The sequence below is a fragment of the Oryctolagus cuniculus genome, chromosome 16, assembly GCF_051225735.1.
Source record: "Oryctolagus cuniculus isolate XC-2025 breed Fujian yellow rabbit chromosome 16, ASM5122573v1, whole genome shotgun sequence".
Classification (NCBI taxonomy): domain Eukaryota; kingdom Metazoa; phylum Chordata; class Mammalia; order Lagomorpha; family Leporidae; genus Oryctolagus; species Oryctolagus cuniculus.
The window spans coordinates 12,431,511-12,550,186 of NC_142882.1; the positions used below are offsets into that span (position 1 = coordinate 12,431,511).

General features: G+C 39.5%; 2 protein-coding genes and 1 pseudogene across 2 annotated transcripts; all 3 read right to left on the reverse strand.

Moving 5' to 3' along the window:
• Positions 1-4,905: 4,905 nt before the first annotated feature.
• LOC149121485 (vomeronasal type-2 receptor 116-like) lies at positions 4,906-65,378 on the reverse strand. Its single transcript, XM_089315533.1, has 2 exons — positions 65,342-65,378; positions 4,906-5,819 (listed from the first exon to the last, which is right to left on the reverse strand). The coding sequence occupies exons 1-2, from the start codon at positions 65,376-65,378 to the stop codon at positions 4,906-4,908; spliced, it is 951 nt and encodes a 316-aa protein (XP_089171659.1).
• A 105-nt stretch (positions 65,379-65,483) lies between these two features.
• Positions 65,484-102,992, reverse strand: LOC149121486 (vomeronasal type-2 receptor 116-like). The gene is made up of 7 exons (XM_089315534.1): positions 102,877-102,992; positions 87,830-88,121; positions 86,253-86,582; positions 85,854-85,913; positions 69,748-70,005; positions 68,583-68,706; positions 65,484-66,397 (listed from the first exon to the last, which is right to left on the reverse strand). The coding sequence occupies exons 1-7, from the start codon at positions 102,990-102,992 to the stop codon at positions 65,484-65,486; spliced, it is 2,094 nt and encodes a 697-aa protein (XP_089171660.1).
• A 13,339-nt stretch (positions 102,993-116,331) lies between these two features.
• LOC149121487 (protein LSM12 pseudogene) lies at positions 116,332-116,916 on the reverse strand (annotated as a pseudogene).
• Positions 116,917-118,676: the final 1,760 nt, after the last annotated feature.

Below are 118,676 nucleotides of genomic sequence, written 5' to 3' on the forward strand. Positions count from 1 at the left end.
TATTATTCCAAAAATCTATTCTCAAGAACAGCAGTTTTGTTTCCCCTCTGTCTTGGTTTATCTGTTCTTGAAGCTCTAAACTGTATTTAATTCATTGATTTAATTTTAAATTGCTCCTCTTCCAGTCCATCTCTGATTCTGGTTCCAGAAAGTAAAGAGGGAAAAACCCACCCAGTACCAGGTCTCCATCTCTGTAGACACTTGGCCTCATGGAATTATAACAGTTCCTGGGAGGTATTTCCTGCGAACTGTATGAAAAATTCAGGAGTAGGTTGAGAAACATCATAGAAAACAGCATGTCAAGACAACCCACCATAAAGTTAAAGGCCCGAATCTCTGTTGATATTAGGTAAAAATGGTCTGGATTATATCTGCTATCTCAGCTCCCTGCAGGGAGAATAGAGCTCTGTGTAGGGCACAGCTGATCCCAGTAGCTGTATGTTCTCAACCTGTGGACAGTGTGTGCTAGTCTACTGAGTCACACAGGGACACAGCTAGAATCACAAGGAAGACATTTCAAAGGGAGTCACAGGGCTGAGGCCTTGCCTTAATGTCCCTGTGATTAGATCAGCTCTGGCTTCTATATATTTCCATTGCTTCATTTCTGTCCCATGCGGGAACTCAGGGCATCATCCCTCCCTGAGGCCAAGCACCTGCCACTCTCCATTAGGAGGAAAAACAGTTTTGGAAAAACATGCTTTGGACTCTCATTCCTCCCTAGGGCATTGCCAGGACAGAGCTCTGTAAATCTGCGTGCACAGGGGCCAAGAGTTGTTAGGTCAGTCAACTGTTTTGAGGGATTTGGCAATTGTAGAAATAATTAGTTTGGAGGTAAAAAAATATTCAATTTCATCATGTCACAAAATCCTTCATCAAGAAGGTGAAAGGTCATCTTCACCACTGATGACCCTATGTGTTCCTCCAGGAAGTCTCTTCATGGCTGTGTCTAACATCTCTCCCAGTCCTGTAGTACTCTCATGGAGAAATAGGCTTCATAAATTGGAAATAGTATGTACATCCAGAGAAGGGCAGTAGTTTCTCCATATACTTACCCTTTTACATCACTTTGTGTAATCTAATTGTCTTTGCAGTACATAAAAATACAGTAAAGATGCTCACCATATATAATTAAGCCTTTCAGAATGTATACAGGAATATACATAGCGTCTGTGTTTGTGTGTGTGTGTGTGTGCTTGTTTCTTCTGAATTTGCTTCTAGCACATGTATTAGCTTTGTTCCTAATATTCTCTCAGCTGCTGATAGAAAGCTGCACAATTGAAAGACATTTGCTGATGACACGTGTGAGAAACATAGATGTTTCAGAATTCACAATTTCTCCTTAAAGACACCTTGTGTTATCTGGTAGGCCCAAAGTTACAAAACGTTCACATTCTATAAATCTAAACATATGTATACATACTACTTATGTTATGTTCTATCTCTACCCTTGGACTATTTTATGAGACTGTGATTTTCCTTTGAAATTAAGGATCAGGGTGTGACCAAAAAGAAAGCTTCCAAATCTCCACAAAATATTGCAACTATTCATAGTCTGAGCTAAACTTTATCTTCTGTGCTTATGATGCCTAATATATGGCATATTAGGCACACATCTTTGAGACCCTTTGACAAATTCACTGTAAATTATTCCAAGTTACTAACTGTAAATAAGAACACAGACTATTTCAAGAACTCTAACTACAAGTAAAAAATGAAATTAGATGCTGAAATAAACTCTCTGAGATTTTTTTTTACATATGGTTATTTTCCTTTTTCCTAGACTTCAATCTCTTCAACTAATTTAATCTTTTTGTCCCATGAGTTAATAAATATAAGTGTGGGTTCAGATAATGTGGTAGTAAAATCCACACAAATCCAGCTATAATTCAGGAAGAAAAGGCATCCTCAGTATCCAGTGATATTGCTTTCAAGAGGAGAACAAGAGTTTCTTCTGCAAATGTGCAAATGCTACACAGTGATGTAGAGTCTTGTCAGTGTATACATTGTAGAAAAATGCTTCATCATGTGGCTAAGGTGTGGATCATGGCAGCAACGTGGGGCATGGTTGTGGATGAAGCCATCCCCATGCTGCACTCTGTCATTCTGGACATAGAGAAGATGACATTTCACATGCACATTGCTTTAAGGAGTGTGACTTTTGCTCACAGAAGGAATGAAAATAGGCAAGATACCCAGAGGCTCTATGCTTTGAAATTCCAAGTGAGGAAAGCATGAACATTCAGTGCAGCATCATCAGGACAGTGGTCTTTCCCTCATTTTATCTCCATGTCTCTGGGGAGCACAGCCCCCTCTCTCAGCAACCACTGTTGTATATTTACTCTGAGACTAATGTAAATCTTTACTGCATTGATGTCTTACAACTTTGGGGTTCATATGTTACCAAAGCATGACCTGAGTTACCTTGGAAATAAAATCAATTTCTAGCTCAGAATCCTCCAGAGCTATGTTCTGTGTTTGGCAGTGATATGTGTGAAAGAATCTGGGATGGGTGTACTCATTAGCAAAGGCTTTAAATTGCTTTGGTATTTTATCATCATTCTGAATTTATTTTTTGAAATATTTTTATTTATTTATTTTAGAGATGGAGCTACAAACAGTGAGTGTGAAAGAATCTGGGATGAGTGTACTCATTAGCAAAGCCTTTAAATTGCTTCAGTATTTTATCATCATTCTGTATTATTTTTTGAAAGATTTTTATTTATTGATTTTAGAGATAGAGTTACAAACAGTGAGAGGGAGAGACAGAGAGAAAAGTCTTCCGTCCATTGGTTCACTCCCCAAATGGTCGCAATGGCTGGAGCTGCGCCGATCCAAAGCCAGGAGACAGAGCCTCTTCTGGTCTCCCACACAGGTGCAGGGGCCCAAGGACTTCAGCCATCCTCCACTGCTTTCCCAGGCCATAGCAGAGAGCTGGATTGGAAGAGGAGCAGCTGGGACTAGAACCAGCACCCACATGGGATGCCAGCACAGCAGGCAGAGGATCAACCCATTGTGCCGCAGTGCCGGCCTCATCATTCTTCATCTAAAGAACATAATTACCTACTTTTAGGAAACATTATTTAAATATTTAATATAAAATAAATAAATGAATTATGAAATGGATATTTAAGAAAATAGCAAAACATAAGAAATGTCATGAAAATTCAGATCACATAGAATACTACTGTAATGGTTACACACTTATAAGTTATATTTGCCTAGAATTTTAAAACTCAACTTATTTATGTTTATGTATGTGTTATGTTTGGATAACAGAGAGTTTTGTTTCTTCAGTATCTTCATTAATTTCAAAAACTTTTCACTTAGAAGTCACTTCTTTTGGGGGGTGTTTTTTTAGTTGTTTTAAGTTTTAGAAACTCGCTTAAAACATGAATAAATAAAAACTAAATTTTTCACTAAAATAAACATATATATTCACTGCATTTTCCTCAGAACCATTTGAAATATCCTGTGCACTCAAACAGTTGGAGGTACATACCCAAACATATATTTTTAAAAGAATAGTCAGGATAATCTGTTCATAACACTGGAAGTGTGGAAACAACACAAATCATCACCTGTAAATGATTCAATAAGTTGAATATGGCAGGTCCATAAGATTGAATGTTCTACAGCTATAAAAATAGTGAAGGAAACTGAAAGACAGCAGACCATCAACTTATAAATAGCAATGTCATTTTATATGGTAGGGTTATCCCTGAAAATATGTACACTAATTAATTTCCTTTTTGTTTATCAATTTAGATGCTATAAATGTTTATATTTGAAAACATGTCTCAGTTATACCTGCTTTATCTTGCTTTCCTCGAGGTCTTGAATTTATCCTCTTGTTGGTATAATTTAGTGGAATTTATTTCCCAAACACAAGAGTCAACTAATCCTTGAGCATTCTTCACTTTGGACACTGTATTGTTCACAAACATCTTAGTCAATAATTACTGTCTAGTTATTTGGACAGCATATCTTTATCACAACTATTGGTAGATTCCACGATTATAGACATTATTCTGTAATTGTGTCCTCCATCATTTGACTGCTTTCTCTTTTTGCCTTTGCTTAGTGTTCATATTCCAGGAGACAATGATGCTATTATTCCGATGAAATTCACATACCCTGTGGGAACCACTGAAGTAATGTACAAATATGTTGTATTACAGTACTTTTACATTCAAATTCTGCATTGACTTTTTATAAAGTATGTTCACAGGGTTGTACAATTATCATGTGTATGTAGATTGAAGCCTTTTGCATCATCCCATAATCAAAGCCTTTGTCCACTAAGCAGCCACTTGCAAACTTGCATGAACTTGGTTCATGCAACCATTCATCTCTTTATTTGCTATGTGTTTACCTACTCTGGACAGTTCCTGGCAATGGAATGAGGTAATATGAGACCTCTTAGATTTAGCTTCTTTAACATGGCATTACATTTTCAATTTATCCAAATCATATCAGATATATGAAAATATTTCTAGACTGCCTTGTATTTTTTGAGAGGAAGATAGAAAAACTGAGAGAAACGGAGAGATGGTTGAGAGACAAACCTTTCAGTGCTTCACCTCACAATGTCTGCAGTGGCTGAGCCTGGATTGAAGACAGAGCAAGGAGCCAGGAAAAAAAATAACTGACAAGGATCCAATAGCTTGAGTTGTTACCACTCACTCAATGGGTTTTTTCTTTGGGGGGGGGAACTGGGGTCAGGAGTCAGAACCAAATTAGTAACTGGGATACTATTATGGAATGCAAGGTCATCTTAATTGCAAAGCCAAATGCTTAACCAACAATGGCTTTTAGTTTTGCTTATCTGACAAAGTTGAAAGGCTACTTCACTTTGGATTTTGCTTACAAATGTAGAAATGTGAAGAAAATCTTGAGAAAAATAATTTAGGGTCTCCTAAAACTACTCTGATTCTTTAAAGCTTTCAAAGAATTTTTATCAGGTTTTATGAGAATAACATAGCATTTGGGGGCAAAGATGCAGCCCAGGAGCCCTGCACTGGAGGCCAAGATGGAGAAGACCTCCACGGCCACCATGACCTTCCCCTTGGTGCTGTGGTAGACAGGAAGGAAGGTCACCCAGACACTGCAGAACACCAGCATACTGAATGTCAGGAACTTGGCTTCATTGAATGTGTCAGGCATATTCCTGGCTAGGAAAGCCACAGTGAAGCTCGCCAGGGCCAAGGAAACCAGGTAGCCCAGGACACAGTAGAAGGCAGTGACCGAGCCCTTATTGCACACCAGGATGATGTGGTCAGGCTCAGAATGTGCATCTAACTCAATAAATGGAGGAGAAATTCCCAACCAGATGCCACAGAGAGCCAGTTGGATCAAGGAGCAGATGGGAATGATGAAGTTAGAAGCTCCTATTACCAGCAATCGCCTCATTGTTCTTCCAGGTCTCAGAGCTTTGAAGGCCAGAATCACAGTGATGGTCTTGGCCAGCACAGTAGAAACAGCCACTGTGAACACAAGGCCAAATGCTATTTGCTGGAGGAGGCAGGTGGCTGTGTTGGGACGGCCAAGGAAGAGTAAGGAGCAGAGGAAGCACAGGAGGAGGGCGATGAGCAGGATGTAGCTGAGGGTCCTGTTATTGGCCTTGACGATGGGAGTGTCTTGGTGCTTCACAAAGACCCAGAGGACGGCAGCTGTGAGGACAGAGAAGCACAGAGCCATGCAGGTCAGAGCCATACCCAGAAATTCCTCAAAGCCTAAGAAGGTCACCAGCTTGGGGAGGCAGTGGTTTCTCTCCATGTTTGGGTACTCGTGATCTGCACATGGGATGCACTGCTCTGCATCTGTGGGGAAAAGCAAGATTCACGTTTCCATTTCACAATTTGCTCCTTTTTCCCTGTTCAGGAAAAGGGTCCTTTCTTCAATATCATGTTGAGTCCATCCTGCTCTGATGTATACCAAGAAACACTAAAGGATATTTCTGCACTCCTGACCCAGGGACAATGCTTGACTCCCATAGGAGAAACTGGTTCAAAGAAGCTCCTTTGCACTTGGGGCTCTGTGGTCTCATCCTGTCGCTCAGACTTTTTTTCAGTGTTTTAATTTCTATAAAATGGTGAATTTCCTGTAATTCATATGGGCTTGGATTCTTCCAAGCCCTCTTCTCTACAGTCCCCAGTGTCTTTCTCAGGAGAAGCCTTTTGTTCACATGGGTTAGAATATTTTTCTGGGGTCATCAGTGTTAAGGTTTTTCTCACTTATCCTCAAATGGAGATGACCTATATAAATCATGTGTCATTCCTGGGACCACCATACATTTTTCTCTACTCTAATTCCTACATGGACTCGTCTTGTCAGTATTTCCATATAACTGCTGTGATACTGCGGTTGAATAGAAGAGAATTGTAGCTGTTTGTCTTTATGAGGGTATATGGTTATAAGTGGTATTTTCATCATGTTACTGAAAAACAACTAGGCACTCTTGTTAACCTGAAAGCATGATGTGTTCACCATTTTAGCTCCTGTGAACACCACATTGGACACCACATTGTCTCACTTGAAATAATGCAGTTCTGCTGCTACAGCATAAGAGAAGTCATTAAGAACAGGCCAGTTGGTGAATATGTCTCTCTTTCAATCATATGTCAAACAAACAAAAATAGGGGCAGTATTCTGGCAAAGCCACCACCGACAATGCCAGCATCTCTTATGGACATTGTTTTGTGTTCCAGTTGATCACTTCCCAATACAGGTCCCTGCTAATTGCCTAGAAAGAACAGCAGAAGATGGCCAAAGTACTTTGAACCCCACACCCATGTGGGAAATGCAAATGAAGCTCCTGGTTCCTGGATTGTGCCTGGTCCAGCCCAGGCCACTCTTTCTTTCCATCTGGGTAGTGAACAATTAGATTTTCTCTCTCTCTCTCTCTCTCTCTCTCTCTCTCTCTCTCTCTCCATCTCTGAATCTATGATTTTCAAAGTCATTAAGAACCAGTCAGCTGGTAAATGTCTTTCAAAGAAATGTCCATTAAATAAACAAAACTAGTGGGGTCAGTGTTTGGCATAGTAGGTAAAGCCATCACCTGCAATGCTAGCATCCCATATGGACATTGTTTTGTGATCCAGTTCATAAATTTCCACCCCAGCTTCCTGTGAATAACCTACAGAAAGCAGCAGAAGGTGGCCCAAGTATTTGGGGCCCCCAAATCCATGTGGGAAACTCAAATGAAGCTCCTGATTCATGACTTCTGCCTGGCCCAGCCCAGGCCATTGTTTTCATCTGGGGCATGAGCAATTCTCTCTCTCTCTCTCTCTCTCACTCACTCTCGCTCTCACTCACTCTCTCTCTCCAGTTCTCTGAATCTCTGATTTTCAAATAAAATAAATATTTTCTGAAAAATCAAGAAAATGCTATCAGTAGGGCTACACTTGCAGTAAGAGTCCTACTCTGTTTTTATCCTTGGTGTTCATGCAAGAATACAAGCTTCAGGGACTGAAGTTGTGATGTAGGAGGAAAAGCCACAGCCTGGGATGATGGCATCCCATACAGGCACCAGTTCGTGTCCTGGCTGCTCCTCTTCCAAACCAACTCCATGCCAATGTGCCTAAGAAACCATTATAGGAAGGCCAAATAGGTGGGCCTCTGCAATGCCTGGAAGTAGTTCCTGGTTTCTGGCTTTGGCCAGGCCAAGTTCAGGCCATTGCAGCTATCTGGGGAGTGAAACTACCAGATGGAAGGTCTTCTCTTTCACTTCTCTCTCTCTCTATTAGGCTCTCCCTCTCTCTCTAACTCACATTCAAAGAAATAAACATATTTGGTAAAAAAAAAAGGACAAAGTGAAAGAATATAAGCATCTGTAAATATTTGAAGAATTTTCTCTTACAATTCTTTTCAACGTGCATCCTTTACTTTTGATAGAATCTCTAGGTGCTTCTGGCACCAGTATCAGAGATGCACTGGACACACATAGGCAAGTGTACATTGTAGAATGAGTCAATGCATGATGCTTTAGTTTTCTTTCTTTAACTTAATGCATGTTGAATATTCTCACAAAACTTGATGTCATTTTTATTATCTTCTTCATAAAGGGAACTATATAGACCTTATTTGAAGATACTGAAATAAAATATTTCTAGAACTAAGATTATGGGAATTTAAACAACCTTTTGAAAGAATTCAAATTATTATAAAGATATTGACTTGATCAGCATAGCTCTGACTGTTAATGAACAACTTAATACATTATCCCCCTTAGTAGTTTTTTCTGTCTGTTCTACTTAATATGACTGGGTTAATTCTGTAATTAATACACAGTTATTCTTAAGTGTTAAAATTTAACTGAAATGTGATCCCTGTTAAACACAAGAGTGGGAATAAGAGAGGGAAGAGATGTATAATTTGGGACATGCTCAAGCTGACTTGCCCCAAATGGTAGAGTTAGAAACATACCAGGGGAATCCAATTTAATCCCATCAAGGTGGCATGTACCAATGCCATCTCACTAGTCCAAGTGATCAATTTCAGTTCACAATTGATCATAATGAAAGGACTAAGAGTCAAAGGGAGCACATAAACAAGTCTAGTACCTGCTAATACTAACCGATAGAATAAATAAAGGGGAGAGTGATCCAACATGGGAAGCGAGATACTCAGCAGACTCATAGAATGGCAGATGTCCTAAACAGCACTCTGGCCTCAGAATCAGCCCTAAAGGTATTCCAATCTGGCTGAAAAGCCCATGAGAGTATTTCAGGCATGGAAAGCCAAGACACTCTGGCAAAAAAAAAAAAAAAAAAAAAAAAAAAAACTAAATGAAAGATCTCTGTGAGTGAGATCCCAGTGGAAAGAATAGGTCTTCAAAGAAGGAGGTACCTTTCTGCCGGCGCCGTGGCTCACTAGGCTAATCCTCCACCTAGCGGCGCCGGCACACCGGGTTCTAGTCCCGGTCGGGGCGCCGGCTTCTGTCCCGGTTGCCCCTCTTCCAGGCCAGCTCTCTGCTGTGGCCAGGGAGTGCAGTGGAGGATGGCCCAAGTGCTTGGGCCCTGCACCCCATGGGAGACCAGGAAGAAGCACCTGGCTCCTGGCTCCTGCCATCAGATCAGTGTGGTGTGCCAGCCGTGGCGGCCATTGGAGGGTGAACCAACGGCAAAGGAAGACCTTTCTTTCTGTCTCTCTCTCTCTCACTGTTCACTCTGCCTGTCAAAAAAAAAAAAAAGGAGGTACCTTTCTCTGAAGGGAGGAGAGAACCTCCACTTTGACTATGACCTTGTCTAAACAAGATAAGAGTCGGGGAACTCAAGGGGCTCATAGCCTTAGAAACTCATGACTGGTGCATAGGGAGATTACTGATCCCATAAACAGGAGTGTCAATTTGTAAAGTCAACAACAGGAGTCACTGTGCACTTACTCCTCATGTAGGATCTCTGTCCTTAATGTGCTGTACATTGAGATTTAATGCTATAACGAGTACTCAAACAGTATATTTCACTTTGTGTTTCTATGGGGGTGCAAACTGTTGAAATCTTTACTTAATGTATACTAAACTGATCTTCTGTAAAAAAAAAAAGAAAAGAAATTATCAATTCCCAACTTGACTCTCACTGGGATTAAACATGACAATAGGTCTGATCTGATTTCATCATCATTTAAAAATCATCTATTATTTTTCACTTTATGTTTCTGTATGGGAGCAAACTGCTGAAATCTTTACTTAATGTATACTAAACTGATCTTCTGTATATAAAGAGAATCGAAAATGAATCTTGATGTGAATGGAAGGGGAGAGGGAGTGGGAAAGGGGAGGGTAGTGGGTGGGAGGGACGTTATGGGGGGGAAGCCATTGTAATCCATAAGCCGTACTTTGGAAATTTATATTCATTAAATAAAAGTTAAAAAAATATATTTATTCTACATTGAACAGTGGAACTATTTACCAATGAGACTTAGTACATTTTTACATTTCTCAAAATGATTGACTGTGATATTTAACATTGCTTAAAAGTTGACCTTTTGCAATGGTTTTTGGGGTTACCAAGTTGTATCATTTTTAGGATTTTGTGTCTCTACATTTCACATTGATTTTCTCTTATTCTATTATATACATCCAAAGGACAAAGTGGTAGCTTTTGTTATGTGTACTGCACACCATGCACAGTGTCAAAGATGTAGCACAGAAAATAACACAGTATTCCCATCACAATTCATGTGAAGTAGCACCCTGCTCGTCAGTTGTGTATGGAAAAGTTCTGATTTCAAGCCCTTTAGAAATCCAAAGTGAGCCTTAACAAATATAAATATTATATTTCTTGTTTAGACATTAGGTCTCAGATTGAGACAGTCTCCTCCAGGACTGGATGGGAAAGAAGGACACCAGATAGAATCAGTTTCAGAGTTGAGCTAGAGAGGATGAGCACCGTCAGACAACAGCTTATACATAATGAGATGGTGATAGTGAGCATACAACAAGGGTATGGAAAGAGTGAGTGAAGGTGTGCATGGAGAACAGTAGGGCACTCTGATTCCAATGCAAATATTCTTGGTTTCCTTTTTATCAAGAGATAGTTCAGAGGCTGGATTCTCATAGGTCAATTCTAGGGTTTTTACCTGTATGATTGGAAATGTCTCTTTCTGAACAAACAACACAAGTATAGCAGCAGACAGGTCTTCCTTCCTGTGGTATTTTCCTGAATCCTGGACCACACCTCTGGCTACACAAAGACTGAGGAGTCTGTGGAGAAAAGAGAATGATGATGATTGCTTTGCACGACATTAGGCACTGTGATAGGATGACTATTTACCTCATCACCCCCAAGGACATCACTGTGTCCTTCCCAATCTTTATCTGTATCTCCTTGATTTTACCTGGACACCCAAGTTTCTATGATGCTCGTTAGAGGTTTTTCATCTGTGTAACAAATAATATGAGGGTACCTGATCGCTTAAATTTCATTCATCACCAGATATATGCTTCTGAACATTTCTCTCTTTATTGAATTGTTTCCTCTGAAATCTTTGCTGTTCAGCTTTTTATTTGATAATTATTTTGAGAATGTGTATGCCTGGGAGTATTTGACATGTGTCTTTCCTTAATTGAGTAGATTTTACATGCCAGAAAAATAATATCCAAAAATCAGAATGACTAGGTACACTTCTGAGTAACTACTCAGGAAAAGACAAGCCCACACAGAAAAGATGAGCAAATATTCTAAAACGTAGATTGCCCATTGATCTACTTCTAGACTTCTAGACCCAGGGAGAGAATCAATTCCTAATACACCAATGCATTTGCAGTATAACAAACAATAGTTATAAAATCACCCCAAAAATTGGGTATTTCACAGCTCAGTGATGATAAAATTTTTGATCACAGTTTTGAGGTTCTACTCCAAAGAAAAACTGAACTGATTGGCAAGCGCAATGAAAATATAAATAATGGAAATGGTTTCTACAAATAGGTGATGGATAAGTCCACTCATAATTTACTTGTGTTCATACTGCATCAAACATAATTACGACTCTCACCAAAAGATTAAAATATCACTATGCTTATAGATATATATCTAATACATGAAGTTTTTCACATTATATGAATAAAAAGTTGAAATAAAATTTTGGAATTTGTGTAGACATGCATTTAGTAATTTTATGTCTACATATTGATCTCTATCTCTATTCCTTAACATTGCTCTTTCTAGTCACTCAAACTCGGGATGCATAAATATGCCCAGAGTAAAAACATCAATATCTAACACAAACGTGCACTTCTAATATACACTGGCTCCTATATGTGTAAGCACCACCATATCTTTTGAAGCCAAGTTGTGAAATGAGAACTGAATGGTTATTTAAAGTTTCACACATTGTATCCTCTCAGACTCTCCTCAGACCCTCTGTATGTATCCAACATTCCACACCTCCTTGAATGCTACAGGCCATTCTATCATTTCTTCATTGACGTCCAAGCTTTGATCATGTTTACTCTCAGAGGAAAACTCCCCGATTTTAATCAGCAACCGAAATCCAGCAGGAAAGTTCACAATGTTGTGGATATCATAGTGTGCCACACGGTGTCTCATTTCATGGAAGGAAACATCCTCCCCAGCACTGTTGGTAAATTGGATTTCCCTCAGAAGTGGATGAAGCTGGAGGGGAGGCACAATTGGAAAGAGGGAGAACATTCAGATTGGAGGTGGGAGGTGCACACGACTAAGAAATCCTTCTATTCCCTCCTTCTAACATCAGAGAGTGTATTTGCTTTACTTTTGCCTGAATGGTCTCCATATTGTGGGTTCAAGTAAGGGGAATTCTGCCTCTCCCCTATTAGAATGATGGGGAGTATCTGATTCCAAACAGAGAAATCACAGACTGTGTCCCACAGAGTGGCTGACCATGAATGATTGGTTAGAGGTTTAGGAAAGCTCATCTTAGTTCTTCCACATGAGAACAACATGGCTTTATATGTGAAATACCTTGATTGTTGTGATGGTTCCACAGGGTAGTACATTCATGTGCACTTTTAAAAGTTTAACTCATTCCCCAAAAAGGAATTAAATCTGTTCTTTGGCAAAAAGTGGTTTTTGCTGGATACCATTATGCATAGTGAAATATACCCATTCCATAAAGAAAATATCATATAAGTTTTTTGGTAATATGTACTACATAACATAGATTGGAAAAAAACACAATGTATAAAAATGAAACTGACATCTCTGGATTTCATTTTTGTTTATCACCCTTGTGTAAATTCCTGTGGAGCAGTGGTATTTCTACATTTCACTTGTGGAACATTATGATTAGTGCAGTATTCAACCTGTGAGTTAACGTAAATTGACGTTAAAAAGAAAAAGGAAAGGAATTAGAGGAGATTGAGAATGAAAAGGAAGACACGATGGTTATCTTCTTAGAATTGTATGAATGAATACATGAAATCTGTTCTTTTATATCAGTAAATTTCTCTTTAATTTAACAAAAATTAGGCTGACCTTGTGGTTCAGCAGGTAAAGCTGCTGTCCACAGTGCCCAGCATCCCTGTGAATGCCGGTTCAAATCCCAGTTGTTCTACTGCTGATTCAGTTTTCTGCTAATGTGCCTGGGAAAGCAGCAGATGAGGGTCCCAGTGCTTGGGCCCCTGCACTCATATGGGAGACGTGGTTGAAGCTCCTGCATCCTGGCTTGGCTTTGCCTATTCCAGGTCTTTACAGCCATTGATGAGTGAATCAGCAGATGCAAGATCTGTTCTCTTTCTCTCTCTATCTCTCCCTCCCAGTAACTCTGATTTTCAAATAATTTTTTAAAGTTTAACAAAACTGAATGAAATATCTGTTGATTTTGGTTAAATGAATTAGAAATCCAAGCATAATTTTTCTTAAAAAACATTTTGCAAAATCTGCTTGTACATCCCTGGCTGCACCTGGTAGTTAAACTTACAAAAATGTGTATGCTGTGTATGTACAGGTCTATTTGTATAGCATTTTCACCTCAATAGAGTTTAACAGAAATATGCATGACTTTTATTTGACTCTCTGCACTTTGACTCTTTTTTTTGGGAATAAAGGTACCTTTTGAGATGATAGGGGAAATATTGTATAACCAAAAAGATAATTAAGAGTACCCTGATGGTAGTTAGGATCTGAACAGTGTGTACTAGCCCTGACTTTTGGAGTCACTTGATGCCTTTGTGGGATGACCAGTTCTTTAAACAACTGTCATCATGTCTTCACTAACTTGAAACAAAAACTTCATAAATATCAATAATCTTATCTTTGTAAACATACTTGGCCAAGATACTTACTTTTCTCATTATGAGGCTACCAAATCACATCTGTCTGTCAACTATTACTGTACATAAACACAGAAGTTACATAGTCAAGTAAACATGCTGATGTCCATTTACATATATGCATATATAGATTATATATTTTATAATATAATATACAATATATATTATATAATATATTAATATATAATTTTTATATATTATATATAGATTATATGTATTTCTACTGTGACATTAAATTTATTTGAAGTGCCAATAAAAACTACAGTGAGATTTCTCTTCACCCCACATAGCTTGACTATTATCCAAAATGTGAAAAATAACAAAGTCTGTTGAGGATATGGAAAAGAAGTACCCCAATACATTGATGATGGGAAAGATTGTAAGCTGGTACAACCATAATGGAAGTTAGTAGAGTGAAACCTCAGAAAACCAATACTAGTTGTAACTTATGGTCCAGCTGTCCACACCTGGGAATGTATTCAAAGGAAATATTCATGTCCTTGTAATGAGCTGTATTAAGATATTTGACAGCTCACTAATTTATATTAATACAGCTCATTACAAGGACAACTTGTATTCATGTGAAATCAGCACATAAAGGAATCACCCATACTCCCATGTTTAAAGCAGCTCAACGCACATTAGCTAAGATGTGGAATCATCTAAATGTCCATCAACTGATGACTGGATGAAGGAAACGTGACATACATACATATATATACATACAAATATATATGTACATATATATATATATATATATATACACACACACAAGCATATATAGTGGAATGTTACTCAGCCATGAGAAAGAATGAATATTTGACATTTAAAACTGGAGATCATTGCATTATATTATATAAGCCAGACATAAAAAATAGTAAGTTTTCTCTTATTTGTGCTAGTTAATGCATAGAGTATAAAATTGTGTGGATGTCAGATCATTGACTATGCAATATTAATACTGCTTCACTGAATCATAGCATGCTAATGACAATATTCTCCTCCTTCACATATTGAAAAAATTGAGTTGGGGATACAGAGCTCCTTAGCGATACTAGTAATACTATAAGCTTGCTGAATTTGGGTGTTGATTATGAGTGTGATGCAAAAACAAAAACTCATTTATCTGTAGACTTATGTGCATTTCTTAGTATATATACTGTTTTTAAATATTTTCAACATGTCCATAGCAGAAAATGTTTTCTGAAATGTTCAATAGTAGATAACAAATCCTCCACACATAGATAACTATTACAGATGTATCCATGCCCAGTGAAATGTTAAAGAGCCCACTTTCCAACATGCGTGATCATGCTAGTTTTTTCAAAATGAAAACCTGGTTATGTGGAACTACAATAAACACCTGAGGATGCCAACAGGTGTTCAGTGCATGTCCTGTTCTGGGAGATGTTTACCTGCCATGGAAGAATCCTAGGTTGAGCTGCATCTCCTGGAGATCCCTTTTCTATTTGCTCTGAAAGCATCTTATGGAGGGCATGGGCCACTGCATACACAGCATTGTAGATGAAATAGCTGGAGTCAGATATGGTCAGCATGTCAATGTGTCCTGGGAAAAACTCAAAGGAAGCATTTGGTGGGCAGACTCCAATTGTTCTGCAGTGTGACCCAGGAGGTAAGCAGTGAAGAGCATGAAGCCATAGTTGACTGAGGAAGAAATCTTCTGGGTAGTGGGAAGGGTCCACTGTCTTGACAAAGTGGTTGAGGCCAGGGATTTCCCCCTTGTGATGTGAAAATGAGAAGCCTCCATGGAAAGAGTGCAGCATGTGGTCTGTCTCATGCACAACAATCTCCCACTTTGCAGCCATGATCCACACTTTCCCCAGGGTTAAATAGTATTTGCTTAGAAATTCCATGGTATAGAGACTCCTCGCATCACCATACAGAATATGCACATTTGCTGATGAAATGTGAAGATCAGCTAAGAAAGACATGTGAGTGTTTTCATACCTTTTCTTAGTGTCAGGGAGCTTTAATACATAGGCCAAGCAGACACCTTTCTTTACCATCTCGGCTAAAATATCCTGAAGGAACTGCTCTCCTTTCAGATCATTAGATACAAAGATTGCCACCCAAATCCAGCCAAAATGGAGCAGCAATGAGAGCATTCCGCAGGCCAGAGAGCTGTCACTTGTGGCCATCTGATAGAGCGATGGAAACTTGTCTCTCTCACTTAGCATGGGATCAAAGGGACCATATGTGATCTGAATGGAAAGAAAACAATCATGATCTGACTTTTGTGGGTAAAGAAGGTCAATTTCTATCAACTGGGCTCAGAGAAGCCCATGCTTCAATGCCTATTGCTTTCAGGAGGATAAATACATATCCTCATTCATAGCATGAAAGAAAATGTGTAAGACACCCATATATCTTCCTATTCATCCAAGGGAAGAAGAGTACATGGATTTTGGATCAGGACATTGGACTTCCCCACTTCTCACCCCATTTCACATGTGGAGAGCAGCCCACACTGCAACTGATGTTAAATGTTACCTCTGAGACAAACAACCCCTTACTCTGTTAATCACTTCATAGTTTGAATTACATATGTTTTCACAGCATAACCTATATTGCCTTGAAGGATACATTCACCTACCACCTCTGAGTTTTGGTGAAGTTGCTTTTCAGACCAGAATCTTCCTATGCTATTCCAGTCTAGCTTGATATTAATCTGTGCAGATTGCTACCTGTTTGAAGTGGGTCTCTTTCAGAATCCTGAAACCGTGAATTCAGACCCTTGGAGGAAGCTTGATCGAATTCTTTAATTGGTTCCTGAGACTTTCTTATGAGATTTCAATTGAGTGCTAGTCCCTCATTCTCACCACAGAGCGTCAGCACCAGCACCATAGTGGGTATTTGATGACTCAACTAGTGAATGTGTGTACACTGTCTTCCTCTCTTTGTTTCTCAGTCTATCAACCACACTCTAAGATTAAATCAGTGTGCTGACATGGAAAGTGATCTGGGAGCCCTGTGAAAGAATCTGCTGAATGTGATGAAGTCAGGATTGGGATAGGGAGAGGGTAAAATCTCACCTAAATGCAACTCAGCATCAAACACTCTTTGATGATCATTGGGACTCTCATGGTCCTCATGTGCTCCAAATGAAAGTACAGGCCGATGACTTATATACCCATGTCTAACATGGTGTCATCCTAGGACATGTCTGTGCTATGGGTATTTCCTGTGAGTAGTCAACAATCAACATTCCCAGCAGGTGGGGATGGATACATTGGCCCAAGCTGGATCTGGGTGGAGGCTCTCAGCTTCCACTGCTCCTTCCCTTTCTCACAGCCAAAAGAGATCTCTGGAGATCTCTTTCAACTAACAGTGGTATATGTCACGTGGCTTCCAATGACCCTTGCTTCAGATGTGGCTGATCTGGTGGCAGATGGAAATATTTCTCACAAGAATTCACAACCCATTTACCTGTGGGGTTTTGTACAGCTCCAACATCATTCCAATTTCAGCCGAAAATGCTGATGTGGTTCCAGCAATGACGGCAACTGTCTTGCCTTGTGTTTGGCAGGTGTAGTTAGGGATGAGATGATGCTTTCCAGTCAGCCAGTGCAGAGTGCTCCTCAGGGTGAACTTACCACTGGTAACAGAATTGTAGAGCTGGAAACCCAGGGTCAGGTTGGGGAGGAGCTGAGGCTCCTTATTGATCTCCTGGATGGCAAAATGGAAGGCCAGAACATATTGGTAGTTCTTCCACAGCCACCTAAAGAGAGGGGCAGTATCAGGGAGAAGGGAGACACCATGGAATTCAGATCAACAACACAGCCATGCCCTGAGGCAGCAATGGTCAGACTCAGGCTGCCACTCAGTGGTGCCTCAGCTCTGGCACATGGAGGAGGTGTAAGTGAGATTCTAAGGGCTCTAGAAGATCATGGAATGGCCATTGGACTCCTCTGAAGCAAACTGTGCCCATGATCACACTCACCTTCCCGAGCCCTTCAGGAAAGCCTTGATGTGCCCCAACATGGGATTTCACTTCTACATAGGGATGGTACCCATGAGGCAAACATCTCTATTTTCAGCAACTTCTAAAATAGTTTAACACCATCTGACTTGTCAGGTATATTAGCATTTGGGAGCGCCTCTAATCTATTCACCAAGGCCATTTTCATGAGTCTTTTCTGTAATTTCCCTCTTAATATACCAACACTCACAGAAGCAATTTTGTTCAAATATATTTGCCTTGAAAATGAGCATTTTATTCAGAAGGTCAAATTCTCAGAAGATTTACGAGGTTCACTTTATTTTTATTCATTGTTTTCCTTATGCACTGAAATCTCTTTTAACATTTCACTTTTTATTCGTTAACATTCTCTGCATGTTTCTATAAAACTTAAGCAAAATTATGAGTTCTTGGGATTTAGTAATGGCTCTCAAATGTTACCTGTCCAAGAGTGTGGATGTTTTGTTTTCACACAATGGATATCTTTGCTCCTCTTCTTGGAATTTTCTTTCTTATTTTTACAATTCATCCATAATTTGAATATCAAGCAAACACATACTTGTCAATAGATTATGTGGGATTTAATAAATTTATGCAATCATCTGTTGTTTAGGTGCATTGATTCATGTGTTTAAATGCTGAGCTTAATAGATTGTCATTTCAATATGCGTTCAATTCATGACATATGTTTATGCATTTTCTAAAATGCAGTGTTTGATTCAAGGTTAGTACTTTTTTCTCAAGTTTCACACAATTTTGTATTATACTTACATACAGAATTTGAAAATTTATTTTTCCATAAAAATAGTTAAATTTTGTTCCTTATAGTAAAAGGTTGATTCAAAATGTTTACCTCAGAAACAATGTTTATTTCTTATACATTAAGTAGACCTATCAAAAAATATGCTACTGAAGACTGTTCAATACTAAGTTTTACTTACTTGAATGGAAATTCAGAGCATTCAATTGAAATGTTTCTTGCTTTTAATCATTTTGCATAATTGCAATTATCATCATCTTGTGCAATTTTATTCACTGCTGGGTTACTTACAGTACTTGCTGTCAGCTGCAAGCTGACAAATTTATTTCTTCTATCCCTGAGTACAAGGTTGCCAGCTCTTAAGTTCTGACCTGCACATTCATTTCAGGACTCTTGGAGGCTGATCAGGAAGTAAGATCAATAGAGTACATACAAAATGTCCATCTCACACTCTGTGCAGGAGTGGAGAGCAAACAGAAAATGGAAAGGGAAGGTTGTGAATGGCGAAAGAAGGGAAAAAACTCCAGCCTTCATTGATCTGCAATCCTGAAACTTCTGTATATGTTCTTTTTTGGAAAATTCTCAAGTGCAATTAACCACTCACAGAAACAAGCACACTCTCACAGTCTGAACCACAGTTGACACATAACTCAATGTGGCACTTACCAATCTATCTCCATTTTATCCTTTGGCCTGGATAAAAAAGATAACAGGATCATGTCTGATTCTGGTTCCAGAAAGTAAAGGGGGAAAAACCCACCCAGTACCAGGTCTCCATCTCTGTAGACACTTGGTCTCATGGAATTATAACAGTTCCTGGGAGGTATCTCCTGTGAACTGTTTGAAAAATTCAGGAGTAGGTTGAGAAACATCATAGAAAATAGCATGTCAAGTCAACCCACCATAAAGTTAAAGGCCCAAATCCCTGTTGATATTAGGTGAAAATGGCCTGGATTATATCTGCTATCTCAGCTCCCTGAAGGGAGAATAGAGCTCTGTGTAGGGTACAGCTGATCCCAGTATAGCTGTAAGTTCTCAATCAGTGGACAGTGTGTGCTAGTTTACTGAGTCACACAGGGACACAGCTAGAATCACAAGGAAGACATTTCAAAGGGAGTCACAGGGCTGAGGCCTTGCCTTAATGTCCCTGTGATTAGATCAGCTCTGGCTTCTATATATTTCCATTGCTTCATTTCTGTCCCATCCGGGAACTCAGGGCAACATCCCTCCCTGAGGCCAAGCACCTGCCACTCTCCATTAGGAGGAAAAACAGTTTTGGAAAAACATGCTTTGGACTCTCATTCCTCCCTAGGGCATTGCCAGGACAGAGTTCTGTAAACCTGAGAGCACAGAGGCCAAGAGTTGTTAGGTCAGTCAACTGTTTTGAGGGATTTGGCAATTGTAGAAATAATTAGTTTGGGAAATAAAAAAATTCAGTTTCATCATGTCACAAAATCCTTTATCAAGAAGGTAAAAGAGGCCGGTGCCGAAGCTCACTAGGCTAATCCTCCACCTTGTTGTGCCGGTACACTGGGTTCTAGTCCTGGTTGGGGTGCCGGATTCTGTCCTGGTAGCCCCTCTTCCAGTCCAGCTCTCTGCTATGGCCTGGGAGTGCAGTTGAGGACGGCCCAAGTGCTTGTGCCCTGCACCCCATGGGAGACCAGGAGGAGCACCTGGCTCCTGCCTTCGGATCAGTGCGGTGTGCTGGCTGCGGTGGCCATTGGAGGGTGAACCAACGGCAAAGGAAGACCTTTCTCTCTGTCTCGCTCTCTCTCTCTCTCTCTCTCTCTTACTGTCCACTCTGCCTATCAAAAAAAAAAAAAGGTGAAAGGTCACCTTCACCACTGATGACCCTATGTGTACCTCCAGGAAGTCTCTTCATGGCTGTGCCTAACATCTCTCCCAGTCCTGTAGTACTCTAATGGAGAAATAGGCTTCATAAATTGGAAATAGTATGTACATCCAGAGAAGGGCAGTAGTTCATCCATGCACTTACCCTTTTACATCATCTTGTGTAATCTAATTGTCTTTGTAGTATATCAAAATACAGTAAAGATGCTCACCATATATAATTAAGCCTTTCAGAATGTATACAGGAATATATATAGCATCTGTGTGTGTGCATGCGTGTGTGTGTGTGTGCTTGTTTCTTCTTAATTTGCTTATAACACATAATTAGCTTTGTTCTTAATATTCTCTCCACTGCTGATAGAAAGTTGCACATTTGAAAGACACTTGCTGATGACTTGTGTGAGGAACATCATATTTAATGCATACATGTGAAATAAGAATTGAATGCATATTTAAAATTTCACACGTCATCTATTCTCACCTCCCTCTGTTTCAAATTCTACTCATGGAACGACACCTCCTTGAATGCAGTAGGCCTTTCTATCTGTCTGCATGGATGACCAAGCCTTGGTCATGTGCACTCTTGTAGGGAAACTCCAATTTGAGCCAACAACCCAAGACCCAGAGGAAAGTCCACACACTATGGATATTGGGGTGTGCTATATGGTGACTTGATGATGGGGAAATTTTTCAACCCCAGCACTGTTTGTAAGTGGGCTTTTCCTTGGAAGTTGCTGAAGCTGTACAATAGGCATAATTGGAAAGAGAGAGAGCACTCAAATGAGAGGTGGGAGGTACATGTGTACTCAGCAGTCCTTATTTTTTCCTCAACATCCCTATCCCCAATGCTTCTTTTTGGTAGAAATTAGTTTTTGTGGACAGCATGTCATAGGTTCAAATGATGAGAAATTTTTTTCTATGAACCCTTCCACCAAATTGAGAATTTTCTTAACACACTCAAGATAGGTGTATGATGTAGTTCAAGGTTGACTAGGGTATGGGCACTTTGGAACTCATCCCAAAGATTTGGCTGCAACTGTGTGGAAGCTAAACCTAGTTCTTCAATAGCATAAGCAAAACATGGGTGGACAGGTCAGTATGATTTTGTGTAGGTCAAACAAAAAGTGGTAGGTTTATTTAAAAGTCTATGTAAGTTCAACAAATGAAATCCAAGCTCAATTTTGGTTCAACAAATACAAATTGATCCATAGACTTTTCAGAATTCACAAGTTCTTAAAGACACCTTGTGTTATCTGGTAGGCTCAAAGTTACAAAAATGTGCACATTCTATAAATTTAAACCTATGTATACATACTGCTTATGTTATGTTCCATCTCTACCCTTGGACTACTTTATGAGACTGAGATTTTCCTTGCTTTGAAATTAAGGATCAGTGTGTGAACAAAAAAGAAAGCTTCTGAATCTCCACACGATATTGTAACTATTCATATTCTGAGCTAAACCTTATCTTCTGGGCTTATGATGCCTAATATAAGGCATATTAGGCATACATCTTTGAGACCCTTTGACAAATTCACTGTAAATTACTCCAAGTTACTAACTGTAAATAAGAACACAGACTATTTCAAGAACTCTTACTAAAAGTTAAACAAATGAATTAGATGGTGAAATAAACTCTCTGAGATTTTTCTTACATATGGTTATTTGCCTTTTTCCTAGACTTCAATCTCTTCAACTAATTTAATCTTTTTGTCCCATGAGTTAATAAATATAAGTTTGGGTTCAGATAATATAGTAGTAAAATCCAGAGAAATCCAGCTATAATTCAGGAAGAAAAGACATCCTCAGTATCTAGTGATATTGCTTTCAAGAGGAGCATAAGAGTTTCCTCTGCAAATGTGCACATGCTACACAGTGATGTAGAGTCTTGTCAGTGTATACATTGTAGAAAAATGCTTCTTCATGTGGGGAAGGTGTGGACCATGGCAGCAACGTGGGGCATGGTTGTGGATGAGGCCATCCCCATGCTGCACTCTGTCATTCTGAGCATAGAGAAGATGACATTTCACATGCACATTGCTTTAAGGAGAATGACTTTTGTTCACAGAAGGAATGAAAATAGGCAAGATACCCAGAGGCTCTGTAGGCTTTGAAATTCCAAGTGAGGAAAGCATGAACATTGGATGCAGATCATCAGGACAGTGGACTTCCCTCATTTTATCTCCATGTCTCTGGGGAGCACAGCCCCCTCTCTCAGCAACCACTGTTGTATATTTACTCTGAGACTAATGTAAATCTTTACTGCATTGATGTCTTACAACTTTGGGGTTCATGTGTTACCAAAGCATGACCTGAGTTACCTTGAAAATAAAATCAATTACTAGCCCAGAATCCTCCAGAGCTATGTTCTGTGTTTGGCAGTGATATGTGTGAAAGAATCTGGGATGGGTGTACTCATTAGCAATGCCTTTAAATCGCTTCAGTATTTTATCATCATTCTATATTATTTTTTGAAAGATTTTTATTTATTTATTTTAGAGATGGAGCTACAAACAGTGAGTGTGAAAGAATCTGGGATGAGTGTACTCATTAGCAAAGCCTTTAAATTGCTTCAGTATTTTATCACCATTCTGTATCATTTTTTGAAAGTTTTTTATTTATTGATTTTAGAGATAGAGTTACAAACAGTGAGAGGGAGAGACAGAGAGAAAGGTCTTCCGTCCATTGGTTCACTCCCCAAATGGTCGCAAAGGCTGGAGCTGCAGCAATCTGAACCAAGGGGCCAGGAGCCTCTTCTGGTCTCCCACACAGGTGCAGGGGCCCAAGGACTTGAGCCATCCTCCACTGCTTTCCCAGGCCGTAGCAGAGAGCTAGATTGGAAGAAGTGCAGCTGGGACTAGAACCAGCACCCATATGGGATGCTGGCATGGCAAGCAGAAGATCAACCCATTGCGCTGCAGTGCCGGCCTCATCATTCTTCATATTAAAGAACATAATTACCTTCTAGGGAGCTTTGTTTCTTCAGTATTTTCATTATTTTCAAAAAATTTTTTCTTGGAAGTCACTTCTTTTGGGGAGTGTCTTTTTAGTTGCTTTAAGTTTTATTTTTGTTATTTTGAAATTTTGTGGGTTTTTTTTTTGGTTTTACATGTTTTTTAACTTTTATTTAATAGATATAAATTTCCAAAGTATAGCCTTTGGATTACAGTGGCTTTTTTCCCCCATAACCTCCCTCCCACTCACAAAAATCCTATCTCCCACTCCCTCTCCCATTCCATTCACATCAAGATTCATTTTCAATTATCTTTATATACAGAAGATTGATTTAGCATATATTAAAGATTTCATCAGTTTGCACCCACACAGAAACACAAAGGGTAAAATACTTGCCTAAAACATGAATAAATAAAAACTAAAAGTTTTCACTAAAATAAACATATATATTCACTGCATTTTCCTCAAAATCATTTGAAATATCCTGTGCACTCAAAAGAGCTGGAGGTATATGCCTAAACATATATTTTTACAAGAATACTCAGGGCAATCTGTTCATAACACTGGAAGTGTGGAAATAACACAAATCATCACCTGTAAATGATTGAATAAGTTGGATATGGCAGATCCATAAGATTGAATGTTCGACAGCTATAAAAATAATGAAGGATATCTGCTATAATTTGGAGAAATTAAAAATGTAATGTCATGTGAAAGAAGCTAGATCTAAGAGGTCTCATATTACCTCATTCCAATGCCAGGAACTGTCCAGAGTAGGTAAACACATAGCAACTAAAGAGATGAATGGTTGCATGAACCAAGTTCATGCAAGTTTGCAAGAGGCTGCTTAGTGGACAAAGGCTTTGATTATGGGATGATGCAAAGGGCTTCAATCTACACAGACATGATAATTGCACAACCCTGTGAACATACGTTATAAAAAGTTGATGTAGAATTTGAATGTAAAAGTACTGTAATACAACATATTTGTACATTACTTCAGTGGTTCCCACAGTGTATGTGAATTTCACCACAATAAAAGCATCATTTTCCCCTGGAATATGAACACTAACCAAAGGCAAAAAGAGAAAGCAGTCAAATGATGGAGGACACAATTACAGAATAATGCCTATAATCATGGAATCTACTGATAGTTGAGATAAAGATATGCTGTCCAAATAACCAGAAAGTAATTATTGACTAAGATGTTTGTGAACGATACAGTGTCCAAAGTGAAGAATGCTCAAGGATTAGTTGACTTGTGTTTGGGAAATAAATTCCACTAAATTATAACAACAAAAGGATAAATTCAAGACCTTCAGGAAAGCAAGATAAAGCAGGTATAACTAAGACATGTTTTCAAATATGAACGCTTATAGCATCTAAATTGATAAACAAAAAGGAAATTAATTAGTGTGCATATTTTCAGGGATAACCTGACATTGCTATTTATAAGTTGATGGTCTGCTGTGTTTCAGTTTAAAGAGTGATTCCTTTTACTTTATATGAAAATATTTGTGGACTGCATTGTGTTTTTTGTGAGAAAGAGAGAGAAACAGAGAAAGTGAGAGGTGGTTGAGAGACAAACCTTTCACTGCTTCACCTCTCAATGCCTGCAGTGGCTCAGCCTGGATTGAAGTCAGAGCCAGAAGCCAGAAAAAAAAAAAATAACTGAGTTGTTTCCAATCATTGGTTTTTTTTTTTTTTTGGTGGGGGGGGGGCAACTGGGGTCAGGAGTCAGAACAAATTAATAACCCAGATAATATTATGGGGTACAAGGTCATCTTAATTGCAAGGCCAAATGCCTAACCAACAATGGCTTTTAGTTTTGCTTATTAGACAATGTTGAATGGCTACTTCCCTTTGGATTTTGTTTACAAAGGTAGAAATGTGAAGACAAGCCTGAGAAAAATAATTTAGGATCTCCTAGAACTGCTCTGATTCTTTAAAGCTTTCAAAGAATTGTTATCAGGTTTTATAATAATAACATAGCATTTGGAGGCAAAGATGCAGCCCAGGAGCCCTGCACTGGAGGCCAAGATGAAGAAGACTTCCACAGCCACCATGACCTTCCCCTTGGTGCTGTGGTAGACAGGCAGGAAGGTCACCCAGACACTGCAGAACACCAGCATGCTGAACGTCAGGAACTTGGCTTCATTGGAAGTGTCAGGCAGATTCCTGACTAGGAAAGCCACAGTGAAGCTGGCCAGGGCCAAGGAACCCAGGTATCCCAGGACACAGTAGAAGGCAGTGGCCGAGCCCTTATTGCACACCAGGATGATGTGGCCAGGCTCAGAGTGTGCATCTGTGTCACTAAAGGGAGGAGAACTTCCCAAATGCTATTTGCTGGAGGAGGCAGGTGGCTGTGTTGGGACGGCCAAGGAAGAGTAAGGAGCAGAGGAAGCACAGGAGGAGGGCGATGAGCAGGATGTAGCTGAGGGTCCTGTTATTGGCCTTGATGATGGGAGTGTCTCGGTGCTTCACAAAGACCCAGAGGACGGCAGCTGTGAGGACAGAGAAGCACAGAGCCATGCAGGTCAGAGCCATACCCAGAAATTCCTCAAAGGCTAAGAAGGTCACCAGCTTGGGGAGGCAGTGGTTTCTCTCCAGGTTTGGGTACTCGTGATCTGCACATGGGATGCACTGCTCTGCATCTGTGGGGAAAAGCAAGATCCACGTTTCCATTTCACAATTTGCTCCTTTTTCCCTGTTCAGGAAAAGGGTCCCTTCTTCAATATCATGTTGAGTCCATCCTGCTCTGATGTATACCAAGAAACACTAAAGGATATTTCTGCACTCCTGACCCAGGGACAATGCTTGACTCCCATAGGAGAAACTGGTTCAAAGAAGCTCCTTTGCACGTGGGGCTCTGTGGTCTCATCCTGTCGCTCAGACTTTTTTTCAGTGTTTTAATTTCTATAAAATGGTGAATTTCTTGTAATTCATATGGGCTTGGATTCTCCCAAGCCCTCTTCTCTACAGTCCCCAGTGTCTTTCTCAGGAGAAGCCTTTTGTTCACATGGGTTAGAATATTTTTCTGGGGTCATCAGTGTTAAGGTTTTTCTTACTTATCCTCAAATGGAGATGACCTATATAAATCATGTGTCATTCCTGGGACCGCCATACATTTTTCTCTACTCTAATTCCTACATGGACTCGTCTTGTCAGTATTTCCATATAACTGTTGTGATACTGCAGTTGAATAGAAGAGAATTGTAGCTGTTTGTCTTTATGAGGGTATACGGTAGTAAGTGGTATTTTCATCATGTTACTGAAAAACAACTAGGCACTCTAGTTAACCTGAAAGTATGACGTGTTTACCAGTTTAGCTCCTGTGAACACCACATTGGACACCACATTGTCTCACTTGAAATAATGCACTTCTGCTGCTATAGCATGAGAGAAGTCATTAAGAACAGGCCAGTTGGTGAATATGTCTCTCTTTCAATCTAATGTCAAACAAAAATAGCGTCAGTGTTGTGGCACAGTGGGTAAAGCCACCACCTGCAATGCCGGCATCTCTTATGGACATTGTTTTGTGTTCCAGTTGATCACTTCCCAATACAGGTCCCTGCTAATTGCCTAGAAAGAACAGCAGAAGGTGGCTAAAGTAATTGGGACCCCCACACCTATGTGGGAGACCCAGATGTGGCTCCTGGCTCCTGGATTCTGCCTTATCCATCCTGGGCCATTGTTTCCATCTGGGGCCTGAGCAATTGGATTGAATCTCTCTCTCTCTCTCTCTCTCTCTCTCTCTCTCTCTATCTCTGTCTCTCATTCTCTGTATCTCTGATTTTTAAATTAAATAAATTTTTTTTAAAAAGCAAGAAAATATTATTAGTATGGCTACACTTGCAGTAAGAGTCCTACTCAGTTATTATCCTTAGTGCTCATGCAAGAATACAAGCTTCAGGGACTGAACTTGTGATGTAGTGGTTAAAGCCACTGCCTGCAATGATGGCATCTGAACAGGTGCTTATTCATGTCCTGGCTGATCCACATCCAAACCATCTCCATGCCAATGTGCCTAGGAAACCAACAGAGAAAGGCTCAAATGTGGGTCCTGTGCAAGACCTGGAAGAAGCTCCTGGTTTCTGGCCTTCGCCTGGCCCAGAACTGGCCATTGCAGCTACCTGGAGAGTGAATCTACCTGATGGAAGATTTTCTCTGCATCTTCTCTCCCTCTCTATTATGCTCTCCCTCTATCTGTAATGCTGATATTCAGACAAATAAATAAAGATATTTTGTAAAAAAATGAAATATAAATATTTGCAAAAATTTAGAGGAATTCTCTCTTTCAATTCTTTTCAATGTGTTCCCTTTACTTTTCATAGAATGTAGGTGCTTTCAGCACCTGTCTCAAAGATACCCCAGGGGCCAGCGCCACAGCTCACTAGGCTAATCCTCCACCTAGCGGCGCCGGCACACCGGGTTCTAGTCCCGGTCGGGGTGCCGGATTCTGTCCCGGTTGCCCCTCTTCCAGGCCAGCCCTCTACTGTGGCCAGGGAGTGCAGTGGAGGATGGCCCAGGTGCTTGGGCCCTGCACCCCATGGGAGACCAGGAAAAGCACCTGGCTCCTGGCTCCTGCCATCGGATCAGCACGGTGCACCGGCTGCAGCGCACCGGCCGCGGCGGCCATTGGAGTGTGAACCAATGGCAAAGGAAGACCTTTCTGTCTGTCTGTCTCTCTCACTGTCCACTCTGCCTGTCAAAAAAAAAAAAAAAAGATACCCCAGGAACACATAGGCAAGTGTACATTGTACAATGGGTCAATACATGATACTTTAGTTTTCTTTCTTTCACTAACTTACTGCATGTTGAGTATTTTCACAGAAACTTGAAGTCATTTTTCTGTTATCTTTTTTTTGACAGGCAGAATTAGACAGTGAGAGAGAGAGAGAAAGGTCTTCCTTTATCCATTGGTTCACTCCCCAAGTGGCCACTGTGTCTGGCATGCTGCGTCAATCTAAAGACAGGAGCCAGGTGCTTCTCCTGGTCTCCCATGCAGTTGTAGGGCCCAAGGACCCGGGCCATCCTCCACTGCCTCCCCGGGCCATAGCAGAGAGCTGGACTAGAAGAGGAGTGACCGGGACAGAATCCGGCGCCCCAACCAGGACTAGAACCTGGTGTGCTGGTGTTGCAGGTGGAGGATTAGCCTAGTGAGCCACGGTGCCAGCCTGTTATCTTCTTTATACTGGAAACTATATATAGCTTGTTTGAAGATACTGAAATAAAAATATTTATAAAGCTAAGATTATGTGAATTAAAACATCCTTTTGGAGGAATTCAAATTATTATAAAGATATTTATTCTACATTGAACAGTGGAACTATTTACGAATGAGACTTAGTACATTTTTACATTTCTCAAAACAATTGGCTTTGATATTTTATTTGATACCTAACATTGCTTAAATATTTGCATTTTGCAAATGGTTTTGGAGTTAGCAAGTTGCATCATTTTTAGGATGCTTTGTCTCTATATTTCACCTTGTTTTTTCTCTTCTTCTAGCATATACATAAAAGACAAGTGGTGACATTCATTATGTGTAGTGAACAGCATGCACAATGTCAAGGATGTAGCACAGAAAGTCATATAATACTCCCATCACAATTCATATGAAGCAGCTCCCTTCTCGTCATTTATGTATAAAAAAGTTTTGATTTTAAGCCTTCTAGATATCCAAATGGAGCATTAGGAAACACAAATATTATATTTCTTGTTTAGACCTTAGATCACAGATTGAGAAGGTCTCATCCTGCACTGGATGGGAAAGAAGGACACCAGATAGAATCAGTGTCAGAGCTGAGCTTGAGAGTTTGAGCACTGCAAGACAACAGCTTATACATAATGAGATGGTGATAGTGAGCATACAACAAAGGTATGGAAAGAGTGAGTGGAGGTGTGCATGAGACAATAGGGCACTCTGATCCCATTGCAAATATTCTTGGTTTCCTTCTTATCAAGAAATAGTTCATAGGCTGGAGTTCTCACAGGTAAGTCAAATGTTTTCTACCTGTATGATTGGAAATGTCTCTCTGGACAAACAACACAAGTATAGCAGCAGGTATATTTTCCTTCCTGCGGTATTTTCCTGAATCCTGGACCACACCTCTGGCTACACAAAGACTGAGGCGTCTGTAAGGGAAAGAGAAGTGATGGTCATTGCTATGCACGACATTAGGCACTGTGATACGATGTCACTATTTGCCTCTTCATCCCAAGGTCATCACTATAATCTCAACAGTCTGTGTCTGTCAATTTTATCCAAACATCAAATTCAAGTTTCTATGATGCTTATTCAAAGTTTGACAACAGCCTATCAAATAATGTGAGGGCACCTGATGGGTTTAATATTGATCATCATCAGATCTATGCTTCTGGACATTTGTCTCTTTATTGAATTGCTTCCTCTGAAATCTTTTCAGTTCAGCTTTTTATGTGGTAAAATTATTCTCAGAATGTGTATGTCTGAGACTATTTTACACGCCTCTTTCCTTAATTGAGTAGAAGATTTTACATGCCAGAAAAAAATATTCCCAAAAAAATGATGACTATGTACACTTCTGATTGTAACGACTCAGAAAAAGACAAGCCTATAAAGAAAAGATGAGCAAATATTATAAACTATGGATTGTGCATTGATCTACTTCTGGACTTCTAGACCCAGGGAGCAAATCAATTCCTGATACTACCATTGCATTTGCGGTATAACACAACAGTTATAAAAATTGCCCACAAAATTGTCTGGGGTATTTCAACAGCACAATGATGATAAAATTTTTGATCACAGCTGTGTGGCGCTATTCAGAAGAAAAACTGAACTAATTGGTAAACACAATAAAAAAGGAAAATGGGAATGGTTTCTTCAAATAGTCAACTCAAAATTTACTTGTGTTCATACTGCAGCAAACAGAATTACGACTCTCACCAAAAGATTAAAATATCACCATGCTTATAGATATATATCTAATACATGAAGTTTTTTCACCTTATATAAATAAAAACGTTGAAATAAAATTTTAGAATTTGTGTAGATGTGTCTTTTGTAATTTCATGTCTACATATTGATCTCTATCTCTATTCCTTAACATTGCTCTTTCTAGTCACTCAACCTCAGAATACATAAATATGCCCAAAGTAAAAACAACAATACTAGTACAAATGTGCACTTCTAATACACACTGGCTCATATATGTGTAAGCACCACCATATCTTTTGAAGCCAAGTTGTGAAATTAGAGTTGAAAGCTTATTTAAAATTGCACACATAATATCCTCTCAGATGCTACTCAGACGCTCTGTATGTATGCAATATTCCCATGGATCCACACCTCCATGAACGCTACAGGCCATTTTATCATCTCTTCATTGAGGACCAAATCATGGCCATATGCACTCTCAGAGGAAAACTCCCAGATTTTGATCAGCAACTGAAATCCAGTAGGAAAATTCACAATGTTGAGGATATCATAGTGTGCCATATGGTGTCTCATTTCATGGAAGGAAAAGTCCTCCCCAGCACTGTTGGTAAATTGGATTTTCCTCAGAAGTGGATGAAGCTTGAAGGGAGACACAATTGGAAAGAGGGAGAACATTCAGATTAGAGGTGGGAGGTGCACATGAGAAATCCTGCTTTTCCCTCCTCTCTATCCTCAGAGAGTTTATTTGGTGTAGGCTGACATTTGTCTGAATGAACATCATATCATGGGTTCAAGTGTGGGGAATTCTGCCTCTCTCCTATTAAAATGATGGAGAGCATATGAATCCAAACAGAAAAATCACGGAATGTGTCCCACAGGGTGGCTGACCATGAATGATTAGTCAGAGGTTTAGGAAAGCTCATCTTAGTTCTTCCACATGAGAACAACGTGGCTTCATATGTGAAATATCTTGATTGTTGTGATGGTTCCACATGGTAGTACATTCATGTGCACTTTTAAAAGTTTAACCCATCCCCCAAAAAAGAATGAAATCCTCTCTTTGGCAAAACAATAGATTCAGCTGGATACCATTATGCATAGTGAAATATACCCATTGCATAAGGAAAATATCATATAAGATTTTTGGTGATATGTACTGCATAATATAGAATGGAAGAAAAACCCATAATGTATAAAAATAAAACTGGCATCACAGAAATTGATTTGTTTTTATGGCCCTAGCTTAAATTCCTGTGGTGCAGTGATCTTTCTACATTTCACTTGTGGAACATTATGATTTGTGGGGTATTAAACCTAAAATTTAAAGCAAATTCAAATGATGTTATTGCAAAAAATAAAAGGAAAATTCAATTCAGTCTCTATAATGACAGATCATAGAAGAATAATGTTTCTCACCGTACAATGAAATGCTGCAAAATATCTTAATACAGCTCATTACAAGGACTAGGAAGAAGGTAATGATCAAAACTATATTTTCTTTTGGAATGATTGCAAAGCCAGGAAATATGGACTATGGTGTTTCCCACAGCAGATATCTCCTCTATAATGCTGTACGCTGTAGCCCATGCCCTCTGTGAGATGCCTATGGGGAAAATAGAAGTGGGGTCAATGGCGCCGGCGCCGCAGCTCAATAGGCTGATCCTGCGCCTAGCGGCGCTGGCACACGGGGTTCTAGTCCCGGTCAGGGCGCCGGATTCTGTCCTGGTTGCCCCTCTTCCAGGCCAGCTCTCTGCTGTGGCCCGGGAGTGCAGTGGAGGATGGCCCAAGTGCTTGGGCCCTGCACCCCATGGGAGACCAGGAGAAGCACCTGGCTCCTGGCTCCTGCCTTCGGATAGGCGCGGTGCACTGGCCGCAGTGCCCTGGCCGCAGCAGCCATTGGAGGGTGAACCAATGGCAAAAGGAAGACCTTTTGTCTCTCTCTCTGTCTCTCTCTCTATCTCACTGTCCACTCTGCCTGTAAACAAAAAAAAAAATAGAAGAATTGGGGTCAACATTATATCATAAAATGACTCTAACCCAGGAAGTGATGTCATACAGAAAACCTGGCACAAGCAGTCAGGAGGGGCTGTGAACCTATTATTATATACAAGATCACTAAGCATGCACATAAGCACAGGGTACACCCACTGGGATATACATGGATTTGTCTGGATTTTAACTCTGGCTCACATAAATCTAATACCCATTGTAGAACACAATTAGGAACGTCTCCATGCATGTACAGGAAAATATACTGATCAAATTATTTAGTAAATGAAATAAATTTAATGTCTCACAGAAGAAATACATATAATCTATACTCTATATATATGTAAATGGACATCAGCATGTTTACTTGTCTATGTAACTTCTGTGTTCATGTACAATAATAATTGACATATCAGCTGTGATTTGGTAGCCTCATAATTAGAAAAGTAAGTATATCTTACAAAGATAAGATTATTGTTATTTATGAAGTTCTTGGTTCACGTTAGTGAAGACATGATGATAGTTGTTTAAAGAATTGGTCATCCCACAAAGGCATCAGGAGACTCAGAAAGTAAGGGCTAGTACACACTGTTCAGATCCTAACTACCATCAGGGTATCCTTAATTATCTTTTTGGTTATAAAATATTTCCCCTATCATCTCAAAAGGTACCTGTATTCTCAACAAAAAAGAGTCAAAGTGCAGAGAGTTATATAAAAATCTTGCATATTACTGTTAAAATCCACTGAGGTGAAATTGCTATACAAATGGACCTGCACATACAAAACATACACATTTTTAAAGTTTAGAACTATCAGGTTCAGCCAGGGATGTACAAGCAGACTTTCCAAAATGTTTATTAAGAAAAATTATGCTTGGATTTCTAATTCGTTTAACCAAGTTACTGTGTGAGAGGGAGACAGAAAGAAAGAGAAGGCAGATTTTGCATCTGTTGATTCACTCCCCACTGGTTGCAAGGACCAGGACTAGGCCAAGCCAAGCCAGGATGTAGGAGCTTCAACCATGTCTCCCATGTGAGCGCAGGGGCCCAAGCTCTTGGACCCTAATCTGCTGCTTTCCCAGGAACATTAGCAGAAATCTGAATCAGCGGTAGAACAGCTGGAATTTGAACCAGCACTCAAAGGGTTGCTGGGCACTGTGCACAGCGGCTTCACCTGCTGCACCACAAGCTCAGCTTAAATTTTGTTAAATTAAAGAGAAATTTACTGATATAAAAGAACAGATTTCATGTATTTCATTGATACAATTCTGTTTTTTTTTTTTTTTTTTTGACAGGCGGAGTGGACAGTGAGAGTCAGAGAGAAAGGTCTTCCTTTTGCCATTGGTTCACCCTCCAATGGCTGCTGCAGCTGGCGCGCTGTGCTGATCCAAAGCCAGGAGCCAGGTGCTTCTCTTGGTCTCCCATGGGGATGCAGGGCCTAAGGACTTAAGCCATCCTCCACTGCACTCCCGGGCCACATCAGAGAGCTAGACTGGAAGAGGGGCAACCGGGACGGAATCCGGCACCCAAACCGGGACTAGAACCCGGTGTGCCAGCACCACAGGCAGAGGATTAGCCTATTGAGCCTCAGTGCTGGCTCACTGATACAATTCTAAGAAGATAACCATTGTTTTTTCCTTTCATATCTTAATCCCCTCTAATTCCTTTACTAATTTCCTTTTAATTTCAATTAACTTTAAATCACAGGTTTAATACCACACAAATCATAATGTTCCAGAAGTGAAAAGTAGGGTTTAATACCACACAAATCATAATGTTCCAGAAGTGAAAAGTAGAAATACCACAGCTACACAGGAATTTACACATGGGTCATAAACAAATCAAATCAAACCCAGAGATGTCAGTTTCACTTTTATACATTGTGGATTTTTTTTCCATTCTATATTATGTAGTACCTATTACCAAAAAAACTATATGCTATTTTCTTTATGGAATTCATTTCACAATGAATAATGGTATCCAGTTGCATCCATTATTTTGCCAAAGAACAGATATCATTCTTTTTGGGGGAATGGGTTAAACTTTTAGAAGTGTACTATCCTGTAGAACCATCACAACAATCAAGGTATTTCACATATAAAGCCATGTTGTTCTCATGTGGAAGAACTAAGATGAGCTTTCCTAAACCTCTAACCAATCGTTCTTGGTCAGCCACCCTGTGGGACACATCCTGTGATTTCTCTGTTTGGATTCAGATACTCCCCATCATTCTAATAGGGAAGAGGCAGAATTCTCATTACTTGAACCCACAATGTGGGGACCATTCAGACAAAGTCAGCCTCCACCAAATAGACTCTCTGAAAATAGGGAGGAGGGGAGACAAGGATTTCTCAGTACATGTGCACCTCCCACCTCTAATCTGAATGTTCTCTCCCTTTTCAATTGTGCCTCCCCTCCAGCTTCATCCACTTCTGAGGGAAATCCAATTTACCAACAGTGCTGGGGAGGATGTTTCCTTCCATGAAATGAGATTCCATATGGCACACTACGATATCCACAACATTGTGAACTTTCCTGCTGGATTTCGGTTGCTGATTAAAATCGGGGAGTTTTCCTCTGAGAGTAAACATGATCAAAGCTTGGTCCTCAATGAAGAAATGATAGAATGGCCTGTTGCATTCATGGAGGTGTGAATTCATGGGAATATTGGATACCTACAGAGGGTCTGAGGAGAGTCTGAGAGGATATTATGTGTGAGACTTTCAGTTCCCATTTCACATCTTGGCTCCAAAAGATATGGTGTTGCTTACACATATATGAGCCAGTGTGTATTAGAAGTGCACATTTGTATTAGATACTGTTGTTTTTATTCTGGGCATATTTATGCATCCAAAGGTTGAGTGACTAGAAAGAGCAATGTTAAGGAATAGAGATAGAGAACAATATGTAGACATAAAATTACTAAATGCACGTCTACACAAATTCCAAAATTTTATTTCAACTTTTTTATTTATATAATGTGAAAAAACTTCATGTATTAGATATATATATATATATATATATATATATATAAGCATAGTGATATTTTAATCATATGGTGAGAGTCAATATTATGTTTTGATGCAGTATGAATACAAATAAATTATGAGTGGACTTATCCATCATGTATTTGTAGAAACTATTCCCATTTTCTATATTTTCATTGTGTTTGCCAATCAGTTAAGGTTTTCTTCTGAATAGCACCTCTTAGCTGTGATAAAAAATTTTATCATTATTGTGCTGTTTAAATACTCCAGACAATTTTGTTATTGTTTTATACAGCTGCTGTACATTATATTACAAATCTTTGGTAATCTAGAATTGCTGCTCTCCCTGGGTCTAGAAGTCCAGAAGTAGATCAATGCACAATCCATGGTTTATAACATTTCTCACCATTTCTGTGTGGGCTTGTCTTTTCCTAGGTAGTTATTCAGAACTGTACCTAGTCATTTTGATTTTTTGATATTTTTTCTGGCATGTAAAATCTACTCAATCAAGGAAAGAAGCATGTAAAATAGTCTCAGACATACACATTCTCAAAATAATTACCACATTAAAAGCTGAATGGAAAAGATTTCACAGGAAGCAATTCAAGAAAGAAAGAAATGCTTAGCATAGATGTGGTTATGAATGAAATTAAAGTGATCAGGTACCTCATAATATTTGCTAGACAGCTGATAAACCAGGGATGAGAATCATAGAAACTCCAAATTGGATGTCTAGGTAAAATCAAGGAGATACAGATCAGGGAGGGCATAGTGATGACCTTGGGGGTGATGAGGCAAATAGAGTCATCCTATCACAGTGCCTAATGACATATAAAACAATGACCATCACTTCTCTTCCCCCCTCAGACTCCTCAGTCTTTGTGCAGCCAGAGGTGTGGTCCAGGATTCAGGAAAATACCACAGGAAGGAAGACCTGTTTGCTGCTATACTTGTGTTGTTTGTCCAGAGAGAGACATTTCCAATCATACAGGTAAAAACCCTAGAACTGACCTATGAGGACTCCAGTCTCTGAACTATCTCTTGATATAAAGGAAACCAAGAGTATTTGTATTGGGATCAGAGTGCCCTATTGTTCTCCATGCACACCTTCACTCACTCTTTCCATACCCTTGTTGTATGCTCACTATCACCATCTCATTATGTGTAAGCTGTTGTCTGGTGATGCTCATCCTCTCTAGTTCTACTCTGACACTGATTCTATCTGGCATCCTTCTTTCCCATCTGGTGCTGGAGGAGACTGTCTCATTCTGAGACCTAATGTCTAAACAAGAAATATAATATTTGTGTTTGTTAAGGCTCCCTTTGGATTTCTAAAGGGCTTGAAATCAAAACTTTTCCATACACAACTGATGAGCAGGGTTCTACTTCACATGAATTGTGATGGGAATACTGTATTATTTTCTGTGTTACATCTTTGACATTGTGCATGGTGTGCAGTACACATAACGAATGCCACCACTTTGTCCTTTGAATGTATATAATTTAGTAAGAGAACAAACAAGGTGAATATAGAGATACAGCATCCTAAAAATGATCCAACTGAGTAACCCAAAATCCTTTGCAAAAGGCCAACATTTAAGCAATGTTAAATATCAAAGCCAATTGTTTTGAGAAATGTGAAAATGTACTAAGTCTCATTGGTAAATAGTTTCACTATTCAATGTATAATAAATATATTTATAATAATTTGAATTCTTCTGAAAGGATATTTCAGTTCACATAATCTTAGCTCTAGAATTGTTTTCATTTCAGTTACTTCAAACAAGTTATATAGTTTCCAGTAAAAAGATGATAACAAAAAAATACTTTAAGTTTTGTGAAAATAATCAACATGCAGTAAGTTAGTGAAAAAAGAAAACTAATGTGTCATACACTGACCCATTGTACAATGTACATTTGCATATGTGTGTCTAGTGCATCTCTGAGCCAGATGCCAGAAGCACCTACATATTCTATAAAAAGTAAAGGGTACACCTTGAAAAGAATTTTAAGAGAGAATTCCTCAAATTTTTATAGATGCTTATATTCTCTTTCTTTTTTTTCACAAATATGTTTATTTCTTCATTTCAATGTCAGTTACAGAGAGAGGGAGAGCATAACAGAGAGGGAGAAAAGTGACAGAGAAGATCTTCCATTAGGTAGATTCACTCCCCAGATGGCTGTAATGGTCTGAACTGAGCCTGGCCAAAGCCGGAAACCAAGAGCTTCTTCCAGATTTTGCAGAGGCACAAGTATTTGGCCTTCCTATGATGGTTTTCCAGGCACCTTTGCACGGAGTAGGTTTAAAAGAGGAGCAGCTAGGACATGAACTGGTGCCTGTATGGGATGCCATCATCCTACACAGTGGCTTTTCCTCCTACATCACAACTTCAGTCCCTGAAGCTTGTATTCTTGCATGAACACCAAGGATAAAAACAGAGTAGGACTCTTACTGCAAGTGTAGTCCTACTAATACCATTTTTTTGCTTTTTTAAAAAAAGATTTATTTTATTTGAAAATAAAAGATTCAGAGAACAGGAGAGAAAGAGAGAGAGCCTCAATGTAATTGCTCATGCCCCAGAGGAAAAGAATGGCCCAGGCTGGGCCAGGCAGAAGCCAGGAGCCAGGAGCTTCATTTGGGTTCTCCAGATGGGTGTGGGTGTCTCAATTACTTGGATCACCTTCTGCTGCTTTTTCTAGGTTATTTGCAGGGAGCTGGAATGGAAATTGATCAACTGGAACACAAAACAATGTCATATGGGATGCTGGCATTGCAGGTCGTGGCTTTACCTATCATGCCACAACACTGACCCTATTTTTGTTTGTTTAATGGACATTTGATTAAAAGAAACATATTCACCAACTGGCCTGTATTTAATGACTTCTCTCATGCTGTAGCAGCAGAAGTGCATTACTTCAAGTGAGACAATGTGGTGCCCAATGTGGTGTTCACATGAGCTAAAAAGGTGAAAAAGCCATGCTTTCAGGTTAACAAGTGTGTGTTTCAGTGACATCATGAAAATACCACTTATGGCTATATTACCTCAGAAAGACAACCAGCTACAATTCTCTTACATTCAATCACAGTATCACAATATTTATATGGAAAGAATAAAAAGGTGAGTCCATGCAGGAAATTAGAGTACTGAAAAAATTTATAGAGGTCCCAGGAATCAGATATCATTTATATACGTCGTCAACATCTGAGGAAAAGTAAGAACAACCTTAACACTGATGACCCCAGAAAAATATTCTAACCCATGTGAATCTAAGGCTTTTCCTAAGAAAGACACTGGGGACTGTAGAGAAGAGGGCTTGGAAGAATCTCATGCCCATATGAAATACAGGAAATTCATCATTTTATAGAAATTCAAACACACACACACAAAAAAAAAACCTCAGAGTGACAGAATGAGGCCACAGAGCCCCATGTGCAAAGGAGCTTCCTTGAAAGACTTTCTTCCACAGGAGATAAGCATTCTCCCTGGGTCAGGAATGTAGAAATATCCTTTAGTGTTTGTTGGTATACATCAGAGCAGGATGGACTCACTATGACATTGAAAAATGGACCCTTTTCCTGAACAGGGAAAAAGGAGCAAATTGTGAAATGGAAACGTGAATCTTGCTTTTCCCCACAGATGCAGAACAATGCATCCCGTGTGCAGATCACGAGTACCCAAACCTGGAGAGAAACCACTGCCTCCTGAAACTGGTGACCTTCTTAGGCTTTGAGGAATTTCTGGGGATGGCTCTGACCTGCATGGCTCTGTGCTTCTCTGTCCTCACAGCTGCCGTCCTCTGGGTCTTTGTGAAGCACCAAGACACTCCCATCATCAAGGCCAATAACAGGACCCTCAGCTACATCCTGCTCATCACCCTCCTCCTGTGCTTCCTCTGCTCCTTACTCTTCCTTGGCCATCCCAACACAGCCACCTGCCTCCTGCAACAAATAGCATTTGGTCTTGTGTTCACAGTGGCTGTTTCCACCGTGCTGGCCAAGACCATCACTGTGATTCTTGCCTTCAAGGTTACAAAACCTGGAAGAACTATCAGGCAATTGCTGGTATCAGGAGCTTCTAACTCTGTCATTTCTATCTGTTTCCTGATCCAAGTGGTTGTTTGTGGCATCTGGCTTGGGACTTCTCCTCCCTTTATTGACAAAGATGCACACTCTGAGCCTGGCCACATCATCCTGGTGTGCAACAAGGGTTCAGCCACTGCCTTCTACTGTGTGCTGGGATATCTGGGCTCCTTGGTCCTGGCAAGCTTCACTGTGGCTTTCCTAGCCAGGAACCTGCCTGACACATTCAATGAAGCCAAGTTCCTGACCTTCAGCATGCTGGTGTTCTGCAGTGTCTGGGTGACCTTCCTGCCTGTCTACCACAGCACCAAGGGGAAGGTCATGGTGGCCGTGGAGGTCTTCTCCATCTTGGCCTCCAGTGCGGGGCTCCTGGGCTGCATCTTCCTCCCCAAGTGCTACATTATTCTCTTAAGACCAGAAAGGAATTCTTTGAAAGGCTTAAAGAAAAGAGTAAGTTCTAAGGGATTCTAAAAATTTCCACTTGTTTTCCTGTCACATTTTCAGGGTTTAGGACCAAGAATGCAGGCTGAGTAGCAATCCAGATATATGAAGGAGCTAAAATGGATTTTTCCATTATAAATGACTTGTTAGTTGGATGTTTAGCCTAGCAATCTGAGCTCATGGCATCTATTTCTGGCTCTGGTTTTGGCCCCTGACCTGGACTTTTGAGTCCTGGGGGCCCTTGGAAGGAAGTGGTGAATCTTCATGTAACTTAGTCCTGGCACCCATGTGAAAATCCAGGGTCTGAATCCCTGTTGTTGGTTGTAACCTCAGCCCAGGTGCAAGCATTGGGGGTGTAGATGTGTGAAGCATCGAATAGGAGGTCTCTTGGTTTCTATCACTAACCTTCTGTTTCTCTACATCTCAGAGTTAGTAATGGAGTTTAGGGAAATTTTTAAATTGAGTAAAAATGAATCATGCTTTAAATGAAACCTTTGATGGCCATCAAGACTACAACAGCAAGGTCATTTTTAAAAAAGATTATTTATTTATTAATTTGACATGTAGAATTACAGACAGTGAGAGGGAGAGACCGAGAGAAAGTTCATCCTTCCATTGGTTCACCCCCCAAATGGCCACTACCGGCGGAGCTAGCCTGATCCAAAGCCAGGAGCCAGGTGCTTCTTCCTTGTCTCCCATGTGGGTGCAGGGCTGAAGCACTTGGGCCATCTTCCACTGCCCTCCTGGGCCACAGCAGAGAACTGGACTGGAAGAGGAGCAACTGGGATTAGAACCCAGTGCCCATATGGGATTCTGGTGCCGCAGGTGGAGGATTAACCAAGTAAGCCACTGCACCTGTCCCCAGCAATGTTATTTTATATTTAATAGCTATCACTGAAATGGTGGATACTGAATTAATTTCTATTTATTTATCAATGTGCAGACAATGTAAGTGTTCTTATTTGCTAAGACATCTAATTAACATGCTTCACATTCTGTTTGCCCTGGCTGTTGAATGTTTGTCATTTATTTATTGGCATTGTGATTTAAGTGAGACTTCTTTCCTAGATACAGGAGGTGGTAGGTCATGCAGTATTCCACTGTGGGTATACCCTGTTTTCCAAAAAAATCTTAATAAATACTCATTGTTGAGCTATTTTGAAATGGTATCTTTATCACACATACATGGGATATTGATTTGCACATGTGAATGACTCAGTAACTATATGTTCTTCAGTCAAAATACTGGTTATGTTATTCCCTTGTTTTAATTTTTCTTTTTCCAATAGCATATGGGGTCAGAATGCTGTGTGATTGATGTGAAATTCTTACAGCCAAATTGAAACATTTTTAAATTGTTCAAATCAGTTGGATTTATACATTCAGATTGTGCACACTGTGTTCACATTTGTGCAATAGTCTTCTCTGTGGATTGAATACATCTGCATCACTCTATAAAAATTTCTGCATTAGTAGTCATTTTCTAATTCCCATGACCTTATATCATGCAACCAATCATCTCCAGTTCCTCCCTTCCTCCCTTCCTTCCTTCCTTCCTTCCTTTCTTCCTTCCTTCCTTCCTTCCTTCCTCCCTTCCTTTCTCCCTTCCTTCCTTCCTTCCTTACTTTCTCCCTTCCTTTCTCCCTTCCTTCCTTCCTTCCTTCCTTCCTTCCTTCCTTCCTTCCTTTCTTCCTTCCTTCCATCCTTCCTCCCTTCCTTCCTTCCTTCCTTCCTTCCTTCCTTCCTTCCTTCCTTCCTCTCAAGGGAGTAGTGCACTTACATTTTGATTATGGCCTTGTTTAAATAAGGTCAGAGTTTGTGAAATCTAGAGGCTTCCATAGCCTTGGCAGCTCATGGCAAATGCTTTGCGTGATCACCAATGTCATAAATAAGAGTATCAATTGTTAAATCAACAACAGGAGTCACTGTGCACTTGCTCCCCATGTAGGACCTCCATCCTTAATGTATTGTACTATGAGAATTAACAGTAAAATTAGTCTTTAAAGAGTACTTTATACTTTGTGTGTGTGCATGTGTGTGTGCAAACTGTTGAACTCTTTACTTAGTATAGAGTTGATCTTCTGTATATAAAGATAATTGAAAATGAATCTTGATGAAGAATGGGGTGGTAAAGGGAATAGGAGCAGGGATGGTTTGGGAATGGGAGGTTGGGTATGGTTGGAAGAACCGCTATAATCCAAAAGTTGTACTTTGGAAATTTATATTTATTAAATAAAAAGCTTTCTAGCAGTATGTGGCATAGGAGTGTGGCTTCATTCAATTGGATCCAGATTCCAAACCCATTCACATTGCAGCATGCGTCTTTCATTCCTTTTTTTAAAGTGTAGTTTTCCATTTTACTGATTTTCATCATTCTTTTTTTTAGACAGGCAGAGTTAGAGAGAGAGAGAGAGAGAGAGAGAGAGAGAAAGGTCTTCCTTCCATTGGTTCACTTCCCAAATGGCTCTTACAGCTGGCGTGCCATGCTGATCTGAAGCCAGGAACCAGGTGCTTCCTCCTGGTCTCCCATGTGGGTACAGGGCCCAAGAACTTGGGCCATCCTCCACTGCCTTGCTGGGCCACAGCAGAGAGCTGGACTGGAAGAGGAGCAACCGAGACTAGAACCTGGCACCCATATGGGATGCCAGTGCTCCTGGCAGAGGATTATCCAAGTGAGCCATGGTGCCACCCTGATTTTCATCATTCTGCTTTGCAGTTTTATTTTCTTTTTTTCTTTTGCTGAACCTAATATTTGTTTTGTTATTTTTGTGATAACATAGTTTTAGTTTGCATTATATTCAAAGACTTAATGCTCCAACAAACAAAATGTTCAACAAATAAGCAAGAAGACCATAGTTCTGCAAGAATATAGGCCGGGGCTATAAATACATGTTTTGGTCCAGGCATTCTGAACCATCTTTATTCTAGAATGCTTCCTGGTCCTCGAAAATTTTCTTGCTTTGGTAACCTTTTAAAAATATGTGTTAGTGGCTGGCGCCATGGCTCAATAGGCTAATCCTCTGCCTGCAGCGCCGGCACACTGGGTTCTAGTCTTGGTCAGGGTACTGGATTCTGTCCCAGTTGCTCCTCTTCCAAAGGGACCAGTACGAACATGAGTTTCTCTCTCTCTGCTTACCTCTCAAAGGTGAGCGAAACAAAGAGCAGGTGCCATTTTGGTCATTCGTAAAAGCTGCATGACCTTACGGCTGTGCCCGCCCACAGCCAAGCTGACTCTGGAGGTGTGTGTGTGAAATAATAGGAGATTAGGACATAATCAATGTGTGATGTGTGGAGCTAATGAACTGAGACTGTGAAAAAAGAGATGGTGGGTGAGAGAACTCACGGAGTTCACGTGAGTACTCTCCAGAGATGCTACAAGTCGGTAACCTTGGCAACCCAGTGAGAGACTGCAGGAGAATTTGAGCTCACACTGAGAGCAGCACAGATTCCCTCTGTGGTCCTTGGAAAAGAGCAGGCAAATGTTATACCCACAGGAGCCAGAGATCAGAAGCTGAGTACCTTTAATTCCGCTCAGCTGTGTGGAATTATGTCCCTTCTGAATAAAAAAAAAAAAAAAGATTTACCACGCCTAACCTGGGAGTGTCACCTTTGGCACACCCTTAATCCTGAGGAACCAAACAGAACTCTCTGGCCACACCCATCTCAAGCCTCTAAGGCTGCATCAAAGCAGACAATCCACCTTCTACAGGCATAGTATAACAAGAAAAAAAATACCACAGCGAGGGAAGAAGAATCCAAAGAATAACTCCACAATGTCAAGCAACAAATGCAGAAACTGAGGAAACCAGAACAAGGAAGACATTATGATGCCCCCGAATGAACAAGACACCTCAAGCCAAGATTATGAAGACGATGAGATGGAAAAAATGCAAGATACAGATTTCAAAAAATTAATAAGAACATTTAGAAGTTTCAAAAAACAAATGCTTGAGCTATATAAATCCTTACTGGACAGGATAGAAAATCTCTCTTGTGAAAATGAAATCTCAAGGAGGAGTCAAAATGAAAGGAAGAATCTAGTAGAACAGGGAAGTGTGATAGTGAGGAGAAATCAAAATGAAATGAAAAATTCAATAGATCAAATGACAAACACATTAGAGAGCCTTAAAAATAGAATGGGTGAAGCAGAAGAGAATATCGCACGTAGAAGGCAGAGCACAGGAAAGTATACAGTCAAACCAAAGAAAAGATGAGGAAATTAGAAATATAAAAACTATTATTGGGAATCTACAGATTAGAATTAAAAAACCCAACATTTGTGTTCAAGGAGTTCGTGAAGGCATGGAGAGAGAGAAAGGATTAGAAGGCCTTTTTAGTGAGATACTAGCAGAGAACTTCCAGGGTTTGGTGAATGACAGAGACATCCAAGTACAGGAAGCTCATAAAAGCCCAAATAAACATGACCAAAAGAGATCCTCACCATGACACACTGTAATTAAACTCACCACAGTGAAACAGAAAGAAAAGATCCTAAAATGTGCAAGAGAGAAATGTCAGATTACTCTCAGAGGATCTCCAATTAGACTCACAGCTGACTTCTCATCAGAAACCCTACAGGATAGAAGGGAATGGCCAGATACAGCCAATGTATTAAGAGAAAAAAAAACTGCCAGCCCAGAATATTATATCCTGCAAAGCTCTCATTTGAGAATGAAGGTGAAATCAAGACCTTTCATAGCAAACAGAAATTGAAAGCATTTGTTGCTACTCATCCCTGCAAAAGATGCTTAAAGATGTGTTACATACAGAAACACAGAAACACGATCATCAATATGAAACCTCACAGCAAAAGATCAAAGGAAGTTCAAAGCATATATTAGAAAATATCTTCGGCAAATGGCAGGGCAAAGTTACCACTTATCAATAGTCACATTGAATGTTAACAGCTTTAACTGTCCATTTAAAAGACACAGATTGACTGACTGGGTTAAGGAACAAAACCCATGAATTTGTTACTTACAAGAAACACATCTTTCCAATAAAGATGCATATAGATTGGAAATGAAAGGCTGGAAAAAGATACAGCATGCCAACAGAAATGAAAAAAGAGAGGTCATAGCCATCTTAATATCAGACAAAATAAACTTTAACAAAAAAACTGTTAAGAGAGACAAAGAGGGGCACTATATGATGATTAAGGGATTAATTCAACAGGAAGATATAATGATTATCAATGTATATGCACCTAATTACAGGGCACCATTTTATTTAAAAGATTTGTTAAGGGACTTAAAGGGAGACTTAGACTCCAATACAATAGTACTGGGGGACTTCAATACCCCACTCTCAGAAACAGACAGATCAACCAGACAGAAGATCAACAAGTATACAGAAGATTTAAATGACACTATAGCCCAAATGGATCTAACAGAAATACAGAACTTTTCATCCTACTCTTGAAGAATTTACATTCTTCTCAGTAGTACATGGAACCTACTCTAGGATTGACCACATACTAGGCCATAAAGCAAGTCTCAGCAAATTCAAAAGAATTAGAATCATACGATGCAGATTCTCAGACCATAGGGGAATGAAGTTGGAAATTAGAAACTTAGGAATCCCTAGAGCATATGCAAACACACAGAGGCTGAACAACATGCTCCTGAATGAACAATGGGTCATAGAAGAAATCAAAATAGAAATCAGAAACTTTCTGGAAGTACATGAGGATAACAACACAACATACCAAAACTTATGGGATACAGCAAAAGCAGTGTTGAGAGGTAAGTTTATAGCAATAGCTGCCTACATCAAGAAATTGGAAAGGCACCAAATAGATGAGCTTTCACTGCATCTCAAGGATCTAGAAAAACTGCAGCAAACCAGACCCAAATCTAGTAGGAGAAGAGAAATAATTAAAATCAGAGAAGAAATCAATAGGATTGAATAAAAAAAATTTACAAAAGATCAGCCAAACGAGGAGCTAACTTTTTAAAAAATAAACAAAATTGACATCCTGTTGGCCCAACTAACTAAAAAAATAAAGGACACAAATCAATAAAAATCAGAGATGCCAGTCCCAAAGGGACAAATACCATATGTTCTCCCTGATCGGTGACGACTGACTGAACACCAAGAGGGAAACATGTTGGAGTGAGGTGGACACTATGGGAAACGGTGGCTTGATCAGCATAGCCCTGACTGTTAATGAACAACTTAATACATTATCTCTCTTAGTAGTTTTTTTATCTGTTCTACTTAATATGACTGGTTTAGATCTGTAATTGATGCACAGTTATTCTTAAGTATTGAAAATTAACTGAAATGTGATCCCTGTTGAACATGGTGGTGGGAATGGGAGAGGGAAGAGATGTATAATTTGGGACATGCTCAGGCTGACTTGCCCCAAGTGGTGGAGTTGGAAGCATACCAGGGGATTCCAATTCAATCCCATCAAGGTGGCATGTACCAATGCCATCTCACTGTTCCAGGTGATCAGTTTCAGTTCACAGTTGGTCATGGTGGAGGGACTGGGAGTCAAAGGGAGCACATAGACAAGTCTAGTACCTGCTAATGCTAACCGATGGAGTAAATAAAGGGGAGAGTGATCCAACATGGGAAGTGAGATACTCAGCAGACTCATAGAATGGCAGATGTCCTAAATAGCACTCTGGCCTCAGAATCAGCCCTAAAGGCATTCGGAGCTGGCTGAAAAGCTCATGAGAGTATTTCAGGCATGGAAAGCCAAGACACTCTGGCAAAAGATCTCTGCGAGTGAGATCCCAGTGGAAAGAACAGGTCATCAAAGAAGGAGGTACCTTTCTCTGAAGGGAGGAGAGAACCTCCACTTTGACTATGACCTTGTCTAAACAAGATAAGAGTCGGAGAACTCAGAGGGCTTCCATAGCCTTGGAAACTCATGACTGGAGCATAGGGAGATTACTGATGCCATAGACAGGAGTGTCAATTGGTAAAGTCAACAACAGGAGTCACTGTGCACTTACTCCTCATGTAGGATCTCTGTCCTTAATGTGCTGTACATTGAGATTTAATGCTATAACGAGTACTCAAACAATATATTTCACTTTGTGTTTCTATGGGGGTACAAACTGTTGAAATCTTTACTTAATGCATACTGAACTGATCTTCTGTAAAAAAAAAAAAAAGAAATTATCAATTCCCAACTTGACTCTCACTGGGATTAAACATGACAATAGGTCTGATCTGATTTCATCATCATTTTAAAAAAATCATCTATTATTTTTCACTTAATGTTTCTGTGTGGGAACAAACTGTTGAAATCCTTACTTAAGGTATACTAAGCTGATCTTCTGTATATTAAGATAATCAAAAATGAATCTTGATGTGAATGGAAGGGGAGAGGGAGTGGGAAAGGGGAGGGTTGTGGGTGGGAGGGACGGTATTGGGGGGAAGCCATTGTAATCCATAAGTCATACTTTGGAAATTTATATGCATTAAATAAAAGTTTAAAAATAAATAAATAAATAAATTAAAAAAAATCAGAGATGAAAAAGGAAATGTAACAACCGACGCCACAGAAATAAAAAGAATCATCAGAAATTAATACAAGGACCTGTATGCCAGCAAACAGGGAAATCTATTAGAAATGGATAGATTCCTGGACACATGCACCTACATTAATTGAAGAAGGAAGACTTAGAAAATGTAAACAGACCCATAACCAAGACAGAAATTGAAACAGTAATAAAGGCCCTCCCTACAAATAAAAGCCCAGGACCAGAGGGATTCACTGCTGAATTCTACCAGACATTTAAAAAGAACTAACTCCAATTCTCCTCAAACTACAGAACAATCAAAAAAGATGGAATCCTCCCAAATTCTTTCTATGAAGCCAGCATCACCTTAATTCCTAAGCCAGAGAAAGATGCAGCACTGAGAGAAAATTACAGACCAATATCCCTGATGAACCTAGATGCAAAAATCCTCAATAAAATTCTTGCCAATAGAATGCAACAACACATCAGAAAGATCATCCACCCAGACCAGGTGGTATTTATCCCTGGTATGCAGGGATGGTTCAATGTTTGCAAATCAATCAATGTGCTACACCACATTAACAGACTGTAGAAGAAAAAAAAAACATGTGAATATCTCAATAGGTGCAGAGAAAGCATTCAAAAAAAATACAACACCCTTTCATGATGAAAACTCTAAGCAAACTGGATATAGAAGGAACATTCCTCAATGCAATCAAAGCAATTTATAAAAACCCATGGCCAGCATCCTATTGAATGGGGTAAAGTTGGAAGCTGAGATTTGGTACCAGAGAGAGATGCCCACTCTCACCACTGCTATTCAATATAGTTCTGGAAATTTTAGCCAGAGCCATCAGGCAAGAAAAAGAAATGAAAGGGATAAAAATTGGGAAGGAAGAACTCAAACTATTCCTCTTTGCAGATGATATGATTCATTCTTTAGGGGACCCAAAGAACTCTATTAAGAGACTATTGGCACTCATAGATGAGTTGGGCAAAGTAGCAGGATATAAAACAATGTGCAAAAATCAACAGCCTTTGTATACACAGGCAATGCCACAGCTGAGAAAGAACTGCTAAGATCAATCCCATTCACAATAGCTACAAAAACAATCAAATACCTTGGAATAAACATAACCAAGGACGTTAAAGATCTCTATGATGAGAATTCCGGAATCTTAAAGAAAGAAATAGAAGAAGATTCCAAAAAATGGAAAAATCTTCCATGCTCATGGATTGGAAGAATCAATATTGTCAAAATGTCCATTCCCCCAAAAGCAATTTACAGATTCAATGTGATACCAATCAAGATACCAAAGACATTCTTCTCAGATCTAGAAAAAATGATGCTGAAATTAATATGTAGCCACAGGAGACCTTCAATAGCTAAAGCAATCTTGTACAACAAAAACAAAGCCGGAGGCATCACAATACCAGATTTCAGGACATACTACAGGGCAGTTGTGATCAAAACAGCATCGTACTGGTACAGAAACAGATGGATAGACCAATGGAACAGAATAGAAACACCAGAAATCAATCCAAACACCTACAGCCAACTTATATTTGATCAAGGATCTAAAACCAATTCCTGGAGTAAACACAGTCTATTCAATAAATGGTTCTGGGCAAACTGGATTTCCACGGGCAGAAGCATGAAGCAAGACCCCTACCTTTCACCTTACAGAAAATTCCACTCAACATGGATTAAAGACCTAAATCTATGACCCGACACCATCAAATTATTAGAGAGCATTGGAGAAACCTTGCAAGATATAGGCACAGGGAAATACTTCTTGGAAAAGACCCAGGAGGCACAGGCAGTGAAAGCCAATATTAAATATTGGGATTGCATCAAATTGAGAAGTTCCTGTACTTCAAAAGAAACAGTCAGGGAAGTGAAGAGGCAACCGACAGAATGGGAAAAAATATTTGCAAACTATGCTATAGATAACGGATTAATAAAAAGAATCTACAAAGAAATCAAGAAACTCCACAACAACAAAACAAAACCCACTTGAGAGATGGTTCAAGGACTTCAGTAGACATTTTTCAAAAGAGGAAATTTAAATGGCTAACAGGCACATGAAAAAATGTCCAAGATCACTAGCAATCAGGGAAATGCAAATCAAAAAGCCGGCGCCGTGGCTCAATAGGCTAATCCTCCACCTTGCGGCGCCGGCACACCGGGTTCTAGTCCCGGTTGGGGCGCCGGATTCTGTCCCGGTTGCCCCTCTTCCAGGCCAGCTCTCTGCTATGGCCAGGGAGTGCAGTGGAGGATGGCCCAGGTGCTTGGGCCCTGCACCCCATGGGAGACCAGGAAAAGCACCTGGCTCCTGGCTCCTGCCAGGATCAGCGTGGTGCGCCGGCTGCAGCGGCGGCCATTGGAGGGTGAACCAACGGCAAAAGGAAGACCTTTCTCTCTGTCTCTCTCTCTCACTGTCCACTCTGCCTGTCAAAAAAAAAAAAAAAAAAAAACCACAATGAGGTTTCACCTCACTCCAGTTAGAATGGCTCACATACAGAAATCTACCAAGAACAGATGCTACTGAGGATGTGGAGAAAAAGGGACACTAACCCGCTGTTGGTGGGAATGCAAACTGGTTAAGCCACTATGGAAGTCAGTCTGGAGATTCCTCAGAAAGCTGAATATAACGCTACCATTCAACCCAGCCATCCCACTCCTTGGAGTTAACCCAAAGGAAATGAAATTGGCAAACAAAAATCTGTCTGCACATTAATGTATTGCACCTCACTTCACAACAGATGTGGAACCAACCCAAATGCCCATCAACAGTAGACTGGATAAAGAAATTATGGGATATGTACTCTACAGAATACTATACAGAATACTATACAATGAAACCCAGTCATTTGCAACAAAATGTAGGAATCTGGAAAACATTGTGCTGAGTGAAATAAGCCAATCCCAGAGGGACAAATATCATATGTTCTCCCTGATCAGTGACAGCTAACCAAGCACCAACAAGGAAACCTGTTGAAGTCAAAGGGACACTATGAGAAACAGTGACTTGATCAGCCCTTGTCCTGACTGTTGATGTACAATGTAATACTTTATCCATTTTAGTATTTTTTGTTCTAGTTAATACTAGTGGTTGAACTCTATAATTAACACACATTTAGTCTTAGGTATTGAAATTTAACTGAAAAGTGACCCCTGTTAAATATAAGAGTAGGAATAAGAGAGGGAGGAGATGTACAATCTGGGATATGCTCAATCGGACTTGCCCCAAATGGTAGAGTTAGAAACTTACCAGGGGATTCCATTACAATCCCATCAAGATTGCATGTACTGAGTCCATCTCACTAGTCCAAGTGATCAATTTCAGTTCACAATTGATCACACTGATAGGTCTAAGAGTCAAATGGATCACACAAACGAGACTAGTGTCTGTGAATACTAACTGATAGAATAAAAAAGGAAGAGAATGATCCAACATGAGAAGTGGGTTACACAGCAGACTCATAGAATGACAGATATCCTAAACAGCACTCTGGCCTCAGAATCAACCCTTAAGGCATTCAGTTCTGGCTGAAGATCCCATGAGAGTATTACAGGCATGGAAAGGCAAGACACTCTGGCAAAAAAAAAAAAAAAAAAAAAAAAGAGGACCTAAATGAAAGATCTCTGCAAGTGGGATCCCATTGGAAAGAACAGGGCCATCAAAGAAGGAGGCACCTTCCTCTGAAGGGAGGAGAAAACTTCCACTTTGACTATGACCTTGTCTGAATAAGATCGAAGTTGGCGAACTCAAAAGGCTTCCATAGCCTTGGCAACTCTTGACTAGATCCTAGGGAGATTACTGACGCCATAAACAAGGGTGTCAAATTGTTAAGTCAACAACAGGAGTCACTGTGTAATTCCTCCTCATGTGGGATCTCCGTCCTTAATGTGTTTTCCACTGTGAATTAATGCTAAAACTGTACTGAAAGAGTATTTTCACTTTATGTTCTGTGTGGGTGCGAACTGATAAAATCTTTACTTAATATATACTAAATTGATCTGTATATAAAGATAATTGAAAATGAATCTTGATTTGAATGGAATGGATAGGGAGCGGGAGATGGGAAGGGTGCAAGTGGGAGCAAAGGTATGGGGGGGGGAAGCCATTGTAATCCATAAACTGTATATTGGAAATTTATATTTACTAAATAAAAGTTTTTAAAAAATAGTAAGTTTGCCCTTCCATTTTCCCAAAGATATTTCTAATATATGCTTTGAACTTCCTGTGATCTTTTCCTGGGATGTGTTCTTCCTTGACCTTCTTTCATACTGATGGCTGTGTTTCTGTGTGTAATACATCTTTAAGCATCTTTTGCAGGGCTGGACAAGTGGTGATATATTCTTTCTATTTCTGTTTGATATGAAAGGTCTTGATTTCACCTTCATTCACAAATGAGAGCTTTGCAGGATATAATATTCTGGGCTGGCAGGTTTTTTTTTTCTCTTAATGCGTTGGCTGTATCTGGCCATTCCCTTGTATCCTGTAGGGTTTCTGATAAGAAGTCTGCTGTGAGTCTAATTGGAGATCCTCTGAGAGTAATCTGACATTTCTCTCTTGCACATTTTAGAATTTTTTCTTTATGTTTCATTGTGGTGAGTTTGATTACAATGTGTCATGGTGAGGATCTCTTTTGGTCATGTTTACTGGGGATTCTATGAGCTTCATGTACTTGTATGTCTCTGTCCCTCTTCATACTGTGGATGTTTTCAGTTAGTATCTCACTAAAAAGGCCTTCTAATCCTTTCTCTCTCTCCATGCCTTCACGAACTCCTTGAACACAAATGTTGGGTTTTTAAGTTCTAATCTGTAGATTCCCAAGAATATTTTTTAGATTTCTAATTTCCTCTCCTTTTCTTTGATTTGACTGTATACTTTCCTGTGCTCTGTCTTCGAAGTCTGATATTCTTTTTCTGCTTCACTGACTCTGTTTTTAAGGCTCTCAAATGCATTTGTCATTTGATCTATTGTATTCCTCATTTCATTTTACTTTCTCTTCAATATCACCATTTCTTGTTCTACTAGATTCTTCTCCTTTCATTTTGATTTCTCCTTAAGGTTTCATTTTTTTACTGTGTTTTTTTTTTAAAAGTTTGTATTTATATTTTATTTAATGAACATAAATTTCCAAAGTACAGCTTATGGATTACAATAGCTTCCCCCCACCATAACTTCCCTCCCACCCACTTGAGAGAGATTTTCTATTCTGTCCAGTAAGGATTTGTGTAGCTCAAGCATTTGTTTTTGAGAATTTCTAAATGTTTTTATGATAAATTTTTTGAAACCCATATCTTGCTTCCCTTCTATCTCATCATCTTCATAATCTTGAATTGGAGTATCATGTTCATTTGGGGGCATCATAATGTCTTCATTGTTCTTGTTTCCTCAGTTTCTGTGTTTGTTGCTTGGCATTGTGGAGATATTATTTGGTTTCTTCATTTTTTTTCCTTGCTGTGGTGGCTTTTCTCGTTATACTTTGACTCTAGATTAAGCATACTGTCTGCTTTTGGTGGATCTTTGGAGGCCTGTGATGGGTGTGGCCAAAGAGCTCTGTTCAGTTCTTCAGGGTTAAGGGTGTATCAAAGGTGACACACCCAGGTTTGGTGTGAGTTTCCAAGGCTATGGAAGCCTTTTGAGTTCACCGACTCTTATCTTGTTTAGACAAGGTCATAGTCAAAGTGGAGGTTCTCTCCTCCCTTCAGAGAAAGGTACCTCCTTCTTTGATGACCCGTTCTTTCCACTGGGATCTCACTCGTGGAGATCTTTCATTTAGTTTTTTTTTTTTTTTTTTTTCCCAGAGTGTCTTGGCTTTCCATGCCTGAAATACTCTCATGGGCTTTTCAGCTGGATCTGCATGCCTTTAGGACTGATTCTGAGGCCAGAGTGCTGTTTAGGACATCTGCCATTCTATGGGTCTGCTGTGTATCTCACTTCCCATGTTGGATGGTTCTCTCCCTTTTTTATTCTATCAGCTACTATTTGCAGACACTAATCTTGTTTATGTGCTCCCTTTGGCTCTTAGTCCTATCATTATGATCAATTGTGAACAGAAATTGATCACTTGGACTAGTGAGATGGCATTGGTACATGCCACCTTGATGGGATTGAATTGGAATCCCCTGTTATGTTTCTAACTCTACCGTTTGCGGTAAGTCAGCTTGAGCATGTCCCGAATTGCACATCTCTTCCCTCTCTTGTTCCCACTCTTTCATTAGTTTGCAAATATTTTTTCCCATTTTGTCAGTTGCCTCTTCACTTTCCTGACTGTTTCTTTTGAAGTTCAGAAACTTCTCAATTTTATGCAATTCCAAATGTTAATTTTGGTTTTAACTGCCTGTGTCAAACATTTTTAACACTTGGAAGATTGTAAAAAATTTGATGACAAAGCAAGATTGATTCGAGAATCTGGTATCTGGAGGCAGAACAAGATCTATGATTGCTCAAATTTTTTTGCCAGATGTGTAAGTTTTAGATAACACCAATGATATAGTTTATATCCAGAAGATTAAAATTATATATTCTTAATATTTCTAACCTATAATAGCTAACCAGAAGTATCTTGATACCTATTTATACCTAGTTATTAAGATATTATGAGTAAAGTATGCTACATGTTGGTACAAACCACAAAATGGATAGAGCATGAAGACATTGTGCAGTGAAAGGTGCCAATCAACAGAGGTTTATTTGAATCAATTTATATGAAGTCCCCACAACAGGCAAATCCATAGAGACACAAGGTAGGCAAGAGGATGGACTGAAGAATGGGGAGACAATGGGTATGGAAATTTGTGAGGTAACAGAAATGAGTTTTATCAGCAAGGATTTGTCAAGAAGTATCAAAAGCTTTATAAGGGAACATACTTCATGATCCAAGAATTTTCCCTAATTATTTTCATCAGAGAAATATGCAAATAAAATGATCATCAGTATAATACATATAGTTGCACAAAATGCATGGCATTCCAAATATCTAATATTGAGTAAACAAGTGAGGGTTATGCATACAAAATGACACTTGGTGGTCATGGAAACAATAACATAATGTCCATCAGTTATGAGGAAATACTTTCATAACATATAGCTTCATGTGGAAGTCTAATGACACATAGAATTGGCAGACTGTGCCCATAAAGGAATTTTCTACATCTAGGAATAGTAAATTTTGGGACATGACAAGTACACACATGATGGCAGGCTCTCTTTTGCATAGAATGGAGATGGACAGACATCTGCCAGTTGGAGAACAGAAAGTAGAATGCAGAATTTGGCCTCTACACTTGTCTCATGGGCTCCTGAACAAGCCAGGCCCTGACTTTTCCCATATAGAATACCAGTGATTAAGGATTGCCCCTTATTTTCAGGATATGATGCCCAAAAGACTTCTATGGAGTAGATTTCAAATGTTGTTATATGGGGGGACAGGCTGTATTTTGGGTGGTGGACTTCAGGCTTGAACAGCTTCTCTACCAGACACACTTGTTAGCAATGACACCCAGTGTGAGTGCCTTGGACCTAACACTGACTTCAGGCCCTTCTCTATTCCATGTGTCTGCTGGTGCAGGCAGGTGGTGGTGGCAGGTATGGGAGCTGGAGTTCCATTAGTCTCACTCATTTTAAGATTTTCAGAAGATGATCAGCAGATGAGAACAATAGAGTGGTACAGAATATGTCTATCTGTCTCTGATTGAATGGAGAGCAAAATAAAATGGAAAGAGAAGGTGGTAAAAGGAAAAAGAAGGGAAGGACCTCCATCCTTCATTGATCTGCTTTCTTGCTACTTCTGTGTACAGTTTTTAGAATTCTTAAGCAGGTTAACCAGTGAAAGCACACACTTAAGTGCAGTCTGAACAATAGTTAACACATAACTTGATGTTGAACTTACCAATTAACTGCATAAAAATACAAGAAAGATTCTCACCATATATGATTAAGTGATTTAGAATGTATACAGAAATATATGTAGTATCTATAAGTTTCTGTGTATGTGTGTGTGTACTTCTGTCTTCTTAGTTTGCTTCTTTCTCCATGTATTAATTTTTTTTCCTACCATTTACTCAGCTGCTGGTACAAACTTTTTTTTTTTTCATTTTATTTTTATTATTTTTTTTTATCTTTTATTTAATGAATATAAATTTCCAAAGTACGTCTCATGGGTTACAATGGCTTTCCCCCCCATACCGTCCCTCCCACCCACCACCCTCCCCTTTCCCACTCCCTCTCCCCTTCCATTCACATCAAGATTCATTTTCGATTATCTTAGTATACAGAAGATCAGCTTAGTATACCTTAAGTAAGGATTTCAACAGTTTGTTCCCACACAGAAACATAAAGTGAAAAATAATAGATGATTTTTTTTAAATGATGATGAAATCAGATCAGACCTATTGTCATGTTTAATCCCAGTGAGAATCAAGTTGGGAATTGATAATTTCTTCTTCTTTTTTTTTTTTTTTTTTTTTACAGAAGATCAGTTTAGTATACATTAAGTAAAGATTTCAACAGTTTGCACCCCCATAGAAACACAAAGTGAAATATACTGTTTGAGTACTCGTTATAGCATTAAGCCTCAGTGTACAGCACATTAAGGACAGAGATCCTACATGAGGAGTAAGTGCACAGTGACTCCTGTTGTTGACTTTACAAATTGACACTCCTGTTTATGGCATCAGTAATCTCCCTATGCACCAGTCATGAGTTTCCAAGGCTATGGAAGCCCCTTGAGTTCTCCGACTCTTATCTTGTTTAGACAAGGTCATAGTCAAAGTGGAGGTTCTCTCCTCCCTTCAGAGAAAGGCACCTCCCTCTTTGAAGACCTGTTCTTTCCACTGGGATCTCACTCACAGAGATCTTTTTGCCAGAGTGTCTTGGCTTTCCATGCCTGAAATACTCTCATGGGCTTTTCAGCCAGATCCGAGTGCCTTTAGGGCTGATTCTGAGGTGCTGGTACAAACTTGCACATCTGATAGATATTGGCTGAGGATGAGGACGTGTATGAGGAACATCATATTTTATGCCTACATGTGAAATGAGAATTGAATGCATATTTAAAAGTTTCATACTTCATCTCCTCTCAGCTCTCTTTGTTTCTAATTCATCTCATGGGCCTACAATTTCTTGAATGCAGTAGGCCATTCTATCATCTGCATTGGTGACCAAGGCTTGGTCATGTACACTCTTGCAGGGAAGTTCTCCAATTTTAGCCAGCAACCCAAGGTCCAGAGGAAAATCCACACACTATGGATATCATAGTGTGTCATATGATGCCTTGATCGTGGAAGGATACATCACCCCCAGAATTGTTTGCAAATTGGCTTTTCCTTGGAAGTTACTGAAGCTATAGAAAGGCATAATTGGAAAGAAAGAGCACTCAAATGAGAGGTGGGAGGTGCATGTGTACTCAGCAGTCCTTATTTTTCCTCACCCTCCCTATCCTCTAGGTGTCTTTTGGTTGAAATACATTTTTTTTTTGGTGGCCACCATCTCATGAGTTCAAATGGTGAGAAATTATTTGTCCATGTACCCTTCCAGCAAATCATGGAGTATTTTATTCAGTGTAGGCATATGATATAGTTCAAGGGTGCCTAGGATGTGACTTCTTGTTTAACCTATCTCACAAAGGTTTGGTTGCAAGTTTATGGAAGCTAATCATAGTACTTCAATAACATAACAGAGAGGCCGGCACTGTGGCTCACTTGGTTAATCCACTGCCTGTGGCACTGGTATCCCATATGGGTGCCAATTCTAGTCCCGGTTGCACTTCTTCCAGTCCAGCTCTCTGCTGTAGCCCAGGATTGCAGTGGAGGATGGCTGAAGTGCTTTGGCCCTGCACCCCCACGGGAGACCAGGAAGAAGCACCTGGATCCTGGCTTTGGATCAGTGCAGTGCTGGCCGTGGTGGCCATTTGGGGGGGTGAACCAACAGAAGGAAGACCTTTCTCTCTGTCTCTCTCTCTCTGTCTATAACTCTACCTGGATGGAAATGTTACTATGATTTTTGTGTAGGTTGGACAAATGACAAGTATGTACATACAGGGAGAGTTTTTTTTTTTAAATTCTATTCAAGTTCAAAAAATGAAATTCAAGCTACTTTTTTTTGTTCAAAAAATACAAATGCACACATAGATTATTCAGAATTCACAATTTCTGTTTTTATGCACCTTGTATCATCTGGTAGGCCCAAGCTTACAAAAATGTATACATTATATAAGTGCAATTCTTTGTATACATATTACTTAAGTTATTTTCTGTCTCTACCATTGGACTATTTTATGAGAATGGCATTTCTTTCATATTACAAGAATCAGGGTATGACCAAAAAGAAAACTTCCAAATCTTCTGACTATATTTAAATTATCTATATTGTGAGCTAACCCTTGTCTTCTGGGTCACATGTTACCTAATGTAGTGTATATTAGAAATATATCTTTGTAATCCATTGACAAATTCATTTCTTTTCTAAAAACTGACTAAATAAGAACACAGGGTATTTCTAATCCTATTGCTATACGTACAAATAGAAATTAGATGGTGATATGAATTTTCTGTGATTAATTGTTACGGATGGTTATTTGCCTTTTTCTTATACTTTAATTTCTCCAGCTAATTTATTTAATGTGTTTGTCCCATGTACAGGCATATATGAGTCCTAAATATATTGTACATGTTAGTGATGTATTCCGATAATAAAGGGATAAAATCCAGACAAATCCATCTATCACTGAGGAAGAAAAGGCATGCTCAGAATATAGTTATATTGCTTTCAAGATGAGCACAATAATTTCCTCTGCAAATGTGCACATACTATGTGGTGATTTAAAGAGTCTTGTCACTGTACACATTGTGGAAAAGTGCTTCTTCACATGAGGAAGGTGTGGTTCGTGGAAGCCACATGAGGCATTGCTGTGGATGAGGCAGTCCCCATGCTGCTCTATGTTGTTCTGTGCACATATATGCTCACATTTCATATGCCCAGTGTTTAAGGAGAGTGACTTACTGCTCTTAGCATGCAAGAAAACATGCATGATCTCCATGGGCTCTGTACGCTTTGCAATTTCAACTGATGAGGCATGAACTTTGGATGTAGCATCATCAGGACAGTGGTATTTTCCTCATTTTCTCCCCATGTCTCTGAGGAGCACAATCCCTTCTCTCAGAACCCAATGTTATATGTTTACTCTGAGACTAATGTAAATCTTTACTGCATTGATATCTTACAACTTTGGGTTTCATGCGCTCTGTATTACCGTGGAAATAAAATAAATTTACAGCCCAGAACCCTCCAAAGCTACTGTGTTCTTGTTTTGGCAGTGATATTTCCTGATAGAGGTTTGTTTGAAATGGTCCTTCCATTATGAATCTCTGAGATGCTAATGCAGACCATTGGAGGCAGCAGAAATGGCTCAAGTAGTTGGATTTCTGTATGTAGATGGGGAACCTTGATTGAGTTCCTGGCTCTTGCTGTCTGGTTAAGGCCAATTGGGCTTATTCTATGAAGATCTTCCAATGAGTTTGTTTTCATTCATTTATTTGTTTACTTATTTTTAAAGGAAAGAGTGAATTGGAGGAAGCCTGACAGACTGGAGGGAAAGGCACAGAAGGAAAAGAAGGAGGAGAATATAAGAGAGAGAGAGAGAGAGAGAGAGAGAGAGAGAGGAGATATTGAGACAGAGAGAGAGAGAGAGAGAGAGAGAGAGAGAGAGAGGATATATATATATATATATATAGAGAGAGAGAGAGAGAGAGAGAGAGAGATCAGGAGATGGAGAGAAAGAGAGCCACATGTTCGGGAACAGGCCCTCCAAAAATTTTCCTGGGGGATGGGCAGGGAAGTAGGAGCAGTGATTCCCATTAGGAAAGGGGTGGAGCTGACACTGGTCGTTTGGCCATGTGGTCACCTGGCTTCCAGCAATGTCAGTGGGGGCTAGAGCCTAGGAAGGTGTCCAGGTGTAGCTCAAGCCATAGATAAGAATATGGCATTTTACTGACATTCCCCCCTTGTGTTTTTTATAAAGTAAGGGTTGCATGGGATTATATTCACCCCAAAAGACCAGGAAGGGTAGAGGGGTGATGTTCAGTGTTTAAAGCTACTTTCTGCTAACATGGAGCAATGAGGTTCTCTTTGCTACATGGAGTGATGTCTCAAGCCACTGTCTCCTGGGTGGGGAGCTGAGTATATCCCTGTAGCAGCATTTGGTTGACCACCTGGATGGTGAAGGCCTTGATTCGTTCCGTTATCACTTCCTGTAAACACTGTAAACATTATCATTTCCAGTAAATAGCAGGAAGTTAGTAAAATGCCACAATCTTATCTATGGATTGATCTACACCTGGACACCTTCCTAGGCTCTAGCCCCTGCTGACATTGCTGGAACCCAGGTGACCACATGGCCCAACCACCAGACACAGACATGGTAGAATAAAAGACAGGGTGAGAATAGCAACTAACGATCCTAAGAGTGGCATTAACCAAGTAATGCGAGGATCTCATAGAGGAGAGGAAATGAGGGGGTGTGCCTCTGGACCCTTGGGAGGACTTTGATGGATATGGTTTAAAGCTGATTCCAGCCAAGACTTGGAGAAAAGCCACTCATCTTTTTTGGGTAGAGGGGTTTTTCTGTAGAGAAATTCTGAAAAATCATGCAACATTAAGTGGGTTAGAGAACCATCAATACACACAGGCCAGGAGTAGAGCCATTGATATTAGAGTAGAGGTTATGATTACAAAGGAATGAGGCCCCAGATGAGCTAGATATGATCTAGAACAAAAGAACAAAAGACAAAAGTTCTCATTATTGGAGAACCTAAGAAAGGTGCTTTCAAAGCCACACACGAGTTCTCCAATTTGGAGGCAAATAGAAACTGACAGAAGGGGCCTGATAATAATCTGGTGGGTTTTAAGGCCTTGTCAGTTATGAGGTCCAGACCTATCTCTTCCCATGGGGTACATCCTAAGGGAGGTGTGAACCTCCTTGGGAAGGCATCCTGTTGACTTCCATTACCTACTTGGCCTGAGAGGAGAGCTGGCCAGGTAAAGGCAGGTGGCATCTCTAACAAGAAATTTACAGTTCTGCCTGCAATATTACTGACCTTACTTGGCCATTCCCTCAGCAGTGGTGGTTACTCTGGAAGCTGGACTGAGTGAAGGGCTTTCAGCTTAGAGCCAGAAAGATCTGTGGTTCTGACCTGGGTGTTCTTTGACTCCAAGACAGTTTCATTTCCAGTGATCCAACTCTTGGCTGGCAGAGCTGCCAGGGCTCTTCATAAGCTGACTTATGCTGAAGCCCTGGATTTCCACATTGAAAGCCACTGCAGTGAACAGGCCTGTTGGGTCTCTTTGAGGGCAGATCCCTGTAGAGAGCTGCCTTTAATAGGCCTGCCACCTATGTGTGGTGGAATGAGAAAGCCATGGCAAAATGGCCACTGGCAGGTGAGTGTCAGTTATTCAGGAATGGGTTCGAAACCCACCTGGCAATGGAGCCCGCCTGGCTTCAGGCTGTGATTGGTTAGGGCATAGATGCCCCTTGACCGGATTGGCTGCCTCAGCTATATAAGCTGCTGTACCAACTGAAATAAATGGGTCTGTGGGCTGCTTGCCTCTGGCCCGCTTCCACCCGACTCCTGGTATCTGTGTGGTGACTCTGCACTTGTTGCTCACACTGGACTCCTCCTCAGAATGAATCCACAGCAACACCTATGTTTACATTGCTTCTAATACCTAGCTTTCTTCTGCTCCTGGCTTTTGTTAAAGCAGACCAGAGGATGAAAGTCAAGGGGTGCTCAAGTCCCATCTCTAGTCTTCATTAGGTGAAACTAGAAGTCTATAGTCACAGGCAGGTTCTGGTAGTGGTTTTTTTCTGAGGCAGACAATGCACATGAGGAAAGCTATGTCCTCACTTTAAATTTTTTTCTCCCATTGTTTGGTCTGTTTACTGTGTCATGTCGAGGTAAACCTAGCTGTGAAATCAATCTAAGCTCTCATTTTTGACTATTCTATTATTACAGAAAATGTTAGTCATCCCTCTTATAAGATCTAAATTCAAATTGTGCATCTTAGAGAATCCTTCAGTATAGAGTCAGTTTCCCACCTTGAAGAAAATAGAGAAATAAGGGAAGAAGTCAGGCTTAGAATAGAGAAATGAGGGAGCAAGTCCCAGATCACTTACTGACAATAGCAATATCAAATAAAAACTTAGAAAGGTATTTCAACCGTTAGATAACAACTTAGGAAAACATTTACCAGAAGGTCTAATGCCTTCTATGAATTCTAAGAATACATGTGACAACTAACTGAGCACCAAAAAGGAAACCTGTTAAAGTGAAATGAACACTATGAGAAACAGTGACTTGATCAGCCCTCACCCTGACTGTTGATGAGCAACTTAATATGTTATCCCTCTTAGTATTTTTTTTGTTTGTTCTACTTAATACTTTTGGTTGAATACTGTAATCAATACACAATTCTTCTTAAGTGCTGAAACTTAACTGAAAAGTGATTGCTGTTAAATATAAGAGCAGGAATAAGAGAGGGAAGAGATGTGCAATCCAGGACATGCTCAAGCTGACTTACCTCAAATGGTAGAGTTAGCAACATACCAGGGGATTCCAATTCAATCCCATCAAGGTGACATGTACCAATGTCATCTCACTAGTCCACATGATCAATTTCTATTCACAATTGATCATGATGATAGGACTAAGAAACAAAGGGATCACATAAACAAGACTAGTGTCTGCAAATAGTAGCTGATAGAATAAAAAAGGGAGAGAACCATCCAACATGGGAAGTGAGATACACAGCAGACCCATAGAATGGCAGATGCCCTAAACAGCACTCTGGCCTCAGAAACAGCCCTTAAGGCATGCGGATCCAGCTGAAAAGCCCATGAGAGTATTTCAGACATGGAAAGCCAAGACACTCTGGGGGAAAAAAACCTAAATGAAAGATCTCTACTAGTGAGATCCCAGTGGAAAGAACTGGTCATCAAAGAAGGAGGTACCTTTCTCTGAAGGGAGGAGAGAACTTCCACTTTGACCATGGCCTTGTCTAAATATGATCAGAGTCAGTGAACTCAGGGGGCTTCCATAGCCTTGGCAGCTCATGACAAGTGGCTAGGGTGATTACAGAAGCCATAAACAAGAGTTTAATTTGTTAAGTCAACAACAGGAGTCACTGTGCACTTATTCCTCATATAGGATCTCTGTCCTTAGTGTGCTGTACATTGAGATTTAATGCTATAACTATTACTCAAACAGTATTTTTCACTTTACGTTTCTGTGTGGGAGCCAACTGCTGAAATCTTTACGTAATGTATGCTAAACTGATCTTCTGTATATAAAGAGAATCGAAAATGAATCAATGTGAATGGAAGGGGAGAGAGAGCGGGAAAGGGGAGGATTGCGGGTGGGAGGGACGTTATGGGGGGAAGCCATTGTAATCCATAAGCTGTACTTTGGAAATTCATATTCATTAAATAAAAGTTAAAAAAAAAAGAATACATGTATTTGGAAACATCTCTAAAGTATCGAACATGGTGTAGCTTGTTTAAGCAGCAAACTCAAGCACAAACATATAAAAATGTTTTTAGTTTCTTTGTACTAGCAGATTTAAATCATCTGAAACAGAGATTCAGGTCACATGGATCAAAATGTATCTTTGATGAAATTTAGCAGTTTAAATCGATGAGCAATCTTTTTATCTATAAGGCAATTAAAACAAAGCTCTTAATAAATCTTCCCATATAGACATACAATATGTGCACACATGTAACATACAAGGTAGAACAATAAAGCAGTTTCATTAATAGCTTCTTGAAATCTTTAGGTCTTTTTTATTACCATATATAAAACTGTAGATGTCAAAAGATTAAATTGCCACATTAAAAGTTATAACCTCATTAACCAACAAGAGGCACTTGCTTACTCCATTGTTTTTGAAAGCACCTGTAGTATTTTACAGAACAGTTAACCCTTTAGGCCTCTGGGCCTTTCTCATTAAGATAACCATCACGTCTAGTAACACAAAATCATTAGACTTTTTAACTTTCAGACATTTATATCAGCAGCATTTTATATTATCAAAACTTAAAATTTAGCACCACTTCACATATTGACAGTACTTTTGATATAATCCAAATAGCCAACAGACACATGAAAAAATGTTCAAGATCACTAGCCATCAGTGAAATGCAAATCTAAACCACAATGAGATTTCACCTCACCCCAGTTAGAATGGCTCTCATACAGAAATTAACAAACAACAAATGCTGGTGCGATTGTGGGGAAAAAGGAAACCTAATCCACTGTTGGTGGAATGTAGACTTGGAAAACCATTATAGAAGGCAGTTTGGAGACATGTCAGAAATCTGAATGTAGTCCTACCATATGAGCTAGCCATCCCACTCCTGGGAATTTACCCAAGGGAAATGAAATCAGCATATGCAAGAGTTATCTGCATTCCCATGTTTATTGCAGCTCAATTTATAATAGCTAAGACATGGAATCAACATGAATGTCCATCAACTAAGACTGGGTAAAGCAATTTTGGGATATGTACTCTATGGAATACTATACAGTGGTAAAAAAGGTGAAATCTGATCATTTGCAACAAAATGGATGAATCTGGAAAACATCATACTTAGAGAGAAATAAGCCAGTCTCAAAGGGTAAAAACCATATGTTCTCCATGATCTGTGATAACTAACAGAGCACCTAAAATGAAAGCTATATAAATCAAACTGTCACTATGAGAAGCAATGACTTAAACAACCTTTGTCTTATCTGTTGAGGAACAGTTTTTAATTATTTTTAATTATTTTTATTTTTTCCTACTTAATAACATTGGTTGAACTCTTTCTTTAACATAGAATTAATCATATGTGTATAAAGTCAATTGAAAGTAGATCCCTATAAAAATAAAGGTGGGAATAAGAGAGAGAGGAACTGTATAGTTTTGCATACATCCCCATGGACTTACTTCTAAGGGTAAACCTAAAATCTCACTCTGATACTCCAAATCCCATGAAACTGGGTGGTAATAATGCCATCTTACATGTTAAAGTGATCATATTATGTTTAATTGATCATATAGATAGGATTAACTGTCAGAGGGATTATATAAATATGATCAAGTGTTTGGTAATAACAATAGAGAGAATTAAAATGGAGAGAATGTTACAACATGGGGAGCAGTCCACACAAAAGACTTATAGAATGACAGGTGTCCTAAGCAGCAAACAGTGTGTATATTTTCAGGGATAGCCCTATCATATAAAATGGCATTGGTATTTATAACTTGCTGGTCAGCTCTGTTTCCGTTTTAAATATCACTCTTATTTTTTATTAAACTATTTCTAGATGGCATTGTGTTTTTTGAGAGGTAGAGAGAAATGGAGAGAGAGATGGCTGAGAAACCAACCTTTCACTGCTTCACATCTCAGTGCCCACAGTAGCTGAGCCTGAACTGAGGCCAGGGCCAGGAGCCAGGAAAATACTGACTGAAAGGGACCCAATATCTCTGAGTCATCACCACTCACTGAAAGGGTTTATTTCCTGGGAATCTGGGGTCAGGGGTCAGAACCAAATTACAAACCCAAAGAGTTTCATGTGGAACAAGGTGATTATTTTGGTAAATAAATCCACTTTATTGCAGAATCTATAGCAGAAGCAGCAAGAAACTTAAAAATTTAATAGAAAAAAGATCTGACTTTATACTAGAAACAGAAGTTGTACATAGGAAAAAAGCTGACAAAGACATACAAGAGTTTTATCACCAAATTAGGAAATGTTTTTGAAGGATATTTAAAAAGCAACATAATATTAATATATTGGATGACAGAATTTTATAAAGATGTCATAGCTCCCCCAGATTGAACCTATAAATTTAACTCAGCAAAATACCAAAAAAGATTTTTAGTGGAACTCGACGAACTGAAACTAAAGTTAGTATAGAAGTCCAAAAACAGATAGTACAATTCTAAAAATGAACAAAGGTACACACCCTTCTACATATCAAAACTTTTTATTACACCACAGTAAGTAAGAGTGTGGCATTGGCTCAGAATTGGTTTGATCAGTGGAAAAGGACAAACTGAGGACATATCCATGCATATATGGAAACTGTACAATCATGGAACAACGTGATCTTAATTGCTGGACTCATTGCCTAAACAACAACGGTTTTTAGTTTTGCTTATTTTACAGTGTTAGAATTCAACTTCCTTTTGATTACAAAGTTGAAAATGTGAAGAAATGCATGAGAAAAATTTCAGGATCCCCTAGAACTGCGTTGGTTCTTTAAAGCTTTCAAAGAATTTTTATCAGGTTTTATGAGAATAATGTAGCACTTGGGGAGGAAGATGCAGCCCAGGAGCCCTGCACTGGAGGCCAAGATGGAGAAGATCTCCACAGCCACCATGACCTTCCCCTTGGTGCTGTGGTAGACAGGCAGGAAGGTCACCCAGACACTGCAGAACACCAGCATGCTGAAGGTCAGGAACTTGGCTTCATTGAATGCGTCAGGCAGATTCCTGGCTAGGAAAGCCACAGTGAAGCTGGCCAGGGCCAAGGAGCCCAGGTAGCCCAGGACACAGTAGAAGGCAGTGACTGAGCCCTTACTGCACACCAGGATGATGTGGTTAGGCTCAGAATGTGCATCTAACTCAATAAATGGAGGAGAAATTCCCAACCAGATGACACAGAGAGCCACTTGGATCAAGGAGCAGATGGGAATGATGAAGTTAGAAGCTCCTGATACCAGCAATCGCCTGATAGTTCTTCCAGGTTTTGTAAATTTGAAGGCAAGAATCACAGTGATGGTCTTGGCCAGCACGGTGGAAACAGCCACTGTGAACACAAGGCCAAATGCTATTTGCTGGAGAAGGCAGGTGGCTGTGTTTGGACGGCCAATGAAGAGTAAGGAGCAGAGGAAGCACAGGAGGAGGGTGATGAGCAGGATGTAGCTGAGGGTCCTGTTATTGGCCTTGACGATGGGAGTGTCTCGGTGCTTCACAAAGACCCAGAGGACGGCAGCTGTGAGGACAGAGAAGGACAGAGCCACGGAGGCAAGAGCCATCCCCAGGGCATCCTCAAAGGCTAAGAATGTCACCAGCTTGGGGAGGCAGTGGTTTCTCTCCATGTTTGGGTACTCATGATCTGCACACGGGATGCACTGCTCTGCATCTGCGGAGAAAAGGAAGACTGTTTCCACTTCACAATTTACTCCTTTTTCCCTGTTAAGGAAAATGGTCCCCTTTGCAATGTCATGGTGAGTCCAGCCTGCTCTAATGTGTACCAGGACACACTAAAGTATATTTCTGCACTCCTGACCCAGAGAGAATGCTCATCTCTAGGTGTAGGAAGCTCACTGAAACAAGCTCCTTAGCACATGGGGCTCTGGGGACTCATTTTGTCACTCAGAGATATTTCTTTCAGTGTTTTATTTTCTCAAAGTGATGTAGTTCCTGTATTTCATATGGGCATAGATTCTTCCAAACCCTCTTCTCTACTGTCCCTAGTGTTTTTCTCTGGAGAAGCTTGTGTTCACATGGGTTAAAATATTTGTCTGGGGTTACCAGGTTTAAGGTTTTTTTTTAATACTCAAATGTAGATGACCTATTTAAAATATCTATCCCTCCTAGGACTTCCATACATCAGTCAATACTCTAATTTCCTGCATGGACTCATCACTCTTTCCATATAAATGTTGATATGCTGTGATTGCATAGAAAAGAATTATTGCTATTAGTTTTTTTAAAGTTTTTTTTTTTAATTTTTTGACAGGCAGAGTGGACAGTGAGAGAGAGAGACAGAGAGAAAGGTCTTCCTTTGCCGTTGGTTCACCCTCCAATGGCCACTGCGGCCAGCGCACTGTGGCCAGCGCACTGCGCTGATCCGATGGCAGGAGCCAGGTACTTATCCTGGTCTCCCATGGGGTGCAGGGCCCAAGGACTCAGGCCATCCTCCACTGCACTCCCTGGCCACAGCAGAGAGCTGGCCTGGAAGAGGGGCAACCGGGACAGAATCCGGCACCCGGATCGGGACTAGAACCCAGTGTGCTGGTGCCACAAGGCGGAGGATTAGACTAGTGAGCCGCGGCGCTGCCACTACTAGTTTTTTAATGGTTATATGGGAGTGATATTTTCATCACAGTATTGAAAGAGAACTTTCCACTCCTTTTCACTGAGAGCATGGCTTGTTCATCATTTTAGTCATGTGAACACCACATGGACACCACATTGTCTCTGTTGAAGTAATACACTTCTGCAGCAGCAGCATGAAGGAAGTCATTAAGAACAGGCCAGTTGGTGACCATGTCTCTCTCTCAATCATATGTCAATTTAATAAACAAAAGTAGATTCAGTGTTGTGGCATGATATGTAAAGCCACCAGCTGCAATGCCAGCATCCCTTATGGACATTGTTTTGTGTTCCAGTAATCCATTTCCAATCCAGCTCCCTGCTAATGGCCTGGAAAAAGCCGCAGAAGATGGCCCAAGTACTTGGGTCCCCTGAACCCATGTGGGAGACCCAAATGAACCTGGCTGCTGGCATCTGCCTTGCCAAACCTGGTCAATTGTGCATGTCTGGGGCTTGAATAAGTAGATGGAATCTCTCTCTCTCTCTCTCTCTCTCTCTCTCTCTCTCTCTCTCCTCTGTAACTCTTTGAAATTAAAAAAATATTTTTTAAAAGAAAGGAAATGATATTAGTTGGTCCACACTTGTAGTAAAGTGCTACTCAGGTTTTAAGTTGGTAATCATACAAGCTTCATGGACTGGAGGACTGGAGGTGTTATGTAGTTGCATAGTTATTAGGATGTTTTGTCTGTATATTTCACTCTTATTTTCTCTTATTCTAGTATAGAAAACAAAAGGACAAAGGGAGGCACTCATTATGTGTACTACACAGCACGCACTATGTAAAAGACCCAGCACAGAAAGTAATACAGTATTCCCATCACAATTCCTGTGAAGTAGCTCCCTGTTTCTCAGTTGTGTATGGAAAAGTTTTGATTTCAAGATTTCTAGAAATCCTTAGGGAGCCTTAACAAATGCTCATCTGATATTTTTTGTTCAGACATTAGTAGGCCTACTAGAAGATCTCAGATTGAGACAGCCTCATCTAGCACTGGATGGAAAAGAAGGATATCAGAGAGAATCAGTGTCAGTGTTGAGCTAGAGAGGATGAGCACCACCAGACTACTGAGATGGCGAGAGTGAGCATACAACAAGTGTATGGAAAGAGTGAGTGAAAGTGTACATAGAGAACAATGGGGCACTCTTATCCCATTATAAAGATTCTTGGTTTCCTTTTTACCTAGAAATAGTTAAGATGGTGGAGTTTTCATAGTGAGTTATATGTTTTCTACCTGTATGATTGGAAATGTCTCTTTCTGGACAAATAACACAAATATAGCAGCAGACAGCTCTTCCTTCCTGTGGCATTTTCCTGAACCCTGGACCACACCTCTGGCTACATAAAGACTGAGGAGTCTGAGGGGGAAAGAGAAGCGATGGTCATTGTTTTGCACATCATTAGGCACTGTGATAAGATGTCTCTATTTGCCCCATCACTCTGAAGGTCATCACTGTCTTCCCCATTCTCTGTCTTGTTGATTTTTTCATACATCCAATTTGTAGTTTCTATGATGCTCATTCCAGGTTTGTCAATTGTCTACCAAACATTATGAGGGTACCTGATTGCTGTAATTTTGTTCATCACCAGATCTATTCTTCTAGGCCTTTGTTTCTTTCTACTACATTTCTTCTTCTGAAATCTTTAACATTCATATCATTATTCTGTAATGTGTATATTTGAGACTGAGTATTCAGAAAAAGACAAGGCCACAGAGAAATGATGAGCAAATGTTATAAAAATATGGATTGTGTATCTAATCCTCTTCTGGACTTCTAGATTCAGGAAAAGTATCAATTTCAAGAAACTAAGAATGCATTTTGGGCATAAAGCATGATAGTTACACAAATCACCCACAAAATTCCCTGGGGGATTTCAACAGTAGAATGATGATAAAACATTTGACCACAGCTGTGAGATGCTATGCAGAAAAGAAACTGCACTTATTGGCAACCACAATGACAATGAAAATGAGAATGTTTTCTACAAATAGGCGATGGATAGATCAACTTATAATTTACTTGTGTTCATGCTGCATTAAAATATATGACTCTCACCATATTTAAGATATCACTGTTCTTCTAAATCTATATATCTATATATATACATGAAATGAAAATTTTCACCTTATATAAATAAAAAATTGAAAAAATTTAGAATTTCTGTACACATGTATTTTGTAATTTTATGTCTATATACTGATATCTATCTCTATTCATTAACATTGCTCATTTTAGTCACTTAACATCTGAATGCATAATTATTTCCAAAGTAAAAACAGCAATAACTAATACAAATTTAAGCTTCTAATACACATTGACTCATATATGTGTAAGGGACACCATATCTTTTGAAGCCAAGATGATAATTGAGAATTGAATGCTTATTTAAAATCTCACACTTAATCTCCTCTCAGACCCTCTGTATGTATCGAATATTTCCATGGATCCACACCATTCTATCATCTCTTCATTGAGGACCAAGCCTTGGTCATGCGCACTCTCAGAGGAGAACTCCCCGATTTTAATCAGCAAATGAAATCCAGCAGGAAAATTCACAATGTTGTGGATATCATAATGTGCCATATGGTGTCTTGTTTCATGGAAGGAAACATCCTCCCCAGCACTGTTGGTAAATTGGATTTTCTTCAGGAGTGGATGAAGCTGGAGGGGAGGCACAATTGGAAAGAGGGAGAACATTCAGATTAGAGGTGGGAGGTGCACATGACTGAGAAATCCTTCTTTTGCCTCCTGTGTATCCTCAGGTTTTCTATTTGGTGGAGGCTGACTTTTGTCTGAATGATCATCATATCATTGTTCAAATGCAGGGAATTCTACACCCCAACACCCATTAAAATGATGGGGACCATTTGAATCCAGAGAAATCACAGGATGTGTCTCACAGGGTGGGTGACCATGAAAGATTATTAGAGGTTTAGGAAAGCTCATCTTAGTTTTCCAAATGTAAACAACATGGCTTTATATATGCAATATCTTGATTATTGTGATGGTTCCATAGGTGAGTGCAAACATGTGCACTTTTCAAAATATACCCCCTACCAAATAGAATGAAATCCTCTCTTTGACAAAAAATGGATGCAACTGGAGACCTTTATGCTTATGCTTACTGAAATAAACCAGTTCCAATCAGAAAATACAATTTGTTTTCTGTGATGTGTAGTAGTTACTATAGATGCAAAGAAAAACCCCACCATGTAGCAAAATGAAACTGATTTCTTGGATTTCATTTTTGCTTATCATCTTGTGTAAGTTCCTGTGGAACATGGTCTTTCGACTTTTCATTTATGAATCATTATGATTACTGTGGCATTATACCTGTGATTATAAAGGAAATTGAAATGATATTTTTGCAAAAATTAAAAAGAAAGGAAGGAGGGGAGAATGAGAGAGGGAGGGAAGGAAGAATGGATATCTTCTTAGAATTGTATCTATGAAATACATGAAATCTATTATGTTCATATCAATATTTTTTTACTTTAGCAAAATTTGGGCTGGCCTTGTGGTGCAGCAGGTGAAGCTGCTGTCCACAGTGCCTAGCATCCCTGTGAGTGCTGGTTAAATTACTGTTGTTCTACTGCTGGTTCAGGTCTCTGCCAATGTACATGGGAAAGCATTAGATGATGGTCCAACTGCTTGGGCCCCTACACTCACATGAGAGACCCAGTTGAAGCTCCTGCATCCTGGCTTAGAGTGTTCCCAATCCTGGTCCTTGCAGCCATTGTGGAGTGAATCAGCAGATGCAAGATCTGTCTCCTTTTCTCTTTCTATCTCTCACTCTCTTACAGTAACTTTGATTTTCAAATAATTTTTTTAGAGTTTAACAATATTGAATAAAATATCAGATGAATTCTGTTAAATAAATTAGAAATCCAAGCATAATTTTTCATAATAAAGTTTCTGGAACCTGACGTCCCTGGCTGCTGCTGGCAAGTCCAAACTTATAAACATGTGTATACAGTTTATGTGTAATTCTATTTGTATAATATTTTCAGTGAAATATCAGAAAACTTCCAACAGAGGCAAATTGATGGAAACAACCAAATTCAAGAAATACTCAGGAGCCCCAGTAAATTAGACCAGAAGAGAAATTCACCGCAACACATTGTGGCAACACTCAGCTCAGTGAAACACAAAGAAGAAATCCTAGGGCCGGCGCCGTGGCTCAATAGGCTAATCCTCCACCTTGCGGCGCCGGCACACCGGGTTCTAGTCCCGGCCGGGGCGCCGGATTCTGTCCCGGTTGCCCCTCTTCCAGGCCAGCTCTCTGCTATGGCCAGGGAGTGCAGTGGAGGATGGCCCAGGTGCTTGGGCCCTGCACCCCATGGGAGACCAGGAAAAGCACCTGGCTCCTGGATCCTGCCATCGGATCAGCGCGGTGCGCCGGCTGCAGCGGCGGCCATTGGGGGGTGAACCAATGGCAAAAGGAAGACCTTTCTCTCTCTGTCTCTCTCTCTCACTGTCCACACTGCCTGTCAAAAATAAAAAAAAAAGAAGAAATCCTAAATTGTGCCAGAGAGAAACGATGAATCACATTCAAGGATAATTTAATCAGACTCACCCCAGACTTATCGCAAACACTACAGGCAAGGAGATAATGGCATGATATATTCCAAGTTTTAAAAGACAAACAATGACAACCTAGAATACTATACCTTGAAAAGCTATCATATATGAATGTAGGGGAAATAAAGATTTTCTATGACAAACAGAAACTTTGTATCCTCACACCCAACCCTACAACACTGGCTCAAAGACGTGCTGCACACAGAAATACAGAAACAAGAACTTCACTACAAAAAAAAGGTGAATGTAGAAAATGAGCCAACTAAACTACAAACAAATCTCAAAATACATAAACAGCTTGTTTAAGGAACCATGACTGGAAAAAGACAGTATTTAATAATAGTCACAGTGGTCGCCCACCGCGCAGAAGCCAAGTTGCGGGACCGAGCCGCAGAAGCCCCAGGGTCTGCACGCCAGTGCTCCAAGGGGAGTGCATGCCACACAGACAACAGCGGGGAGACTTGGGACGCTCAGGGCTCCGAGTCCACACATCGGCGCTGGAAGGGGAGGTGAGCTCAATAACCCGAGACATTGGTGGGGAAACGGGGGTCAGAATCTAGAGGGGGGCCGGAAAGTGCAGCAAACTCACTACCGGAAAGAAGGAAAAAAAAAGCTTTGGGGTTTCTCTTCCCCCTAACCTTGCAAAGGTTACAAGGCTGCAAGGCTTGAAGAATTCCCAAGAGACAAAGAGCAGGCCTCCTCTCTGGATTTACATATCAATGGGGGAGAGCTAAGGAACTGAGTCACTACAATTCAGTAGCCTAGGCAACCCAATGGGAGTCCAGAGGAGCCAAAGACTGGAAGCTAAATACCATCAATTCTGCACAGCCATGCCCTGCGGTGTTACTTACCCCCTGAATAAATAAAATAAATAAATAAATAAAAAGAGAGAGATTTACCATGCATAACCTGAGGGTGTCACCTTTGCACACCCTTAACCAGGAAGAACCAAGCAGAGCTCTCAGGCCGCACCCATCTCAAGCCTCCAAGGCTCCTCCAACAGCAGGCAGTCCACTTAACACGGACACAGTATAAAAAAAAAAAAAGAAAAAAAAACGCACAGTGACGCAAGAAGAATTAACTATGCCGAGTAACAAACACAGAAATAGAGGGAGCAAGATCAACGATGACACTATGATGCCTCCAAATAAGCAAAACACCCCAAGCCAAGAGTATGAAGATGATGAGATAGAAGAAATGCAAGATACGGATTTCAAAAAAATTATGATAAGAACATTTAGAAGTTTTCAAAAGCAAATCCTTGAACTACAGAAATCCTTAATGGACAAGATTGAAAATCTCTCTCGTGAAAACGAAATTTTAAGGAAGAGTCAAAATGAAACTCAGAAACTAGTAGAGCAGGAAAGTGTTATAGTGAAGAGAAATCAAAATGAAATGAAGAGCTCAATAGATCAAATGACAAACACATTAGAAAGCCTTAAAAACAGAATGGGTGAAGCAGAAGAGAGAATATCGGACTTAGAAGATAGAGCACAGGAAAACATACAGTCAAACCAAAGAAAAGAAGAGGAAATTAGAAACCTAAAAAATATTGTTGGGAATCTACAGGATACTATCAAAAAAACCAACATTCGAGTTCTAGGAGTTCCTGAAGGCATGGAGAGAGAGAAAGGATTGGAAGGCCTTTTTAGTGAGATACTAGCAGAGAACTTTCCAGGTTTGGAGAAGGACAGAGATATCCTAGTACAGGAAGCTCATAGAACCCCCAATAAACATGACCAAAAGAGATCCTCACCACGACACGTGGTAATTAAACTTACCACAGTGAAACATAAAGAAAAGATCCTAAAATGTGCAAGAGAGAAACGTCAGATTACTCTCAGAGGATCTCCAATCAGACTCACAGCTGACTTCTCATCAGAAACCCTACAAGCTAGGAGGGAATGGCGAGACATAGCACAGGTGCTAAGAGAGAAAAATTGCCAGCCCAGAATATTATATCCTGCCAAGTTCTCATTTGTGAATGAAGGTGAAATAAAGACCTTTCATTGCAAACAGAAATTGAAAGACTTTGTGGCCACTCGTCCGGCCCTGCAAAAGATACTTAAAGATGTGCTACACTCAGAAACACAGAAACACGGCCATCAATATGAAAGAAGGGAAAGGAAGAACACCTACCAGTAAAAGAGCATGGGAAGCTCAAAGCATATACTAGAAAATATTTCCGGGAAAATGGCAGGGCAAAGTCACTACGTATCAATAGTCACATTGAACATTAATGGTCTGAATTCTTCAGTTAAAAGACACCGTTTGGCTAACTGGCTCACAGAACACAACCCAACTATTTGTTGCCTACGAGAAACACATCTCTCTAACAAAGATACATGCAGACTGAAAGTGAAAGGTTGGAAAAAGATATTCCATGCCAACAGAAACCAAAAAAAAGCAGGTGTAACCATATTAATATCAGACAAAATAAACTTTAATACAAAAACTGTTAAGAGAGACAAAGAGGGACACTATATAATGATTAAGGGTTCAATTCAACAGGAAGATGTAACTATTATAAATGTATATGCACCTAATTACAGGGCACCGGTCTATTTAAAAGATATGTTAAGGGACTTAAAGGGAGATTTAGATTCCAATACAATAGTACTGGGGGACTTCAATACTCCACTCTCAGAAATAGACAGATCATCCGGACAGAAGATAAACAAGGAAACAGCAGATTTAATTGACACTATTGCCCAAATGGATCTAACAGATATCTACAGAACTTTCAACCCTACATCTACAGACTTCACATTCTTCTCAGCAGTGCATGGAACCTTCTCTAGGATTGATCACATACTAGGCCATAAAGCAAGTCTCAGCAAATTTAGAAGAATTAGAATCATACCATGCAGCTTCTCAGACCACAGCAGAATGAAGCTGGAAATTAGCAACTCAGGAAACCCCAGAAAGTATGCAAACACATGGAGACTGAACAACATGCTCCTGAATGAACACTGGGTCATTCAAGAAATCAAAAGAGAAATCAAAAACTTTCTGGAAGTAAATGAAGACAACAACACAACATATCAAAACTTATGGGATACAGCAAAAGCAGTATTGAGAGGCAAATTTAGAAAATCCCATGAGAGTATTTCAGGCATGGAAAGCCAAGACACTCTGGCAAAAAGATCTCTGTGAGTGAGATCCCAGTGGAAAGAACAGGTCTTCAAAGAGGGAGCTGCCTTTCTCTGAAGGGAGGAGAGAACCTCCACTTTGACTATGACCGTGTCTAAACAAGATAAGAGTCGGAGAACTCAAGGGGCTTCCATAGCCTTGGAAACTCATGACTGGTGCATGGGGAGATTACTGATGCCATGAACAGGAGTGTCAATTTGTAAAGTCAACAACAGGAGTCACTGTGCACTTACTCCTCATGTAGGATCTCTGTCCTTAACGTGCTGTACACTGAGGCTTAATGCTGTAACGAGTACTCAAACAGTATATTTCACTTTGTGTTTCTATGGGGGTGCAAACGATTGAAATCTTTGCTTAATGTACACTAAACTGATCTTCTGTAAAAAAAAAAAAAAAAGAAATTATCAATTCCCAACTTGACTCTCACTGGGATTAAACATGACAATAGGTCTGATCTGATTTCATCATCATTTAAAAAAATCATCTATTATTTTTCACTTTATGTTTCTGTGTGGGAGCAAACTGTTGAAATACTTACTTAAGGTATACTAAGCTGATCTTCTGTATATTAAGATAATCAAAAATGAATCTTGATGTGAATGAAAGGGGAGAGGGAGTGGAAAGGGGAGGGTTGTGGGTGGGAGGGACGGTATGGGGGGGAAGCCATTGTAACACATGAGTCGTACTTTGGAAATTTATATTCATTAAATAAAAGATAAAAAAAATAATAAAAAAAACAAATTTATAGCAATAGGTGCCTATACAAAGAAATTGGAAAGGTACCAAATAAATGAGCATTCAGCGCACCTCAAGGACCTAGAAAAACTGCAGCAAACCAAACCCAAATCTAGTAGGAGAAGAGAAATAATTAAAACCAGAGAAGAAATTAACAGGATTGAATCCAAAAAAACATTACAAAAAATCAGCCAAGCGAGAAGCTGGTTTTTTGAAAAAATAAACAAAATTGACACCCCATTGGCCCAACTAACTAAAAAAAGAAGAGAAAAGACCCAAATCAATAAAATCAGAGATGAAAAAGGAAACGTAACAACAGACACCACAGAAATAAAAAGAATCATCAGAAATTACTACAAGGACCTGTATGCCAGCAAACAGGAAAACCTATCAGAAATGGATAGATTCCTGGACACATGCAATCTACCAAAATTGAACCATAAAGACATCGAAAACCTAAATAGACCCATAACTGAAACAGAAATTGAAACAGTAATAAAGGCCCTCCCAACAAAGAAAATCCCAGGACCAGATGGATTCACTGCTGAATTCTACCAGACATTTAAAGAAGAACTAATCCCATTTCTTCTCAAACTATTCAGAACAATCGAAAAAGAGGGAATCCTCCCAAATTCTTTCTATGAAGCCAGCATCACCTTAATCCCTAAGCCAGAGAAAGATGCAGCACTGAAAGAAAATTACAGACCAATATCCCTGATGAACATAGACGCAAAAATCCTCAATAAAATTCTGGCCAATAGAGTGCAACAACACATCAGGAAAATCATCCACCCAGACCAAGTGGGATTCATCCCTGGTATGCAGGGATGGTTCAACATTCGCAAATCAATCAATGTGATTCACCACATTAACAGACTGCAGAAGAAAAACCATATGATTATCTCAATTGATGCAGAGAAAGCATTTGATAAAATTCAACACCCTTTCATGATGAAAACTCTAAGCAAATTGGGTATAGAAGGAACATTCCTCAATATAATCAAAGCAATTTATAAAAAACCCACAGCCAGCATCCTATTGAATGGGGAAAAGTTGGAAGCATTTCCACTGAAATCTGGCACCAGGCAGGGATGCCCACTCTCACCACTGCTATTTAACATAGTTCTGGAAGTTTTAGCCAGAGCCATCAGACAAGAAAAAGAAATCAAAGGAATACAAATCAAGAAGGAAGAAATCAAACTATCCCTCTTTGCAGACGATATGATTCTGTACTTAGAGGATCCAAAGAACTCTACTAAGAGACTATTGGAACTCATAGAGGAGTTTGGCAAAGTAGCAGGATATAAAATCAATGCACAAAAATCAACAGCCTTTGTATACACAAGCAATGCCATGACTGAGAAAGAACTGCTAAGATCAATCCCATTCACAATAGCTACAAAAACAATCAAATACCTTGGAATAAACTTAACCAAGGACGTTAAAGATCTCTACGATGAAAATTACAAAACCTTAAAGAAAGAAATAGAAGAGGATACCAAAAAATGGAAAAATCTTCCATGCTCATGGATTGGAAGAATCAACATCATCAAAATGTCCATTCTCCCAAAAGCAATTTATAGATTCAATGCAATCCCAATCAAGATACCAAAGACATTCTCCGCAGATCTAGAAAAAATGATGCTGAAATTCATATGGAGGCACAAGAGACCTCGAATAGCTAAAGCAATCTTGTACAACAAAAACAAAGCCGGAGGCATCACAATACCAGACCTCAGGACATACTACAGGGCAGTTGTAATCAAAACAGCATGGTACTGGTACAGAAACAGATGGATAGACCAATGGAACAGAATTGAAACACCAGAAATCAATCCAAACATCTACAGCCAACTTATATTTGATCAAGGATCTAAAACTAATTCCTGGAGCAAGGACAGTCTATTCAATAAATGGTGCTGGGAAAATTGGATTTCCATGTGCAGAATCATGAAGCAAGACCCCTACCTTACACCTTACACAAAAATCCACTCAACGTGGATTAAAGACCTAAATCTACGTCCTGACAGCATGAAGTTATTAGAGAACATTGGAGAAACCCTGCAAGATATTGGCACAGGCAAAGAGTTTCTGGAAAAGACCCGGGAGGCACAGGCAGTCAAAGCCAAAATCAACTATTGGGATTGCATCAAATTGAGAAGTTTCTGTACTGCAAAAGAAACAGTCAGGAGAGTGAAGAGACAACCGACAGAATGGGAAAAATATTTGCAAACTATGCAATAGATAAAGGGTTAATAACCAGAATCTACAAAGAGATCAAGAAACTCCACAAAAACAAAACCAACAACCCACTTAAGAGATGGGCCAAGGACTTCAATAGACATTTTTCAAAAGAGGAAATCCAAATGGCCAACAGGCACATGAAAAAATGTTCAAGGTCACTAGCAATCAGGGAAATGCAAATCAAAACCACAATGAGGTTTCACCTCACCCCGGTTAGAATGGCTCACATACAGAAATCTACCAAGAACAGATGCTGGCGAGGATGTGGGGAAAAAGGGACACTAACCCACTGTTGTTGGGAATGCAAACTGCTCAAGCCACTATGGAAATCAGTCTGGAGATTCCTCAGAAACCTGAATATAACCCTACCATTCAACCCAGCCATCCCACTCCTTGGAATTTACCCAAAGGAGTTTAAATTGATAAACAAAAAAGCGGTCTGCACCCTAATGTTTATTGCAGCACAATTCACAATAGCCAAGACCTGGAACCAACCTAAATGCCCATCAACGGTAGACTGGATAAAGAAATTATGGGATATGTATTCTTTAGAGTACTATACCGCAGTAAGAAACACCGAAATCCAGTCATTTGCAACAAAATGGAGGAATCTGGAACACATCATGCTGAGTGAAGTAAGCCAGTCCCAAAGGGACAAATACCATATGTTCTCCCTGATCGGTGACAACTGACTGAACACCAAAAAGGAAACCTCCTGAAGTGAAATGGACACTATGAGAAATGGTGACTTGATCAGCATAGCCCTGACTGCTAATGGACAACTTAATACATTATCCCTCATAGTATTTTTTTTTTGTCTGTTCTACTTAATATGACTGGTTTAATTCTGTAATTATCACACAGTTATTCTTAAGTGTTGAAAATTAACTGAAATGTGATCCCTGTTAAACATAAGAGTGGGAATAAGAGAGGGAAGAGATGTATAATTTGGGGCATGCTCGGGCTGACTTGCCCCAATTGGTAGAGTTAGAAACATACCAGGGGATTCCAATTCAATCCCATCAAGGTGGCATGTGCCAATGCCATCTCACTATTCCAAGTGATCAATTTCAGTTCACAATTGATCATAATGAAAGGACTAAGAGTCAAAGGGAGCACATAAACAAGTCTAGTACCTGCTAACACTAACCGATAGAATAAATAAAGGGGAGAGTGATCCAACATGGGAAGTGAGATATTCAGCAGACTCATAGAATGGCGGATGTCCTAAATAGCACTCTGGCCTCAGAATCAGCCCTAAAGGCACTCGGATCTGGCTGAAAAGACCATGAGAGTATTTCAGGCATGGAAAGCCAAGACACTCTTGCAAAAAGATCTCTGTGAGTGAGATCCCAGTGGTAAGAACAGGTCTTCAAAGAGGGAGGTGCCTTCCTCTGAAGGGAGGAGAGAACCTCCACTTTGACTATGACCGTGTCTAAACAAGATAAGAGTCGGAGAACTCAAGGGGCTTCCATAGCCTTGGAAACTCATAACTGGTGCATAGGGAGATTACTGATGCCATGAACAGGAGTGTCAATTTGTAAAGTCAACAACAGGAGTCACTGTGCACTTACTCCTCATGTAGGATCTCTGTCCTTAACATGCTGTACACTGAGGCTTAATGCTATAACGAGTACTCAAACAATATATTTCACTTTGTGTTTCTATGGGGGTGCAAACGATTGAAATCTTTACTTAATGTACACTAAACTGATCTTCTGTAAAAAAAAAAAAAGAAGAAGAAATTATCAATTCCCAACTTGACTCTCACTGGGATTAAACATGACAATAGGTCTGATCTGATTTCATCATCATTTAAAAAAAATCACCTATTATTTTTCACTTTATGTTTCTGTGTGGGAGCAAACTGTTGAAATACTTACTTAAGGTATACTAAGCTGATCTTCTGTATATTAAGATAATCGAAAATGAATCTTGATGTGAATGGAAGGGGAGAGGGAGTGGGAAAGGGGAGGGTTGTGGGTGGGAGGGACGGTATGGGGGGGAAGCCATTGTAACACATGAGTCTTACTTTGGAAATTTATATTCATTAAATAAAAGATTAAAAAAAAAAGACAGGGAAAAAAAATAGTCACAGTGAATATAAAGGGCCTCAACTCTACAACCAAGAAAGACAGACTAGCGGATTGAATTAAAAAAGAGAATCTATCTATATGCTGCCTTCAGGAAACACACCTTATCAGCAAAGATGCATGCAGACTGAAAGTGAAAGGGTGGAAAAAGATATTTCAAGCTAACAGAAATCAAAAAAGAGCTGGGGTGGCCATCCTAATATCAGACAAAATAGACTTTAACACAAAAACTATTAAAAGAGAGAAAGAAGAGCATTATATAATGATTAAAGGATCAATCCAACATGAAGACATTACTATTATAAATGTATATGCACCTAATTACAGGGCACCTGACTACTTGAAAGAATTACTAAAGAACTTAAAGGGAGATATAGATTCAAATACAATGGTTACAGGGGAATTCAGCATGCCACTCTCACCAATGGACAGATCAACCAGACAGAAATTCAACAAGGAAACAACAGAGTTAATTGATGCTATAGACCAAATAGACCTAAGAGATATCTTCAGAACCTTTCACCCCACAGCCACAGAGTTCACGTATTTCACCCCAGTACATGGAACATTCTCTAGGATTGACCATATGCTAGGCCATAAAGGGAGCCTCAACAAATTCAAAAAAAAATTGAAACTATACCATGCAGCTTCTCAGACCATAGCACAGTGAAACTCAAAATCAACTACCCAAGAATCTCTACACCATATGCAAATACATGGAGAATGAACAACATGATTCTGAATGAACAGTGGGTCATAGAAGAAATCAAGAGAAATCAAAGGATTTCTAGAAACAAATGAAAATGAGAGCACAACCTATCAAAACTTGTGGGATACAGTAAAAGCAGTGCTAGGAGGAAAGCTTATAGCAATTGGTGCCTACATCAAGAAACTGGAAAGGAACCAAACAAATGACCTCTCAATGCACCTCAAGGATATAGAGAAACAGCAGCAAATCCAACTCAAACCAGGCAGAAGAAAAGAACTACTATATATTAGAGAAGAAATAAACAGAATTGAAACAAACAAACAAAAAAAAAAACAATACAAAAGATCAACAAAACCAGGAGCTGGTTCTTTGAAAAAATAAACAAAATAGACACACCATTGGCCCAACGAACTGACAAAAGGAGAGAGAAGACCCAAATCCATAAAAGTAATGATGGTAATTGAAATGTAACAACAGACACAACAGAAATAAAAAGAATCATCAGAAACCATTACAAAGAGATGTAAGCTAACAAATTGAGGAACCTGGAAGAAATGGATAGATTCCTGGACCCTTACAACCTTCCTAAACTGAGCCATGAAGATATACAAAACATAAACAGACCCATAACCATGAAAGAAATTGAATCATCAATAAACGCACTACGGAAAAAGAAGAGCCCAGGACCGGATGGCTTCACCACTGAATTCTACCAGACTTTTGAAGAACAACTAACCCCAGTTTTTCTCAAGTTATTCAAAACAATTGAAAGGGGGGGAATCCTCCCAAATTCTTTCTATGAAGCCAATATCATCTTTTCTTTTTGACAGGGGAGTTAGACAGTGGGAGAGAGAGACAGAGAGAAAGGTCTTCCTTCCGTTGGTTCACCCCCCAGATGGCCACTGCAGCCGGCATGCTGCACCGATCTGAAGATAGGAGCCTGGTGCTTCCTCCTGGTCTCCTGTGTGGGTGCAGGGCCCAAGCACTTGGCCATCCTCCACTGCGTTTTTGATCCACAGCAGAGAGCTGGACTGGAAGAGTAGCAACCAGGCAGAACCGGCACCCCAACTGGGACTAGAACCTGGGGTTCCAGTGCTGCAGGCAGAAGATTAGCCTAGTGAGCCATGACGCTGGCCACCAATATTTCCTTAATTCCTAAGCCCTGGAAAGACACAGCAGAGAAAGAAAACTATAGACCTGTCTCCCTGATGAACATAGATGCAAAAATACTAAACAAAATCCTGGCAAACCGAATCTAACTACACATCAGAAAGATCATTCACACGAACCAAGTGGGATTTATCCCTGGTATGCAGGGATGGTTCAGTGTTCGAAAATCAATCACATTAACAAGTTGAGAAACTGAAATCATATGATTATCTCAATAGCAGCAGATAAAGCATTTGACAAAATACAATACCCTTTCATGATGAAACTTTAAGCAAATTGGGGTTAGAAGGAACATTCCTCAACACAACTAAGGCAATTTATGATAAAATCATGGCCAGCATCATATTGAATGGGGAACAGTTAGAGGCATTTCCATTGAAACTGACATCAGACAGGGATGCCCACTCTCACTATTGCTATTCAATATAGTCCTAGAAGCTTTAGCCAGAGACATTAGGCAAGAAAAAGAAATTAAAGGAATACAAATGGGAAAAGAGGAAGTCAAACTATCCCCATTAGCAGATGACATGATCCTATGTATAGGGGATCCCAAAAATTTTTGTAAGAGAATATTGAATCTCATAGAAGAGTTTGGTAATGTAGCAGGATACAAAGTTAATGCTCAGAAATCAACAGGCTTTGTATACACTGACAATGCTGTGGCCGAGCAAGAACTTCTAAGATAAATCCCAATCACAATAGCCACAAAATATTGAAGTACGTTGGGATAAATTTAACCAAGGATATCAAAGACCTCTATGAGGAAAATTACAAAACACTAAAGAAAGAAATAGAAGAAGAAACAAAAAAATGGAAAAATCTGCCATGTTCATGGATTGGAAGAATCAATATCATCAAAATGTCCATTATCCCAAAAGCAATTTACAGGTTCAATGCAATGCCAATCAAAATACCAAAGTCATTCTTCACAGACCCAGAAAAAATGATGCTGAAATTCATATGGAGAATCAGGAGACCGTGAATAGCTAAAGCAATCCTTTACAATAAAAACAAAGCCGGAGTATTCACAATTCCAATATTCAAGACATACTACAGGGCAGTTATTATCAAAACAGCCTGGTACTGGTTCAAAAACAGATGGACAGATCAATGGAAACACTGGAAATCAATCCAAACATCTATAACCAACTCATATTCAACAAAGGAGCTAAAACCAACCCCCTGGAACAGGGACAGCCTCTTCAACAAATGGTGCAGTGAAAACTGGATGTCAACATGTTGAAGTATGAAACAAGACCCCTATCATCATACACCATATACAAAAATCCACTCACCATGGATCAAAGATCTAGATATATGCCATAACACCATGAAATTAATTGAGAGCATAGGGGAAACCCTTCAAGACATTGGAACAGGCAAAGAATTCTTGAGAAAACACCAGAGGCACAGGTAGTCAAAGCTAAAATAGCCAAATGGGATTACCTCAAATTGAGAAGTTTCTTTACAGCAAAAGAAATAGTCAGGAAAGTGAAGAAGCAACCAACACAATGGGAGAAATTATTTGCAAACTACATGACTGGTAAAGAATTAACAACTAAACTCTATAAAATAATCAAGAAACTCCACAACAACCAACCCAATATAAAGATGGGCCAAGGACCTTAACAGACATTTTTCAAAAGAGGAAATCCAAATGGCCAACAGACTCATGAAAACAACAAAAAGAGTACTTTTGATCATTTTTTCTTCCCAGTCTTTGTAATGAGCTGTGTTAGGATATTCTAAACATTGCACTATACTCTGAGAAACATTATTCTATGATATGTCATTATAGAATCTGTATTGAAAATGTTACATGGAGCTAAACTCACTCCCTAGAATAAGTCTCATCAACAAATGCAGACATTTGGATTTCCACATGCAGAGATTTTAAATCAGACTGCTACCTCATGCCCTATACAAATATCAACTCATAATTTATCAAGGATCTAAACCTAAAACCTGAAACCATCAAATTACAAGAGGCAAACATTGGGGAAACACTACAAGTCATTTCCCTGGCAAGAATTTCTTGGATAAAATCCAAGAGGTAAAGGCAATAAAGGCAAGAATATACATTAAGCTAAGTAACTTCTCATCAGCAAAAGACACACTCATCTAAGTGAAGACACTACTTACAAAATGGGAGAAAATATTTGCAAAACATGGTTCCAATAAAGTATTAATCTCCAGATGTATAAGGAATTCAAGAAACTTAACAACAACATAACCAATAATCTAGTGAAGAAATGAACTAAGGATATGAACAGGGATTTTTTCACAGGATGAAATACAAATGCCCAAGAGAAACATGAAAAGATGTTCATGATCACTAACCATCAGGGAAGCACCAATAAGAACTAACGTGGGATTTCACTTCACCCCACTTTGAATGAATATTATCCAAAATTTGAAAAATAGCAAATTCTGCTGAGGATCAGGAAAAAAAGGTACCCCAATACAATGTTGATGGGAAGGATTATAAGCCAGTACAAACATAATGGAAGACAATAGAGGAACTCCTCAGAAAACCAATATTGGTTCTACAACATGGCCTAGTTGTCTCAGACCTGGGAATGTATCCAAATGAATTGAAATCAGCACAAGAAAGAGTCTCCTGCACTCCCAACTTTATAGAAGCTCAATGCATAACACATAAGATGTAGAATCATTTAGAGGTCCATCAACTGATGGCTGGGAGAAGGAATTGGTGAGATACTTATATATATATATAAAATATCATATTATATCATCTCACATATATGAATATTACACAGTCATAATTAAGAATGAAATCTTGACATTTAAAACTGGAGGTCATCACAGTAAATTGCATAAGCTAGAGGTACAAAAATATTATGTTTCCTCTCATTTGTGTTAGTTAATATATGAGTATAAAATTGTGTGGACTTTAGATAATTTCCTATGTAATTATAAGTAGTGCTTCGCTAAATCAAATCATAGGCTGGCGCCATGGCTCAATAGGCTAATCCTGCACCTAGCGGCGCCAGCACACAGGGTTCTAGTCCCAGTTGGGGTGCCAGACTCTGTCCCGGTTGCCCCCCTTCCAGGCCAGCTCTCTGCTGTGGCCCGGGAGTGCAGTGGAGGATGGCCCAAGTGCTTGGGCCCTGCACCCCATTGGAGACCAGGATAAGCACCTGGCTCCTGCCTTCGGATCAGCGTTGTGCACCACCCACGGCAGCCATTGGAGGGTGAACCAATGGCAAAGGAAGACCTTTCTCTCTGTCTCTCTCTCTCTCTAACTGTCCACTCTACCTGTAAAAAAAATAAAAACATAAATCAAATCATATTATTGACAATATGTTCCTCTTTCACACATTAAAAAAATTAAGTGGTTGCTACTGAGGACTCTTGCAGTACTAGTAATGCTATGTGATTAATATGGGTGTTGGTTGTAGTATGATAAGATGACAAAAAACTCTTTTATCTGTAGACTTATGTGCATTTCTTAGCATATAGACCATTTTAAAATTATTTTTAACATGTTGCATAGCAGAAAATATATTTAAAATGTTCCATAGCAGATAACAAATTCTCCACACATAGATAACAATTACAGATGTATCTATGCCCAGTATGTTGTGAAAGAACCCACTTTCCATCACACCTGATCATGCCATTCTCAACATGAAAACATGGTCATGTGGTACTGCAATAAAAATACCTGAGGATGTGAACAGATGTTCAATAAATGTCCTGTTCTGGGAGATGTTTACCTGCCATGGAAAAATCCTTGGTTGAGTTGCATCTCCTGGAGATCCCTTTTCTATTTGCTCTGAAAGCATCTTATGGAGGGCATGGGCCACTGCATACACAGCATTGTAGATGAAATAGCTGGAGTCAGATATGGTCAGCATGTCAATGCGTCCTGGGAAAAACTCAAAGGAAGCATTTGGTGGGCAGACTCCAATTGTTCCACAAAGTGACCCAGGAGGTAAGCAGTGAAAAGCATGAAGCCATAGTTGACTAAGGAAGAAATCTTCTGGGTAGTGGGAAGGGTCCACTGTCTTGACAAAGTGGTTGAGGTCAGGGATTTCTTCCTTGTGGTATGAAAATGAGAAGCCTCCATGGAAAGAGTGCAGCATGTGGTCTGTCTCCTTCACAACTATCTCCCACTTTGCAGCCATGATCCACACCTTCCCCAGGGTTAAATAGTATTTGCTTAGAAATTCCATGGTATAGAGACTCCTTACATCACCATATAGAATATGCACATTTGCAGATGAAATTCGAAGCCCTGCTAGGAAGGATATTTCAGTTTTTTCATATCTTGACTTAGTGTCTGGGAGCTTTATTATATTGGCCAAGCAGAGACCTTTCTTTACCATCTCAGTTTGAATATCCTGTAGGAACTTCTCTCCTTTCATATCATTAGATACAAAGATCACCACCCAAATCCAGCCAAAATGTAGTAGCAAGGAGAGCATTCCACAGGCCAGAGAGCTGTCACTAGTGGCCATCTGATAGAGTGATGGAAACTTGTCTCTCTCACTTAGCATGGGATCAAAAGGGCCATATGTGATCTGAATGGAAAGAAAACCGCTGTGATTTGACTTTTGTGGGTTTTGAGTTTTCTGTCTTGGGAAGTGATTTAAAAAATGTCCTATGAAGAAATATCATGTGTAGGCATAAGAAAATTCTATCACTTGGGATCAGAGTAACTGTGCTTCAATGCCTGTTGCTTTTAGGAGAAGAAATGTACATCTTCATTCATAGCATGAAAGATAATGTGTAAGATACCCACGTTCTTCATGTATACTTAGGAAGAAGAAGGCATGTATTTTGGATTCAGAATCACCAGGACATTGGTCTTTCCCACCTCTCACCTCATGAGACATGTGGAGAACAGCTCCCACTGCAACTGGTGTTGTGTGTTTCCTCAGGGACAAATATTTTGTGTGGGTTGATCTCCTGATACTTTGAATTTCATTTGTTTTCAAGCATATCCTAAATTGTCTTGAAAAATATATTCACCTATCATCTCTGAGTATACATAAAATTGCTTTTCAGACCACAATCCTCCTAAGCTATTGCAGTCTGAGCTTGATGGTAATGTGTGCAGATTGCTACCTATTTGTAGTGGGTCTCCATTCAGAATCCTGGAAATGTGAATACAGGCCCTGGGAAGCAGCTTGATTGGTTACGTGATTGGTTTCCTAACACCTACTTGTAAGATTTGGATTGATTACTTTCACCATGGCCAGTGAGCACCAGCACTATGGTGGCTATTTTGTGATTATACTGTGAATGGGTGCACACTGTCTGCCTGTATTTGTTTCTTATTCTGTCAAACACTAAGATCTAAATCTCTTAGTTGCACATGGAAGTGAACTGGGAGTCCTGTGAAGGAATCTGCTGAATGTGAGGAAGTCAGGATTTGGCCTAGGGAGAGGGTAAAATCTCATCTAAGTGTAACTCAGCCCCAAACACTCCTTGATGATCTTTGGGACTGTCATGGACCTCAATGGGTTCCAAATGGAAAGTCTGGGCCCAGGTCTTGATATACCCATGTCTAACATTGAGTCATCCTAGGATATCTCTGCGCTGTGGGTATTTCCTGTCAATAGTCAGCAGTCAACTTTCTCAGCAGGTGGGGATGGATACATTGGGCCTAGACAGTGATCTCTCTCACAATCTAAGGAATTCCCCAGAATCTGTTTCAAATCGTGGTGCTATATGTGCAGTTGTGTTCCACATGACCTTTGCTTCAAATTGGACATGTCTGGTGGGAGATGGCAGAATTCCTCACCAGAATTCACAACATATTTACCTGTGGGGTTTTGTACAGCTCCAACATTGTTCCAATTTCAGCTGAAAATGCTGGTGTGGTTCCAGCAATTATGGCCACCGTCTTGCCTTGTGTCTGGCAGGTGTAGTTAGGGATGAAATGAATGTTTCCAGTCAGCCAGTGCAGAGTGCTCCTCAGGGTGAAGTGACCACTGGTAACAGAATTGTAGAGTTGGAAACCGAGGGTCAGGTTGGGGAGGAGCTGGGGGTCCTTATTGATCTCCTGGATAGCAAAGAGGAAGGCCAGCACGTATTGGTAGTTCTTCCACAGCCACCTAAAGATAGGAGCAACATCGGGGAGAAGGGTGAGACTATGGAATTCAGAGCAACAACACAGCCGTGCCCTGAGGCAGCAATGGTCATACTCAGGCTTCCACTCAGTGGTGCCTCAGCTCTGGCACATGGAGGAAGTGTGAGTGAGGTTCCAAGGGCTCTAGAAGATTTTGGAATGACCCTCAGATTCCTCTGAAGCAAACTGTGTCCATGATCACACTCACCTTCCCTAGTCCTTCAGGAAAGACTTGATGTGTCCCAACATGGGATTTCACTTCTACTTAGGGATGGAACCCAAGAGGAAGCATCTCTGTTTTCAGTACCCTCTGAAATAGTTGAACACCATCTGACTTGTCAGTGATTTTAGCGTTTGGAAGCATCTCTAATCTATTCACCATAGGGATTTTCATGAGCCCTTTCTGTAATTTTCTGTTATAATATACAAATACTAACAGAAGTATTTTCATTCAGTTATGTTTGTCTTGAAAATGAGCATTTCATTCAGAATTTCAAATTGTCAGAATACTTACAATGTTTATTTTAATTCACTCTTTTCCTCATGCACAAAGTTCCATTTTATCTATTTCTCTATCTATATGCTACTGAAGTCTGTTTAGTTCTTAGATTTACTTATTTGAATGGCAAATTAATAGCATTAATTGAAATGTTTCTTGCTTTTAATCATTCTGCTTAAATGCAATTATTTATTTCATGAAGGGCTTTATTTTTCAGTGCTTGGTTTCTTGTAACTCTTGCTGTCAGTTGAAAGCTGAGAAGTTTGCTTCTTTTTCCCCCAAATACATGCCTGCCCGGTATTAAGTTCTGGACCGTGTACAAAGTTGATAAAAATCCTATAGAGATCATAAGCATTAGCGCTAGATATGTGTATTCATGACTGACATCTCACTCAAAACCCAAATTTTTTCAGTGTTCTTAACTCATCTTTCAAGTGTATGCAATAAGCTGCAGTGATAATAAAATAGAGATCTCTCCAAACTATTACTGTGATTCCTATAACCTTGAAACAAATTTAAAATATAAGAAATGTTTTTAATTAGATTCCACTTAGTGATCTCGATGATATTATTTCACAAATCATGGAACTTAAAGCAGTTTAGAATGGTGATTTGACACAGGATCCATGTTTTGAAATATGGCCTTGTTTCATAAAAAATGTGCAAAAGTACTTGTGTGTGAAATATTTTTTAAACTTGGAAGATTTTTAAAAATTTGATGATAAAGCAAGATTGATTTTAGAATATGATGTCTAGAGGCAGAACAAGTCTATGATTGCTTCATTGATCAATTTTGCCAAATATTCAGTTTATAGATAACACCAATGGTAAAGTTTATATATCAGAAGATTGAAAAACATATATTCTTAGTAAATACATTTAAAGTAATTACATTTCATCTACAAAGATGCTGGACACTTGCTGGTGGGGGAACAAGCATTTTATAAACCTTTAACTTTATCATAATAAGAATTTTGTTTTGTGGTAGTAATATCCTTAATTAGCAGATGAAGAACATAAGGCTTGATGTCATCAACAGAGAGAAGGCACAGTCAGAACTTTATCTCCTGTCTGTAAACAGTTCTCATACTCCTTCCAGTATCTACAGTGACCATGTAAATGACCTTCCAAACTGGTACACTTTTAATAATAAGATAGGGTGATATTAATGAATACACAAGGATTATTGGCATAAATAGGCTGTAGGAAGCAAACCAGGATGTGTGATCATTCTAGATAAAACAAATCGGTCTCACATGTAGACATCCACTGATTTCATGATGCATACTGCAACCATGTATAGCGTGTTTAGTTTGTCACATGAAAGGTACTTGGTAAATTATTTGATGAATAACCAATATTTTGTTCAGTATATCCTAACATTCATAAGGTTTGGGTTTTCCAAGTTGTGAGATATAAATCATATGAAATAAGTTATATAAAAAAAGACTGAATAGAATTTTGATAAAAAAGAAAAACATGTATTCTTAATAGTTACATCAATAATTTACATCAATATTTTACATCAATAATAAGTAAGCACAAGTATCTTGATACCAAATGTAGACCTAGCTATTAAGATATTATGAGAAGGGGGCCGGCAGTGTGGCATACCCCGTAAAGCTGCCGCCTGCAATGCTGGCATCCCATATGGTTGCCAGTTCAGGTCCTGGCTGCTCCACTTCCAATCCAGGTCTCTGTTATGGCCTGGGAAAGCAGTAGATAGCCCAAGTGCTTGGGCCTCTGCACCAGTGTAGGAGACTCCAAGGAGGCTGCTGGCTCCTGGCTTCAGATTGGCACAGCTCTGGCCATTGCAGCCAACTGGGGAATGAACCAATAGATGGAAGACCTCTCTCTGCCTCTCCTCTCTCTGTGTAACTCTGACTTTCAAATAAATAAATAAATCTTTAAAAAATAGTATGAGAAAAGTATGCTACAGGTTGATAAAAGCCACAAAATGGATAAAACATGGAAACATTGTGCAGTGAAAGGTGCCAGTCAATGGATGATAACAAATCAATTTCTATGCAGTCTCCACAACAGGCATCTATGCTTGTGGCATGGGCTCCTCCTGAGCAAAAGAGATTCTCAAAGTTCCCATACAGAATACCATAGATTAAAGAGTAAAGATTTATTTTCAGGAGCAGGTTCCCAAAAGACTTCTATTGAGTAGATTGCAAGTGTTGATGTATGGGAGGCAGTGTGTATGTCAGGTGGTGGATCTCAGACACAAACAGCTTCTCTACCAGGCACATTTGTTAGCAATGACACCTAGAGTGAGTGCCTTAGATATAACACTGTCCTCAGGCCATTCTCTGTTCCATGGGTTTTGGATGGGGCAGGCAGGGGTGGGGATGGGGATATGGGCTGGAGTTCCATTTGTCTCATTAATTTCAAGATTCTAGGAGTCTGTTCAGGATATCAGATGAATACAAAATATATCCATCTCTCTCTCCTCCCATGAAGGAGTAGAGAAAAAAGTAAAATGGAAAGGGAAGGAACACCAGCCTTCATTGATCTGCATTCCTGAAACTTCTGTGTACATTTTTTAGAATTCTTAAGAAGATTAACCAATACAAACACACACAAACTTGCAATCTGAACCACAGTTAACACATAACTCAATGTTGGACTTACCAGTTTACTGTCATTTTATCCTTTGGCCTGGATAAAAAAGATAACTGGACCATGTCTGATTCTGGTTCCAGGAAGTAAAGGGGGAAAAACCCACCCAGTACCAGGTCTCCGTCTCTAGACACTTGACCTCATGGAATTATCACAGTTCCAGGGAGGTATGTCCTGTGAACTGTATAAAGGATTCAGGAGTAGGTTGAGAAAAATCACAGTAAAGAACATGTCAACTCAACCCAACATAAAGTTAAAGTCTCTGTTGATATTAGGAAAAAATTCTTTTGGATTATATCTTCTGTCTCAGCCCCCTGCAGGGAGAATAGATCTCTATATAGGCACAGCTGGTCCCAGTATTGCTGTATGCCCTCAACCTATAAACAGTGTGTGCTAGTCTACTGAGTCACACAGGGACACAGCTAGAATCACAAGGAAGACATTTCAAAGGGAGTCACAGGGCTGAGGCCTTGCCTTAATGTTCCTAAGATCAGATGAGCTCTGACTTCTATATATTTTCATTGCTAAACTTCTGTCCCATCCCAGAAATCATGGCATCACCTGAGGCTATGCACCTGCCGCTCTCCTTTATGGGAAAAACAGCTTTGGAAAAACATGCTTTGGACTCTATTTTGTCCCTGGAGCATTGTGGGATATAGCTCTGTAAACCTGTGTGCATAGGGGCCAAGCATTGTTAGGTTAGTCGCCTGTTTTTGGGATTTGGTAATTGTAGAAAAATTAGTGTTGGAATTAAAAAAATTAAAAAATTAAAAAAAAAACACAATCGGTTTCACTATTTCACATGATTCTTCATAGAGAAGACCAAAGGTCAAATTCACCACTGATGACCCTACGTGTATCATAGAAAGTTTCTTCATGGCTGTGTCTAATGTCTCTCCCAGGCCTGCAGTATTCAAATGGAGAAATGGGCTTCATGATTTGCCAATGAGTATGCATATCCAGAGAAGGGCAGAAGTTCATCCCCACACCAACTCCTCCACAAAACTGATCCACTTACACATCTTCTTGTGTAATCTGCTTGAGTCCATAGTGCATCAAAATACAGTAATGATTCTCACCATATATGATTAAGCATTTCAGAATGTGTACAGGAAAATATGTAGCATCTATGTGTTTGTGTGTGTGCCTCTGTCTGCTTAATTTGCTTTTTTCTTCATGTTCCTATCATTCTCTCCACTGCTGATACCAACTTCCACGTCTAATAGACACTGGCTGAGGACATGTGTGAGAAACTTCATATTTTATGCATACATGTGAAGTGAGAATTAAATGCATATTTCAAAGTTTCACATTTCAACTCCTCTCACTTCCCTCTGTTTCTAATTCATCTCATGAAGCCACACTTTCTTGAATGCAGTAGGCTGTTCTATCATCTCTTCATTGGTGACCAAGGCTTGGTCATGTGCACTCTTTCAGGGAAACTCTCCAATTTTAGCCAACAACCCAAGACCCAGAGGAAAATCCACACACTGTGGATATCATCGTGTTCCAAATGGTGCCTTGGTCATGGAATGATATGTCATCCCAGCACTGTTTGCAAATTGGATTTCCATTGGAAGTCACTGAAGCTGTAGGACAGGCATAATTGGAAAGAGAGAGCAGTGCAATGAGTGGTGAGAGGTGCATGTGTACTCAAAAGTCCTTATTTTTCCTCAACCTCCCTATTCTCAAGGTTTCTTTTTGGTTGAAGTTGAAGTGTAGTTTTTTTTTTTTTTTTTTTTTTTTTTTTTTTTTTTTTTTTTTTTTTTTGTATATTTGAGGCCACCATTTCATGAGTTTAAATTGTGAGAAATTGATTGTTCATGCACCCTTGCAACAAACTGGGAATTGTTTTAACTCAATCAAGAAAAGTGTATGGGCCAGCGCTGCGGCTCAATAGGCTAATCCTCTGCCTGCGGTGCCAGCACCCCGGGTTCTAGTCCCAGTCAGGGTGTGGGATTCTGTGCTGGTTGCTCCTCTTCCAGTCCAGCTCTCTGTTGTGGCCTGGGAGGGAAGTGGAGGATGGCCAGGTCCTTGGGCCCTGCACCTGCATGGGAGACCAGGGAAAGCACCTGGCTCCTGGCTTCGGATCAGTGCAGTCCGCAGGCCTCAGCAGCCATTGCGGGGTGAACCAACGGAAAAGGAAGACCTTTCTCTCTGTCTCTCTTTCTCTCTCACTGTCTACTCTTCCTGTCCAAAGAAAAAAGTGTATGAAGTAATTGCAAGGGTGGTTAGGGTATGAGCTGTTGTAGAGTCCATTCCACAAAGCTTTGGTTGCAACTTTATGGAAGCTAATTTAGTACTTCAATAACATAAGCAAAACATGGATGGATATATTAATATTAATTTGTGTAGCTCACACAAGTGTGAACATACAGGATTAGGTTTTTTAAAATAATTTCATTTTAGTTCAGAATTGAAATTCAAGATGTTTTTTGTTCAACAATTACAAATAAATCCAGGGATTTTTTTCAGATTTCACCATTTCTGTTTATAGACACCTTGTATTACCTGGTAGGCTCAAACTTACAAAAATGTAAAAATGCAATTTTATGTATACATGTCATATTATATAGATTATTTTCTGTCTCTATCATTGGACTATTTATTGAGTGTGATTTTCTTTGATATTATGGGAATCTGGGTATGACCAAAAAGAAAACTTCCAAATCTTCTGACTATATTGAAATTATCTATACTGTGAATTAACCCTTTTCTTCTGGATCACATGATGCCTGATGTAGGATATATTAGGAATATATCATTGGAATCCTTTGACAAATTCACTTCTTTTCTAAGGACTAAATAAGAACACAGAGTATTTGAAATAATATTATTATAAGTGCAAATAGACATTAGATGGTGAAATAAACTTTCTGAAGTTAAATTTTACATCTGGGTATTTGCGTTTTCCCTAGACTTTAATTCACTTAATTAATTATATAATAATTATATAATAATATGTATATTATATATTATATTATAATGTATATATTATATAGAATACATAATATATATTATATTAATTATATAATATATATAATATATATTATATTAATTCAATAGAAGCATATATAATCTATAGAAGCATTGATCTTCTATAGAACTTTCTTTAAGATATTATTATATAAATATATTTATTATTTATTATTTATACAATATATAAATATATAAATATTATCATATAATTATTATATATTATATTAATATCAATGTATTAATTAATGCATTATATAATTAATGTGATATTAATATAATATATAATTATATAATATATTATTATATTATTATATAAATATGTAAATAATTATATAAATATATAAATATAATAATAAATTAATTATATATAAATAAAATTAAATATATTTCTTTTTTTTTTCTTTTTTTTTTTTTTTTTATCTTTTATTTAATGAATATAAATTTCCAAAGTACGACTCATGGGTTACAATGGCTTCCCCCCCCATACCGTCCCTCCCACCAACAACCCTCCCCTTTCCCACTCCCTCTCCCCTTCCATTCACATCAAGATTCATTTTCGATTATCTTAATATACAGAAGATCAGCTTAGTATACCTTAAGTAAGTATTTCAACAGTTTGCTCCCACACAGAAACATAAAGTGAAAAATAATAGATGATTTTTTTAAAATGATGATGAAATCAGATCAGACCTATTGTCATGTTTAATCCCAGTGAGAGTCAAGTTGGGAATTGAAAATTTCTTTCTTTTTTTTTTTTTTTTTTTTTTTTTTTTTTTTTTTTTTTTACAGAAGATCAGTTTAGTGTACATTAAGTAAAGATTTCAGTCGTTTGCACCCCCATAGAAACACAAAGTGAAATATACTGTTTGAGTACTCGTTATAGCATTAAGCCTCAGTGTACAGCACGTTAAGGACCGAGATCCTACATGAGGAGTAAGTGCACAGTGACTCCTGTTGTTGACTTTACCAATTGACACTCCTGTTTATGGCATCAGTAATCTCCCTATGCACCAGTTATGAGTTTCCAAGGCTATGGAAGCCTCTTGAGTTCTCCGACTCTTATCTTGTTTAGACACGGTCATAGTCAAAGTGGAGGTTCTCTCCTCCCTTCAGAGAAAGGCACCTCCCTCTTTGAAGACCTGTTCTTTCCACTGGGATCTCACTCACAGAGATCTTTTTTCCAGAGTGTCTTGGCTTTCCATGCCTGAAATACTCTCATGGGCTTTTCAGCCAGATCCGAGTGCCTTTAGGGCTGATTCTGAGGCCAGAGTGCTATTTAGGACATCCGCCATTCTATGAGTCTGCTGAGTATCTCACTTCCCATGTTGGATCACTCTCCCCTTTATTTATTCTATCGGTTGGTGTTAGCAGATACTAGACTTGTTTATGTGCTCCCTTTGACTCTTAGTCCTTTCATTATGATCAATTGTGAACTGAAATTGATCACTTGGAGTAGTGAGATGGCATTGGCACATGCCACCTTGATGGGATTGAATTGGAATCCCCTGGTATGTTTCCAACTCTACCAATTGGGGCAAGTCAGCCCGAGCATGTCCCAAATTATACATCTCTTCCCTCTCTTATTCCCACTCTTATGTTTAACAGGGATCACATTTCGGCTAATTTTCAACACTTAAGAATAACTGTGTGATAATTACAGAATTAAACCAGTCATATTAAGTAGAACAGACAAAAAAAAATACTATGAGGGATAATGTATTAAGTTGTCCATTAGCAGTCAGAGCTATGCTGATCAAGTCACCATTTCTCATAGTGTCCATTTCACTTCAGGAGGTTTCCTTTTTGGTGTTGAGTCAGTTGTCACCGATCAGGGAGAACATATGGTATTTGTCCCTTTGGGACTGGCTTACTTCACTCAGCATGATGTGTTCCAGATTCCTCCATTTTGTTGCAAATGACTGGATTTCGTTGTTTCTTACTGCGGTATAGTACTCTAAAGAATACATATCCCATAATTTCTTTATCCAGTCTACCGTTGATGGGCATTTAGGTTGGTTCCAGGTCTTGGCTATTGTGAATTGTGCTGCAATAAACATTAGGGTGCAGACCGCTTTTTTGTTTATCAATTTAAACTCCTTTGGGTAAATTCCAAGGAGTGGGATGGCTGGGTCGAATGGTAGGGTTATATTCAGGTTTCTGAGGAATCTCCAGACTGATTTCCATAGTGGCTTGACCAGTTTGCATTCCCACCAACAGTGGGTTAGTGTCCCTTTTTCCCCACATCCTCGCCAGCATCTGTTGTTGGTAGATTTCTGTATGTGAGCCATTCTAACCGGGGTGAGGTGAAACCTCATTGTGGTTTTGATTTGCATTTCCCTGATTGCTAGTGACCTTGAACATTTTTTCATGTGCCTGTTGGCCATTTGGATTTCCTCTTTTGAAAAATGTCTATTGAAGTCCTTGGCCCATCTCTTAAGTGGGTTGTTGGTTTTGTTTTTGTGGAGTTTCTTGATCTCTTTGTAGATTCTGGTTATTAACCCTTTATCTGTTGCATAGTTTGCAAATATTTTTTCCCATTCTGTCGGTTGTCTCTTCACTCTCCTGACTGTTTCTTTTGCAGTACAGAAACTTCTCAATTTGATGCAATCCCAATAGTTGATTTTGGCTTTGACTGTCTGTGCCTCCCGGGTCTTTTCCAGAAATTCTTTGCCTGTGCCAATATCTTGAAGGGTTTCTCCAATGTTCTCTAATAACTTAATGGTGTCAGGACGAAGATTTAGGTCTTTAATCCACGTTGAGTGGATTTTTGTGTAAGGTGTAAGGTAGGGGTCTTGCTTCATGATTCTGCACGTGGAAATCCAGTTTTCCCAGCACCATTTATTGAATATACTGTCCTTGCTCCAGGAATTAGTTTTAGATCCTTGATCAAATATAAGTTGGCTGTAGATGTTTGGATTGATTTCTGGTGTTTCAATTCTGTTCCATTGGTCTATCCATCTGTTTCTGTACCAGTACCATGCTGTTTTGATTACAACTGCCCTGTAGTATGTCCTGAAGTCTGGTATTGTGATGCCTCCGGCTTTGTTTTTGTTGTACAAGATTGCTTTAGCTATTCGAGGTCTCTTGTGCCTCCATATGAATTTCAGCATCATTTTTTCTAGATCTGAGAAGAAGGTCTTTGGTATCTTGATTGGGATTGCATTGAATCTATAAATTGCTTTTGGGAGAATGGACATTTTGATGATGTTGATTCTTCCAATCCATGAGCATGGAAGATTTTTCCATTTTTTGGTATCCTCTTCTATTTCTTTCTTTAAGGTTTTGTAATTTTCATCGTAGAGATCTTTAACGTCCTTGGTTAAGTTTATTCCAAGGTATTTGATTGTTTTTGTAGCTATTGTGAATGGGATTGACCTTAGCAGCTCTTTCTCAGTCATGGCATTGCTTGTGTATACAAAGGCTGTTGATTTTTGTGCATTGATTTTATATCCTGCCACTTTGCCAAACTCCTCTATGAGTTCCAATAGTCTCTTAGTAGAGTTCTTTGGATCCTCTAAGTACAGAATCATATCGTCTGCAAAGAGGGATAGTTTGACTTCTTCCTTCTTGATTTGTATTCCTTTGATTTCTTTTTCTTGTCTGATGGCTCTGGCTAAAACTTCCAGAACTATGTTAAATAGCAGTGGTGAGAGTGCGCATCCCTGCCTGGTGCCAGATTTCAGTGGAAATGCTTCCAACTTTTCCCCATTCAATAGGATGCTGGCTGTGGGTTTTTTATAAATTGCTTTGATTATATTGAGGAATGTTCCTTCTATACCCAATTTGCTTAGAGTTTTCATCATGAAAGGGTGTTGAATTTTATCAAATGCTTTCTCTGCATCAATTGAGATAATCATATGGTTTTTCTTCTGCAGTCTGTTAATGTGGTGAATCACATTGATTGATTTGCGAATGTTGAACCATCCCTGCATATATATAATTATATATAAATAAATATAAATAAAATTAAATATATTTCTTAAATATATTCTACACATAAGCGATGGATTCAAATAATAAAGGTATAAATTTCATAAAAATCCATCTATAACTCCTGGAAAAAAAGGCATCCAGATATTGTAGTGATATTGCTTTCAAGATGAGCATGAGCATGTCTTCTACAAATATGCACAGACTACATGGTGATGTGAAGAGTCTTGTCATTGTACACATTGTGGAAAAGTGCTTCTGCACATTGGGAAGATGTAGATCGTGGCAGCACCGTGGGGCATTGTTGTGGGTGAGGCAGTCCCCATGCTGTTCTACATCATTGTGAGCACAGATAAGATCACATTTCACATGCCCAGTGCTTTAGGAAGAGTGACTCCCCACTCATAGCATGAAAGAAAAAATGCACCATCACCGAGGCTGTGTATGCTTTACAATTCCGACTGAGGAAGACATGAACATTGCATGTAGCATCATCAGGACAGTGGTCTTTCCCTTATTTTCTCCTCTTGTTTTTGGGGAGCACAACCCCCTCTCTCAGCAACTACTGTTATATGTTCACTCCGTGACTAATGTAAATCTTTACTGCATTAATGTCTTACAACTTTGGGGTTCATGTGTCACCACAGCATAACCTGAGTTACCTTTTGAAAAACAATCAATTTCTAGCCCAGAACCCTCCAAAGCTACTGTATTCTGTGTTTGGCAGTTATATGTCCTGACTGTGGCATGTTTGAAATGGTTCTTCCATTAAGAATCTCTGAGATGCTAATGCAGACCATTGGAGTCAGCAGAAATGGCCCATGTAGTTGGATTCCTAACACCTATATTGGAGACTTCTATTGAGTGCCTGGCTCTTGGTTTCTTACCAGAGCCAGATGGACTTCTGCCATTGATGTGTGCTTTTAGTGAGAAAACAGCAGATAGGAGCTCTCTGTCTTTCTCTCCCTGTTTCTCTGCCTCTCAAACAAAACAGTAAGAGGTTGTAATGGGAATGTTCACTGGGTGTGCTTTGATGAAATCTGCTTTTGTGGAAGAGATTGTGGCAGGCTTGGGCTTGGGCAGATGAGTGTGTGAATTCCAGTGTAACTGTAACTGAGCCTTAAATGCTCTTTGGAGAATCTTCAGGACTAGCACGGCCCTCAGCTTCATCTGAAGTGGAAACCAGATGTCCAGGTCTTTACCTCTACACATCGAACAACCCTTGGTCCCTGGATGCCTTCTAAGAGAGTCTTGTCTTAGGACAAGACATTTTTGTGTGCTGTAAATATTGCTTATGAACCACAGTTCTGTGATTAGTCAATAGCCAATATTCACAGAAGGTGCAAATAGGTATATTATCCCAGACAGGAATAAGAATGGGGTCTCTCAGGTTGCACTGCTTCCTACCTGTATTACTTCTTCCACTTGTCAATATTCTCAGAATCCAGCCAACTCTCTGGGATATGTTTTATGCCATGGTAGGATACCCATCCTTGGCTTCTACATTTCCCTTTCATCAGATGCAAGAGAATGGTGTGGGTGGAGATTCACATATGGCTCTTTAGAATTAGGAATCCATTTGCCGTTGGGGTTTTTAGAGTTCCAACATGTTCTGGTCTAGGCAGAAAATGCTGACAGGGTTCCAGCAACGACAGCAAGTGCTTTGTATTGTGTATGGCAGTTATAGTTAGGGGGAGTAAATGCTCTTTGTAAAGAAAATGCAAAACATTCCTAAGGATGAATTGGTCCATGACAAAGGTATTGAGATTTGGAATCACATGGATAGATTGGGGCGGTATTGGCGCTCCTTATTGATCTCCTGGATGGCAAAATAAAAGGCCAACATGTTTGGGCAGTTCTTCCCTAACCACCTAAATGAAGTAGCAGATTTAGAGAGAAGGGTGATAGCCTGTCTTTCAGTGCAGTTTCACAGCCAAATCCTGAGGTAGCCAAGTCTGGATTCAGGGTGTTAGTGATGCTTCAGGGTCCCTGGAGGATCGTGGAATGTCCCTCTGACTTCTCGGAGGCAAACTGTGTCTGTGCACCACTTCATATTCATGAGCCCTGTGGGAAAGCTTTGGTAGACTCCCATGTGATAGGTCATTTTTGCGTAAGAACAGAAACCAAGGTTCATCTCTGTTTCCTGTAAGTTCTGGAATAGTTTGAATAGAACCTTGTTTGCCACTTGTTCATATATGTGAGAGTATTATCATCTCTGACCATATTCACCAGTGTGATTTTCCCAGCCTTTTTGATAACTTTCTACTCTTGCATATCAACTCTTGTCAAATAGGTTTATTAAGTTAGATTTTCAGTGAAACAAATGCATCCAATTCAGGACTTCTGGTATCAGAGAATTTACAGTGTTTACTTTGCTTCTATTGATTGATTTCCTGGATACTGAATTTACCTTTGTCTTTTCACATTTGGCAATTGAACGTTCTCTGTATTTTCCCATATTCCCTGCCTGAAAATATGAGTTCTTGGAATTTAACATGGGTTTATGTTATTGTGAATAAGAAAACAGTTGTTCTGTTTTCTCACAATGAGTTGTTTTGCTCAGCTTTCCTTGGAATTCTGGACTTTACCTTATTTCCTACATTTTATCCACAATTTGAATGTCAGGAAAATTGTTACTTGTTAATTATATGGGAAGAAATATATTTATCCAATCATTTCTTCAGTTGGAATACATTATTTTTTAGTTTTCAATATTGAATTAACTAATAAAGTGCCATTTCAGTTTTGTTCCTTCATATGAAGTATTTTCAGTTTCAAGTTTGCAGTGTTTCATCTTTAGTATAAAGGTACTTTTCTATTTTGTCACACTGTGTTGTATGTATTATCTTTACACATGAATTTAAAATTTTCTCCTGTGGTCTAAAAGGTGTTGCTTTCCCATACACCCCTGACTAAAATTGGATTTCTGATCACAGAGAGTACTCACCTGTGGGACACTAATAGATCTGGTACAAAAATTACTTTGCGGATGTCTTCTATTGAGTCATTTTATGTATTTTTTAGACAAGTTTTATTTAATAAATATAAATTTCCAAAGTACAACTTTTGGATTATAGTGGTTTTTCCACCATAACCACCCTCCCACTCACAAACCATCCCATCTCCTACTCCCTCTCCCATCACATTCTTCATTAAGATTTATTTTATTTTATTTTATTGACAGGGAGAGTTAATGAGAGAGAGAGAGAGAGAGGTCTCCGTTTTCCGTTGGTTCACCCCCCAAATGGCTGGCATGCTGTGCCAATCTGAAGCCAGGAGCCAGGTGCTTCCTGCTGGTCTCCCATGTGGGTGCAAGGCCCAAGCACTTGGGCCATCCTCCACTGCCTTCGTGGGCCACAGCAGAGAGCTGGACTGGGAAAGAAGGAATCAGGACAGAACTGCCGCCCCAACCAGGACTAGACCCCGGGGTGCCAGCGCCACAGGTGGAGGATTAGCCTAGTGAGTCACAGCACTGGCCCAGATTCATTTTAAATTATTTTTATATACAGAAGATCAGCTTAGTATATACTACATAAAGATTTCAACAGTTTGCACCCACACAGGCACACAAAATACAAAGTACTATTTTAGTACTAGTTTTACCATTAATTCTCGTAGTACAACACATTAAGGACAGAAATTCTACATGGGGAGCAAGTGCACAGTGACTCCTGTTGTTGATTTAGCAATTGGCACTCTTATTTATGACGTGAGTGATCACCCAAGGCTCTTGTCGTGAGCTGCCAAGGCAATGGAAGCCTCTTGAGTTCAAAAACCCTGACCTTATTTAGACAAGGCCATAATCAAAGTGGAAGTTCTCTCCTCCCTTCAGAGAAAGGTACCTTCTTCTTTGATGGCTCGTTCTTTTCACTGGAATCTCACTCACAGAAATCTTTCATTTTGGGTCATTTTTTTCCAAGGTGTCTTGGCTTTTCATGCCTGAGAAACTCTCCTGGGCTTTTTAAACAGATCTGAATGAGTTAAGGGCTGATTCTGAGGCCAGAGTGCTGTTTAGAGCATTTGCCATTATATGAGTTTGCTGTGTATCCTGTTTCCCATGTTGGATCATATCTATTAAGTTTTGTACTATGACAAAGTTAGTAGAAAACTTGAAGACTGATGAATATATACTTGTAAAATTCCCATCTTATTATAAGCAACTGGAAATATACTAATGCAAAAAGTCTGAGTAAATGTTATGAGAAAAGTGTATTTCACACTGATACAGGGTATAACCTGTGTAAAACATGAAAATATTGGGCAGGGAATGAAGCTCATCACAAAGGGTGACAAAGTGAAATAGAGATTCTTGTCTTCCCATAAGAACTGAATGTCAGACATAAGATGGAACTGTGATAAGCAAGGCAGCAACATTGAATGAGGTAGTGCACGCATCAGAATAGATAGGCACCTCTCTAGACAGATCTGGACACTGGAAGTCATGGTCCTGTGTTCCAACAGTCTCTTCCAGGCCGAGGCCCCCAGAACTGTATCAGGGGATGTGCTTATGGGGTAGGCACAAAAATCTTGGTGCTTGTCCTCTGCCTTTGAAAGGCCTGGGAGCAAATGGAAAAGTCTATGGAAAGCAAAACAAGGGTGAGGACTTCAGATTTCATGATCTTCTTTCCTCCTATACATTTCAGAATTGCCAATAGGGACAGAACATGCGCAGGCACAAACATACACTGACATACAGTCACAGTCGTACCTAACACATACACACAACCTTGAGCTTACAAGATTTCTGGCTTGAACATAAGAGTCTGGTTGTGTCTCTTTCTGTAGACTTTCTCTGTGGACATTTAGTTTGGCAGCTACTGACATATTTTCCAGTGAAGTGTGCAAGGGAAGCAGAAGTAGGCAGAGAAAAATCAGAGATGATGGCATGTCACAATCTCCCCAACATAGAGTCAGAGACCAGAGTCTCAGCTGAAATGGGGATAACATGGGGTAGATGCTACCTGCAGCCCACCCTCTACAGGGATAACTGATCTCTGTGTAGGGCACAGCCAAATCCCAGGATTTCTGTGTCCTCAGCCTATAGAATATGCATGACAGTCTAGTGAACCAGCCAAAAACACAGCTAAAAGACAAAGAGAGACATTACTAAGTCACAGTACTGAGACCTTGCCTTTTTGTCACTGTGGTCAGAACAGGTCTGACCTCTTGGTCATTTTATTGCTTTCTCCCTCTCTGTCCCAGGAACTCATGGAAGCACCCTGCCATGATGCTCTGCACCTATCACCTGCATTTTGTTGAAAAAACTGTTTGGAAAAATATATATTTTGACTGGCTCTCCTCCCTGCCCTCTATAATTTCATCATGATTCAATAAGTGTTTAGGGACCACAGAACCCTCAGAAAGAAGCAAGCAGCTCTGCAAACTGTGTGCACAGAGCTCTTAGGGCTGTTGCTTCAGTAGAATGTTCATGGTATTTGCACAGTTTGAAAGAATTGATAATGTAATCAACAAATACCCAATTATAGCATTCCATATGAAGCCTTATCAAGAAGATGAAGTGAGAACATCAAGGTGCACCCCAGGAACTCTATCCACTATTGTCTCCTATCACTTCCAGGTTTACAAAACCCTGCTGGATTTATAAATGGCAGAACACATTCCAGATAAAGGTGCACTTTCATCTTTCTCACCTACCCCTGCACAGAATTAATCCACTCACTCATTATCCTGATTCTTTATTGATGGTCATTATTCTTCACTGCAAAATTTAGCAGGTTATCTTAAATTTTAAGCAAACTAGAAATTTCTAATGTTTTAACTGGGAAAAAGTGCATCTCCTTAATGTTTTGAATGCTCACTTGAGTGTCCTTTTTAAGAATAGCTGTAGTTTTTCTGATTATTGTAGTAGCTGTGTAAATGTGAAGAGTTTGGGATGAGTATACTCATCGGCAAAGCACTTAAACTGCTTGAGTATTTTTTCACCATTTACTACTATCAAACAACATCATAACCAAGTTTCAGAAAACATGTATTTTTAAAAATTGATATAAATAATTAAATGAATATGGAATAGATGTTTAAGAAAATAGTCATTAAAAAGCAACATAAGGAAAAAGTCATATGTTAAACATACTTTACTGGCTCTAGCTTTGTAAGTTATATGTGCCCAGAAATTTAACTCCACATATTTATATTTAAGTATTTTGTTATTTGTATAGTAGGGTCTTGCTTCTTCAGTATCTCCACTATTTTCAAAAACTTTTCCTTTGATTGTCACTTATTTTGGGGAGTGTCTTTTTTCCCTAAGTTTCAGAAAGTTGACTAAACATGAGTAAATAAAGGCTAAAAATTTTTACTAAAATAAACATATATATTCACTACAGTTTCCTAAGAACCACTCTGCACTCAGAAGAGCTGAAGGTACCTACACGAACATATATTTTTAAAAGAATGCACAGAACAATCTGTTCATAACACTGAAAGTGTGGAGACAACAGAAATAGACATTTGTGAATGAATAAATTGAGTGTGGGAAATCCGTAAGAATGAATGTTATACAGCTATAAAAATAACGAAGGATACCTGCTATAAATTGGATGAATTGAAAATGCAATGCCATCTAAAAGAATTTAGATCTAAGAGGTCATATGTTATCTCATTCCATTGCTAGGAACTGTCCAGAATAGGTAAACCCATAGCAACTAAAAGAGATGAATGGTTGCATGAACCACATTCATGGAAGCTTGCAAGCGGCTGCTTGGTGGAGAAATGCTTTGAAAATAGGTGATGCACCATTTGGCTGACTGGCTCACAGAACACACCCCAACTATGTGTTTCCTACAAGAAACACATCTCTCTAACAAAGAGACATGCAGACTGAAAGTGAAAGGTTGGAAAAAGATATTCCATGCCAACAGAAACCAAAAAAAAGCAGGTGTACCCATATTAATATCAGACAAAATAAACTTTAATACAAAAACTGTTAAGAGAGACAAAGAGGGACACTATATAATGATTAAGGGTTCAATTCAACAGGAAGATGTAACTATTATAAATGTATATGCACCTAATTACAGGGCACCGGTCTATTTAAAAGATATGCTAAGGGACTTAAAGGGAGATTTAGATTCCAATACAATAGTACTGGGGGACTTCAATACTCCACTCTCAGAAATAGACAGATCATCCAGACAGAAGATCAACAAGGAAACAGCAGATTTAATTGACACTATTGCCCAAATGGATCTAACAGATATCTACAGAACTTTCAACCCTACATCTACAGACTTCACATTCTTCTCAGCAGTGCATGGAACCTTCTCTAGGATTGATCACATACTAGGCCATAAAGCAAGTCTCAGCAAATTTAGAAGAATTAGAATCATACCATGCAGCTTCTCAGACCACAGCAGAATGAAGCTGGAAATTAGCAACTCAGGAAACCCCAGAAAGTATGCAAACACATGGAGACTGAACAACATGCTCCTGAATGAACACTGGGTCATTCAAGAAATCAAAAGAGAAATCAAAAACTTTCTGGAAGTAAATGAAGACAACAACACAACATATCAAAACTTATGGGATACAGCAAAAGCAGTATTGAGAGGCAAATTTATAGCAATAGGTGCCTATATCAAGAAATTGGAAAGGCACCAAATAAATCAGCTTTCAGCGCATCTCAAGGACCTAGAAAAACTGCAGCAAACCAAACCCAAATCTAGTAGGAGAAGAGAAATAATTAAAACCAGAGAAGAAATTAACAGGATTGAATCAAAAAAAAAAAAAAAAACACTACAAAAAATCAGCCAAGCGAGAAGCTGGTTTTTTGAAAAAAATAAACAAAATTGACACCCCATTGGCCCAACTAACTAAAAAGAAGAAGAGAAAAGACCCAAATCAATAAAATCAGAGATGAAAAAGGAAATGTAACAACAGACACCACAGAAATAAAAAGAATCATCAGAAATTACTACAAGGACTTGTATGCCAGCAAACAGGAAAACCTATCAGAAATGGATAGATTCCAGGACACATGCAATCTACCTAAATTGAACCATGAAGACAAAGAAAACGTAAATAGACCCATAACTGAAACAGAAATTGAAACAGTAATAAAGGCCCTCCCAACAAAGAAAAGCCCAGGACCAGATGGATTCACTGCTGAATTCTACCAGACATTTAAAGAAGAACTAACTCCAATTCTTCTCAAACTATTCGCAACAATCGAAAAAGAGGGAATCCTCCCAAATTCTTTCTATGAAGCCAGCATCACCTTAATTCCTAAGCCAGAGAAAGATGCAGCACTGAAAGAAAATTACAGACCAATATCCCTGATGAACATAGACGCAAAAATCCTCAATAAAATTCTGGCCAATAGAGTGCAACAACACATCAGGAAAATCATCCACCCAGACCAAGTGGGATTCATCCCTGGTATGCAGGGATGGTTCAACATTCGCAAATCAATCAATGTGATTCACCACATTAACAGACTGCAAAAGAAAAACCATATGATTATCTCAATTGATGCAGAGAAAGCATTTGATAAAATTCAACACCCTTTCATGATGAAAACTCTAAGCAAATTGGGTATAGAAGGAACATTCCTCAATATAATCAAAGCAATTTCTAAAAAACGCACGGCCAGCATCCTATTGAATGGGGAAAAGTTGGAAGCATTTCCACTGAAATCTGGCACCAGGCAGGGATGCGCACTCTCACCACTGCTATTTAACATAGTTCTGGAAGTTTTAGCCAGAGCCATCAGACAAGAAAAAGAAATCAAAGGAATACAAATCAAGAAGGAAGAAGTCAAACTATCCCTCTTTGCAGACGATATGATTCTGTACTTAGAGGATCCAAATAATTCTACTAAGAGACTATTGGAACTCATAGAGGAGTTTGGCAAAGTGGCAGGATATAATCAATGCACAAAAATCAACAGCCTTTGTATACACAAGCAATGCCATGACTGAGAAAGAACTGCTAAGATCAATCCCATTCACAATAGCTACAAAAACAATCAAATACCTTGGAATAAACTTAACCAAGGACGTTAAAGATCTCTACGATGAAAATTACAAAACCTTAAAGAAAGAAATAGAAGAGGATACCAAGAAATGGAAAAATCTTCCATGCTCGTGGATTGGAAGAATCAACATCATCAAAATGTCCATTCTCCCAAAAGCAATTTATAGATTCAATGCAATCCCAATCAAGATACCAAAGACCTTCTTCTCAGATCTAGAAAAAATGATGCTGAAATTCATATGGAGGCACAAGAGACCTTGAATAGCTAAAGCAATCTTGTACAACAAAAACAAAGCCGGAGGCATCACAATACCAGATTTCAGGACATACTACAGGGCAGTTGTAATCAAAACAGCATGGTACTGGTACAGAAACAGATGGATAGACCAATGGAACAGAATTGAAACACCAGAAATCAACCCAAACATCTACAGCCAACTCATATTTGATCAAGGATCTAAAACTAATTCCTGGAGCAAGGACAGTCTATTCAATAAATGGTGCTGGGAAAACTGGATTTCCACGTGCAGAAGCATGAAGCAAGACTCCTACCTTACACCTTACACAAAAAGCCACTCAACATGGATTAAGACCTAAATCTATGACCTGACACCATCAAGTTACTAGAGAACATTGGAGAAACCCTTCAAGATATTGGCACAGGCAAAGAATTTCTGGAAAAAGACCCGGGAGGCACAGGCACTCTAAGCCAAAATCAACTATTGGGATTGCATCAAATTGAGAAGTTTCTGTACTGCAAAAGAAACAGTCAGGAGAGTGAAGAGACAACCGACAGAATGGGAAAAAATATTTGCAAACTATGCAACAGATAAAGGGTTAATAACCAGAATCTACAAAGAGATCAAGAAACTCCACAAAAACAAAACCAACAACCCACTTAAGAGATGGGCCAAGGACCTCAATAGACATTTTTCAAAAGAGGAAATCCAAATGGCCAACAGGCACATGAAAAAATGTTCAAGGTCACTAGCAATCAGGGAAATGCAAATCAAAACCACAATGAGGTTTCACCTCACCCCGGTTAGAATGGCTCACATACAGAAATCTACCAAGAACAGATGCTGGCGAGGATGTGGGGAAAAAGGGACACTAACCCACTGTTGGCGGGAATGCAAACTGGTCAAGCCACTATGGAAATCAGTCTGGAGATTCCTCAGAAACCTGAATATAACCCTACCATTCGACCCAGCCATCCCACTCCTTGGAATTTACCCAAAGGAGTTTAAATTGACAAACAAAAAAGCGGTCTGCACCCTAATGTTTATTGCAGCACAATTCACAATAGCCAAGACCTGGAACCAACCTAAATGCCCATCAACGGTAGACCGGATAAAGAAATTATGGGATATGTATTCTTTACAATACTATACCGCAGTAAGAAACACCGAAATCCAGTCATTTGCAACAAAATGGAGGAATCTGGAACACATCATGCTGAGTGAAATAAACCAGTCCCAAAGGGACAAATACCATATGTTCTCCCTGATTGGTGACAACTGACTGAACAGCAAAAAGGAAACCTCCTGAAGTGAAATGGACACTATGAGAAATGGTGACTCGATCAGCATAGCCCTGACTGTTAATGAACAACTTAATACATTATCCCTCTTAGTATTTTTTTTGTCTGTTCTACTTGATATGACTGGTTTAATTCTGTAATTATCACACAGTTATTCTTAAGTGTTGAAAATTAAGTGAAATGTGATCCCTGTTAAACATAAGAGTGGGAATAAGAGAGGGAAGAGATGTATAATTTGGGGCATGCTCAGGCTGACTTGCCCCAATTGGTATAGTTGGAAACATACCAGGGTATTCCAGTTCAATCCCATCAATGTGGCATGTACCAATGCCATCTCACTATTCCAAGTGATCAATTTCAGTTCACAATTGATCATAATGAAAGGACTAAGAGTCAAAGGGAGCACATAAACAAGTCTAGTACCTGCTAACACTAACCGATAGAATAAATAAAGGGGAGAGTGATCCAACATGGGAAGTGAGATACTCAGCAGACTCATAGAATGGCGGATGTCCTAAATAGCACTCTGGCCTCAGAATCAGCCCTAAAGCACTCGGATCTGGCTGAAAAGCCCATGAGAGTATTTCAGGCATGGAAAGCCAAGACACTCTGGTAAAAAGATCTCTGAGTGAGATCCCAGTGGAAAGAACAGGTCTTCAAAGAGGGAGGTACCTTTCTCTGAAGGGAGGAGAGAACCTCCACTTTGACTATGACCGTGTCTAAACAAGATAAGAGTTGCAGAACTCAAGGGGCTCCATAGCCTTGGAAACTCATGACTGGTGCATAGGGAGATTACTGATGCCATAAACAGGAGTGTCAATTTGTAAAGTCAACAACAGGAGTCACTGTGCACTTACTCCTCATGTAGGATCTCTGTCCTTAATGTGCTGTACATTGAGGCTGAATGCTATAACGAGTACTCAAACAGTATATTTCACTTTGTGTTTCTATGGGGGTGCAAACTGTTGAAATCTTTACTTAATGTACACTAAACTGATCTTCTGTAAAAAAAAAAAAAAGAAATTATCAATTCCCAACTTGACTCTCACAGGGATTAAACATGACAATAGGTCTGATCTGATTTCATCATCATTTTAAAAAAATCATCTATTATTTTTCACTTTATGTTTCTGTGTGGGAGCAAACTGTTGAAATCCTTACTTAAGGTATACTAAGCTGATCTTCTGTATATTAAGATAATCGAAAATGAATCTTGATGTGAATGGAAGGGGAGAGGGAGTGGGAAAGGGGAGGGTTGTGGGTGGGAAGGACGGTATGGGGGGGAAGCCATTGTAACCCATGAGTCATACTTTGGAAATTTATATTCATTAAATAAAAGATAAATAAAGAAATGGGTGATGCAAAGGGCTTCAATCTACACAGACATGAAAATTGCAAAAACTTGTGAAAATATTATATGCAAAATCATTGTAGAATGAGATTGTGGAAATATGATAATACCACTTTCTTGTACAATACTTCATTGATTCATATTGGGTATATGAATTTCAGCAAAATAGAAACATCATTCTTTTTTTTTTTGTTAATAAACCTCATACTTTATTGATATTTCCTCAGTTCTAACCAAGTATCATTTTCTTTTTCTTTTTTTTTTTGGTGATTATTGGGCTTTTTCTTTAACTTATACTCAATGCATATAGATTTCCAAAGTACAGCTTATGGATTACTTTGGCTTCCCCCGCCAATGACTTCCCTCCCGCCCGCAATCCTCCCCTTTCCCGCTGTCTCTCCCCTTCCATTCATATCAAAATTCATTTTCAATTGTCTATATATACAGAAGATGAGTTCAGTATACATTAAGTAAAGATTTCAACAGTTTGCACCCACACAAAAACATAAAGTGAAAAATACTGTTTGAGTACTCGTTATAGCATTAAATCTCAATGTACAGCACATTAAGGACAGAGATCCTACATGAGGAGTAAGTGCACAGTGACTCCTGTTGTTGACTTAACAAATTGACACTCTTGTTTATGGCCTCAGTAATCACCCTAGGCTCTTGTCATGACCTGCCAAGGCTATGGAAGCCCCCTGAGTTCACTGACTCTGATCACATTTAGACAAGGCCATGGTCAAAGTGGAAGTTCTCTCCTCACTTCAGAGAAAGGTACCTCCTTCTTTGATGACCTGTTCTTTCCACTGGGATCTCACTCACAGAGATCTTTCATTTCGGTCCTTTTTTTCCAGAGTGTCTTGGCTTTCCATGCCTAAAATACTCTCATGGGCCTTTCAGCTGGATCTGCAAGCCTTTAGGGCTGATTCTTAGGCCAGAGTGCTGTTTAGGACATCTGCCATTCTATGGGTCTGCTGTGTATCTCGCTTCCCATGTTGGATTGTTCTCTCCCTTTTTTATTCTATCAGTTAGTATTAGCAGGCACCAGACTTGTTTATGTGATCCCTTTGACTCTTAGTCCTTTCATTATGATCAATTGAGAACTGAAATTGATCACTTGGACTAGTGAGATGGCATTGGTACATGCCACCTTGAATGGGTTGAATTGGAATCCCCTGGTATGTTTCTAACTACCATTTGGGGCAAGTCAGCTTGAGCATGTCCCAAATTGTACATTTCTTCCCTCTCTTATTCCCACTCTTATATTTCACAGGGATCACATTTCAGTTAAATTTCAACACTTAAGAATAATTGTGTATTAATTGCAGAATTAAACCAGTCATATTAAGTAGAACAGACAAAAAAATACTAAGAGGGATAATGTATTAAGTTGTCCATTAACAGTCAGGGCTATGCTGATTAAGTCACCGTTTCTCATAGTGTCCATTTCACAACAGGTTTCGTTTTTGGTGTTCAGTCAGTTGTCACCGATCAGGGAGAACGTATGGTATTTGTCCCTTTGGGACTGGCTTATTTCACTCAGCATGATGTGTTCCAGATTCCTCCATTTTGTTGCAAATGACTGGATTTCATTGTTTTTTTTTACTGCAGAATAGTATTCTAAAGAGTACATATCCCATAATTTCTTTATCCAGCCTACCCTGGATGGGCATTTAGGTTGGTTCCAGGTCTTGGCTATTGTGAATTGTGCTGCAATAAACATTAGGGTGCAGACCGCTTTTTTGTTTGTCAATTTAAATTCCTTTGGGTAAATTCCAAGGAGTGGGATGGCTGGGTCGAACGGTAGGGTAATCTTCAGGTTTTTGAGGAATCCCCTGTCTGACTTCCATAGTGGCTTTACCAGTTTGCATTCTCACCAACAGTGGGTTAGTGTCCCTTTTTCCCCACATCCTCACCAGCATCTGTTCTTGGTAGATTTCTGCATGTGAGCCATTCTCACTGGGGTGAGGTGAAACCTCATTGTGGTTTTGATTTGCATTTCCCTGATTGCTAGTGATCTTGAACATTTTTTCATATGCCTGTTGGCCATTTGGATTTCCTCTTTTGAAAAATGTCTATTGAGGTCCTTGGCCCATCTCTTAAGTGGGTTGTTTGTTTTGATGTTGTGGAGTTTCTTGATTTCTTTGTAGATTCTGGTTATTAACCCTTTATTTGTTGCATAATTTGCAAATAGTTTTTCCCATTCTGTCAGTTGTCTCTTCACTCTCCTGACTGTTTCTTTTGCAGTACAGAAACTTCTCAATTTGATGCAATCCCAATAGTTGATTTTGGCTTAGAGTGCCTGTGCCTCCCGGGTCTGTTCCAGAAACTCTTTGCCTGTGCCAATATCTTGAAGGGTTTCTCCAATGTTCTCTAATAACTTGATGGTGTCAGGTCATAGATTTAGGTCTTAATCCATGTTGAGTGGCTTTTTGTGTAAGGTGTAAGGTAGGAGTCTTGCTTCATGCTTCTGCACGTGGAAATCCAGTTTTCCCAGCACCATTTATTGAATATACTGTCCTTGCTCCAGGAATTAGTTTTAGATCCTTGATCAAATATGAGTTGGCTGTAGATGTTTGGGTTGATTTCTGGTGTTTCAATTCTGTTCCATTGGTCTATCCATCTGTTTCTGTAGCAGTACCATGCTGTTTTGATTACAACTGCCCTGTAGTATGTCCTGAAATCTGGTATTGTGATGCCTCCGGCTTTGTTTTAGTTGTACAAGACTGCTTTAGCTATTCGAGGTCTCTAGTGCCTCCATATGAATTTCAGCATCATTTTTTCTAGATCTGAGAAGAAGGTCTTTAGTATCTTGATTGGGATTGCATTGAATCTATAGATAGAAACATCATTCTTTCCTGTGTGAAACTGGAATAAGAACTCTAAGCAATGGCCAAAGGGAAAGTAATCAAATGATAGGGGACACAATTATAGAATCATTCCTATGTAACCATGGAAACTACCTACATATGTGATAAAGATACCGTTTCAAAATAGTTAGGCTGTAATTATTTAATAAGAGGTTTATGAACAATACAGTGTCCAAAGAGAAGACTGCTCAAGGACAAGTTGACTCTTCAATTTGGGAAAGAAATTCTACTTAATTTTTTTTTAACTTTTATTTAATGAATATAAATTTCAAAGTACAGCTTATGGATTACAATGGCTTCCCCCCCATAACTCCCCTCAACCCACAACCCTTCCCTTTCCCGCTCCCTCTCCTCTTCCATTCATATCAAGATTCATTTTCAATTCTCTTTATATACAGAAGATCAGTTTAGCATATATTAAGTAAAGATTTCAACAGTTTGTACCCACGTAGAAACACAAAGTGAAAAATACTCTTTGAGTACTAGTTATAGCATTGAATTGCAATTATAGCACATTAAGGACAGAGATCCTACATGAGGAGTAAGTGCACAGTGACTCCTGTTGTTGACTAAACAAGTTGACACTCTCGTTTATGGCATCAGTAATAACCCTAGGCTCTTGTCATGAGCTGCCAAGGCTATGGAAGCCTTTTGAGTCACCGACTCTTATCTTATATGTAGACAAGCTCATAGTCAAAATGGAAGTTCTCTCCTCCCTTCAGAGAAAGGTACCTCCTTCTTTGATGACCTGTTCTTTTTTTTTTTTTTTTGACAGAGTGGACAGGGAGAGAGAGACAGAAAGAAAGGTCTTCCTTTGCCGTTGGTTCACCCACCAATGGCCGCCGTGGCTGGCGTGCTGTGGCCGGTGCACCATGCTAATCCGAAGGCAGGAGCCAGGTGCTTCTTCTGGTCTCCCAAGGGGTGCAGGGCCCAAGCACTTGGGCCATCCTCCACTGCACTCCCGGGCCATAGCAGAGAGCTGGCCTGGAAGAGGGGCAACGGGGACAGAATCCGGCATCCCAACTGGGACTAGCACCTGGATGCTGGTGCTGCTAGGTTGAGGATTAGCCTGTTGAGCCTCATCACTGGCCAACCTGTTCTTTCCACTGGGATCTCACTCGCGGAGTTCTTTCATTTAGGTCATTTTTTTTGCCATAGTATCTTGGCTTTACATGCCTGAAATACTCTCATAGGCTTTTCAGCAGGATCCGCATGCCTTAAGGGCTGATTCTGAGGCCAGAGTGCTGTTTCTGCTTCTGCCATTCTATGAGTCTGCTGTGTATCTCACTTCCCATGTTGGATCGTCCTCTCCCTTTTTTATTCTAGCAGTTAGTATTCGCAGACACTAGTCTTGTTTATGTGATCCCTTTGGCTCTTAGTCCTATCATTATGGTCAATTGTGAACAGAAATTCATCTCTGGGTCTAGTGAGGTGGCATTGGTACATGCCACCTTGATGGGATTGAATTGGAATCCCCTGGTATGTTTCTAACTCTGCCGGTTGGGGCAAGTCAGCTTGAGCATGTCCCAAATTGCACATCTCTTCCCTCTCTTATTCCTGCTCTTATATTTAACAGTGATCACTTTTCAGTTAAGTTTAAACACTTAAGAATAACTGTGTATTGATTACATTATTCAACCAAAAGTATTAAGTAGAACAAACCAAAAGTATACTAAGAGGGATAAGGTATTACGTTGTTCATTAACAGTCAGGGCAAAGACTGATCAAGTCACCGTTTCTCATAGTGTTCATTTCACTTTAACAGGTTTCCTTTTTCGTGCTCAGTTAGTTGTCACCGATCAGGGAGAACATATGGTATTTGTCCCTTTGGGACTGGCTTATTTCACTCAGCATAATGTTTTACAAATTCGTAACAGGGATCACTTTTCAGTTAAAATTTTAACACCGAAGAATAATTGTGTGTTAATTACAGAGTTCACCAATAGTACTTGAACCAAAAAATACTAAAATGGATAATGTATTACATTGTACATCAACAGTCTGGAATATGGCTGATCAAGTCACCATTTCTCATAGAGTCCATTTCACTTCAACATGTTTCCTGTTTGGTGCTCAGTTAGTTGTCACCGATCAGGGAGAACATATGATATTTGTCCCTCTGCTTCTGGCTTAATTCACTGAGCATAATGTTTTCCATATTCCTTCATTTTGTTGCAAATGACCGGATTTCATTGTTTTTGACTGCTGTGTAGTATTCTATGGAGTACATGTCCCATTATTTCTTTATCCATTTTACTGTTGATGGGCATTTAGGCTGATTCCAGGTCTTAGCTATTGTGAATTGAGCTGCAATAAACATTAAGGTGCAGACGGCTTTTTTGTTTGCCAATTTAATTTCCTTTGGTTAAATTCCAAGGTTTGGAAAGCTGGGTTGTATGCTAGGGTTTTACTCATGTTTCTGAGGAATCCCCTGTCTGACTTGCATAGTGACTTTACCAGTTTGCATTCCCACCAACAGTGGGTTAGTGTTCCTTTTTCCCCACATCCTCGCCTGCATGTGTTGTTGGAAGATTTCTGTATGTGATCCAATCTCACCGGAGTGTTGTGAAATCTCATTGTGGTTTTGCTTTGATTTTCCCTGTTTGCTAATGATCCTGAACATTTTTTCATGTGCCTGTTAGCCATTTGGATTTCCTCTGTTGAAAAATGTCTATTGAGGTCCTTGGCCCATCTCTCAAGTGACCTGTAGTAGCACCTTGACAGTAGGCACTCCATTTTGTAGCACTTGAGACTCCATTCTGGGAAAGCACCCCTCCCCCCCACTCTGAGACTCTGGTCTGAAACTATGATCTCAAATATTCGGACAATAGCAGTACACTACATCACCCTTGGCAGAGCACAAAAACCCCCTAGCATGAATGCTCAAGCTTGAAAGTAGAAAGGTTGCACCTGGGTTAATGATGAATATGTGATTTGTCTATGTCTTACCTATAATTTGGATTAATGTCAAGATCATAATTGATAATTGTACGATTGTAACTGGTATTGTCAAGATTATAATGGATATTAATTTCACTTAGGACTTTTTTTATGTTGACCCCAGTAACTATGTACTCTCTTTTGATTTTAGCAACCGTGTATCCCCCCTCCCGATTCTGTGGTTTTTGCCTTTATAAACCCTGTGCTTTAGTTCCTCGGGGCTCCTCTGTTCTTGCACGTTCAGAGAGCCCCAGCATGCTGGATCAATAAATCCTTAACCCTTTGCTGATTGGATGAGAGTCTCTTGGAGTCATTCTTGGGGGTGGCAGACATTTTTTTAAACTCTAACAGACCCTCTGTTAACAAGAGCCAACAGGAAATACAGGATCCCTTCCCTCCCGGCCTGCCTCCGCCGAAGCCACCGCCCTGTGGGGCAGGATGCTGGAAGAGTCCTGGGTGTGTGTGGACTCAGGACAGGGCAGCCTCCGTCTGTGGTTGCTGGGCTTGTGAACACTGCAGGATCTTTTGGCTTTCCACGTCTCTAAAATGCTTTTCAACTATTTTGCGTACATGGCTCAGTGCACTCCCCTCTTTGCCTTTACAGTTTTCCACTTGATATGGGGCTGTAATAACAACTTCTTCCATAACTACAATGTTTTTTTCTTGCCATTTACAGTCTTTATTGGTCTTGTGGATGGTCTGGAAGAGCTGCTGGCCCTCTAGGCAGACACCAGCACTGATTGCATAGGCCTGGCTCAGCTTCTTGTCCTTCTCCATCCGCGCTTTGCTGGCAAGCTTACTGATATTGAGTGAAGCTAAGGGAGGAGGGGTTTCTGTGCGGTTGTTCATAATTTCCACTTCTGAAACATACTGTAAGTTTATGAGCAAGATGTCTGTGTGGTTGGGCTTTCCGCTGGAAGAGGGACATTTTAAAGCCAGCATTTTGGACTGGTAGTCGAAGGCTACCACCTCGCCCTGCAACCGCTGCTCCTGGCACATCTGGCACAACACCTGGCTCCCATCGCTGAAGTACTCGCCCCAAGGAGCTGCCATCTTGGGAGAGCAGCCACAGCCAGCCTGAAGTAAGCATTCTAAACATTAAGGAAATGTATTTCCCCTGTTGAATCATAGAAACTTTGGATTTGTTTAAAATCTATTAAGAAAACCTGCTTATCTAAATAATTTTTAAATGTCAATTTATAGAAAGAGGGACTGCAATACTCAGGTAAGTTTAATTGGAGAGAAAGAATACCCTTGGACCTGGGATGCAGTCAGGTCCCCACACATCCTGGGGAAGAAACTCAGAATCATGCACAAGGATGATTCAAATCCTGGCATCAGGAGAGATAATTCACAGATGTCCATCTCCACGCATCCTTTATAATCTTTTTCCCAGTCACAGGCACAGAGCATCAGGGCAGGGTGCTTTCCTGATTTCCTGGGATGGAGAGGGATAAAGCAATAAAATGACCAGAGGTCTGACCTTTCCTGACAACAGAGACACAAACGCGAGTTCTTGGCAAAGTGACTGACTTAGAAATGTCTCAATTTGGCTACTAGCTGTGTCTTTGAATCACTAGACTGTCACACACATTAAATAGGCTGAGGACACAGCTATTCTGGGACTTGGTTGTGCCCTACACAGAGACCAGTTCTCCCTGCACAGGGCTGACCCTGCAGACAGTATCTACCCCATGTTCTCCCTATTTCAGCTGACACTCTGGTCTCTGACTCAATGCTGGAGATATCTTGACATGTCATCATCTCTGATTTTTCTCTACCTACAGCTTTACCACTTGCACACTTCAGTGGATCTGAAGGTCAGCAGCTGCCAAAATTCTCTGAAAATAAATGTCTACAAAGATGGTCTGTAGAAAGAGGCACAACTCGATGCTTATATTCAAGCCAGGAAATACAGTGTCAGCATTTTGGCAAATTGAAGATCATGTGTATGTGTTAGGTATCATTGTGACTGCATGTGAGTGTATTTTGTGCCTGTGTGTTCTGTCCCTATTGGTAATTCTGAAAAATGTATTGGAGGAAGGCAGACCAATGAAATCAGAGGTCCTCACCCTTGTGCTTCCATAGAATTTTTCATTTGCTCTCCAGCCTTTTAGAAGCAGAGGGCAGGTATCAAGATTTTTGTGTCCACCCCATGAGCACATCCCTTTGATCCAACTCTTGGGGTCTTGGCATTGGTGAGACTGTTGGGACCCAGAACCACTACTGCCACTGTCCAGATCTGCCAGGAGAGGTGCCTATCTATTCTGATATATGCACTACCTCATTAAATGTTGTTGCCTTTCTCATCATTGTTCCACCTAATGCCTGACAATCTAGAACCTCTATTTCACTTTGTTACCCTTTGGAATGAGCTTCTTTCACTGCCCAATATTTCCCTGTTTACCAAGGTTGTAGCTTGTATCATTGTGTTGATGTTTTTCTCATAACACTTAGGCCTACTTTTTGTATTAGTATATTTCTGTTTGCTCTTAATAAGACAGGAATTTAATGAGTGTATATTCTTCAGTCTTCAGGTTTTCTACTAACTTTATGCATGGTATAGAATAGCTGACAACTTCCCATTTGGGGAAAGCAGATTAAGTTATTCAATATTCAGCTGATAGCAAGAGCTAAAAGTAACCCTGGGGTGAACAAATGTATCCTCCATAATAAAAAAGTGTATCACTAAGGTAAAATGATTAAAGAAAAATTTAATTCATCACTCCTATCATTAAAATAAATATAATGACACATTGGAAGACTCCGTTGCATAATTATTTTTTTTGACAGGCAGAGTTAGACAGTGAGAG

Bases quoted from the DNA above. Each gene is read 5' to 3' on its own strand.
- LOC149121486 (XM_089315534.1), bottom strand. From the start codon at position 102,992: ATGTCAGTAGCTGCCAAACTAAATGTCCACAGAGAAAGTCTACAGAAA. The intron at 86,583-87,829 runs GTAAATATGTTG...CTTTCCATTCAG, and splicing joins AGCTGTACAAAACCCCACAG to ATCACATATGGCCCTTTTGA. The intron at 66,398-68,582 runs GTAGAAAACATA...TTTTCTCCGCAG, and splicing joins AGACATTTCCAATCATACAG to ATGCAGAGCAGTGCATCCCG.
- LOC149121485 (XM_089315533.1), bottom strand. From the start codon at position 65,378: ATGAGTCCAGCAATTAAGATCACGTTGTTCCATGATT. The intron at 5,820-65,341 runs GTACAGTTTCCA...TTTTCCCCACAG, and splicing joins GATCACGTTGTTCCATGATT to ATGCAGAGCAGTGCATCCCA.